We start from the raw sequence: 114,882 nt of genomic DNA on the forward strand, positions 1-114,882 counted from the left end.
CAATTGGTAGGTTTTATATTCTTATTCTTTCAGTATGGGAATGTCTTCTATGGGGAAGTTGCCCAGATCAGAACATAAGTTGTTACTTACTGTTCCAAAACTTAAAATGGGATGTTGCATAAAGGTCATTTGAAGGCATATTATATTATCCAATAAGTGATAATCTTATAGGATAAGATACATTGTTTCCTTATTTAACCTTTAGAAAGATCACTTTTGGTTGAATAAACTGCAAATTAAACAGCTGAATGCAATCTGCTTATAGATACATCGTGATTTATTTATAAACATTACAATATGTATATGTAGTTCAACAACCATAATGAAAACCACAGGTAATGTGGGGATTTTTGTAATTTAAAAAAATTCTATGTTCTATTATGTAGAGTACAAACACACAGATATGGTATCATGGAATCATAGATTGATTTGGATTGGAAGAGGACCTTGAAGACCATCTGGTTCCAAACCCTGTAGCATGGGCAGGGACACCTTCCACTAGACCAGGCTGCTCAGACCCTCATTGAACCTGGCCTTGAACATGGGCCAGAGGTGGGGCATCCACAGCTTCCCTGGGCAACTTGTTCCAGAGCCTCACCACCCTCACAGTGAAGAGTTTTTGCCTAAGTATCTTTTCAATAAGAGCTTTAGTCTACAAAGAATAGCTGCTATACCTGATGAAACTCAAAAATAGAGGAAGCATTAGATAATAAAACCAAAATTATGAAGTTGTTACTGATCATAGGTGTTTTAAGATTCTGCTTTCTTTTGTTTTGTTTGATTTTGTGATTTTAATTTCTTTTCCACCCACTACTATTTCTTGAAGTTATGTTGAGAAAACACTAGTAAACCTAGAGCAGAATTCCATTATGCCATGACTACGGGAACACATGTTCCATCAACCTATACAGTTTTGTTCACATCTTTCTTCTTCATGGTGGCCAAGAGAGACTGATGATAAACAGATAAAGAAGTGAGATTAAGGACAGAAAAAAAAGAGAAATGCTGGAAGAAATGGTAGGGGAAAAAAGAAAAGTTGTTCTAAGCCTGGAACAAATGCCACCATTCTTTATCACAGATAAATAATGTTGACAGCAGGAGGTGGCTTTAAACTATGTTCATTCTGTTCTTACAATACAATATGCATCACTTGAAGGTTGGCTTGGTAAGGGCTTTTAAGATTTCTGCTCAAACACAAACTTTTCAAATAATATCAGATTACTCCTTCTCAGTTCAAATACAGTTAACTGCTTTTTGAGAAAATATTCCTCCATGACAGAGAGAAGGATGTCACTTTTTTTGTAAGTTGATGAACAACTTGTTGGCTCAGCTTTGTTGAATTTATCTACTTCCAGTCAATACATTTGACATTTTCTAGTAAGGTTACTGACATCAGGTCTGTCCATGAAAGCAGTGGTGTGGAGCCTAAAAATACATATGCTTCAGTTTTCTGGTGTTCATGAAGAGATTTTTGCTGCTTAGTGTTTGAGCTAATGCTCTTTCAAACCATGAAAATAATTACTCTATATGATTTATTCTTAAAAGTAATCTGAATTATACATGGTTCTATAGAGGAAGAGGAATTTACATGGGTACCTGAACTTTTTATTCTTTTTCCTGATGTCAGTTGAAAAAAATAAAGGAAAAATCATGGTGTAATTAATTTTTTGGCTATATTTCAACATATGAATTTAAAACTAATGTTACATGTATATAGGGGGACAACAGCTCTCTGGAGTTGTAAACTTTAATAAATAAAACACATTTTTACAGTTCCAAACGTTCAAGCAAAACCATTAAATTTTGTTTGAGTTGTATGATCTAAAACATTAGTAAATATATAGTTCTATTGCTACATAGTAGTCCTAGATAACACTGTTAGGTAATGTCTCTTGCTAAAGCAGTGGTAAGACGAAAAGTATTCTCCAGCTACTTTTTAAATGACTACTGAGAGTGATAGGTTTCTCTTAATGTGTTCTTAATTAGAAAAAACACTTGTTTTCTACTATCCATTGCTAGTGCTTAAGTCCTCTTGTATGTCTTTCTGAACTCCATGAGAACCTAAATGCTTACAGATAAGCACTGTTGTAGAACAAAAGGCATCTTCCTGAGACATATGACTAGGAACCTTGGCAAATACGTAATATGGAGGACAACTGAAAATAGCTTTGAGTTTTACCAACCTAGAAGATATTCCAGGCTAATGATGATGGTCAAGAGCCAGCTGACTTGACGGAGAGAATGGGATTCAATGTTGAAATTTCAACAGCTTTCTGGTTATATAAGTAGTTTGATAGTGTGATACTGCAGATCAAATATATATCAATTTATAGGGCAAATTTGAGACCTTCAAAATGGGGGATGATGCATCTCCATGGCACTTTCCTCCTTGGCAGTGGTTCTATTAGAGCTGTTTGGCCATCAGATCACTTTATTTTTTTTGCAGACATTAGCAAGCTGCTGCCAGCCCTGAGGAAACTCTGTCCCTCCACACCAAGCAGCCTTTCCAAGCTTCATCGGATGAGCAGTATGTCTTGAAAAAAAAGCCCCAAAAACCAACAAAACCAAACCCACATTAATTCCACTCAACAACATACAGTAACAGTGCTGGATAAGCTTTTGGCTTGAGTTGTTGACTGGAGCTTGTCTCCGGGCGCCATCATTAGGAAGAAATTAGCTGTATTATTGGGACAATGCACGATAGAACATTTCTCGTCTCTCCCACGCATGAAAATTACCAGGCAAACACATCAAAGGTAGTGGAGAGAGGAGACATCCATCCCTTCAATGACTGCTGCGCCGCCCGTGAGGAAGGCTGTCCCTCAGGCTGATCCCGCGGGAGGCTCCAGCTCCCGACTGGAAATGGCGCCAGCCGCTGCAACCCAGCGCCTTGCGCACACAAGAGGCTCTGTCTCCGCGGGGGACACTGCTCCGCGTGGTTGACACGGATTGATCCCGGCTAGAGGAGGCAGGGCGGGTATTGCGCTCTCTCTCTCCCTCTTCTGGGCAGAGGAGGATGGGTGGATGGGGCAGAGCGGGACCAGCGCGCCAGACGGGCGGCTGCGCTGCCCTGGTCTTCGAAGGAGCGGGCGCTGGTGCCATGGCCAGCGCGGGGGAAGGAGCCGCGCAAGGGAAGCGCGCATCCTCCATTTTGGCGAAGGGCGGGCGGAGAGTTGGCTCCCGGCGCCTGGCCGGAGCACTCGTCCCCACCCCGCGGCACTGCCGGGGGCACCCGGCTCCTTTTCCCGCGGGGAAGCCGGACGGAGGCTGTTCAAATGGACGCCCCGCTGCGCCTCACGTTGGTTCGAATTGGTACCAAGCTCCCCGCAGCGGCTTCCGACAAAATGGAGGACGCCACCAACCACTGCCACCACCACCACCACCAAACCACCACCTCCTCCTCCTCCAGGAGCCATGTCGGCGGCTGATATGGCGCCCTCCCCCGCGGCGGGCGAGGGCAGCAAAGCGTCCTCGGCTAAGGAGGCGCTGCTCCGCGGGGCAGGCTGCGGGGACACGGGCCAAGCGCCCTCCCTAGGAGACGTGAACTCTCCCTTTTCCCTCTGGGAACGCTTCCATTACCCATGCTCTGTCCATCATGCCAATGGCCCCAGGTTCTAAGCTCTGGTGAGGGGAGGGAAGGAGTGGAGTGGGACCTCTCGGAGAAGCACTGCCAGGCCCTACGGCTCGGCGGCGGGAGATGGAGCGGGAGAGCCCGCGCCCAACGGTCGGAGCGGTGGCGGCCGCAGGGACCGAGCGCACGGCCGGGACAGCCAGCGTACCCTGCCCACGGCCGGCGGGGCGCAGCCGGCTCGGCGGCACCGAGAACTTCTGCAAGTTGCCGCTGTCAAAGAGCGGCGCGGGGAACGCCAGCGCAACCCTCGGGCACGGGTAACAAGCCGGTCGGTGGGCAGCGATCCGGGTTCCTCAAACCTGATGGATCAAAGTGGGAAGAACCCTAAGCATGGCCAGGAGGAAGATTGGCAGTTTATAGGGTCAACCGGCTGCGGGCGGCTCTGATGGATGGGCGGTGCACCCACTCGGCTAGCCCAGCGCCAGAGCCCGCCCTCTGGGAAAGCCAATACCGGGGCAGGGGGGCGGATCTCCCCGAGCTCCCTTGGCCCGGTTCCTCCTCCCCTTCGCCAGCAGCTGCGCTTCGCCCGGGACTGGACCGAGTTAGAGTTGAGGCGCCGGAGGAGTAGCGCAGAGTGCGTGCATTCCCGGCGGGGGGGTCCGTGCCCGCAGACGGTGGGGAGCCGGGTAAGGCGGGGGTGCGGGCGCTGCGCCTCACCGGGGCGGGTTGGCAGGGGGCTGGCAGCGCTCAGCTGCCCCCAGGGCGGGGATGGGAGAGCAGCCGCCGTGCCTCCCAGCTACCCGGCCGGAGTACCCCGCGGTGCCACTGCCGCGCCGCCACCTCTGGTGGCGGGGGTGCGGGCGGCACCGGGGGCAGTCCCGCGCATAACCATCAGGCCACGGAGGGGGGCGGTGGGGTAAATGGGGGACGCCCAGGGGCAGCCCCGAAGGGGGGGGCAGGGGCATTTGGGGGAAGGGCCGGGTCTGCTCTAGCGCCTCCTATTTTAACTCTCTCCCTCCCTTCCCCGCCGGTCCCTCGGCTGTTGTTCTGCCCTGGTGCCTCCCCCACCCGCCGCCCTCGCCGCCCTCGCCGCCCCCCCGCGGGTGCCTCCCTCCCGTCCTCTCCTCTCCCCTGCCCGGCGCTCCGCGGCTTCTGCTGCCGCCGCTGCTCCCCTCCCGTATTGTTCGCCTGGGTCCCTCTAATGGCGGCCAGGAGGCGGTAGTGCTGCTGGCCGACTGCAGGGGGGCAAACCCGAGACCAGGGGCAACTGCCGCGCGAGCAGGCGGGGGGCGCGGGCGCTCGCCCGGTGCCGGGGCGCTGCCGCTGAGGGCCCCGCGGCCCCCCGGGCACCGGTTCAGGGCTGGTAGGGCAAGTTCGCAGGTAACACTCGCTGCTCCCCGCCGTGGGTGCCACGGCTCCTCTGTCCCCCACACTCGCGGTAGAAGCCCCGGGTGCGGCGGCGCCCGGGAGGGCTCCTTGTCCTTCCTTCAGCGGGGACAAGCGGCGTGGGTGTGCCGTGAGGAGTACCCCACCGCCCCCCGGGGGGAGGGGGGGCAGTGAATTTATTTGTTTATTTATTTATTTATTTATTTATTTGAAAGATTGAGATTAAAGGGAAGTGGTGAGTGATGCAGGCAGTAGATGCCCTGGCCAGGGGATGGAAACGCTCCTTGGGGGCGCTGCCTGATCCTCGCTGCCCCGTGTTAACCCCGTGTCTTTCCCTTAGGCTCCAGCCCAGTTTGGTGCAGCCTTGGCAGCGACCAACAAGGAGAGGGAGCTCCATTGTGAGTGCTATTTGTGTATCTATTCCTACCTTTCCTAGACCTGCTTACAGTGGGCTTGAACCATTACCCTCGCCCCGTATTCTCCGGGGCCAGGGGTGGAATGAGGTTCCTCCAGGTCTGGGTGGGGAAATTCCTGGATCCAGCAGCTGCTGCCCTGGGGCGAAACCCCAGTAATGGCTGTGAGGCGGCTCCTCCTCGGGGTGGGCACTGCTGCTGCAGACATCACTCCTGCAATACCAACTCCGGCAGGCAGACGACGGGCTGCTGCCACTGCTCACGTTACCCGGCTCAGGAGGGAGGAGGAGGAGGGTATATTTCGGGTGCCCTCTAGAGTTCTGGAGCGTGCATGAAAATCCGTGACAAGACACCTTCAGCCATCTTGAATTTCCTCCCCCCCCATTGCTCGAATCACGTGTCCCGCGTATCATCTCGAAGCTAAGAAGAGGCATGGGAGGTTTAAAATCACCCACCAGTTTGCCATGGAGAAGCGCACTCCATCGCCTCTTTGTGCTTTCAGACTGGTTCTCTACGCCCACAGTTTAATTTGGGTGGTTTTGTTGGGTTCCTTGGCTAGGGTTCTGAGCCATCCGCTTTGCCCCTTCCCCAAAAAGCTGGAGGACACTGGGGAAACCCACAGCTTCTCAATAGCGAGCATTTTTGGTGTTTTGTCTGCGTGGGATTTTGAGAGCAGATTTTGATCTTTGTTGGGTGTTAGGTTGGCTAAGGAGAGGTTGATTGCCAATCCCTGTGGGTAGGGTTGGGACGTAACTTGACCCTAGTTTCTGCCCTTGTTGATATCGGGGCTGTTTTTTAGCTGCGCGAGGGATTCGGGAATCGCCAAGCGGTGCGGCGAGAAGGAGCAGGCGAGGCTGCGAGCGCCCGGGGAGCGGCTGTGGAGCTGCCGCGGCGGGCCCGGGCGCGGTGCGCGGTGCTGGGGCTGTGCCGCCAGAGGCGCCGGCGGGCAGCGCGCCGGCTCCGCTGCGAGCGAGCAGCCCGAGAACAAAACAAAAAGCACTCCGCGCCTGTCTTGCCTTCTGGGTCCCTCGCTTGGGTACAGCACGGATTCGGGTGTTGCTGTCTTCCCTACCGCTCGTATCTTGAGGGTATTCCCCCCCCACCCCTTTATTTCTGTCCCTTGCTTTTTGACGTGGTAGATTTTCCACATTCGCAAAGCTTGCAACTTTCTTTGTCACTTTTTGGTGGCTTACGTATACAAAGAATGAGTGGTTCGCTGCAAAACCTCGCTGCTTAGCATGAGGACATCAGATCTGGATTTATTCAGAGCATCTAAAATTACGAACCATATCAAAGACTTGTAAGAGTCTGCATGGCATGTTGTCATTAATTAAGTGGTCTGTTCCAACCCTTGACTTGCTACAGCAGTTTAAAAATTTTAGTAGTAATTTTTTAATTCTTACCATATCTTGGATACAAGGCTACAATCTGATTTTACTTCTGAGTCATTATGTATTCCAGTCTAACAGCTGTTCTCTTTTTTCTGATGATCCTTCATGTCAAAAAAAGTTCCTTCTAGGAGCAATCAAGGCAAATAATACTTTGGAAGGAGGGGGTCTGTTGTGTACGGGAGCTGGTTTGACAAAAATTATTGCAGCTTTGTGTGGCTGCTTATGAAAAGATGAGAATACTGCCAAAACCAGCTGTATAGCTAAGGTTCAGTAAAGCTTACTAAGACTCATTAAGTGTCTTGCACAAAAGCATCCTGGTAGGTGGAACATTGTCCTCCTCCAGCTGCGATGATGGTGCTACAGCCTTCTTATGGCATGTGATAGGACGGTGCTGTTCTGGGAGGGAATGTGTTTGGTGCTTACTCCTGCAAGGTCATCTGTAGGAACCAAACTCGTCAGCCACGTTACTAAGTGGTTAAACTAAGTAACCTGTTTTAACAGAAGACTGTCTTAATTAAAGCAACAAATTCACTTTATTATCTACTAAATTTGCTTTATATTGTTATTATTAATCCTCTTTGACCTCAAATGTATGACTACATTCTACTGTTGCTTACCTTGTAATAACATGCTAAGAGGGATTTGCATCAGCAAGAATGTCAAAGTGGCAGTGAAAATATGAAAACAAGTTTCTTTGTCTTTTATAGAGCTTGTTCAGGTATATAGAGGGATGTGGTACAAAGCTGGTAGAATGTCTTTCAGTTTTTTGCTGGGATTGTTTGGTTTGAGTTTCAGGTTTTTTGGTCATCAAAGATGAATCATCTTGTGTTGTTTGACAAGTTTTCATTTTGGTTTTGAGGACTAAGTACAGAATTGCTGAGGTTCTGTCACTTGTTTGAGTTTGCACTCAATTGATACACCCTGTAACAAAAGCAGTATGGGGAGTTCTGTTAAGAACTTGTACCAAGAATTGTTACTAATGGAAAATTCACTGTTCATGGAGAACTATTTATTTTTTCCATCACAAGTAACAGTGAACTCCAACCAATTTGTGGAAAGGGATTCAAATTTGAAGTTCAAAAGAGTACTCGTGTGTCCTGTCTGAGAAGTTTGAGATTATATTTGCCTCATGAGGGCCTTAAAAGCCCCCTGTGTTGCAGTGGAGTTTTGTATCCACTGAAATGATGTTTAACTCCACAGCTGAAAGTATTTTATTTTCAACTTCTTCTTAACTTTGTTTCAGTGATTTAATCTTCGTTGTTGAATGCTCTATGTGGCCAACTGGGTTGCTTACACATCAGAGTTCAGACAAAACTTAGCTTGTCTTCTGTATTTGTACCTTGCCATATGTACTGCTGGCAGAATATAAATCAAGTCAACTTGATGTATGAATGATTTAATCAATTTAGATGCTTCTATTTACATTCTTCATTTTGGACCAAGATTTGCAAGTTCTTCAGATAGCATTATGTACATCTTAGAGAATTTTGTAGAGGGAAGAAGTGTGAGACTTCTGGGATGCAGTTGCATGTTATGGCCTCTTCAGTTAGGACTTTCACTATATTGACTCTTATATAACAGTTTTCCAACTGCACAGTGGATTCCAGCTCTTCCTGTTTGTTGCTTGTGCTGTGTGTATTTGTGTAAATGCACTTCATTGGGACTATTCATCCTTCCTCCTATTTTGGGAGAGAAGTGCCGATTCATGTGTGACTGACTGTTCTCAGGTGTTTCTGTGGTTTCTAATGCATGAAGAAGCTTTGTGTCTTTGCTGTCCTGTGAATCTCAGTCCCTTACCTGCTACCCAGGTGCTTGAGCAGCATTCTTTGCTGCTGTGATTGGCTTGGTTGAATACAATCTCAGGTGGCCAAGAAGGCCAATGGCATCCTGGCCTGGATCAGCAATGGTGTGGCCAGCAGGAGCAGGGCAGTGACCGTCCCCCTGTACTGGGCACTGCTGAGGCCACAGCTCCAATCCTGTGTTCAGTTCTGGGCCCCTCCCTGCAAGAAAGACATGGAGGGGCTGGAGCGTGTCCAGAGAAGGGAACAGAGCTGGGGAAGGGTCTGGAGCACAAGTGCTGTGAGGAGCAGCTGAGGGAGCTGGGGGTGTTTAGCCTGGAGAAAAGGAGGCTCAGGGGAGACCTCATCACTCTACAGCTGCCTGAAAGGAGGGGGTAGCGAGGTGGGGAGTGGTCTCTTCTCCCAGGTAATAAGTGGCAGGACAAGATGGCCTCAGGTTGCACCAGGTTAGGTTTGGATTGGATATTTTGGAAAGCTTTTTCACTGGAAGGGTTGTCAAGCATAGAAACATGCTGTCCAGGAAAGTGATGGAGTTGCCATCCCTGGACGTAACTAAAAAATGCGTTGGTGTGAAACTTAGGGACTTAGAGTGGTGAACATGATGTCAGTTCGATGGTTGGACTTAAGATCTTAAGTGTGTTTTCCAACCTAAATGATTCTATTATTTCAATGTCACTTATTTATACTTAAATTATTTTGACAATTTAAAGCTTTTCTTTCCCATGAACTTCCAGCAATTATCAATTTTATATGTATTCTGTGAAACCCAATGGCACTAGAGTTCAATAGGACACACACAAAAAGAGTTTGTTTATATGTATGTATGTATTAGAACATCATCAGTTGCAATAGATGAGATCACTCACTGTCCTTTATGGACAGGGTCCACTGAGGGTTTCTCTTTGCTTTCACCTGAAGTATCTCATGGACTGGACATGTCAATGATGAAAGTTGTTTTCTTGCTTCAGTTTGCTACCAGACCAAAATTATTTCAATCATTGGTTATAATGTAGATTTTATTAGTCCAACATAAGTAAAATCTACAGAGATTGTCACTTAAACACAAAAATTAACAATTTACAGTGACAAGATTGCCACCAACATACTTTTCAAATTACTCTTGATTCAGAGGGCATTTGTACTTCATAACTTTGTCCTCATACTTAAATGCTTATGTTTTGTCCACGTTTCCTAAATGTTTTGGATTAGCTTTACCACGACTTCTTTCTCTGACCTTTCTCTGCCCCTTTCTCACCACCAGCTATTAGAGAATAACCTTATAGGGATAGCAGGGACATGTCACAGAGGTGGGATGCAGAAGCAATTGTTCAGTGATCTGAACAGAGCAGCTGCAATACTGGTTTGAAACACTCAGGCACTGTCAGTGCTCTAGCCAGCCATACTGAGTGTCACTAGCACAGGAAGATTTTTGATTAGTTTGTTCGGTTTTTTTAAAGTTTATCTGAGATGAGACTACTTATTGGTGTTTGCTGTTGTGCAAAACTATGTGTTTGGGTCTCTAAAAAATATCATGTGTAATTCTTTATTTAAAGGATTTATGAACTTCATTGTACAGCTTCTCTAACCCTTACAAGACTATCAGAATCCTTCAGTTAGCATCACTTAGTAGCTTCCAAAGGCTGTGATACTGGCCTGTGTGTACCCAGTGCTATAGAAGTCTGCTCAGGCATAGTCCCTCATCATCAGTTTTACCCCCAACACATGCTAGGCGGGATGTCATGTTAATTCCACCTTTCCCCCGTGGAATAGTTTGTACAAAGTAGCGATGTATGCTTGGGTATATGCTGGCACTTGGGCATTGGGGACAACAGGTGCTTAGACATTTGAACCAGCGCTGCTGATGAAAGTTTTGCTGGGTCGGATCTTTAGGAGAGATCAGTGGGCATTATGGAAGAGTTTGTGTTTTGTTTATGTTGGTTTCTACATACACATAGAATTGTATGGGTTATGCAAAATGTTACTAATTGAGGACTGCTTACAGCTCACAATCCAAGAAACTTGGACTTCCGTGTTTGCCTCCTGCAGGCTTTTCTTGGCACCTTTCCTTTCTTTAGGCTCTTCTGTGTAATGCAACCACACTGAACATTAAAAAATGTTCATTCATTCGAGTTAACTGATAATGCAACTGTGCTTTTTGTTTTCCTTTCTCCTTGAAAGTAACCTTGTGAAAACCTGACTTCTTTTTGGAGTTCCTTTTCCTTAGATCTGTGTAAGATCTTTCCAGCTTGATATTTACTCCTACTACTACATCAAATTTCTCTAAAAGTCATTTTGTTCATCTCATTCATAAACTCAGCTGTCATGCCTCTATGGATGACCTTCAAGTCTCTCTCTCTTCAGACGTGCTGCCCTCTAAACTAGCTAAATCTCTATATGTGCTTTGACTTCTCTTTGTGGATGTCTGACCTTTAGCTGAGGCTACTATTGCAAAGGAAAACTCTCTGTGCTGTTGCTTGTAGACAGAAGTGTCATGAGATCTTTGGTTCAAGCCCATAAAGTAGTCCTGGTTTTTGATGTAGCACACACTCTTCTAACAAAGACTGTAGATTCTCCCACATAGTAAGTGGTGTCTTAACTGTCAATCAGTAATTAAGTGTTTGTTATTTATGTTATGTATGTTAAGAAATCACATGAGTACAAGATCTGTGCCTTTGCTCTCTGCTTGTGTGGTAACAATTTTTCTTAACAGATGTGATAAAAATGATCCTGCTCTCTTGATATGATTCAGAATCCTATACCAGAATGCTTTCCTGGACTTCTTTTTTGACTGTCCAGTCTTTTTGCATTTTGCATTTTATGGCGGTAAAACCAACAGGTTTTACTTACCTTTAATCTAATGTTGGGATTTAACTGTGAAGGTTACTGTCTGTTTTTTTGTTGTTAACGGGGTTGTAAGTGCTGTTTAGGAAGTGACATCATGGGCAGTTAAACAATTGCGTTCAGATTCCTGTGATGCTCCTCATGCTTGGAAAAGTTCTCTGTGTGTACCCTTACAAGCAAGCGACTTGCAACCTGTTAATGCAAAAGAAGCTGGCTTTAGGAAATAAAGCCTACTGAAAACAAACCCAAACCACCACCTTTCCTGTCACCCTGGGACTCAAACATACCATCCTTAGAACAAGAGCTAATTGTAACCATTGTTTATGGTGATGCTGTTTCCTTGTATTCTCATTTTTGTCTCTCTCCATCTGTTGCCCCTTATGTTTAGATTGTGTGTGCTTTGAACAGTTGTACTCTGTGTTTGCACAGTGGCTAGCATGATGTGACCACTGCTTCGGCTCCTGGGAGTCTGTGATAACGGTTGTGATCTATGGGTGTGGTAGTGGTGTCTTTATTTCTTCCTTTTTGTGTGTGTGTGTGGGTGGAAAGGGGAAAAAGACCTAGTGTACCTGAAGTAATGTCATAGTTTTGTTTGAGCAACAATTGATTGTTAATATACCATATATAAATGTTCAAGAATTCTTATTAAGCTGGCAGAATGAACCACATGTCTTTTGAATTTATAACTAGTGTTTGCGCATGTGTATGCTTGGAATTTTGTTTATTATGATAATTATTATTATTAGTAGTTTTGCTTGTAAGGGTCGTTATATTTTTTTGAAAAAAATGTTCATTCAGGAGATGATGTTTTGTTCTGGTAGGTGATGCCCCATTAAGGAAGTCAAGTAATATCAAGAGAGATCAGGCAAGAAGTTCTTTGTAATCCATGTAATAAAAAAATAAAAATCACAATTTAGAAATTAGGGAAAACGGAGAGCACAACAAAGGTGATTTGTTTTTTACCAGAAGCAAAAACTGGATATTTGCCATCATCACTGTGTTTGACCATTGTTAGATATACTTCTATCCAAAGAATTAACAAATAGAAATTCTGAGAGTGTCTATTGTGTATAGTACAATAATGATCGGAACTAAATTCAGCTTTTTTTAATGTTTTAAAAGAACCATAAAGTTTGGAGAAGATACACAAGAATTACTTGAGGAGGAGTGGAAAACATGCTTTCTATTAATTTTTATTCATTTTCTATTTCTGACTTCAGAAATTCAGCCTATTCCTTAATTAAAAAAGAACAGATTAGGTTGTGACTTAATCCTGATCTGGGAGAGACTGTGCACCCAATAACGTTAGATAATAGGTTATGCTTCCTCCCTCTCCCTTTCTGTGCCCAGTGTTAAAGGCTGAATTTCTGAGTGTCAGTTATTGCCTGAGCAGTACAAAATCAAACAGGGAGCAGTGTGTAGCCTTTCAGCAGGGACGATAACTAGGAGTTGGAATAGCTTGTTGAGGCATCGCTTTCTTCTTTTTGGGCAAAAGTTTATAGAGGATTAGAAAAGCTCCCTGCTAGGGAAGTTAATAGGTTTGGGGTTTTTTTAAGGCTCAGAATATACTTACAGTTGCATACCTGATTCAAAAGACAAAATACTGGCTTAAAACAAATACTACCTTGCATATTTTTCATGGGTTTAAATTTAATGTATATATCCTTGCTTCTCTGACTGTTTAAACCAGACTAACTGACGTTTGTCATTGTCCTTTCCTTTTTGTACCAACATCAGCTTTTTCTGGCTTTTTAAATTGTTTTATGTTTTTAATTTTTAGAGTCAGTTTAGGTCTGTGAATCATCACATTGAAATTTGAGGGTGATGAGCCATTTAGGTGTAGAATCTTTGCTCTTGTTTTTTTGTGTTTCAGCTTTCTTCCATCTTTGCTCCCATGATGGACTGGCTGTTAGACTCCTTAACCAGCTAGGGAGAAAGGGGAAAAAGAGTAGGAATTCAAAACTACAGTAGTCCTGTCCAGGACTGGATGTGATTTGTAGCTGTGGAACTGTGGCCTTGACAAATACGAATCAGACTACCTTTTATATTTTAAAAAAAGTTGGATAACTTGGAGTCCTGATTGCATAATGTAACTTGCAGCCAGCCAGCCAGTGCAGCAGCTGTGAAAACCTATCATACTTGCCTTGCTGACCAGATCTATTCTTGCCTTGGATCTCTCCTGTTAACCTTACCTCATATAGAACGTGAACTATTTTGTGGCTGTTTTTTCCTTTTTATTCTCTCCCACTTCCTTTTTTATCTCATTTTGTTTGTGGTGACAAGTGTTTCTTATACTGTAGCTTCATTGTCTGTTTACTTGGTCGTAGTCTACATGGGTTTCCCTCCTACATACAGCATAACATTAACTTACTCAGTTTTCTTCTGAATTACTTGATGCATTGAATACTAATCACTGCAGGTGAATTGTGTTGAAGAAGCTTGTTCTTACCAGGCCGAAAATACTAGGTTATTAACCAATACTTGATCATTTCTCAGGGATTAATAGCCTGGTTGAGGTTATTAGCTGATGATAGTTATGCTAAAGGCAAAGCAAATGGTCTTTCTGCAAACTTGTTGATTTATGGACTTCGGCATGACAGTTCTTCCTCTTTCTAAGTATGTGCAAAAATATTTTAGAAGTGTCAGTAAAAAAGATCAGTCAGGCACTGAGAACTGGTGTGCCATTAGGCATTGTGGATACCAGTTACCCATGCAGAGCTACTTGTTCACGGGTTGTATGTATATGAGTGTAGACTGAATCCTACTTCAAAATAAAAATTAAAAAACCTCAACCAATTAAGAAGAAGCACAAATGAAGAATCATGTTAAAAGTCTGTGTTGATAGTTAAAAAGTGTCTTCGTTTCTAGAATGTTTGGGAATAGTACAGTCTGGGCAGTGATATGGTAGAAGATGGCTTTGGCTAGTCCTGGGGAATGAATAGCAAGTTAAACATGAATAGTGCACCCTAGCAGGATGAATGGAAACAGCGTACTAGACTGAAATAAGCAAGGTGGTAGCCAGCAGTTTAAGGGAAGTGATTGTTCCAAACTGTCTGATACTGGGAAAACACATCTACAGTGTCCAGTCTTGTTTTGGTTGGACTCTGTCCTAATGAAGATACCAAAATAGTGGAATAAGCTAAGCCCAGTGTAAGGCCATCAACTTAGAACGTTAGAACACTTAACAAAGAGGAAAATCCTGAGAAAAAGAAGGCTGAAGGGACCAGGTTACTGCTGTCTTCAACTAATTAGTGAGAAAATACAGGGAAGACAAAGCCATGCCTATTGATTTAGAATGGCAGGTAATGGGTGTAAATAGCAACAAGGGAAAAAACTGAATAGCTAAGATAATCAGACTCTAAAAAATTCTTGCTCTTGAGATTTCTTTCCTGTCTCTATTTTTTTTCACATTTGTTTGGTTTATATGTGATTGGCTGTACACTCAATTTCTAGTAACTTGACAAATTTGAAAGATTGTGTGCTATTTGTGTGTATTGGATGCTCTTCAAGTGCTAGCAAAAGCTAGGGACTTCATAGATTCGAATTCTCAATTAATCTTTATTGCTCTCTATGGAGCAAGAGTAAGGCATATTTTTGAAATGTGTGCTGTGACCCACTGACACCAGTGGCCTGTGTTCTATTGCCCAGGCCTGACATCTAAATAAATTTCTGTTCCAGGTCTGCTTCTGATCTAGTCATTTAGTATTTGTTTTTCTAATTAAGTGTTGCATTTTTTTAAAGTTAAGATCCACCAAATGATAACGTGACCTCTTTCCACGCTGTATTAATGCCACTTGCTATTTATTTTAAAGGATTTTACATGTCCTTTTCATATCTTTAATAGTGTTTCTCTATTGTTTCTGTACTCCCTTTCCACTTAGCCATCTTCCAGTTCTTTTGCTGTGGTCTAGTGTTGCCTATTTTCTGGCAATAGATACACGTTTGGATATAAGTAATAGATAAGCATTTATTGTGGGTCCTTTGTTTCTCTGTCTTGTTTCACCTTTCTATTCCATTTATAATAAAGGACATCCTTAAGCAGCATCTTGCTGCTTGAGTAATAGATAAAATTTGCTGTCTACCCCATTACACATAATGGCTTTTAAGGCTAGAAATGGTGCTGTGTTCTTGCTGATCAGTGTCTTCTCAAGATTAAACAGCCATGAAATACATAGAAAGTGTATGGATAAGGAGGAGGGACATGTCAGTATGGGTGCCCTAAAACAGTGTTGGTCAACATTATGATTTGATTTGCAATGAATTCCTATGCCCGGGGCTGCTCATTCTTTGATGAGTAGCCTTGAGAATTACTGGTGCTTGTTTTGGATACCCCTTCATAGAATTTAGTTTGAGGTTGACTCTGTGTTTTGATTCTGTTTTTGTATGCAAGGAAGCATTTCTTAGCATTCATTGAGTAGGAAGACTCAAGGGAAGGGGCTGTGTTAAGTAAAATTATTCAAATATTCCTGGAGGCATCAGTTAGAAAACAGATGTCAGTGTTCACATGTAACAGTGGTGGCTGCAGTTAAGATGCTCAGAGGATATCAAAGTTTGCATGTTTTTGGTAAGCTTTAGCTGTGTCTAAATAGTTACTCTTGTGAATAAAACCAAAATTTACTGATTTGCTCTTTTGATGTTCTTAGTTGCTGTCTCTGATGGATTACAGGTCTTTTTCCTATGCTTTTTTGTTGAATTCTCTGAAATCTGCGTGACAAACACAATTTGAGTCTTACATAATGACTTTTAGTAAGCTAGTTTCTTCAATCCATACAACTTCCTTCAAAATCAGAGCAAAGAATTAAATTTTGAAGCAGCTCCAAATGTACTGGAAAATAAATTCTGAAGTAGTGTGTCAAAACTGAAGTAATGAGATACACCATACTTTTGTAATGATGGTACTCAGATAAATTAGATTTGTGAACCCAAACTTAGTATCCTGTTCCTGAAAGCTTTTACCCATGTTCTGAAACACCAGCAATATAAATACATTGTTAGGTTTGTGTTAAATATTATTCAGACTCTTTAATTAGCTTGTATAGTAATTTAAGACCCTTATTTTACTTTGGTGTTAGGAATACTTGCACTTGAGGTTAGCCCAAAATATGCAAGTATTCCTGTTGAACTCATTAGCATGATTTGTGTGTGAAACTGGCAGATGGAATAGTTGAGTAATTGTGGCATTAATGTAGTATCTGTGGCTTGCTTAAAGCCTTGCTTGCTTCAGATGTACTACTTAGTGTTGCTGGTGGATATATGTGTTGTAAAATTCAGTTTGACCTGTTCTAATATTCAGCCTGCCACTGCTTGCTGTGTTGGGCACATGCATGTTGGAATGTTTTATGTGCTGTCAGGGTAGAACATTTCCGTCTGTGGCCATCAGCTTGTCGTGACTATCCTGTCTGCTGAAATAATCTCTGTGCTGATGTTCAGAGCTGTGGCACCAACTTTGATATGTTCAGGCACAGATGTAGTGTTCTTGCACAGAAACTTTTCATTTGAGGAACTGATCTGTCTGGAAAGGGAAAATGTCTTTTGTCTGGTTACGTGTGTGGTTGCAGAAACAGCTGTGCCACATGACAGCATAACAATGAGACTGTGGACCTGGTAACTAGGCAGAGTTTCAGAAGTGTTAGAACTTTTGTTAGAAATGTAAAAGTTTAACAGTAAATCAGAGCCACCGTATCCAAGGCATATCTGAACATAAAAAGCTAAGACTGATGACTGAATATCCCTCAGGAAGGATATAAGGAGGAGAAAAACCACAAACCAAAACAGCTTATGTGGTTGCCTGTGGTAAGAGTTTTATATTTAGTGACTCAGAAGGGCCCTGCAACTGCTTTGTCTCTACCTTGAAGTTCTATTCATATAGGTAGTAGTCTCTCCATACAGTGTATATAGCATTCATTATGCCTAAATTGAGACTGCAGTAGTAGCATGCAAATTTAGTTTAAAGATGGCTTAAATTACAACCCTTTAAAAATGTTGGGCTGCTAGTGTTTTTCTGGCACTTTTCACTTCTTACATGTGGGTATAGCTGGGTTAGTATACTAGTTTGCTTCAATTGCAGTGAAAAAGTGCTACTTTTAGGTGATTGTAATTGCAATGGTTTACTTTGTTTTGGGGGTGAACTGGCATCCATTCAGCCAGCCACTGGGTTGATAGTTCATACACCAGGAAAGCTGTGGTTTGTGGGTTGCATCTGGTTGTGTAGGGAATGAATGTTTCTGAGCTGTAGCAGACATTAAGCTAGAGAACTTCTTGACAGCTGCTTTTCAGATAGTCTTTACTGAGCTTGTTGTCATCAGACATCAGGAAAGTTAAGTGATAACAAGTGATTTTCTGTAATAAGGATAGGAACTTTAGAAAGTAGCTGAATTAAGGAATTAAATGATGTTATGGTCAAATGAATTTCAGGGTCAGGAAGCTATCATTAGAACTGGATAGCCTCACAGAACATTGGGACACGTTCAGGTAGTCTCTAACCTTTTACCAAAATGTTGACACCTGTCCCTCAGCTGAAGTCAGCTTGAGAGCATAGGCTGAAATTTAGATTTTTCGGGTAAATGGGTAGAGCTTCCATGAGTCTAGTGTTTTCTTTTGTATGTAAGAAGATTATTATTACTCTAGGTTAGGGTAATTGCTGTATAGGCAAATAGACAATTGGGTAACTTGTTTGCAACAGGGATGTCTAGGAATAGAAGCTTTTCAGTTATAACCTGATTTTTCTGCAGATATATTCTGGTTTTCAGCTGGCTGGCCAAGAATTTTGTAGTTGCCTTTGAACCGCTGTGTTTAAGTCATCAATGCATTTAATTAATGTCTGCCCAATCCCTGTTTGAACTGGTTGCATTTCTAAACTGTAGCCTTCTATAGCAGTGACTCTGCCAATTAAGAAGAAAATGTTTTCATGCACAATAGATTATTAAATCTTCTTAATTATTTAATTTGGCACCTTTTTGTTCTTTTAAGACACTGGGCAACTCTTACCACTATGTATTTTTTTATTCTTTCAGATTTAGGATCTTCCTTGAGTTGTTTTCCTTTCAATGAGAAGTGTTTTCCATGACTATAAATCGTTCATGTAACTCATATGTTTTTCCATTTCTCTGAAAAGTGAGTGATCTGAACATCTCATAATAAGTAAGATGCTGGTGGAATATAATTTTTTTTTTTGTAGTAACAAATGTGTTCTGTTTTATTTGATTATTTTATTTTTTTTCCTCTTTGGTTATTGATGATGGAGTAGCTTTGATTTGGAAGAGTGAGAGTTGCAACTCGAATCTTAAGCTGTGTATTCTTTCCCCCCTGTTCATTACCTTGCATTTATCACTAATAATTACGGCTACCACATTGCTTTACAATCAGTTTGTATTTTCAGCTGCTGTAAATAAGTTTGTATGATTAGGAAGCACCCTGACTTATATATGTTGATCTGTGTCATTTTATTTTGGAACCCCTGTGGTAACTTGTCTTTGTGATAACAACAAACAACACAAAATATTTCTCTCTTAAAATAATTAAAAATCCCCCAGAGAAGCTCTTCTCAAAATCTTTATTATAGATAATTTCCACAGCAGTCTTCACTGAGTATTTGAATGCCTTTTGGAAGACTTCAGGGGTATATACTAGTTTAATCAGAGTTGGTCAAAAAGTATGTGAACCCTTCAAAAGATTTTGGCAGTAGTCCTGTGAGACATTATGTTTTCATTGCAAAATTCGTGTTACTTCCCTCTCCCACATTTTTTTGGGTATATTTATTCAGCTGTAGTGTCTATCAATTTATTTAGTGATAGAGATAGGACTGATAGTCTGAGTAATTGTTCTTGCCTCCCGCTTAAGTAATTGGTTGCAGATACTGAAATCAGAAATGGCTTACTGCCTTTAGAAATCTTCAGTGACTCCCACATGGCCCTAGTGATTTGTTCTAAAATCCTCTTGTGTTAGCCCTTTGATGCAACATTTTTCCTCTGACCTGACCCGTTGAAAGAGAGCTTAGATGTGATCTTCCCTGATCTTTTCCTTATTGAACATCAGTGCAAAGAATTTATTCTGTGTTTTCTGGTTCAGGCTTCTTGGATCCTCTTTTACTTCAAGAAAATTTTACTGTAAAATTGACAAGAATTGGGATTTTAGACACAGTGTTGCTCTGACACATAGGTCAGTAGCCTGTCTCAAACCAAAAAGTGTATGAAATGTGTATAAAATATCCCCCCAGTACAATTCCAGAACCTTGGTAGATCAGAGACTTCCTGATAGTAGTTTTAATGGGGTTTTTGGAGTCTTTTTGTACTGATTGTATGCATAATACAGTGAGTTTTTAAAAAGGGTTTCATGCTTTCAAGCTTTTTGTTCTAGCTGCTCCATTTCTTTTCTTCCCACCGAGGTTGTTCTTTCTGAAGCCAGATGTTGAAGTAATGAAGTTTTTTTTGTATTTGTATTTTTTTATACCCCATGGAATTTAAATATGCTTTTCTGGAGTGCAGTCTGGATACTTATATCTTGAACTATGTTGCGTGGCTCAGAGTTTGAGGATTTTCTTTTAGTTCAGAGAGTTCTCTAGGTGGTTGAAGTTGGCTGTGTTGTAAAAATTTTTTCCGTCATTTAGTGGTGGGCTGATTTTGCTTTTCCCCTCCCTAGTTTGCACAACAGTAGTTACAATCTTCAGTTATTACTTTGCAGTCTCATTCCTATTATCTCACTTATGGTGTCACTGTTGAGTGGAAGTGATTGATAATGAATGGGGTGTTTCTTGTACTTGGTAAAGGCATTTAAATTCCAGTTTCTGCTTTGGTTAAATCAGAGTTGTTTGTTTGTTTTTTTTTTTGAGGTAGTTAACCACCTCACCTGGGTTTCTGCAATTCATGATAAATATAACTCCCTTATTATTCATCAGTGGAGTTGATCCACAGGTATTACTTAGCTGTCTTAAGAGCTGTAGTAATTGACATTCTCAAGTGCCTGCATTTTGTCTCTTATTTCTTCCAGCAATTAAGCCTTGAACAAAACAATGGGACTGTAATTTATTTCAGCGTGAAGACTTAATAGGTGAGTGATGTAGCTTAAAATTAAGAGGGGCCCACAAGGCCTGGTTCAGGAAGGGCTGTTAAATGTTGGCATTGCTTCTGTTTCCATCCAGCTGTGATTTTTGGTATCTGTGTACCACCACCAAGCCTTGAGCTTGTTCTTCAGCAGTATTAAACATGCATTTTCTGCAAACTAGGTCTCACTAGTTTGTGGCGGGTTTTTTGTTGTTGGTTGGGAATTTTTGTTTGAGATGTTTGTTGGTTTTTTTATTATTTATTTGGTTTTTGTTGCAGTTGAGTTGTGGGTTTGTTTTGTTAGTTGGTTGGGGTGTTTTCTGTTTCAGTTTAGTTTTCCCCCCAAATCTCAGTAATTCATCCATTGATCAGTCTAATGAATCTCACGGGTTTCTAAAAATTGTATTTCTATTATAAAGCATCTTCTGCAGTTGCCAGTTTTGAGGTGTTTTTTCCTAGTGTTCCATTCTAAACCTGTTTTTTTGGCTAAGTCACTTTTTTGGGGTAGTTTTTCATTTAAAAATACTGAGTGTGAAATTGCCTACATAGTTTTTATGTTTCTCCTTGCTGCCCCTACCTTTAGAAAACAAGCTACCTCATTTTGCACATTTTATGGGTAATTTTGTTGTTGAGAGGTAGGAGCTATTTGCAGGGAAGTACACGCAGATTTTGCTTATGACTACACTAGTAGTTAAACACGAATTTTTCTTATTTTTTTAATATTTAATGGTAAAGCTTATTAAAACTTAAGTGCTTTGTGGAAAAAGTAAATAGATTTAGGCAAAAAGATACGTGTTTTGAGTCTTAACTTTGCTACATGTTATGTGCATGTACTGTAATATATATAGCCTATCTTTCTACTAGGGATTTGTGAAAATAGGAATCATAAAGGTTTTGAGTCAGGCCTAGGGTATAGTATTGGCATAGTCTCATTTTTTTCTCTCCTCACATCTGTTCAAGGATATGTAAAACTTTATCAAAAGCTTTTTGTGCTTGTGATGCTTTTGTCCTTGTAGAGAAATGAAAATATATGGAATAAACCTGTGAAACTTTTAAAATGGAATTAATTCTTATCAGCAAAATCTGAGATGGAGAAAAATCTAACTTGAAGTTATTTAACCCTAGAGAAAAAAGTAAAAGAGAATATTGGATTAAATTAATCTTCAGTGTAACTGACTGATTTCCAGGGAGAGGTACAAGCCAACTATATTGATACAACTTTTTTTGTAAAAAGCCTTCTTTCATTGCAATTCAATGTTAACTTTATTGTGGTTCAAATGTTATTATGTAATGGCATTTGGCTGTAAGGCTAACATGGGAAGGAATTAAAAGTTGGTCACTTCTCTTCTAGGATTAATCTATTTCACAGCTTTACTGTTTGGTCCTTGTCCTGCCCCCCCGCTCCTGCTCAGTTATTGGACAGCAGGGCTTAAATAGTATAAATGTGTGGAAGAGTATTTGAGCTTTATTCCTCTGGGCATCTTTACTATCTTGGGATTTTTAAGGGCTGTCCTCAAAGAGTAGATAACTACGCAAGTTGATGCTTTCTCTTTTAAAAATGCTGCCAAGTCTGGAAAACTGTTCTAAAACCTGAAGAATAAATACATGCTTGAACTTTGAACTTTTCCAGACTCTTGTGAGTGTTCACATGTGTTAATACATGCTAGGGATGCCTGAATCTGTGCGGAGTATCACTGCAGTGCATATATACAAGTTGAAAAATATTAGCAGTGTAAGGTTTATATTGCATTGTAGGCCTGATTTGATGTCGTGTAGTTTTCCTTTGATATTTTAATTTTACCGTAGTGTATTCTGCAATAGGCAGCAAGCAGGTGGAGCCAATAAAAAAGAAGGAAATGTAGCTGCTAGGATTTTTTTTTTTCTCAATTGCTCAGTGTACTTGAATAATTTTTTCCTTAATATTCCGTTACAGATATACTTCTGAATTCCAATGTTTAATTACTCAATTGCAATTATGTATGTCTGTCTCTTACCAAACGTGGCATATTTTTCCCTTCTGTAAAGTCTTCTGGGTATGTGATGGGAGAGAGTAGAAGTTCTCAAACAGTACTGTTGCTGCTTTATCCAGAGCAGAGACTGAATAGACTCACATTCTCTCTTACTGTACAGTCATAGTGCTGAAAGTCAGGTTTGAACTTTAATTTAAAAGAAAGCTGGTTTTAAGGAGCATAGCTGGCAGATGATGCTTGAGATGAGGAAGTAGTTTTGGGTAGCTAATGCTTGTTTTAACCCTGTTTCAGACCACAGTACTATTGTGAAAGGCAACAAGTTGGTACAAGAGCAGGAAAGAAAATAAGAGTTCTTGGAGCAACTTACTAAGGTAAACAGATTGCAGTGGATATCTGGATGGGTAAGTATAGATCAGCAGGATATTTCTACTTTTTATTTACCTTCCTGTATAAAGATTTTATAAAAAAGCATCCATAGCTACTTCTAACTTTCCACACAAACTCAGTGATGTCACACATCAGTGTATACTCCCAAAACATACCTGAATTATAGTTATGTCTATATTTTTCTTGTAGTATTATATCGAGATCGGTTTAACTTACTGATCTTTACTAAGGATGTTTTTTAGAGCCATCTTAGGTCTTTTGGCTTTGATTATATCCAGGTTGACTTTTACAATTTTTAATTCATGGTTGAATTGACAGTTATGAAGAACAGATTCCCCAAACTGAACAATTACTAAAAGCAGACTGATCTCCCCAGGCAAAGTAGCTGATGGGAAGTAGCCTGAATAAACACTGCTTGCTCTTAAAAGAAATAAGGCAAAGTCACTAAAAGTTGCAGCAGCATGAGGTAATAATTCAGGACTTGAAATGAGCTGCCAGTGTGTAGTGGCTACAAATTAGAGGTTGCTGTCCACTTTCTGCTGCTCAATAATGTATCTATTCCTGTCATGTGTGAGGGTTTCCTATATATCTCTTCCTTATTTCATTGTTCCAACCATCTTGTGGCTATCTAAGGAGCTTTGGCAGTGTGAGGTTGGGGGAAAATCAGTTGAATTTCGAAGTCATTAACATTCCTAATAGGGCTGAAATTTAATAGGAATTCAGTTTTTCTTTCTGTGTGCCTAACTCTTGATGTTGCTTTGCAGTCTAGCAAAAGCAGTGTTAGAAGATCATTGCTTGCATATATGGGGTGGGAAAGGGACTGAGAGATCAGGATCATGTAATGAATAGCACTGAAAATCCTGTTTCCTATGTGTGTAATGATTGTATATTTTTTACCAGTGTAGGATTAGAAAATAAATGGGTGTTAAGACATTCAAAGAAGATAATAGAAAAACTTAGTTTTCCTTCCTGTTATCTCAGGAAGAAAATAAAGTAAAAGCTGGAACTATTAATTCTGTAGTTATTTTTACAAACTGTTACTGGAAAGTTGTGTCCTATTCTAAAGTTGGATGTGTTTTGTTTTCTTGCTTTATGTTTTTCTTCAAACAGCAGATCTGGAATGGACAGGAGTCCTCTGGGAGGATTAGACTTGTCTGAGCATATTCCTAGTCTACTAGGGAATACCACCATGGCAGCAGGTCTTGCAAATGTAGGAAATACATTTGGAGGGCCACCAAGTTCTTTAGTTTCTAGACCTAATAAATTCCAAAACTCGCCTATAGAAGAAGATGATGATGTAGTTTTTATCGAACCTATACAACCTCCGCAAAATTCTACGTCACTGGTAGCAGACCAAAGGAACGCTGCATTTACATCATCTAAAAATGAAGAACTTAAAGGAAATGATTGCAAAATGCTTCCTTCCCCCAAAGACTTAAATTCTCGAAAGGGGAGTATAAGTGAAACTATTATTATTGATGATGAAGAAGACATTGAACCAAATCAAGGACAAGAGAAGAATGCTTCCAGTTTTAATGAACGAAGACTACCAGAGTGTAAAAATAGAACCAACGAAATGGAATTCTCACCTTCCAGTTTTTCAAGAAGTAAGGTAAATTCAGGAATAGGTAATAGTGGTATAACCACAGAACCAGACTCTGAAATTCAGATTGCTAATGTTACTACATTAGAAATAGGTGCTATAAGCTCTGTCAGTGACGGTCATTTAGAAAATGATGCTGACGGGCGTGACATGAACCTAATGATTACACATGTAACATCATTGCAGAATGCCAGCTTGGGAGATGTATCTAACGGACTGCAGTCAAATAATTTTGATGTTAATTTGCAAACATACACCCCATCTTTGACTTCACAGACCAAGACTGGTGTAGGACCTTTCAATCCTGGTAGAATGAATGTGGCTGGAGATGTATTTCAAAATGGAGAATCTGTGACTCATCATAATCCTGGTAAGTTGCAATTTTGAATGTTTCCTTAAAGGTTGAAAATAAATAGTGAAATAAATTGATTATAGAATTTTTGATTGAAGTATTTTTGGCAATGACACTGATTAGTCTTTTAGCTTAATATGTATGAAAGATCTTGATTCTCTTCATGCCCATCACTACTTCATCTGTGACTAGAATAGAATATGCTCAGTGGCATAATACATTAGGAAACATGTCTTCACCAAAAGGATTATTAAGTATTGGAACAGGCTGCCCAAGAAAGTGGTCTCCAACCCTGGAGATATTTAAAAGGAGTGTAGATGTGGCACTCAGAGACATCAATTGGTGGGAGTGCTGGGTTAATGGTTGGAGTTGATATTCTTAAGCATCTTTTCCAACCTAAATGGTTCTGTGATTATATATGTGGTTTGGAAGATTTCTTCTGGATCAGTGTTAGTCTGTTCTCCTTGAGTAGGTACCTCTTCTCTGTATGAAGCAGTAGGTGCATAACAGAGAGACTTCAGTCCAGAGTCCGATGTCCCCAGTAAGCATTGGAGTGCCTATGATAGAATGGTTTGGATTGGAAAGGACATCTAATGATCACCTCATCCATCCACCCTGCCATGGCACAGACATCTTTCACTGGATGAGATTGCTCAAAGCCCCATCCAACCTACCTGGAATGCTCATGGATGGGGCATCCATAGCTTTTCTGGGTAACCTGTTCTTGTGTCTTGCCACCTTCATTGTAAAAGAGTTATGCCTCATCCAGTGTAAGCCCACCCTCTTTCAATTTACAGGTACTGCCTCTTGTCCTGTTATTACAGGTCTTGTTAACAAATCTCACTGCATCTTTTTCTGTAACCCCCCCTTATTTGTTGGAAGACTGCAATATGGTCTCCCCACACTGAGCAACTCCCAACTCTCTTTGTGTTCTTTTTGCAGGAGAGGTGTTCAACCCTTCTGTCAATTTTTGTGGCCCTCTTTTGTGTGCTTTAACAGGCCCATTTTTATCTTGTGCAGGGGACCTCAGAGCTAGATGCAATATTCCAGGTGGGGTTTCAGCAGAGAAGAGGGACAGAATTACCACAGACCAGAATACAAGTGACTGTTTGGTCTGTAAGCACAGGTTTCTGGCTCATGTCCAATTTTCCATCTACCAGTCCTTCTCCATAGGGCTGCCCTCAACCCTTTCAGCCCCCAGTTTGTATTGATATTGAGGATTGCCCTGAGTGACCTTTCACTTGGTCTTGTTGAGCTCTGAGTTTTCCATGGGCTCATTCATCCAGGCTGTCAAGGTCCCTCTGGATGGCATACTATTCCCTCTGGCTTTTCAATTGCACCACTCAGCTTGGTGTTACCAGTAAATTTGCTGAGAGTCTGCTTAATCTCTCTGTGTTGTTGAAAAAAATACTAAATAATGTCAGTCCCAGTACAGACCCTTGAGGGACACAGCTTGTTACTGGTTTCCACTTGGACATTGAGCCATGAACTGTAATTTTTGGGATGCAGTCATCCAGCCAGTTCCTTATCCATCAAATATAATGTCTACAATTCAGCAGCAAGAGCATTGTGGGGGCCATATCAAAAGTCTTGGAAGAGGTCCAGGTAGATGAAGTCCATGTAGATGTGCTTTGGAGTGGAACTTAGGTTTTGTTTCTCTCGATGGAACCTAGTTTTTGTGCTTCAAAAAGGCTCCAGAGAAAGAGCCAACACTTAGGAAATTGAGGATGCAGTTTACAATTGCTCTGATCTGAACCAGGTTATTAATGCAACTGTATGTACTCAATGTGTTTCAAGAGCTGTGCATACCTCTGTAAAACTTCACTACTCTCTTCTTCCCCACCTCTGCCCCAAGTTGTACTGACACATTTTTTTCAGCTTTTTAAAAAAGATACAATTTTTGCAAGGTGACTCTGCAAATAAATGATATAAATGACAGGAAAGTATAATTTTATAGCACTTCAGACCAGGACTGAGTAAGAAAGAATGGGAGCAACCTGAAAAGCCATAACAGTAAGAAGTAGTTGAATATCAAACTGTATTGTCTCATAAACCTGGCCATTACAGAATTGCAGGTAGGAATCTGAAGGATGAAGACATTAGGCAGTGAGGTACAAAAACTCACCAGGAATGAACTAAGGAAATGTGATACACCTCAGTTCAAGGACATGAAAGCAAGATTTTACAGATCCTTTGTAGAGAATTTAAAGCAAAGGAGGTAACATGATTGAGAAGTGAGATGTAAAGAAAAGGCATAATATAAAAATGGATATGTATGAGGCTGGGATATAGAAAAAGTAAAAGAAAAAAAGTAAGGTCTTTAGATGTTCTTCTGATATGTTTGTGTAAGGAGAAATGCAACAAACATACTAGGGAGGCTATCCAAGGCCTTAAGAAAATAAGGAATAATTGAACTAACCGTAATGAGATATTATTACCTATCGTAATTAGGTAGTTATGCTGAAATTTTCAAACCCAAATGAATAGAAAAGTCAAGTTTTCATGAGTGGCAGTTGAGTGCTACTGGAATTACAGGAAGATGTAGCTCTATTGCACATGCTGTGCATTCCTGATAAGAGATGCAATGTGCTTTCACTTGAAATCTAAGAGAAAACAGGAGAATCTCAAAATGTTTTGAGGTGCTACCAGGATATTAGTGTATTTGAAGTAGTAGAAGTATAAAATTTTGAAGAGGACACTTAAGTTGAAATTTAATTCTAAGCACTCTGGTAGCTTGCGTTAGTTTGTCAGTAAGGATTTTCATGCCTTCAAAGGTAAACATCTTTAATGCTTTAAAGAAAAATGTGTTTTGTTTTTGTGTCCTTTTCCCTTTACCTCTTCATTCCAGCTCTTCTGTTTACTCTCAAGCACTACAACAGGTAAATTTCTGGCTTGTCTTAAATGCCTGAGTAGTAGGATGTCCTTGATGGCTAATATACCAGAAAATCATCTTTTACCTGCTAAGGAATGTATGTTGTTTCTTGCACTAACAAGTGTTCTTGGAACTTTATCCCTAAATGGATTTTTAAAGCTGTGCATCAGAATATGTTGTTAATAAGATCCTTTGGGGAAAGCAAGGAATGCAAAATATAAGAGGAAAGGGTTCCTTCTATTTAATGAACAATTATGGACGAAAATAATGTCCCTTAAGAATAAGATATGGGCAGTTGCCCATATCCGTAGGTTAATGTTTTTGTTATCCGAAGTCATAGAATTTGAAATCATCTTTCTTATATTTGAGTATTAGTTATGTATTAGTTGTAATAACACTCCAGAAATATTCTGAATCACTGCAGTAAGACATTCAAGATTAGGTAAGTCCCAATTGCTGTCACAGTATTTGGTATAAGTGGCACACTATTGAAAATTTGTGGAAATGTTTTTTTTAATGCATAATTGGTTCTATTCAGTTTTAATTCATGCTTAAGTAATGTATTACTAGTGGCTGTCTTCAGAAGGTAAACATTTCTAAATTCTGATGATAATCACTTTAAATGAATGCTTAAATTCCAGAGAAAAGCTTTGAGATGACAATTTGTTGGGGAATTTCTCCCCCCCCAACTGTATCTTCTGTCCAGAGCAAGATATGGAGCATGTAATTTAACATATGATCTTTATAGATGTATTTCTTTCAGAAAAAAATGTTTTGCTTACATTCTTGTTATGTGTCTTATTCTTATAGCAGGTTATGTTGCAAAAGATTGGGAAAAGATGACTTTGTTCCATGGTAGTTTATTTTCCAAAAATGAGAATAGAAAACTAGTGAAGTCTGAAACATGGGGACATGGATCTGTGTACTGCCAGAACTTAACAAAATATTTTCTAGGTTCATTGATTTCTGCTGGGGAAGATGTATCTCTCATGACTTTGCACGTTTGCTGCTATACAGTATAGTTCTCTGGCTGCAGGCTAGACTAGGAGCCAGTTCCAGGGTTTATCACTGAAGCTGGACACATTATGATTGTTAAAGCTTTAGAACAAATTAACTAATGAAAACTTCAGATCTAAATTTTCAGAGTTTGTCTCAAACATAGGTTTAGAAATTCCTTGTTGCCTATTGGTCTCTTTTTTTTTAATTGTGGTTTTGTTTGTCTGAAGATTGCCAGCTTGCAAACTCAGTGCAAGTGAATTGGAATCTGCAAAATTTCACTAGATGTAGGATGGAACCATCCTGAAATTTGTTCATGTTCTGGAGCTTTGTACCAATGGAGAGTGATACCATTAAAGAGGATTTTTACGTTAAACCTGAATTTAAAATATAATTCTTCTGTGGTCATTCCCATAGAAAAATGATTTTATGATCATACATCTGTGAATACTGTTCTGTACATATGTATGTGTCTCTTGATTTACTTTTATGTTTGGGTTTTTTGTCTTGAAGATTCTTGGATATCCCAGTCAGCTTCCTTTCCTAGGAATCAGAAGCAACCAGGTGTGGATTCCTTGTCACCTGTAGCATCACTTCCTAAGCAAATTTTTCAGCCTTCTGCCCAGCAACAGCCTTCTAAGCAGGTTAAAGTCACGTGTGCGAACTGCAAAAAGCCTTTACAAAAGGGACAGACTGCGTATCAGCGGAAAGGATCAGCTCACCTTTTCTGTTCCACTACCTGCCTCTCATCATTTTCACACAAACCCGCTCCAAAGAAACTTTGTGTCATGTGCAGAAAGTGAGTTTTTTATTTTGTTTTACTCTAGCACCTTAATGTGGTACGACTTAAGATTCTTATGAATGCATGACAGTTGCTCCATTAATGATATAAAAGCTGACTATATAAGTGCTTTATATAGTGTAGCTTTAGTCTTTAAAAATTCACTATGTCTAATCAAATAATACCAGCTTTTGAATTCAGAGTATAGGATATTGTTTTATTGAAAGCCAGTACACTAAAAATAACTTTTTTTTATTTTAAAAATTTTTTTAAAGACAAGGTGTCCAAGTTGTGGCAAGATATACTTAATATGCGAAGTCCTTTATGAAAAAGTGGACTTTGTTGTGTAGAAAGCTCTCATTTTGATAGATGAAGATGTAAAATCAAGAGGCTTTAAAAGGATGAGAAAGTCATACTTGGAAGAAGCTGGAAGAAACTTGGGAGTTCTTCCACTCTTGGTCATGGGGGAGAGGAGAAGCCTTAGATTTTCCCCATAATGGGGCAACTGGCAATTTTGTAGATGAAGATACCTTAAATGGGGAGTATAGAGGGAGTAAAAAGTAAAACAAGGGTTTGTTTTAAATTACTAGTTAGGTTTGGCTTGTAGTTTTTCATGATGTGCCAGACTTGAAATAGCCAAAGAGAAGTCTTCTGTAATTGTGTTCTTGTAGTGTTAAGTGTACAGACTGGCTGTACTATCTTTTTCTTTCAGTGTATTGTTTACTGATCTTTTTGCACTTTTTCATATTCTTGGTCTGGTACATGCTGCAGTGACACTAGTTACAGGATTAATTTGAACTAAAGAAGCTTGCAATAAAGACTGCCTTGGTTAGTGTGTGCTCCAGAGAGCATAGTCTTTGCTCAATCACAGATTTAGGCTAGTGAAAAAACCCTTTTTCATCATTGTCCAGTGTTCTGGATTAATGGCTAGTGTTTGGATGCAAGCTATTGGTCTTTTTCTCCTTGGCACTCAGTAAAAATAAGCTATAGAAAACATTGATATCCTGCGTATTCATACCTTGGTACACTGAAAACTCACAAAATGTAAGATATTCTAGCTTTTAAAAAGCAGATGTAAATGCTCAAATTCTCTGAACCCTTCCCTCTACTGGGCTAGTTAAAAGTAATCCTTGCTTTTTCTATTGACTTGTTATGTGTTTGTACACTATTATTTTTTTATACATAGTTTGGTTGCTACCATATTCAGCTAGCTGCATGATCTATAAAGATGAAGATTAGACAAATCTTTTCTGACTCTTTCCACTTTGGAGATACTTAAGCTGTGTATTGCAAGAGGCTACATAAAAATCTACCCTAAATGAAGAGGCTTTATTTTTGAATGATGAGGAAAACACCTTATTTCTAGCTTTTGAGGTTAAAGAGAATCTTTGTGAAGTCACCTTTGACAGTTTTTGAGGTGATGTCAGTCTTTGCTTTTCCACCACTATGATATTTTTACTCAATCACAGTTAAATAGAAGATAGTATATGTATTGTTCCTCTCTGGCACTGTTCTCTATATAACCCCACAGGACAAGTTAAAATTCTTCGGTAATTTATTATAAATCCCTTCTCTTGCATTCCTCTGAACTCTTCTGTAACTATATAAATAGCAAGCTTCTCAGGGCAAGAGCTCTGCCTTTGTTTTGCAGAACAGGAATGATGATAGCACTCCCTGACACAAATCCTAGTAGTTCTCCACAGGTTAAGCCAAACTCTGCTGACTTCCCCTTGATGGGAGAAGGCAAGCTTACAGGTGTTTGTATCGGGGCATACAAGTATGTATACAAGTTAGTATACAAGTTTATTTTCAAGGAAGTGTGTCTAGGGAAACGTACATTTTCCCTCTTTTCCCTGTGTTGCACTGTTTTCCCAGTGTTTTTTACCCATGTTAGTTTTAAAGCTTATATGTATGAGATTGTGGAGTGTGTATTTTTCAACTGGTGATCCAGATGTGCCCAGTCAATTTTTTATATGTTCTGCCCAGTAGCATTTTCTATATCAGTAATAAGCTTTAGATTTTGTGGGTTTTTTGCTTAGAAGGCAAAGGAGGAGGCTTTTATTTCCTCTCCTTACTTCTTCTAATATATGGAGTGTATTGGTTTGGGACAGTATAAGTCTGTTTGGTTAGAACAAGGTTTGTTCAATTTCGAATTACTTTTGTTGATGGTTGGTTTTCTAGTTTAAGGTGTTAAATTGGCACAATTCCATGGGCAACTGCATGAACTGCGTAGATGCTTTGGAATTTTTTAAAGGAATGATGGAATTAACTTTTGTAAATGTTGAATGATACACTTCTAGGCACGTTTGTGGTAGAGTTCTAAGCTTTTTGGTTGTTTGTAAGTTTGAGAAATATAAGAAAACAATTTTCTCTCTTCCTGTCGTCCTGTGCTGAGATTAATACTGGAAATGATGGAGATAACTACGGACAAAGACCATTTCTTGCTTTTGGTTATAAATCAGAATTTTTCATATGAAACTTATATGTAGCTTTTGTGTAAAAGGAAAAGCCATTGTACAATGGTTAGTTTAGATTTGCTGTGTTAGTTTTTTTGTATAAAATTGAGTTTGCTATAACTGCATCTAATGGTGCATTAATACTGCTTAGTTTTAGAGTAATTTAATGGTAAAAAAATAACTGAAAGTTAAAGAAAAATATAGATGTTTACAGAATAAAGACTTACAGTAGTTGTAAAAATATTATCAAACTTAGTATTCATCCTGTGACTAACAACTGTACACTAAAAAAAACTGTTTTGAAATGTAAGCTTTGAAAGGAAAAATGAATCTTACAACGTGTTCTTGTTTATATACCTATTTATACATAAGCACATGGTTTTTAATTTTTTTTTTGTATTTCAGAGATATAACAACAATGAAAGGTACCATTGTTGCTCAAGTAGATTCAAGTGAGTCTTTCCAGGAGTTTTGCAGTACATCATGTTTATCCTTCTATGAAGATAAACAGAATCCCTCAAAAGGAGCCTTGAATAAATCAAGATGCACAATCTGTGGTAAACTAACTGAGGTCTGGCTGACTGTTTTTTGTCTTTCTCAATAATGACATATAAATAGCTTATATACTGAAATAAAAGAAATGAAAAGATGAAAATATAAAATCTTCAGTATTTTGAGAGATTAAAATATGCAGGCTTAATATTCACAAAGAGTAGCTGAAGGAAGAAAGTATTCCAAGAGGTTGATACTTGTTTAAGAACTTAAAGAGCCTTTTGCTGATGTGTTCTATTAGGCATAGAATCTTGTAATTATAACCCAGATCTCTCATATAAAAGAATTGCTGATGAAAGTCAAGATTCATTGTATTACTTTTTTTTTTAGTGTATGTTTTGAAAGGTAATGCAAATGGTTTTAGAGATCTGTAGAATATGTGTTATTTTAAATTCTCATGAAAGTATACATTTATTCTTGATCCCTTCTTGATTACTGAGCCCAGCATAGTTCAGGTTACTGCTTCACACAGCATATTGTCTGGCCAACCTTCATATGCCAGATTCTTTACTTGTAAATTGGCTATTTTATAAAATCGCATAAATTGGCATTCTGCTCTCATATGCAATTACCACATCCTTCCCTCTGGTCTTTCCTTCTAGGCTAAAGGGTAGATGAGTTTGAGTGTTTTCCTAGAATTTCAGAGACTACAGAAACATCCCTTTCTGTTTGTATATTTCGTGGTCATTTCAGTTTTTAAATAGGGAGACAGCTATTTGAATGTAAGACTTGTGGCTGTTCTGCTAGTTTTAGGCAGCTTTGTGCTTGTGTAGTGATTTAATACTTCTTTTATTTTTATTTTTTTAGATTCGTCACGAAGTTAGCTTTAAAAATATGACTCATAAGCTGTGCAGTGACCATTGCTTCAATAGATACAGGATGGCAAATGGTTTAATAATGAATTGCTGTGAGCATTGTGGGGAGTATTTGCCCAGTAAAGGAGCTGGAAACAATGTCCTTACTATTGATGGTCAGCAGAAAAGATTCTGCTGTCAGAACTGCGTTGGTGAATACAAGCAGGTAATGACTTCTTTTCCTATAAATTCAATCTAAATAAACATTAATAGTTCCTTAGTTTATCCTGTTACTAATAGCAGGGGTTTACTTCTCCTGAGAAGGCATAAGTAACAAAGACTTCTAAAAATGAAATTAATGCCTGTGAGAAAAAACTTATCTGCAATGGATGTTTTACTACTGTCTGGTTTTGATGTTGCAGTAATAGTTATATCTATTTGTTATTAGTGAAAGTGTAATTGAAATTAAATTTTGTTAATATTTTCTATTTTTTCTATTGGTTATATCTGAAGTATATTAATAGCAAGCACACCACACAGACTTTACTGCTCCTTTAAGTTATGGCTTTTTTTATATAAAAGCTCACTTGTATGCAGTTGAAACATTAAAAAACATGCAGAACATAGAGATTGGACATTTGCTGTGAGAAGACTCTTAACTGGTTACAGTTTGGCTGTGTACTTGCACTGTCTCATCTCCATTGTACAGCACAGGATTCAAAAAATCACTACTTCCATCCTTCCATGTGTTAAATTTTATCCTTTCATTTTATTTACTTGATTTATTTTTAAGACTGTTAAGATAGTAGTAATGGTGTTTAAAAATAATTCCAAATCAAGAACTCGGATGGTGATGTCTTTTACATTTTGCCAGCTTAGCTCTGAACTGTTGCTAATGCTGGCTAGAAGGTTTAAATGTTAAGCACAGTATTTATAGTATAATAGGATAGCCCTGAAATATTAAATATTTCAGGGGAGAATATAGAATGTGGAGATTTTGGGGGTTTTGTTACTAATGGGTTCTTTTGCTTGGTATGTTCTGCTCTGAGTTTATAGGGATAATGTTCTGACAATGCTATTTTACTAGCAAACTTATGTTTCTGTTTTGAAATGCACACTTGAATGTGTGAGTGGCCCCAGTGCTGCACATTACTCGGGGCTCATTCTTCATCTCTTCCCATTTTTAAGAAACAGTGGTCCAAGAGAAGAGGCATTGCAATGCTGTGTTGTAAAGTTCTTTAATGTTGCATCATGTGTGCTTGTATTTTCTCCCTGGACGCTGAGCTCTGACTCTCTTGGGGATGGCTGTTCCTATGTATGTGCTGTATGTGAAGGGCAAAGCTGGAAACATGCATATGTAAACAGCCTAACTGGAAACGTAACATAAGCGTTATTTTTTTGCCACAGCTGTACCAAAAGACAGGATAGGTTTTCAAGCTGCTAAAAACGTAGGCATGCCCAGAAGCCATGGAAAGACTTGAAGAAACATTGAATACATTGAAGAAACAAAAGTACAAGAGATTAACTTTGAACATGAGACATTCCCACAAAACCAGTATAACTTACACTGCACATGGAATTATGAAATGAACATGGAATTTTGAGGTTGAATGATAACTTTGTACTTCAATGACAGAATATACTGTATTTGTTCACATTGTTGTATTTTGTGTTTAGATATGTGTTTGAGAATGAGAAGAATATGGGTAGGAAGTTGTATGTTCTGGTTTAATTTAGGGAGGAGGAGCAGTTTGCAGTGCCAGGAATCTTAACAAGTAGTGTCAAGTTGATGCATTATTGGGAGAACCTTTAAAATTGAGATACATTGTTTTGGTTCATTCAGTTCTGACAGCAGATTTTATGCAAGCAAGTTCTTCATTCTTTTATCAATATATATGGTACTTTGCAACTATAATAGGCTGTGAGAAGCTTAACTTGAGAGCCTATGTGCATCTGTTTTGGAATGGTAATTAGGTGTAATTCTTAACTGGTAGGTTTCAAATATTCAGAGTGTGAGAAGTTTGAGATATTAGTAAGGGAAGCTCTTAAGCAAAAATCCTGTGTGACCAACCAGGTGGCTTTCTGTTACAGAGTAACTAGACCAGTGGATAAGGAAAGGACTATAGATGTTTATCTGGACTTTTGTTAAGCCTTTGACATGGTCTCCCACAATGTTCTTCTCTCCAAATTGGAAAGTGATGGATTCAACAGGTGTACTCTTAGGTGGATTAGGAATTGGTTGGATGGTTACATCCAGAGGGTAGTGGAACAGAGTCCTGATAAACGAGAGTATCAGGTTCAGAGTTCTGATAAACATTGATGACAAGTGGTGTCCCTCAGGGGTCCATATTTGGACAGCTGCTATTTCATGTCTTCACCAAGGAATAGACAAAGGCACCAGGTGCATCCACAGCAAGTCTGCAAATGACACCAAGCTGAGGGTGCAGTGACATACCTGGATGATGGGATGCCATCCAGAGGGACTGGACAAGCTTGAAGAGAGTGCATGGGAATCTCAGCCATGTCAAAGGCTTCACAGAAGTCCAGATGAAGGACAAAGACCAAGTGCAAGGTGTTACACCTGGGTTGGGGCATCCCCCAGTATCTGTACAGGCTGGGGGCTGAACAGATGGAGAGCAGCCCTGCTGACAAGGACTTGGTGATGTTGGTGGGTGAGAGGTTGGACACGAGCTATCAATGTGCCCAGAAAGCCAAAGGTGTCCTGGGCTGCATCCAATGGTGGGCATCAGGGCCAGGGAGGGGATTCTGCCCCTCTGCTCTGCTCTGCTGAGACCCCACCTGCACAGGGACCTGCTGGAGAGAGCCCAGAGGAGGGACACCAGGATGATCAGAGGGAGGGAGAACCTCTCCTATGAGGAAGAACTGAGGGAGCTGGGGCTGTTCAATCTAGAAAAGAGAATGCTTCAGGGTGATCTATTTGTGAGCTTCCAGTAACTGCAGGGAGCTTACAGGAATGATGGGACAAGACTATTTTCAAGAGTATGTAGTGATGGGACAAGGGAAAATGGGTTTAGACTTAAAGAGAGTAGGTTTAGATTAGATATTAGAAAAAAAAAAAAAAGTGTCTTAGCTGTAAAGTTTAGTGAGGCACTGGAACAGGTTGCCCAGGGAAGTTGTGGATGCCCTGTCTTTGGAAGTGTTCTAGGCCAGGTTGAATGGGGCCCTGAGCACCTTGGTCTAGTGGAAGGTGTCCCTGACCATGGCAAAAGGGATTGTAACTAGGTGACCTTCCAACCCAGACCATTCTGTGATTCTATGAATATATGAAGTCAAACTATAAAAGTGGAAGTTCTTCTAGTGTATGCTATAGTTGTCTAAAATTGCCCAGGACACAAATACTTGAGAATATTTAGTTGATATAATATTTAGGTTTGAAGTTTATTTAGATTTTTTTTAAGCTGAGTATGTTCAGGGAGTTCTGTTTTTTTAGAAAATAAGTTTTGACTGGAAAATGTCACTGACAACCCACTGGGCCACAATTGGTAAATTATGGGTTGTTTTGTTCAGTTGTTACAGTGTTTCCTTGGAAATAACTAGATCTTACTTTAAAGGAGAGCTGCTGCAGGAGAGATTTTTTGGAAGAGCCATTATTGCATATTGAAATAAACTTAATGAAAGAAATAATACAGAAAAAAGTAATGTCATTTGATTCCAGCATTGTGTTGTACAACTAATTATTGTGTGTCACATAAGAGTTTTAGCAAATGTTTTCTTACAGTTGTAAAATAAATAGGTCTTATTGATATGAGCTTTTGTATTAAGCAGTTTATATTGTAATTGTCATACACCTATCAATATTGCTATACATCTGTAGTTGTAATAAATGAAAACAACTTCTTATTACTTGTACCTATCTATATACGAAATCATAATTTTACAAAATAAATATTACACTGATTTGCACACATAATTTTTCAGTAACTCATCATGGACTTTTTTTTTTCTTCTCTTGGAACAAAAAAATTAAACTTGTGGGTAATGAAAATTACAGTGGCTCTCAAGTAGTTGGATTACTGCAAGTAATCCATCTGCTGCAAAATGTGTCTTTCCTCTGCTTTAGACTGTTCCTGGGAGTAAGAAGCAGTATTATTCCTGGGATGGAGAGCAGGTTTCTTCTCAGATGTCCTGAGTCACCTTTCATGGTGATGGATGCACTTAGCTTCCTATGTACCAGTTTCAGAACCTGCTTTAAAAATTAGACATACATAATCATTAATATTTTTGAGTCTTGATTTTCTGAGAGGTCATTGTTCATTTCTTTCCTAAGACTTTAAGTGATTGCAGAGCTTAGGTGTCTTTTAGTATTAAAAAGTTATTACATAGAAGTAATAATTTCTGAGATAATTAAAAAATAATAAGTAGGCATAACATAACTAAGGCTCACTGTAACATACAAGAGCGAGTTAATTTCTCTATGACATAACAGCCATTTGTGAAGCCAGCTAAGTGCAAGTCATGCTTTTTTAAAAAAGACAAAACAATGATAAAATCACTTCTCAAAAAATAAATGTGACGATTTAGATAAAATGTGAAAACAAAACTCATTGAAGTGTTTAAATTTTTTAAAACCTGAAGATTTCGATTACCACTAGATTATACACTCTGACTGTTGCACTGAGGTTCAAACTCTTCACATGTAGAGGGTTAAGAGGTACTTAAAGAATGACCCTAAACAAAATGGAAAAAAATCCAACAAAAATAAACAAAAGAAGAGAATGAAATTATATCTGAACGGGAGCAAAGTAAAATTGTCTGTTATTGTACAAATACTGAAATACCTTAATTCCTTGAGGAGATATTTTATATAGTTAAAATGAAAATGTAAGCATTTAAAAATTTACTTTAGTGAATCATTGAAAATTATCGGTGTAGTAAATTGGAAGTCACCTGAAATATACCTGCCATAAACATGTTAACCACACGCAGCACATACCTAGGTTGTTTCAATATTTTTGTTTCTGCTATTGTTGCATGTTTTCTGTCTCCACAAAATTAGTTAACGTCGTTTTCAAAGTAGTTCCCATGTTTGTGTCCTGGTTTGTTGGTTTTTGGTACAGGCTTGACAGCCTTGTTTTAAGAAACAAGTGGAAGATCCTGTGATTTTGTGACTTAACTTGTGAAACCAACCATACATTTTGAGCTTTTCCAACTATACTAAAGCAGCATCTGTGTCTGCTTTTAAAAATATTTTGCTTCCTTAACTGATCAGTCCATGGTGCTCTTGATTCTACCAAGAAAGTATTTCGTGCCTTGCTAGTTAAAAATATTCCTTTACTTTTTTTATTTTGCTTCTGTAACTAAAATTCTTCTTAGAATATGACCTGAGATTTGCTTGCTTTGGGGGTTTCTTAAAGTGGTGGTCTTCATCTACTGCCAGAAAGGTGGGGGGAATGGGGTGTGAAAGGAGCTCTGTTTCTTCATAGGCTTTTTGATAGCTGTGGACTGAAGTGATACTGAATGAATGCAAGCCAAACAAGAGTTTTTCCAGTTGGAGAGGATGCTTGCAGTGTCTTTTCATCTTGTGAAAAATTTTCAATACTGAATAAAAGTGCATATGGTTACTTCTTGATTAGATCAAGACTTAGTATTGAACGTGCTTCAAGACTAACAAGGCTGTGCCATGCCCCTAAGCTATTCACTTACAAGCAGTAGAAAAAAAAACACCTTAGGCTGTTGGGCTTACTTGTTCAGTTTCCACTCCTTGCCAAGGAACTGCTTTTGTGAAACTCATAAAACACATTTGTCTCTTTTATTTCTGTGCAGGGGTTTAAGAGCCTTCGCTGTATACAATAATATGCACATCAGTTATGCAGCTAACAATTAATTGCTTACATAGAGTTGGTGCTTAGCCTCATAAAGTGTATTGTTATCTACTGTTTTAAATATCACCAAATGCTGTGATATCCTGTCACTTAACACTTCAGTGGAAGCATCTTGGGCTTTCGACTTTGTTTTGTGTCTTGTCCCATGCAGTGTCTGTGGTTTCTTTTCTGTGCTTCTTTGGTCTTAAGACAGAGTGTCCTTCCTAGCTTCCTTTTTATCTTGATAATACAATGAACTACAAAATCTATCACTTCCTGTTGTTGTTACTGTTTTATAAACTCTCAGTTCCAAGTGTCTGTTTCAAGAGTAAGTACTCTTGTCAAAATCAGTAATTGCTAGAATTGAACAGCCCACTTAAATTGAAATGTCAGAAATACTGACGTTTTTTGTTTTAAAATTCTGGTCACTTTTAAAGAGAAGTTCTGTAGCTTCAGCCAGATCAAACTGTGGTTTAATAGTGGAATTTCTTCCTCATTTAATTAACCACTTCTATTTAGTTCAGGTAATACTCAGTTTGGTTTTAAGTAATCTCTAATAATACTGTTGTCTCATACTATGCACACTTCTACAGATTGAGAAAGCTAGATGCTTTTTATCCCATCTAGCATGGTTAAAAGACAAATCTTTATAAACCAAGGAACAATCGTTTCTTCCTTCTTAGTGATACAGGGAGGTTTTTTGAGACCTGTTGTATTTATGACCCCAAGTTTCTTGCATATCTGATGCAAATTGAGTCCTAGAAACTATCCTGTTCTACCTTTTCTTGTTCTGTTTATTTACTCCTGCTTTCTGGAACAATTTTTTTTGCCATTTCTTTTTAAATGTCTGTCTTCCACCTGTAGAATAAGCTGCTCTTCAATAAAAACTATGTTACCAGATTCCTTATACATCTGAATATGGTTCATCATAACTGTTCAGAATACTGTTACGTAAATATTTGAGAAGATTAAATTAGATGGGTCTATCAGAAATGTTAAAATGGTTTTGTAGTTCTGAAGAAAACTGCATAGGGCAGTCAAATGTGAGGTGTGATTTGTGTGAGAGCAGAGGAGCTTCTTGGCAAGATGAAGCAAGGAGGTGGCATGACTAGGTATCATAGTTATGATGGGTTATATACTGGTGTACCTGAGTGGGATTGAGGGGAAGACAGAAAGGCAGAACAGAAACGGCTGAACCATTCAGTTGATGTAGAAGTAACTTGCTTTCTGAGGCAGATGTTTTCAGCTCTGCTTTTTTCAGAGCCAGGAAGACAAGTGTCTTGAGCGTGGGAGCAAAACCAGCAAAAAGACAGAACGCTGGCAGTTGGAGATGCCAGGGAAAAGTCCTGGACAAGTAATTGATCGAGATGTTTGCAGATTTCAGCTGATGGAATGTAAATGTAAATCACTTGGTGTTCAAGGCCCACAAAAGCAATTACTTCATCTTCTGCTCTTAGGTCTCAGGCAAATGCTTTTGAGGAAGAGTTTACAGTTGTTATTCTTAGAGGAGAGATGATTTGGATGCAGTATTTTAAGAGAAAATAAACAGTTTCTTCTTTCTTTGCTGTTAGAGATTCTGCTGATAACTGGTTCTTTTCTTAGACATGCATGCTGCCTCTGGATCCATCAGACCATCATTTCAATGAATCTGAAGTAGTTTTGCTGCTGTTTTCTTGATTACTTTTCTAAGGGATCTCTATTATCATAGAATTCTATGTAGCAAATCTATCTGCTTTTGTACTTGTAGAAAATGTTGTTTTCTTTCTCCTTTCTTGTTTGAACACTGGCATGCTATGTTTCTGTCCTGGAATTTCCTGGTCTTTTTTCTTACTCTAATCCAAACCTCTAACTCAGTAAAGCTACCAGGGAGGTTTGCCTGGATTGATAAGTATTTACCAATCTTTCTTGCCATGGCCATTGAACTACAAAGCATTTCCTTTAACTGGAAACAAATCTTTGGGCTGCTCCATAGCATTGTAGCAATCAGCTGCTGTTTGATTTTTTTCTGTTGACTGGCCCTTGCATGGGAGGAGTTGTAGCAAGAACTCTCTTCCACTGCTGGCATGTCCTTCATTATACTCTCTTAGCCTTGTCAAGGCAGATGAAGCAGATGAAGCAGATGATGCTGCTTTTTTTAGTCAAGGATAGAAGCATCTAGCACAGATGCATAGATTCAAGGTAGTAATAGCTTATTGAAGTACTGTTGCAGCCAGAAGGTTGAAGAACAGAGAGGCTTTCATTAGTTTCAGTTGCAAACAGAAATGAGGCTTTTAATGTGCCATGAAGTTATGGTATTGCTCTGATATTTATTTTGGAGCTTGATCTTAATTCTTTGTAGGGTGCATGCAACAAGAGCTCTAGACTTCAGCTTACGTGATCCTTTCAGTAAGATGTAAAGGAAGGTCAAGATTTCTTCTACAATCAAAGTTGCTTATAGTGGCAAGAATAAAAATTCCTCAGAAACCCTCTAAGTGAATTTTATTTCCAGGAATTTAGTATTTTTGTTGAAACAATTCCTTCAGTTCTGGAATATGCCACATTTATCTGCTGTGTCTTGCATTTTGGTAGCTGCTTTTGTAGTTGCTTGTTTGAGTGGAACACTGTGAACTTTCTAATCAACAGAAGGAATATTTGAAATTTGTCTAGAACTAGTGACTTGCTAGAGTTTTCATATCATATTGTTTAATGTCTGTTACCTGTCATGAGATACCTATAATGGAATAGACCTAGAATTAAATCTCTAATACAAATAAGTCATGAAAGAATGAGTGAATTTAGAATCAAATGTAATGAGAGAAATATTCAGGCTTCTTCATCTACCATAGATTTTATGCTTTGGAAGAGGTCAAACGTGTGATGGGATCTTGCCAAAATTAGGTAATCTCAATGCAGAATCTAGGTGAAGGAGAGGTGTAGTCAGACTACTGTGCATCAGTCTTCACCTCAGAGGGCATTGGCCCTTTATTCTCTTTGAAATTTTCCTTCTGGATTAGCTTAGTTTATTTGTACTTAGTAATTGATACAGTTTTCTTTACTAATTTGATGGTGTTTTAACTTCAGTTCTGCTTGAAATTACAGTCCTCAAATGTGAATGTTTTCATAGGATGCTGTTGGTGTGAATTTGCACATGGGAGGAAAGTGCATGATACTTTCTCTTGCAGATTTGTTTTCTATTAATTTCATCTTTGAAGGAATCTTGAAACTGCAGCTAGTTTGACTGTGCAGGTTTTGTCAAGAGGCATTTTTCTCTACTATTGAAATACCTTAGGGAGCACAAGATGAAGCTAATCTGATCTGAAGTGGAAAATAATTGCCAAGAAAGCAGCCTTGGAGAAAAAGACTTGGGGATCCCAGTGGATAAGCAGCAAAGATGGCCAGCTGGGTCCTGGGTTGTCTCATAAAATGCCTGACCTCTGGAATCATCTTGTCCACCCCCAGCTCAAACAAAGTCACCTGGAGCAGGTCCTCCAGGACTACATCCATTTGAGTTTTTGAACATCTCCAAAGATGGGGACTCCCCAGCTTGTGTGGGCAACCTATTGCTATATTAGCTAGAGTGTACAGCCAGCAGGACAGAGGTGATTTCTGTGCCCCACGCCCCCCACGCTCATCCTTCTGCCCTTGAGTACAAGGGCCAGTTTTGGATTTGACAGGATGGAAGGCATTGTCATACTGATGGAAGTTCAGTGGAGAGCTACCAAGAGGCTTAGATGGCTGGAGTACCTGACCTAGTAGGGGAGGCTCAGGAGAGGTTACTTGGTTCAACCCTGAGAAGCATAAAGGGGGATGAGTTATCTAATGGGAGGAGACTGAAGAAGACAAATTTGAGCTCTTAACAACAGTTGCACAGTGGAAGGAAGAAAGGCAAGAGACACAACTTGAAAACAAGGGGAAGCTTACTTAGATGAAAAAGTGGTTTGTTTTTTTTTTTGTTGTTGTTGTTAGGTTTTTTGTTGGGGTTTTTTTGTGTGTGTATGTATTTTGTTTTGTTTTTTTTTCCTCTCCTATAAGGATGGTGAAATCCTTCTGAGGGGTTTTGGAGTGCTTGTCCTTGGAGATGCTCAGATCTGACTGGACAAGATCCTGAGCAAATACCTCTGGACCTGCTTTGAGCAGGAGACTGCACTTGACCTCAGGTGGTCTCTTCCCGTCTATATGATTATGTGATTTTGTTCTTCTGAAACAAAAAAGGAAGCAATGATTTTTAAAATAAAGACTCAGGAATTTTTGCTTTTTTTGTTGCCTCTTAACTTAGTCACTAGTGAAGATTTAGGTATTTTGTTCAGGTTTTCCTTTGCTAGTGAAGGTCTTTTTGTGTCCTGCCAAGAAATATCACCAACATTGACACAGCTTTACGTTTTACTTAATTTATTTCCTGTACACCCACTTTTCCTTGAGGATATTTAAAATATTAAACATCACTGTATAATATACTGTAATAAGAACCTGAGAAGGCTGTTAGAGTTCTCATCAGGGATTGAAACTCCTGCAGTGATGTAAGTGGGCATACATGGAAGAGTAAGAACAGGGCAGGAACCTAGAATATTTTCCTCAGCATTCTCTTAGCTTCTGACTCCCTAGAGGTCAGGGCATACCTTGAACTTCGTGATGTTCCTGTATGCTGTTTTTGGCAAATCTCTTTAATTAGTGCTAGTCCATTCTCCATGTGAACCCATACAAATAGTTTTTTCATGTGTGACTCTCTTTGGTAAGAGGTTCTGCTGACCTGCAGTGTGTTCCATGAAGAGCTGTTTCCTGTTTATTTTCAAAATTTTGTTGATATTAATGGGATTTTGCGTAGTTGTTGATATTAGGAAATACACTGAGAAGTTGATCCATAGTGCCCTACATAATACCATTTTTGGTTCTGTCATTATTCTCCTATGCTATCTTGTTTCCAGGCCAAAAATCCTTACCTCATAAGAATGCTCTTTGAGCCTCTGTATTACTGTAACTTTCCTTAATTTTAGTGAATCCTCTGTTTGTTTATGGCAGCTAGAAGGGTACTTTGAGAAAAGGATTCTCAAATGTTACTGTTTCTGCAGAATGAAGTTAATACTGCAGATTCTTAGAGATGAAAGAGATAATGTTGGGAAGAATTTGGGAGTAGAAATATGAGTTAGCTAGAAACTTGATAGTCTTATCTGGAAATTTCACACTTATGAACTGAAAAAATCCTTGCATTCTTTGTATTATGGGTATTCAAAAACATTAGAGATCCTAGTGAGGCTCTCTGATGTTGTCAATGGAGGAAATCATTGAATTAGACTTAAAAAAATCAGTGCTTGAGACAGATTATAATACTGATTGAATACTTTCAGATGTGCATTAATCTTTTTTTAATAAGTGTGGTACTCCTTGGGGTTTTTTTGAATGGTTTTAATATTTGAACTTGGAGGTTTAGGGAGTGCTGGAAAGAGTAATAAAAATGCAAGAAAAATGTTTAGCTTGAGGGAGATGACAATTACAACATTTTAGGGGCAATACATTTAAAGAAAGTTTAGGCCTTCTAATTTTCTTTTTTTCCACCATGCCCTGTCTTCTTCACTTGTGTAACAATATGTTTAAATTTCTAATCAGAAATGCTCAAACATTCTTTTTAGTTGTTATTACAAGAACAAAAGGAGAGCTTTGGTATTACAGTTTTGCTCCTACCCACAGAATCTTCTGCATAGTTGGCATGTTTTTTGGAAATCCTTATTCTTTGTAGTCTTGATAAATTAGATCTGGGTTTGCTAGATGATTACTAGATAGGAATAAAATTTTTTCTTGCTTTTAAATCTGACAGAGATGGGGTGAACTCAGTAAACAACTCCAGTATTTTGAGGATGCATGAAATTCAGAAGTGATTGACATGCTGTTGCACTGTTCTTTTTGTGCATGATCCTTTCTCCATATCACCTAAATGATGAGTTTGATATTTGATATGTTGGTTAGCAAAAACTATTTCTGCTTTCAAGAAATTTTGTTGAAACACGTAGTTTGTTGACACAACAAATTTTTTTCTGATTATGCTCTGATCAGTTTATTCTGAATTAATTTATTAAAATTGTCTTTCTGTCTCTTGAAGTCACTGTAGCCTCTGTTGGATTTCTCTTGTGGATATGGAACTTGTGAAAGTTTAATTTGCCTATGTGTTGTTTTCTGATTATATTGCTGAATTCTCTTATTTGCCAGCGTATTTGCATCAATGTTCTAGATTTATGTTTTGGTTTATTCTGGAGCTACCAAGGCTATTTGTGCAAGCATATTTTTTTATGGTGGTTGTTCATTAAGCATGTTCCAAGAAATCAAGTTCTTTGTAAACTGTAGCCTCCTGTATTATTAATAATATAACTCAAGAGTTTTCTGGATGCCCTGCTGTTGTTTCTTAGCCTGCCAGAGGAGATGAATGGATAGCAGCAGAATAGCTCCAACTCACAGAACAACATATCTGCTACATTTTAGTCTTGGTGCTAAGTGTGAATTTTGTCAATATTGTGGCTGATAAAGAAGATAAATGATGTCCTGAGTAACATATTTAAAGGCAGATGGAAAAAATAGGAAGGAAGGAAGTATCCTAGAGTCATATTTTATACCCTCTTCTAGGCAGGAGATTGATATCTTGACAGGTACTCCATTTTGAAGGGAATTCCCAGCAAAGGTTTCATCAAAACAGCATTTGGAAATTGTGAAGTTTTGTGGAAATTTTACTGGTCTCTGCAAGGTTCTACATCCAATTCATGTCACAGGCATGTGGATTTGTTTGTTTTTATGTGGATACTCTTAGTATAGGAAAGATGACATTATAAACCCATAAATTTCATCTCTAGCTGTCTTAAGACTGGATTTAACTAGTTTTCAAATTTGGATACTGAAAAATAGGAGGAGTGAAGATATCCTCTGAAGCTTCTCTCTTAAAGTGAATAAAGTGAAGCACGTATGAAACATGCTTTGCCTTTCCTTCCCCTTTCCATCCTTGAGATTAGGGAAAGAAGGAGAGAGAGTGTCAAAATAATTTCTTTAGAAGGGAAGAGATATCTTAGGTGCCTAAGTGACAATTTTCTAATACTTAGTAAGGTGAGAGTCTGTCTAGTAAGAGGCCCATCATTTTTGGTGAGAAATTATCTCTATCACTGTCAAATTTCTATAGGCAGAGAAGGTGTCTAGATGCTTTTTTTCTGAAACTTGCTTTATTGTGCTTGAGATATTTGCCTAACGGTGGCATATATGTTACATGAAGCACATCAGAATTATTGATTTTGTATGTTGACTGTGTCATTGGTATGTCTGCTCTGTGCAGCTTTTTCTGGGCTTTTTATAGAATGTTTGTTCCATTCAGTGGAAAACTGTTGATGGACTGACTGCTGTGTTGATAGATGTCAAAATTGAGTCTGTCGTCAGGTTCATGGAGTCACAGTTCAGTGTAGAAACTCTGCAGCGTGTTCCTCCTGCCTGGAGGGCTGGAGATGGGTTTTTTTTTGTTTTGTTTTGTTTTTTTTTCGCCCCCAAAATTTATTTAATCTTCATATTCATGACTTCTTTGCTGTGCAGGTGACTGCACAATGAAACAGATTGCCCAGAGAAATTACGGAGTCTCCTTCACTAGAGCTATTCATGAGCCATCTGGGATGCAATCCTGTGCAATGTGCTTGAACAGGGAGGTTGGACCAAAGGTCATTTCTAAGCTTATCCATTCTGTGAATCACATTAACCATGCCAGATACCTGTTCCTTTCCTTACAACCATTGTCCCGTCAACAAGGAGAGAGGAATAGGGTTCTTTCAAACTCCTAACTCAGCACAACTTGTTGCATACTCTTTACCACAGTTCAGTTTGCAGTCAGTATGGTTTGGGTTGGAATTGGGATGTTTTGGTTGGTTTGAGTTTTTTGAAGGGTGTGTGTGTGTATGTGTGTGTTTTTACACAGGTTTGTTTTAGCTGGCTTTTTCCCTGGAGTAAAAGACCCAGCCATAGTGCTGAATGTTCTTGAGACAACAATCAGGAGAGTTAATATAGGAAGGATCTGATGAGGGAGCAGATGACAGAAATAAAACTTTCGCTTTGGTTTTTTTTTTTTTTTTTAGACCATAATTTAAGTCAAAAGCCAAGCATAGTTTTAACTAATTCGTTGTTTTGCTTTGTTTTATGTTTTAGAAATGTGGCCAATTAACATCTTGTACTGGCTGCAGAGCTCAGTGCAGGTTTTTTGACATGACTCAGTGCATAGGACCTAATGGATATATGGAGCCATACTGCTCAACTGTATGCATGAACACACACAAATCAAAATATGCAAAATCACAAAGTAAGTGAAAAGGATGATGGGTTTTCATCACTGCTAAGAGTAGACTTTTTTTAAAGGTTGAACACTGGGGGTGGGTATGTTTGTTTTACAGTTAGTTTATGCAGATGTGACTTTATAGTTTTTAACTTCATTTAAAAAACCAGAAGATCTTCTGTTAAACACCAGTAAATGGACCCATGAGGATTAATTTTCCTCACTGGCCTTTTTTTGTGGCATTGGAAAGAATTTTCAACTGTTTTAAGGCTTCCTGTGAAAAAAATGGTGAAGCATAATGTGCTCTGGTGTGTCACAAGATGATAGTGCAGGTTTTTTGCATATGAATTCATATTCTCTGAATTCTCATATGAATTCCACCCTGGTTTTTTTTTTTTTCAGTCAAGCAGGAGATGGGTAAGAAGGGAAGTAGTTATAATGCATATAGATATTCTCTAGGTGAAGTTTTTGATCCAGTAAATAACTCAAAACGTGTCTTCTACAGTATGCCAAGCAGATCTCAACTTGAAGTTGAAAATACTCCAGAATTTAATGGAAGGAGGTGTTTTTATATTTAGTACTGATCTTTAGTGGAAGTATTTATCCAAACTTTTGTAATTTCTTTTGTTTTGTGTGACTTGTAGAAGTTGACTGGAAAACAGACTAATCTTAATTTTCTACATTAAAAAGCTAAAACGGGCTCACCTATAATACTCTTCTATTTTTTCTTACTATTTTCTGTTTATTTTGTTTGTAAACTACATTTTTCTTTTAGGTGTGGAAATTATTTGCCACTTTTGTAAGCGAAACTCTTTACCTCAATATCAAGCCACAATGCCTGATGGAAAACTGTACAACTTTTGCAGTTCCAGTTGTGTAGCTAAATTTCAGGTTAGCTGTTGTGTTAAATCTTTTCCTCCCTAAATTTTTTTGTGCCTGTGTTTTTGTTAAGTATTTGAATATTTAACTAACCTGCCTGTATATACATGCTTGAGAGTTACAATTAGTGTAGCAGGTGCTTCTGGCTCATAACAATTTCTTTAATCAAAGATCTGTTGCATAATGATAACATTAGCTGCTGTCTTAAACTTAGAAAATTGGATAATAACAACGAATTTCTGCTTTATATTGTTAGAAAACAAAAAGCTGTGTCACTGCTCATCTTATTTTTATCACCTAAGCCTCTTCATGGATGTGAGCATTGCTGTTTTGAATTGAAGATCAACAAATTTAGCCTCTTTTTTACTAAACACAATAACAAAATTGTCATGTTGAATGTAGAACTAACAAAGGTCTGCCATGGGGAAAAGTGATTCCTTCCAAAATGAAAGGTTGGAGCCTCAGCCATTTCATTTATGGACAAAACCAGCTGTTTAAATTGTGGCCAGAAAATGGGGGGCTTGCAAGGCTGATGACATGCACCCTGGATGAGGCTGCTCTGCTTGTTGAAAGTTTCATATTTTCAGTATTAATTAAGGTTAGAGCATAAGTAAAATGTGTTGTAGCTATTAATCTCTTGGTGATCAAAGGATATTTTTAAATAATATGTTTCAATTTTTGTATGTAAAAACGTTTTTCCTCAGATTTATGCTAATAATTGTTAATTGCTTCCTCGTGGAATGGTGTCATACACCCACACAGGGTTTTCCCATTTGTCATTGAACTTTGCTGTTTTCTGTCAACTGGAGAGCAGATTGGTCTTTTAATTGCTACTTTTATATACCCTGGGTAGGACCTCTATCATGTAGCCATGTTCTGTGTTTCCCTCATAACCAGTTTGGTAGGTGTCTGTCAGTGGAAGTGATTAACAGAATACCTTTGTATTGTTAGTATGTAATGACAGACACGTAATACTTCTTGAAAACCCATTTAACATCTATTTTATTGTACGTGATTTTACAATTAATTGCATCCCCAAGAGCTCTCAGAAGAAATGCAGCCAGGGGATGATGAATTCAACCTGGGCCTTCTTGGATTTGCACATAAGTCAACACTGAGCAACATTATTGAATAGAACTGCCATATCATTTAATGCTTCTTGTGGGTTTGTCTTACTGAATCCTTGTGCTCATGCTTCCATTGCAGTCTCAGTGCTGCACATAGATCTCTTGTTCAGTGTTGTAGTGGAGTTTAATTGAAGCACCCTTACACTCTGTGTGTTCTCAGTAGAAACCAAGAATGGGTAGGTTGTCACTTGCTTACAGTTAGTTTGTTCCACCAGCACTGTTGGATTTTAACTTTTGATAGCTTTTGAATAATCACTGTGTAGAAGAATAAAATGTATTCCCCATAAGGCTGGAGTTGAATGTGTGAGAACAGCTTCTTTGTTCTGTACATTTAGTATTCAGGTGGGAAGGATGGTGTACCACAATGTGAGCACTGGACAGTAAGTGCTCCCTTGAGGCTTTTCTTGTACCCAAATGACACGTAAGGTATTGAGCCTAAATTGAAAAAATGGTCAATTTACTATGGTGCTCCATATTTTTCAATGTTTACTAATGGAGATAAATCTTGTTTTGATTTTCTGGCTTCATATTCATCCCTTTTTCCTGCTGTGGCTGTTCTTCCTAGACTTCGTTCTTTAAGAGTTATCCTTCTCAGTACAGAATAATTGCTATTTTATGCCTGTGTTTCCTCCCTTCTGCATGTATTTTAGTCCTTTGAGTTTAAAAATGGGTAAGTTTGTTTTACAGAACTTCGGGATTGATTATAATTGTGTCTTACAAATAACCTTTTGTTTCTAGCTAGTTGTTCTTTTAGTATATTGAAATATTGGAAAGATTCAGCTGAGCTGCATGTTGTACAGTTTATGTCCATATCTACATTCTCCTTTGAGCAGCCAGCCTTTAAGAGCATTTGATCTTGTAAGAGAGTAAAGGAGAGACAACAGTCTCCTTTATGTGATTTTTTTATTTGGTAGTTGGTGGTAGAACAGTGGGACTGAATCTTGTCTTCCACACTCTTTCTTGGAGGATGTTATTGCAGTGTTAAAGACAGAACTGTTCCCAAGGTGTATTGTTTTAAATCAGTATTGATACTGGTACTTCTACTGGGTCAGTTGAAGATCTTGCTGGTGAGGGAAAAATAAACTGATAATTTATTGTGAACATGGAGGCTGTAACACAACTGTCTTCCCAAAGTTAGCAGCTCTGTAAGTATCTGACAGTACAAGCTACCTGGCAAAACATAAGTCTGTGCAAAATTTGTTCTAAAGCTTTAATTGGTTTGGGTTTTGCTTCCAATTTATGGATGTATCTGGAGAATTGTAGGATCAGTATGGGTGAGAACTACAAGTACAGTGGTTTTTAGCAGGATACTCTCTCTAGTTATTCACTAATGCTGTTCTCTTTCAGCATTGTGATGGTCCTTGGAAGTGTTCTTGGCTATATATGTTACGTCTCTCTTGCTTGTACACACGTGTGTGCACACAGACAAATACTCTTCTAAATTTTATAATAATAAAAATATTGGAGGCTTGCATGCCTAGGCTAGAAGGTCTGTGTGTGCATGAGTGCAAGGGAAGTGTTTGTTTCCTTCCCTATTTAATTTAGTGCCCTTGATTTTGCTTGTGGAAAAGTCCTAGTGAATGACAGCATGTAGAAGATTCCTCATAAGTGCTTCTCTTATGTGCATTAGGAACAACTTGATTCTTTCAAAGGGTTTTGTTTGTTTTTTTTCCTCAGCTGGAGAAAACACCTTATCTCGGTCTGGCTCCCTACTAGCTCTTCCACACATACACTTACATACAGAAATGTTTCCACAATTTGATTCCATGTAGCTGTGAGCAAGGATAATCCTCTGTCACACACACTGCCATGGCAGGGGCTGGCCAGAAGCTGTGCTGCTGTGTGGTCCTCCCAGAAGATCCTGGGCTGTGCCTGCCAAGTCTTCACTATTAAACGTGCAACTTAGAGCAGTTTGAGCCGGTTGCATTGAAGACTTAAAAGGGCTGTACAATGCTTTTTTTTTTTTGCTTTACTTGCACTTCCCATGCTCTTGTTCAGGGCAGGCTCTCAAAAGAGAAAAAAAGGTACATGTTTGACATACACCAAAGACATTCAAAGATGTCTTTGATACAACATAGCATAGATAAAACTTTGTGTTCAGGATGACTGGTGAAAGATTCTAATGAATTTATAATCTTTTTTCTTATATTATTCTTTGTGTGTAATTATGCTTCCAAATAATTCCTAAAGGTGCTTTAAGTACCTTGCAAGTTAGAAGCAAAGCAATATGGTGCAAATATTACATGCATGTCACCTTAGCTCAAAATATTATGCAGAAGCAGGATAATTGAAACTTTAAAGAGGCATACAAAAGAATATTGTGATTGACTTGATTGAAAAAACATCTTCTGCTCAGTTTAGAACTTTCAGCAGTGTGAATTCAGCTCTTTACAATTTTTTCTGGAAAAATGCTTTATTAACCTGAGGACCTCATGGTGAAAACATTGCTTTTGAGTTCATTTTGGAAGCAATAATGCTTAACAGCTTAGATTTGTTTAATCTATAGTTAGCGTAGATTTCCTTTAAAACAAATTCTAATTTTAAATACCATCAAACTTTGTTGTTCTCATTTCTAGCTTTTGCTTATTTTTCAATTACCAGCCCCCTAGACTTTGTGAGTCTGAAATTCTACACCAGTAAACAGTAATGGAAAGAAATAAAGTAACTGTGGCATACCTCAGAAAACAACTAAAAATTATGTTTTACTTTTAACTTTTGCTTTTAACTTAACACCTCACAATAGGTGTTGTTGGGTCCCATGTTTAAAGGTAACTGCAGATATGAAAGATAAGGGTAGCTTTTGATTTGATGACCACTTAGTATATTTCATCTTCATTCCTCCCTCTGTCTGCAGTGTTTCTGTACAAGTTGCCACATCTGCCATGCCTTCATTCCTGAACTAGGGGTGCTGGCTATTCTTGATTTCTTTTACTTTTCATTGAGAGCTTCCAGGCTTCCATAAGCCACACAGCAGCGTGTGTTGAGCATGGTGTTTGCTCTGTGAAGACACCTGCAAATGCAGAATTGCACAGGTTGGACCTTGCAATTAAAAATGCCTCTGTGACTCTCATGTTTGTGCAAGTCTTCAGCTATTTAGAGCAGCCAAAGTGAAGCAAACCTTGCTGAGCCACAGGGACATTTGCTGGATATAATGAGAGAAATATGATAATATTGTATGTAGGCATCAGAAAAAAAAGTAGTTGTAAAAGTTATTTATATAAAGTTGTTACAGGCTAATGGGCCATTGAGGTAAAGGTGTCATCTTTCTGCCGCCTGGCATTTGGTTCTCAGGTCCTGCCTCTGATTGGGAAATATGCATGACTACTTAATGTCTGCAAACTCTTGATACAGAATTAATGCATCTGCATAAGATACTGTTTGCACTGCCAACTAGCACTCAGCAGTACCAGCCCACATAGATCAAGGTTTATATCAGCAATAAATCTCAACATAGCATTTATTTATTTTTTAGTGTAGGTGAGCCCTTACTAACATGACAGTCTGAAGAAAAGTATCCTGTAACTGAAATGTTTTGAATTTCCACTCTTACAAAGTGAAGAGGTAGTTACAGATCTGTCTGAAGAGAATTTGTCTTTAAATATATTTGCTTTGTTGCAAATATTGTGGGAAGGTTTATCAAGAAGACAGATGTAAGAAGTTTGTCCTGGATACAAGTGTCTCTGATAACTACTGACTACTGATTCAGATTTTTTTTCTTGAACATCACATCTATAATACACCAATAGCTCTTGCTTAATCAGGGAATATGCAAAAAATACACTATTCTGTTGGGAGATACAAGACATACTGAAAGATACAGGTACTGTATAATTGAGTTCTCCTATCTACTGATTGCCTCAGAAGTACGTTAAAGAAATTAACTCAGTTACAGAATTAAATTCTCACACCTACACATGCAGTCTGTATTTTTTTTCTCAGTTTTAAACCCCTGTGTTGTTTAGGGGCTGGTCATGTGAATAATTGCATCTTCCTGCCACGGGATTGAGGCTACTTAGGACTGTCAGCTAGTTTTTTCTTCATCTGAGTAGATGTGAGGTTTCTCACTGAAAGCCTTTTACTTTAGTAATTGTATTTTCAAGTGGTATGCTTGCATAAGATATTGATAATCTGCCTTGGTGAGATTTGGCTTTGAAAATATTTGTTCGTTGGTCTTTTATCTGTCTGTCACCAAAATAATACAAGATGTGAAATGTATTTGTTTGAAAATACATGTTTTGTGATTAACAGAAGCGTTCAGTTTGGGCATACTTTTTGTTGATTTTTACAAAAAATGTGTTTACCCTTAAATAAAAGGTATAAGAAGGGTAAGGTAAAAAAAATATGACTTAAAGTAATTATGGTTGAAGTAAGTGTAAAGATTCAAAATTGGAAAACCTGTGATGACAAGGGAAAAGGAATTAAGCTAAAGAACTAACCTGCTGTGGTTTTGCCAGAAATGCTCTTTAGTTTATAAATAAACTCCTAAATTCTCAAATACTGTAAGCTTAATTGAAAAAAACCTATGTTTTAAAAGTAACTTTGTTTTTTTAGTGATGTATGTATATACGTTTATGTTTTTCAGACTCTCAGTGTTCAGTCTTCAACAAATGGTCAGTTCGTCTCTCCCAGTGATATTCAGTTGAAATGTAATTATTGCAAAAGTTCTTTCTGTTCAAAACCAGAAGTGCTGGAATGGGAGGTAAGGGGAGATGTTAGTGTTATTCTTAGAATGGTGATGTGTTTAAAATTTAGACTTAGAACTTGAATATGTTTTTTCTAGCTATTTTATAAGGTATTGAAGTTTCTTTTAAAAAGTTCAATTAAAATCTACCTGATTCTGTAGAATATTATTTAATTTCAGTATGGATAAAAGTGGAAGTCTTTGTTCATAAATAATATCTGTGGAATTTTAAAAACAGAAAATATTTTCTCACATCAGTTGTATGTCTGAAATCTGTTTTCATCTTCAGTTATTGTAGATATGATAGACCATTATTAAACATCTTTATGAGCTGAGAGAAGTATCTAAAGGGGATATGCTGAGATTAAGTGGCATATTTTGTGTTCAGTGTTCTCATGTGAAATTATGAATATTTGTAGCACTATCAGCATAATTGGGATTTATAAATTTTTGGCATTAGAAGTCATACTCTAATTATGTGTTCACACTTCTGTTTACTTTGTAAGTTGTCTTAATGGCAACTATTACTTCAAGTTGCACTAGTTAGACCTTAACATTTTATCCATTAACCTTATTCACGATGCTTTGCAACTTTGCATTTAGAACAAAGTGTATCAGTTCTGCAGCAGAGCATGTTCTGATGATTATAAGAAGCTGCACTGCATAGTTACATACTGTGAATACTGTCAGGAAGAGAAAACGCTCCATGAAACAGTGAATTTCTCTGGTATCAAAAGACCCTTTTGCAGTGAAGGTATGTATGTTTTTGGTTTTTTCCTGAGGTACTGCTCGTTGTTTTACTGTGGTTGACTTTCATTGTTTATATATAATGTTAAAATTTAAGATAACAATTCCTTCTGTTGTACTTGAGGCTAAACCAGAAGTCTCTTCACTAGTATTATTGAAGTGGTTGTACCTGTTGTTACTAGTGCAGGTACTTTCTATTTTTAATTTATCTGAGCTGCCTTTAGACCTTTTCACCACTTAGTCCAGGTTAAGGGTAGCACTCTTCAGTGTGTGTGTGTGTATAAATACATACACATATATATGCACAAAACCATTTTACATTCTTTTTTTAAATGTATGCAGTAGTGCATATACAGCATTAACTGCACCAAGCTTTCTCTTTGATTAGCATTCTCTAAATTAAGTACAACGGTAGAAGTTCTGTGTTGGCTTAGAATGGTTACTTAAGCCATAACTTGAGTGATGCCTGTTGCTATGTGTTGATTAGTGTCACTACAATTTGCTTGATTAATTACTTGAATTTTCAAAAAGAAAACAAACGGAAAGGGAACTCCATGGGCCTAGGATTTTTTAAGTTGCAGTAAAGGATGGTTTTAATAGAAATAGCAAAATAGGTTTTTAACAAGGACCTATCCTTTCCACTTCTGGTGAGCTCTCCTTTGATACTGGTATTTAATCATGATCTTAGAAGTTTAGGTACAAATGGATGACCTGCCATTCACAAATATGGTGAATATTTTTTCTTTAGTTGTAACAACAACACTTCCAATGTCATTTGATAGGACCTGTGGAAGATCTCTGCTTTCAAGCAGAATAAATAGTAGATATGGGAGTTTACTTGTAGGAGGATCCTGTTAAATTGGAGAGGTTTGGCATGCAGGGCTGAAGGCAGTCTTCCCTCCATGCCATTCCCTGACAGCACGGGAGTCTTTTGTTTCTGAAGAATGGAGTGTGGTGTTGTAGGCTGCAAAGTGGTAGCTGGAGAGTGAAAAACAGACAAATTAAGGGCCAGCCTCACAGTGTATCATTGCACTCATTGCTCAGCAACCTCTAGCTAGAAATTGTTTCTGTGAATGAAACAGTTCCATAGAATACATTCAAACAAGAGCAAGATACTTTTCTGGAAATTTAAGTATATACTTCTATTATTGTGAATATTTATGACTCCCTCATTTTAAAGCCGGATGGCTGTCACAATGAAATGAGTAGGATTCATAATGCCAGCTATGCCTTTACTATTTCTGAATGAGGAGGCTTGAAGTAAGTGAGGACTTGTGTTTCCTACTGGAAAATTTGGGGAAGAAAAGGAATAAAAACAGTCTCTCCTATATAAATATAGGTAGGTACTAAGTGGAGGGAATCTGTTGCCAGATGTCTTAGTGTGGATTTTCAGTTTGCAGGTGCTGGATTGCCAGCTCAAGAGCAAATACTATATTTATGAGGGTGAATGTGCAAAATGTTACCATAAAGACAAAGTTTATCATCTTACTGTGATTATCTGAGCCACTGAGTAATAGAGGATAGTCAAAAGCACCATTAAGTAGATTATAACTTGAATGAATACAGTGCATACCTGCCAGCTGTAGCTGAGGTCTCATTTGTGATGCATATGACAAAGAGCTGTGGTCCTGTTGCAAATAAACCAATGAACTGGACAGAAATTCTGAAGGAACCCTAGACCATGTGTTTTGAAGGAAAACCATCAGTTGTCATCAGTGGCTGCAGAAATAGTGCAATCCAAGAATTAATTGTACTTAGATCTGATGTGGGAAGGACAGGGCCAGGACTTTGGTGGACAGCAAATCATCATCAGACACGACAGATTTTTCTTCCCCCTTTTTCAGGCACCTATACGTCACTGCTTTGTCCTTAATTTCAAAGCCTTCTTCCAGATATATGTTCAACTGTTTGTGACATAACAAAACCAGTACAAGTACCAAATACTTTTTGGATATAGAGGACATCCTGGTTTTGGTTTTGCAGATTGTTCAAGGAACTCACCAACACAGATTATTTTTTGAGCATGCAATTATTCTTCATCAGAAGACAATGTATCACAGTTTGAGAAGTAATAGCCAGAGGCACTGAGTGACAAAAGCTGATGTCATTTTGAGGAAAAAACGAACTCTCAGGAGAAAATGTGGAGAATTTTCAGGGGAGTGTTTATAAAAGCTCCTAGATAAAATCAGGAGTTAAAAACATGTTGAAATTTCTGCAAGTGTACTTAGTTGTTCATCTTTGTGCAAACTGATGGGAAAGCATATATAAGATCTACCACAAATATCTCTTGATTGCTTACATCTGCCCAGCTGCAGTACTGAAGATGTCAACATTGCTCCCCTTCATCATACCTGAGGGGTTTTTTCACACGTGCATATACATCTATATTTACACACAGATCCTGTCTAAAGGGTTAAATTCTTTTGGATCAGTATTTCTGTGTGGTTTTGTTCCAGCTCTCTTTCTTTATATGTTTCTCTTGAGACACTTAAAAACATATGCAGGAAGTAGCTGAAACCTCCATTACAATAAGGTGTGATTAGAACTGACCTAGATTTTGTGCTAAAGATGGTTATTAATTCTTTCATGGAGTACTGGATGCTTTTTCTGTTTTTGTCCAAAAGTCAGATGCTATGTGGAGAATGAACAACCTGAACGGAGTAGATGAAAGAGTTTAATCTGTTCCACTGGTGCTGAGGCTGTCCTGGTGTTTTGCCACTAGAATGCATTCCAAAATATCTGTATCTAAATTGAAAAAGATATATACTATGTATGCTAAAGTAAGAAGTAGCTTGTGGATTTTTATGTATGTGTAGTTGCATGAGTGACAATTGAAGATAGGCTGTACAAGTTTTTAATCCTGAGGAGGACTTCAAGTTACTGGGTTTGAGGTATTTTGGGAGTCGGTTTTATTTTAATTTTTTTGTTTCTGTTAATTCCTTCTGAGAGTCTGGGAAAGCAAATCATTCTTTGGCAATCCAGCAATGAAATTATTATATGATGAGTATTACCATAATTTTATTTTTCATTTTTCATTTATTTTTCATATTTCAATTACATAATTGATCTTTCCAGTAGAACTAAGTGCTATGACTTGAACAACACAGGTTTAATAATTTTATAATGCACATTTTAATATTATTTTTAAATAGATAATACAGATAAACGACAGCTGTCCAACTAGCAACTGTACTATCACCCTGATACAGCCTGCTAATAAATTTCTGGGAATTATGGTTTTTGCACATGAAACTCTATGCAGACATAGAATTTTCTCTGAAATAGTCTCTGATGTTTCATATAAGTAGAGACAACCTCTTAAAATACTGTGGAGTCAACAAGTGGAAAAATAAATTTAGGAAATTAAGCAATTAAGTACCTTCCTCTAGGAAGGGTCTATATTCAGTTAAAGCATTGTAGATTTTAGAGTGGGATTTTCCCAACCAGTACTGCACAGTGGATTGTTTGGTAAAGTATACTATTAAATGATTTGTTGATTAATTTTTAGATTTATATGAAAACATTACAGATACTGAGAGAGCCTTAACACAGGTGTGTTAAATTTTATACAGCTGCTTACATATCAGTGTTTCACAATCAATTAGGATACTGCCTGGTATTTTTAGCACCTCCTAGACAAACGCACATGGAAGAGCTGGACAGTTGGTTCTTGTGGTATTCCACTTGTGAAAGAGTCTCATTGTAGATGTAGTTTCCAATTTGTGCTTCTTGAATACATCTTTGGTGAAATTACTTGACAGTTTTAACTTGTTAGCCTTAATTTTGATATTTTTATACTGTTGTTGCAGTTGAGAAATGGAAAGCTACAACTATGTGGAAGTAGATTGTTTATCTTTCTTTCTCTTTGTAGAGGGGAGCATTGATAGTGCTTAAGTAATATAATTTAAATTTTCTGTACACATATTGAGTCTTGAAGTTTTTGTTTTTCTTTGTGAAGAGATCATTTGTAAAACAGTAAAGTATATCAAGTGAAATCCTTTGCATTGTTCGACACCAGTGGTCCTTGTTAGATTTTCATTCTTTAGTGTTAATTCCACAGTTGTACTTCTTAAAGAGGTTTGTGATAGTTCTTTGAGCAAAGGCAGCATTCACTGCTGCAGATAAGGGCTGATGCAATTTAATGTGCTGAGATTATGAGCACAAGAATAAGAAAGCTTATAAAGATGCTTCTTATTAATGTGAAGGAATTATCAACCTGAAAAGATTAAAGAATAAGCAAAACATGAGTAACTGGATTGGAGTAGGAGTGAGGAGAATAGAAGATAGATGGGAGAAAAGAAAATAGTACTTAATATCAGGAAATAGTAGGATAAACTGAGGTTGTATGAAAGTTGGAGTGAATAATAATGGAAGGTTCTTAAAGTGAAGACAAGGAAGGAAGGGGTGGGTATACACAACTTCTCTTTACAGAGAAGAGGGTAGGGTCTACTTTAACTGTAATCCAAGCAGGACCCAGAATTTGGATACATTGTATCTGTTTTCCTAAAAATAATAATGTTTATTATGAATGCAGAGACAGCAGGTGCTAGCAGTGTGGGTAGAGAATGGGTTTTGTACGTGCATCAGTACTGAGTGAGACAGAGCAGAAAGATCTGGATGGAACATAGCTCCAGAAAGCTTCCAAGACATAGCTTGGGATACTACAGGCCTTTTGTTGTTCTTCTGTAGAAGAGGTAACAGTTGAAGTTATTACAAGATGAGAGAGCAGCCAGTCTTGCATATTACTTGAAGGACAAAGGTAGTTTAGTAAAGACAGCCTTTCAGAGGTAAAAGACCAGTTATTTTAGGGTGGAACAATTACTCTGTATAAAAGATGGTAGTCCCTTTGGTAAAAAGAGACTGGTGTTGAGGACTCAGGATTACTTGTGGTTCAGCGTTCCTTTTTACAGAGGTACTTGATACAAAAATCTGCTCAACTTCTGTAACTCAGGTAGGTGCTGCTAGTAGAATAAGATTGTGTTCTTAGTAGCTCACCTTCACCGAGTCTGCAGTCAGTCAGGTGAAGCAGGTCTTCTGCCATGGGCAGCTCTGCAAGGCTCAACCTGGCAGTTCTTGAATCTGCCAAGAGAAAGGAATCTCTCTGAAACCTGGAACTTCCCTGAGGTAAAGGTTTTGAGGAACTGCCTGGGTATTGTCTTGTCAGCAGTCTTCTCTTGTATGTGTTCAGATTGTTGTCTTCTCTCTACCATTTATGTGGGGAACTATAATTCAGGGCTGTTAAGAGTTAGGGTTTGTGCTGGGTTTTGCTTGGAAGCTAGAATTCTAATAATGTAATTAAGGATATGTTATGTGAAGTTAGCAGATACTCACCTACTTGGTTTTTGTTTGCTTTAGATTTTGAGTTGGAGATACTTCTGAAAATGGTCCTTAGTGGTCTTTCTGAGACAGCCAGCTTGTGTGATGGTATTAGAACTTTAATACAGACCATAATTAAGGACTGGTATAGCTTGAGCCAAATAATCACTGTTTGTAATTTCTTTCAAAGTAAGAGCTATTTTCTCTCAGAGGCACTTTAAAGCAGTAGAGGTTTCCATCTGACCACACTGTAACTTGTGGGTCTGGTGTTGTAGCAGAAATCTTGAGGAACTTAAGATTTTACTCATATTTTTTTGTTCAAAATGTTGGAACTGTCAGCTCTCTATTTTAGGCAGTGCTTATACTCGTGAACCCCAGGTCCCCAGGGGAGTTAGGCTGAACAATCCCTCAGGATTTTAGTGTTAATATTAGAAAGGTTAGACATTCAGTGCTTTTTGTATTACTCATCTACAGTGTGCTGTAAATTAAAGCCCACTTCATGGTCACATCTACATAGCCAGCATGTGTGTTACTGTTATGTTGATTCAGGATTTCTCTTGTGCAAGAGAAGACCAAGTTCTTTGAGCTTACAATTCTGTTTTGCCAGAGGTAAATACCTTTTTCCATACAAGTGTCTTACTCTTTCAGTCGAAACCATAGCACTGTAATAAAAATGTATAACCTGGATTGCAGGCTACCAAGGGCCTAAGAAAGGCATTTTGGTTTGTCTTTGTTTGAAGTCACAAGATCTTGAAGCTAAACTAAATTTTCCCTGGCCCCATAGATTAAGCTACCTATTATAAAAGCATAAAAGAGTTTCAGAAAAATCTGTAGAATTTTGCTGATGACGTTGCAAAAGAAAGACTTTGTAAAGATTCTACTTTAGCAGTCTTCAGGGTTGTAACAATCTATTGTCAACATACAAAGTTTTATAAAATTTGGGCTTTTTGTCTTCTGTAGAGGCCTTCTTCAGCAAGAAGCCCTACACTCAGTGATCTATGAAAAAAAAAACCCAAAACAAAACATGTTTTCCAGGGATTTAGGTCTTAAGGGCTGAAATTTTTGTCTTTCTGTTTCCCATTACTTAATGTTTACTGATCATTTTCCATGAGTCACAGAGATGTGGGAGATGTCTGACTGTAGAGTGGAAAATTTCTTACCTGATAACTATTTTAAATAAAACAGCAGCATTATTTTCAACTTTACTTCCTGTAGTTCAGCAGCCAAGAAAAAATGTCAGTTTTTTTCCGTTCCTTTTTGTAAACTATTTAGCCAGGTGGACACAGGTTGCCTGGTTGGTAGTAGAAGAGCACTACTAGTCTATGGTTTTCAAAGGGTGATGCAGCATTGGGTGGCTTTTCTAAGAGACAGCTGAAGAGGAGGATACATTGTGGTGCTAAGATATCTCTGGAATTTTAAAGAAGTGGAAAGAATATGATGATCTCTGCAATAGTGAGAGATACAGCCAGCAGGAAAAAATACTGGCAAGAAATTTTGTTTTTAATTGTTCTTTTAACTAATAGCTTGCACACACTGTTATCTTTAGGATTGTTATTTCCTTCAAAGCAATGTGTTTAGAGTCCAAATCAGTTTCACTGTAAGGATGGTTGCTGGTATGGCACTTTCCATCTGTGCTAGTAATTCTCTTTATTCTGTTGTTAAAGAACTCAAAAAACTCAAAGAACAAACAAAAAACCCACCCCAACAAAAAGCACTTAAAACCAAATTACCTACAGTTTCTTATTTGCACATTATTCTGTAAGTGTCTTGTTTTGACATTCCTAGCAAATTTAATTTGTTAGCAAAGGTTGTTGCATTCCAAGATAAAGTTCCTCAATAATGTTTTGTGTTTGGAAGATTCAGTTTGCTGCATCTTCCATTTGCATTCTTGTGCTTTTAGTGATTTAAAAATAGCATCTCAGTGTCACATATATGAATTCTACCCTAATAGACCACAGCAGAAGTCACATAATTGAAATTACTGAGTACATTATAGTATTTTTATATTCTGTATGGCAGAGGAAGTATAGAATGTATGTTACATACTGAGTTTCATAACTTACCAGAAGTACAGCAATTTGCATCTGTTAGGTTATACATAGATATATATATATGCCCTAGCAGAATGGCCACTTGGAAAACTTGAGTTCTGGTCTTAGGTGGTACTGTGATACTTGGTAGATCATAAAAGCAGGTGCAGTACCTTAGATTAAAGTTCTGTGTAAATGTTATCTTGTCCCTCCAGTGTTCTATATAGAGAGTTACTTCATCTTCTCATTCTGTTCTCTCCTGTAAAATTAGGGCAATTACAGATGTATACAGTATATGATTTAGGCATCAGCTGAATAGGCACTGGATTTGAGGTCATTTAAATACAATAAATTCTGAAAATAGCCTGTATAATAGCTACAGTATTCATCTTTTAAGGCATTTAATATGTTAGAATGTGTTTTCTAATGTGCTTGAGGGAGGATCAGATTATAGAAGAATATAGCTGTCATTATTGCAGCCTTGAAATTACGACTGCATAGTAAATGCAAAATAAAAACAACCCACCCCCAAAACACAAGAAAAAAACCTCACCAAAAACCAAACCAACACAAAACAACAACCAACCAAAACCAAAATAACCAACACCTTCACCCCACTCCAATGTGAAAAAAATATTAAAATACTAATTGCATACAAACTCTTCAGAAATTTCATACGTAATTTCCTGTCATTGCATAATTCTCACTACTGACCATTGCTTGCTTTATAGTTACATTTTTTAAGAAATCTCTCAGTTCTTAGGTCATCTTGTACATATTAGTTTCCGTAAATATTAATGAGTTATCTTAAGTGGTTTGTTGTTATTAACATAAGTAAAGGTAGTAATAAAACTAAGTTGATCCGTGAAGATAGGTATTTCTTTAGTAGATAGTGTTGTCTGCATGTGTAGCATTTTGAGGATGTGTAACTGAGCAATGTAACTCCAAGTCAATGCTTTTGCATGTGTCTGTATTAAAAGAAAATTATGGATTTTTTCCTGATGGTTTATTCAGGGATTTGATAAAGAAAGATTCAGCATAGGGTTTTGAAAAAGATGCAGACATGATAGGAAGCCATAGAGTTGTGTAGGGAAGGTATTTGGGTAAAAATATCATTAAATATAGTCTTACTGTGCAACCTGAATTTGTATGAAGCCCCAGTTGTTAGCTGTTTTTGTATTCATTTAATTTTCAATATTTAACTCTTAACTGTGATATCTCTCTGTAAAAATTACTTTGTTCCTAATGTTTAAAATCTGTTTCCAGGCTGCAAGCTGCTATATAAACAAGACTTTGCAAGACGGTTAGGACTGAGATGTGTTACTTGTAATTACTGCTCACAGCTGTGCAAAAAGGGAGCAACTAAGGAACTTGATGGTGTAGTGAGAGATTTCTGCAGTGAAGAGTGCTGTAAAAAATTTCAGGACTGGTACTACAAGGCAAGTAACTCAGAATTTTTGACGAGAGCTCCACAGTTAAAAAAACCAAAAATGCACATGTGAGGATATCTCAAGGACTGTGCAGCAAATATGGCTTACTTCAGCAAAGCATTTGCTATAGAATAAGCAAATGTATTAATTTCATCGTTTGAGTTTTCATAGATCTTAGAGCAGCATTTCTATCATCTGATTTTATTAATTCGTTTGGCAAGGAAGTCTTGAGTTACAGAAAACCAAAAAAAATTACTATGTATATTTGTTACTTTATAATTCCAATTTTTTCTCAGTTAATACCACATTTTTCTTGTCAAAACTTCTTAAATGTGTGTTCAGAATGTTGAAAACACTGTTAGTAGCAGCTGGATACCTTGAGTCTTGAGTTCACTGACATTAGGAGAGTTTTTCTTGTTCCTGTTTTTGCCTCCTTTTTTGCCTTTTCCCTTCTCCCACAGTTTGAACTGCAGAGGCTTTGATTGTTCAGTATTTCCCAGTGGAAAGGATGCCAAAGGAAAAAGCAAGACGAAATGGATTTCTAATAAAAGTTTAAATCAAACAGATGGCATCTATTTCTAGTCTCTGGAAGCTTAACTGCCTTGTGAAGCACCAGCAAAGACTTCACACTATGAGGGTTTTTCCTTACATTTTTTGAAAGGAAAAGATGAAATTGGACTGGGTTTAACCTGCGATTAGTGCCATGGATAAAATATTTGATCTCTGGTGTGAACGTCCTGGAAAGCTACACTGATAATTTCAAAACAAGAACTACACTGTGGATGCAATTGCAAAAAAAGACAGTACAAAATTCATCACCGTACCAAAACTCTGCACACAGCCTGGAAGGCAGTAAAAAACTTGAAATGTTAGAGGGCTAGATACAAGTCCTGTAATTCAAGACGATCTACCTACCATAAAAGAACTGAATATGAAGACCTATCTGATATTTTGGAATGTCTGGTTCCAGAAATGTTACAACCAAACATTGTAAATTCCTTGAGCAATGTATGTAGGATCTTGTTAGACATTCCTGAAAGAAAACTTCTGAAGACCACAATGTGTTTCTTTTTTCTCACATGAAAATAGTGTGACAAAGCTTGGCTGCAAAGTTCTTAACTGAAATAGTAACTTCATACAATAATATTTAATCTCTCTATATGCCTTAAAACTTGGGGTATGAGATGAAATTTATCCCTGTGAAAAAAGTGCCTTCTGGTAGAGAACTTAAATCTTTGGTGTGCCTTAGAAATCTTTAGGTGATTCAGCAAAGAATATAGTCTATAGGTGTGCATGCCAAACTACTTTCATGTACCTAAGCTTCTGTGGAAGCTTGTACTGTGATTCAGCTTTGAGAATCACTTGAAAACTCGGGCTTCAGATTATCCTGATTCATGGGATAAGGTAATAACTGGCCCATGAAGTCTGCTTAATGCTGTTGGTACTGTGTTACAGAAAAGTTAGATCTGATGTCATAAAAAGGCAATTTAAACAAATTTGCTGGTAACTTTTGATACTTTTGATGGTGAAGTGTTAGATTCTTCTACTTTTTGAATCTTACACTTGCTAGTGGAACTAGCGTTCCATTCTGAAGATTTGTTAATAGTAATTTTTTTCAAGTGCTTCTTAAAGCCTTAATGCAATTGAGTTTTGATTTAAAAAGTTTGAGATTTATTACATGGGAAAGACCTATAATAGGTTTTGGGAAATTGTATCTTTTGCTAAAATTCTCTTTTTTATTTCTTTGTACCCTTGCTGGTAACTTCTCCCACTTTATGGAAGTCACTCCACATAGCTTAGGTTTGGTAGTGCGTTGTTAGCTCATATTCTTACCTAGGCAAAATAGACAATGATCAAAACACAGGAAGGCAGAATAGATAAAGACCATTCTCTGAATTTGTACTTCGTTAGCTGTTTTGTCTGTTGGCTTCTTAAAAGAATAGTTACATATGTATGAGCTTTGTCTCATTTATGCAATGTTCAGTGTTATTTTGGAGTTTCAATGAATGTATACCTGAAGAGTAGTAATAACCTAGTAATGTTTTAACACCATCATTGTGTTCATTAAACAAATGTTTGTCTCCATCTTCTTTGTCTACTTTTTTTTATGGACACATCTTTCTCATATAGTATTATCTGGAAAACATTGTAACCTTTTAAAATAATCAAGTATTGTGGGAGCACTTCCCTGAGTGCCAAAATCCTCTTCTCAGAAAGCCAAAAGAAATTAGCAATAGTAGAAGCACGACAACTTACCTAGAATTCTTAAAAATTCATTAGACTTACCTAGATAAGAGTCCTTTAAACCTAATATGAAGCAGTGAAATGTAAAAGAATAGTTTTAGTTCTGATCATCTGTTGGGCAACAGCTGCAGTTACCAGTTGATGCCAAGTTCTGAGGAAATTTTTACTCTATGGGTTCCATGTACCTCTGAGACAAGAGGCAAAATTTTGGGTGTCTTGAGGTTAGCTCCCTGAGTTTTAGAGCTTCACCTGTAATCTTGCATGCAATGGTTTGGATGTTAATTCAGAAAATGCCTGGGGAACGTCAGTATAAATCTTTAAGTAGCCTGATGTTTGATGACAGTTTTAATCATTTGATGTTATATTAGGGCATTGAAATTACCTTGAAAAAGAGTATACAGTTCTGAGAATAGCACAGAAATCTGTTTCTTTAAATACACACTGAGAAACATTGGTGATAATACTACAACTGAAGTGCACACGGGTCATGCGAGGCTGCAGCAGAGAATTGATTAGACTCAGCATGTGCAGTGATGACTCTATTCAGTGGGGGTCAGGTGTCTGCAGCAAAGAATAAGTAGGAGGTGGGGAACTACAGTCTGAGGGAAAGAAAAGTTACTGTGGCTGGTGAGCTCAGCAATGATTGTCAGCAGTGGTAAAATTTGAAAGTGGAGCCAGCATTAATCAAAATGGTAAAGACAGCAAGACAGCCTTGTGGAATTTCTCTTGTCGGAATTCAGCCTTCTCTAGTTAGACATCTCAACCAAGAGTAAGTACTCTTTCAGAACAGTTCATCTCCTCTCTCTCAAAATCACTCACTCTCTGGGAACAGCTTTTGCTTCCTATTTGCTGCAGTTGAAGCTGGAACAGACAGCTAAGATTAGGTCAAGTTAATAGCAGTCCAAACCATTGGAGCACATTAGGAACGGGTGATGGAGGTATTAAAAATGTAAATGAAAGCCCCACATATGAAAATTTTATTATTTAACCCAAATTTGGGGTGAACACTAGTGATTTATATTAATCACCATGCCCATTTGAACTTGTTGAAGTAATGGGAAAATAAATACTGCAAAAAGGAGTCATGAGTGGCAAAGGACTTGTGCAGTGCAAGCATGGCAAGCAGAGATGGGCTTTTTGGAACACAGAGATAAGCAGACTTGAAACATTTTGGTATTTTGGAGATTCAGTTAACTTTTGGAGATTCATTTAAATTTATTAATTTGGCGCCAGTATCCCAGGTGAAAACAAATGAAAAGAGGAAGGAAGTAATGAAAAATCATAAAATCATAAAATGTCATGAAAACCATTAATGCATTTTCACTTTCAATAAATTTGATGGTCAGGGAAGCGGGTAAGCAAGCAGTTAGCAAGAAAATTCAGTGCATGGAACAGTATAAAATATTGACTGTTAGCAGAATGATGGAAATAGTAGAATTAAAGTGTAGTAAATGCAGAGAAGAGAAGCGTGACTATAAAAGAATCCGAGGTTTCCTGAGGAATAGTGATTTCCATGTGAAAGCAAACTAATTTTTTTTTAAACCTGAATAATTTAGTAGAAACCCAGGAAAGACAATGATACACTTTTTCAGATGCCTAAATGAAAATGGAAACCAGGAGAGGGAGAGAACAGTTACAGGAACAAGAGAATCACAGAATAGTTGGTTTGGAAGGGACCTTTCAAAGGCTGCCTAGTCCCAACACCTCTGCAATGAGCAGGGACTTCTTCAATGAGATCAGATTGCTTGGAGTCCTATCCAACCTGGCCTTAAAAGTTTCCCTATCTAAAACCTCTCTGGGCAACGTGTTCCAGTGTTTCACCCTCATTCTAAAACAACTTCTTTCTTCTATCTAATCTAAGTTGACCTTTCTTATATCTAATCTTAAACTGACCTTCCAATTTAAAACCGTTTCTCCTTGTCCTATCACAACAGGCCCTGCTATAGGAAGGCTGTAGTTGCTGGATTTGACAAGATTTGACCCCTTTTTCTTTCTTTGAAGGAGAGAGAAGTGAGCAGAAAGTGGTGCTTTGATAGTCAAGCAGTGTGCAGCAGGTCAGAATAGATGAGCTTTTCTGGATGTGAGTCAGCTGTCATTCTTAATCAGTGTTAGGTGGGTTTGAGATTTAAATTTACAGCGAATAATACTTTTCTTTTTTTCCTACTGATATTTCAGTCTTTTGGTGTCTTTGGAAGTTACATTTGCCTTAAAGGTGTGAATTCACAGCTTTCCTGAACTAATTAAATCTACACTGTTTTGGCAGCACTCTACATTTTATCTTCTTCCCCACTCTTTTCTAAGAATACAACTTATTTGCTCTTTTGTCCTACTGAGGTGGTCTGCAAAAGGAACTGTGGATCAGCATCAGTAGAAAGTCCAAGTGACAAGTATAACAAAGATTGAGGGAGGATGGGGATAATGCAGTGCTGTAAGGTCTCTGACCTTGTGTGCCCTACAGGTGCATAAACACTGCTGCTGCTACTTGCAGAGAAGAGGGAAGAGAAATACCTGCTCTTCCAGGGCCACCTGGTGCTCAGTGTGAGGTGATCTTGAAGCTGCAGCTTCAATTGCTCCCAATTTAAAGCAGCTATACTATTAGAAACGAGTCTGTGTATCATCTCTAAGTACTTGAAAATTACAACTGAGAGCTTTATTTCTTATGCTAGAGAATGGTGTCACACTGTTCAAATACAGACAAGAAACGAAACATAAATTTTTTAAAAAATTTGAACTAATTGGCCTGTCCATACTCTTTTGGAGTCACAAAAACTACAGTTGGACTTCGTTTTGTTTTGTTTTGTTTTTTCAAGCCATCAGAGCCTTGTGCATAACTGCGATGTTGTGTATGGTTTTATGTATTAATGTTTTATGTTGCATATATTTTAACTTCCCTTTTCCTCTCCTGGCTATATTATTAGGTTGACTTAGTTTGGATTCCAGAACATCTTTAAAGTTTTTAATTTTTTAAGGTCTGCTTTAGGATGGAGGTTGCAAACAATATTGAGGCGAGCTGTAGTGCAAACAATTTTTTGCTTACTTGAAGATGTGAAATTGAGGCTACCAGTAATAATTATCTGTTCAGATAACGATTTCTAGCGTGGCAGATAAAATGCTGTAGAATCTATTTTGGAGGAAAACATTGTCTGTCTTAGTGATGCCTCATGAAAATACCATGCAGGTTCATGGAAGATGTATTACTTAAGCGTATGAGTTTCCAAGTTACATGCTAATTAAACTTTTGGGGAGCTCTCTTTATTTGAGAGAAGTTGTTGTTTATAAATCATAGAGAAACTTGGATGAACTAAAGAATTTAAAATTGTTGCTAAACCACTAAAATAATGGAAATACAGAAAATATGTATGCTGATTTGATACTTAGAGAAGTGATTCTTTTGGTGACTTTTAAAAACTTTTGATTCTTTTTTTAAAACAAAAAAAAGTCTACCAGATCTTGGAAGTAGAAAAAATGGCTTGCGTTTGTCCTCAGTTCAGAAGAGTCATTAAGGAGCTTTCTGCTCTTGTTTTGCAGAATGCTTCAATGAAATTAATTAAAATTGGTGCACAGTTTTTTTTAATGACTGTTTAGAAGTGAGCTTTTTTTTTTTTAATTTTACATAGTAACAGATTAATAAAGCAAAGCAGATTTATTCTGGGTGCTAACCTCCAGCAAACAGTTGAAAAATAAGGTAGCTTATCCATTGTACATGAGCAAGACTTAACTGAATCCTCATGAGGTACTCTTAAAAATGTAGCCGTCTGAAATGTAGAATTAATTTTTTTGCCAAGGCCTGTTTAAAAATGTGCAAATCTTCCTTTGCATGAAGGCTGTCCGGTGTGACTGTTGCAAGTCTCAAGGAGCCCTCAAAGAGAAGGTGCAGTGGCGCGGCGAGATGAAGCATTTCTGCGATCAGCACTGCTTGCTCCGCTTCTACTGTCAACAGAACGAGCCCAACCTGGCCACCCAGAAAGGACCTGAGAACCTGCACTATGGTATGTGCTGCTTCAGGGCTGGGAAGTGTCAAGCCAGATGCTTCCTTTAAATGAAAAATTGAAAGCTGCACGGATCATTTATTCGTTGTAATAAACTGCGTTAGAGATTATCCTTTTCTGTGTTATCACCAGAGGCAGCATTGAGCTGTTCTGGGTTAAGTGTAATTTTAGTGCTGTGTCATCACGGGAACAGAAAATGTTTTCCTCTTTTGTTGTGCTCCAGTTTGTCATTACTTGCTCTGTGGAAACGAGTCTAAAAATGCTTTTTGGTCAGAGAGAACAGATGCAATAGGAATGAAAAAAAGAAATACATTAAATGGATTTAAAGGAAATAAGTGAAATGGAAATGAGAATACAATGAAAATATCTAGATAAGAGAAATACATTGCTTTTTTTTTTCCTTTCTGTTGGCAGTAGGTACTGTGTAAATTTGCTGATGGGCACTGAATACATTCGTGTGGTTTAAATGGCAAGTCAGGAAAAGTTCAAATAAACCAGCTTTTAAGTTAATGCAATTATGGCAACTCAACTTCTTTGTATAGCCCCTTGCTTACTTGAACGTTTTGGTGTTCACTTTTCTGAAAGAGACTGTATTCACATCTGGCTGGAGCATTGATTTATCATTTGCCTTTGTTTAAGGCTCAGTACTGGAGTATTGAAAGAGATCAGTAGGGAGATGTCCATGAAGGAAAAGTCTTGTGCAGTTCTCACTGCAATGTGGTACTAATGAGTTCTCTTGATTTAATGTTATATTGGTGACAGGTGTTACCTTGAGTGGCTTACTGAAATTTGCTTTGATTTTGAAAAAGGGAAAAAAAATTCTAAAAATGTGTCCTTGTACTTTCAGATCAGGGCTGTCAAACCCCCCGGACAAAATTAACAGTAAGTACATATATTTAATACACTCATATATCTAACTCTGTCTCTCTATCTCTCTCTTTATCTCTATCTCTATATACACAAAACATAATTAGATGTATTTAAAATGCAAGATCCTGGTGAATTAGAGGGATTCTGTTAAAAACCAAAAGTTACTGTCTTTGAATGATCCTAAGCTAAATTTATGACGCTTTGTAATCTCTTTCATATCTGTAGGTGAAATAAAAATGTCAAATAGTCGTACTTTCTTTTCAGTGTCTTCTGGGAAATTAAATTATCAACCTTGTGTTTTTGCATGTATAGTGTATATAAAAGTTGCTTAAAAGTTAATCAACAAACTGTGTGTCTTTTTCACGTGTTTAGACTGATTAGGTGTATTTATTGAGTATAGAAAGGGAAGAGAATTTCACTGATGGAATATTAGGGTGGTAGCTCAGCTTTAAAAAGCTGAAAATAAATCTTCAGTTATTAAATTTTATCCTTCCCAAGAGTAGAATTCTCTAGGTGCTCAAGGTCTGATGGACTTTGTTGTAGAGTAGGGAAGCACAGCCTTTTTCAGGGTTGCTGTCTGGAAGGGTGGGGACCATCAGTGGAGCAACAGCCTTCATTCTGAGTTTCAGTTTTTCTCAGCTTGTCAAAAATACTACTATTAATATTGTTTTCAGTTAGCCTGGCGTATTTTGTTTGAAACTTAGTTCTGTTTTGGTTTGTTTGTTTGTTGCATGAAAGGTCTGAGAAACTTGCCTTTTAAATGCAAATAGGCATTAAAGATAAGTCTTAGATTTAGTTGAAAGTTTTTGATGACAATATAAATATATTTATGAAAAACAGAAAATTGCTGAGGTAACTAGAGATACCAGACAAGCTAAGCTGTCACGTTAAAACTTTTACTATTTTATGTTTAGTGATGTTAATTCAGTCCAAAGATTTTTAAAGATTGTGTTAAAGCTATGTGCAATACGGTATTTTTTAATATATCTTAGGGAGGAGTGTACACCTGGTAGAGCTGTTCTTGGATCTGGGCTTTCCTTCCATGTCTAAAATGACATATGAGGCTAGTCTTCCTGCATAAGACCAAACAGAACTGAAAGTTTGTTTCCCAAATCAGGTTCTGAAAGAGGCTCTAGGTTATAAAAACTGTGTCTGCAGCAAGAGGGGTTTTTTACCTCTTGACTGTAAGGATGCAGTTTGAACATTACGGGATGTTCCCAGGTATTTGTTGTCACTGTTGTAGAGCCAGCAGGGGGAGCTCGAAGTTCATACTTTAGGTAATTAAAAAATTTAGAGCATTTTTATTCAGAAATACCTTTTTTTAAAAGAAAAATATAAAGTGACCTTTGGGCTATGGCATAATTCAAGAGGATTAGATCTTGAGCCTAAAGTTTGTTCGTGCTGCTTAAAAATTAACTCTTTTACAGCTAAAATTATTTTTATCTTACAAAATTGCTTAAATGGTGCTTTCACTTTAAAAAGCACATAGAAAAAATCTTTAGAGTACCTTCAATTAAAAAAAAAAAAAGAAAATTAGCCAGAAGTGCTAGCCCTCTTGTTATGATCCTGGCAGTGGCAGCTCAATACTAGGAATGTAGAATAGCTTGCAATTGTAGAATAGTATTTGGTGCTGTTGTGTTGTGCTTTTGTGAGTTTCCACTTCAGTATCTCATTTACTGAAACTATCAGCTGATACAGTAAGTCAAGGACTTTGTGTTGGAATCAGTGTGGTGCAACAGCACCTTCTCTTATTTGCTTGTCTGCAGGGCTCAGCTCCACCACCTTCTCCAACACCTAACAGAGAAATGAAGAACAAGGCAGTTCTTTGCAAGCCTCTGACAATGACGAAAGCCACGTACTGTAAACCTCATATGCAGACAAAATCTTGTCAGACAGGTAACTCCTGACCTGTGCTAGAACTAATTTCCTCATTGCAGCTTTTTCTTAAATATTGCTGTATTTTAACATACTGCAAATATTCTGATTTTTTTTTTTCACTAATGCCAGGTGTAAAATATATTTAAATACCTGGCAGTATTTGCCTTTTTCCTTTTTCTTTTAATAGAAGATGAGTGGAAAAAAGAGTATGTCCCAGTGCCTATTCCTGTACCAGTCTACGTTCCGGTGCCTATGAACATGTATAGTCAAAATGTTCCTGTTCCTACCACAATTCCTGTTCCTGTAAGTGAGACTTCAGCTTCATTTTAAAATTGGCATCCATTCACAAGCATGTGTGGGACCACCTTGTGTTGCTGGTGGTTCTCCTTGTGGTCTGTCTAAAGGATTGCATTGTGCTGCAGCACTATTTATTGAAAAAGCATTAGAATCTGACAGTGGCACTTGATTCCCTGATTGTTCTTTAGGACCTGTCTGCCTGCTTCCAGTGTGAAAATCTTGTGCCACTGAGCTTTTTAGGAACAGTTCTGAGTGATACTTCTGCTTTTGCTGAATATGCTGAATAAGCCTTTAACAGCAAGATTTCTTCATGTAATAAGAAAGCTGAAAAGATTGTGTTGGGAAAGGGTGGCAGAGTGGGACAAATAGCAGGGAAAAACAAGCCATTAAAACAAGGTGCTGATTTGTCCAAACTGTTAGGTTATGATCAGACAGGTTTGAAGTTCCAAAGATTCTTCTGTTCTTTCTTTGACCAGCTATACTTTGTCTTTTTTTTTTTCCTGTGTCCTTTCCAGCTTTCCCTTCTGTTCATAGGTCCTTCGTATTGGGTTTCAAACCTGTCAGCATTTTCTGTTAGCTCACCCTAGAGGGACTTGTTTCTAATCTGTTTCAACTCTGTCTTTCAGAAAAAGAGTATAGAATTTTTTTTTGGTTGTTGGTTGCTTTGTTGTGGCATTTTTTCTTTTCTCATTATGTCTGCCTCCCTGTCATCACAGGTGCCAGTTCCAGTTTTTTTGCCCACTGCTCTGGATAGCACTGAGAAAATCCTTGCAGCAATAGAAGAGCTGAGGGGAAAAGTGCCCTCAGATCCTCTGGAAGCTGAGCTGCTGAACTTGTCAGGGGTGGTACCTGAACACGTTGGAAAAGCTGAAGCTTCTGATGTGGCCAGTGAGTTTCCTGATGAGTTTTTGACTGTTTGGAGTGCTGAGGGATGTGTGTGACAAGAAGGATTTGGTTTGGTGTTTTATTTTAGGGAAAGTTTGAGTACAACAGTGCTGTTACTGAGGTCTTACATTACAATTGCATTGTACTTTAATGTCAGATGGAACTAAGTACCACACAACCACTTGCTTACTCCCCTCACACCTAGTGGGGAAGAGATTTGGGAAAAAAAAGTAAACCTTGTGAGTCAAGAGCAGTTTAATAATTGAAATAAAATAAAATACTAACTATACTAGCAAATACAATTAAAAGAGGGAGAGAGAGGTGTCAAACATAAGAAAACTAAGTGATGCACCATACAGGTGCTCACCACCCACTTACCCATGCCCAGCCTGTTCCTGAGCAGCAATTGGTGGTTCCCAGCCAACTTCCCCCAGTTATATACTGAGCATTGTGTGGTGTGGGATACCCCTTTGGATACTTCAGTTCAGCTGTTCTGGACATGCTCCCTCTCAGCTCTGTGCACTCTGGCAAAGCATGGGAAACTCAAAAGCCCATGATTTAGAGTAAGCACTACTGGGCAGCAACCAACACGTTATTCTCGTAATAAAAATTTATATCTGAAGATCAAGAAGCCCCACTACTTTGTAGTTTTAGTTTCTCAGTGTCCATGTCTCTTTGTTCTTCTTTCCTGGCTCTGCTTGCCCAAATCTTTAAATCCCTTCTGTATCTTTCTAGGAAAATTTGCCTTCACTCAGATGAAATTTTGAAATTTTTTTCCAAGGTCTTCCAACAGATTTCTGAAAGGTTGTTGACAAATTATATAAACTTATATTTTGTGCCTCATTACATAGAAGGCCAGTGCAGCTGCAGTCCCAGGAGGCTTACTGTGTTCCAATCTATTACCATTCTTCTTCTAAAACTGCAGATTTCTGGTACCTCTGCAAGGTTGTCATTGCTCTCTTCTGTGAAGTACAGCTAGCTAATTGAGCAGAGGTATGGGATCAGAACTTGCTGGCTTGCAGAGGACTGAATTTGGTGCAGTCAGTGTTTGTCAGAAGCTGGAGAGAGTTCAAGCTTTGTTTCTCCCTGCCTGCATGCCTTGTTTGAGCAACAGATCCTAGAAAAGCAGATCTGAAAGTGTTCTGTTGTGACAGGATCAGGTAGGAAAATAGAAAGGTTTGTTAAGATTGTTTGAGTTCTGGGATTGGTTGATATGATCCAGGTTCACCAGTATTTGATTTTCTATACATGTGCTTTTCTGACTCACCTTCATGAAGAACAATAGACTAGTAAGTGTCTGCTACTTTTGAGAAGTAAATCTGAGTTCCCAAGAAAATGTAGGATGGTAATGAGCAGGATCATCGATTTTAGAACAACTCAGCTTCTAAAATTGTAGATCTGCACCATTTGGCTAATCCATGTGTTGGTTAAAATGAGATTTTTTCTTTTTCTTTTAAACAGGTGTGATAGTTGACTCAAATCTCTTAAACTCGGAGTCACGGACAAGCTTGCCTGATGTTCCATATGAGCCAGACCTTGATATTGAAATAGACTTTCCAAGAGGTAATTCTGGATTTTAATAAATACTGTGACACTGTGGGCAGCCATTCTTTCTACCTTGTTTAATTGTCCTTTCAAAGGAGCTTTATTTGATTGCAGGATCCACCTGAACTGACTGTTGTATAAAACTTTGCCATGCCTTTGTAAGATGGGGGGCTTCTGAATTAGTTCTTCCATCTTTCTAAATACAGTATTTGAAACAATTCAAAGAAAAGGGGAAGTTAACCATGCGCAAAGAACTTGGCTGCATCATTTGTTTTGAACATGGATGTAGGAAAGTTATTTTGAAGGCTCAAGGACTCAGATGGCATGTGTCATGGAAAACATAATGAATGCATTCTTCAATCACCAGGTATTTTCATGGTTTAGAGAAGAAATTACTAAAGGGTCAGCTTCCCACTGAAGTTTGTTAGAACATTGCAAGTTGGCATGCTGCACACCACTTGTGTTACTTTTTAATATCTTGGTAATGTCTGTACCTGCATTTGAAAGGGTAATGTTATTTGAATTAGCAGTAAAAAAAATCACTGCTTTCAGACCTTTTTTGAAAGAAGCTCTTGATGCTATATAGTACAGTTTCTACCACTCTACAGCATGCAGGGAACAGTGTCTGTTTCTTTACACCATACCTCTGTCAATCCAGGATCCAAGAAAGCTTCTGGCTGTAGTTACTGTCCCTCTTCCATAGCTTCTCTTGGACACATGACTCCCACACCTCACCTGTAGGAGCTGACAGGCTCCTTTTGTGCTGTGTTCTGGATATCTGCAGATATCTGTAGATGTCCAGTTTGCTCTAGTTTGAAGAGAAGGCCTGGGGATTAGTCTGACCTTAATCTTGGGAATTTTCTAGTCAGATGCATACTAGGTTTTTAACCCTCTTTTTAAGTGAGGCTGAGTACATGAGAAAGAAAAACCACAGAAGAAAAGAAACAAGTAAATTTGAGTAGTAAGCAGCAGTCTGTAAGAGGCATTGATTACACTGAAGTGCTTCTGAGATAAGATTCTGTGTGGTATAAGAAGAAGGACTGCTTTTGAGTCTGGGGCAGGGTTCTGAAATCTGTGCATGTAAGTGCTATTTCATCTGCACCAGTTGGAAAGCTGTCATGAGAAATAAGGTGGTGAAATCAGATTATCAGAAGAGCATTCAATTTTGAGTGAAAATATTATTTGATGGCTAAATGAGGGATGAACCATCTTAAATAAAGTAAATAAAGGTGTGACTTGTGACATTAAATCCATTCATATGCTCATTCCTCAATGTCACCTGAAATAGAGTCTTCAGTTGTACCTCTGAAATATTAAATAAACAATATTTTGATGTATTGCCATACATCTGCTTACCAAACTTAATTTCCATCATGAACTAGACCTCCACCACTTGTATAAATACAGACTAAACCCAGTTTCTCTGACAGAGCTTGCCTTCTGATTCTAAATGTTTTTAACCAAGTGTAATGTGCTATAAGAAATAACAAAACATGAATAGAAATACTCTAAATACATGAACAAAACTGCATGTACTAAGTTAATTTTGTATTTTTTCCAGTCATAGCTGCTCATTCTCACCGTAACTAAAAATTTTTGATAGCAGAGACAGCCTGGGCAGAAGACATTACATAAGTCTAATTAAGAAATTCAGCTGTAGCAACTTAAGATAATACTTAAAATGTTGAGTATTGTGTCCTCTGAAAGTTAGAAATACACTATTTGATGGCTTGGTCTCAGTTTGAGTATAAAAATAGTTTTGTTTCCTCTTACCAAAATCCAGTGTTCAGTTGTGTTTATTTGTGTGCCTTTGTGGACAAATTATGTTAAGGCACACCAATATAGTTAATTTTTTTTTTCAAGGCAGTGTTATTTAAAAGACACTTAGAAATAAGTTTCTGGTAATGTATTTTCAGCAACTGAGGAGCTTGACACAGAAAACGAGTTTTTGTTACCTCCTGTTTTTGGTGAAGAATATGAGGAACAGCCAAGGCCTCGGTCCAAAAAGAAGGTAATTTTTTCATGCTATTAAAAATACCAAGAAAAGCACAAAATTTATGTAGGAAAAAATACCTGGGATTTTTTTTAGTTCTCATACTGATTTGCAGCGTGTTACTGTCTACTCACACCTAGTGTCCTATCTTTATGACATAACTTGATACATTTCAAGTAATAAAATTATTTCAGTGGTATGTCTGTTGCAGATAACTGTTGGATTTGATAGGAGTGTGATTTGTAAATTCTGGTCCTGTTTTTGCTTCACAGTGGCAGAACTGTTGATGTAGTGTGCCACTGTGTATATGCCTACTGTATTCTTAGCAATGGTATTTTACCTTCTACTTTGAATAAAGGTGTCTTGGTTTAATTTGATAGTAAGATGGAAAAACATTGGCATTACCGTGGTTTATATTGGGAGCCATAGCATTTGCTTTATAAAAGAGTGTAAATTTTTTTTTATTTGCTTGTAATTTTCCCAGATTTTATTTTTAGTCAGTCTTGGTTTAGACGTTGGATAATTAGCTATAATCTTTTATTTAGAAGGACACTACTAATAAATAGTTTCTTATGCCTGGCACAAAGCTGAAATTGTTTTGTTCCAATAACTGCAGTAGATATTGCTGCTTTTAAAAAACCAGCCAACTTCTACTAAAGCTTTCTAATAATAAATGGGTCTTTCTAGTATCAAATCTGGAGCTTTCACTATTATCCACTGGACATTATCCACATACCCACAGCTGTGCATGCTTTAATCTGGAACGAGTGCTGGCCTTTCCATTGCTGGCTTCATTTGAGCCTACGAGTCGAGCCCGTGACTCAGATTTGTCACGTCTTTATTCCCTGTGCATTAACACCATGAAATTCTGGGAGTGCACTGAGGTTCAACAGGTGGCTGTGCCAGGTGAATCTCTGTTAACCTCTGTGTTCCCAAACCACGGCAGGGTGTGAAGAGGAAAGCAGTGTTGGAATACCAGTCGCACGATGACAGCTCTGAAAACTCCGAGTGCAGCTTTCCATTCAAATACGCCTACGGGGTAAATGCCTGGAAGCACTGGGTAAAGTCTCGGTATTTAGAAGAAGAGCTGCCAGAGTTAGAGGAACTGAAATCAAGTAAGTATTTCCAAAAATCTGGCATCCAGCTTCTGATCTGGTAGGGAGAATTGCCGTACTTGTTTGATTCTCAGCTGGAATTTTTGATAGAATTTTTCTCATGTCCTTTTATGTTCCCAGCATGACTGAGATTATTTTACCACAGAGTTGCCGAACTCTTTCTTTTTCTGGTTTTTCTTTTTTTTTCCTGGTTTTTCCTATTTGGTTTAAAATGCTGGGTTACTCACTTCTCATGAAAGCTAGGACAGCACCTTCTTGGCTATTCTGATTTTCTGTGACCATTTTGATTTTTTGTTTGCATCCTATTTTTCCTCATATGCTAACTCACTTCACAGTTCACACCATTTCTGGGCTTCTAAATGGCAAGGGAGGGACATCCTCCTACTCCTTGTCCTGTAGGGAGATCTTCCTCTGAGGCTGGCATTACTTGGCTATGGAGCTCTGGCACAAGGTGGCCTTTGATCCCCTGGAGCCATGCTGCTCTTCCTGCAGCTCTCCTCTCTGTACATATTTGTACTGTGAGGGAAAAGGGGAATTGCTGCTACTCCTTGCTGCTGTTCTTCAGCTCCCATCTCAGCACCCTTGTGTTGTGCTCTTGGATCTTTGGAAACTGCTGTTTCCTTTGAAGGTGCCCCTCTACACCACTGACTTCACTTCAGCTTCTTGGGCTGCCTCTGTGTCATCCTGAGCTGTGCATGACAGTACCTTTGTTAGCAGGTGTTGCTGCATTTGATTAACTAGACTTTACTGTGGGAGCCCTGATTGTTTTAATGCAGACCTAACATTTTAACTGCTTAGTACATTTTAGTCTCATTCATTGGTTAATGGAGAGGACATCAAGCCAGTTTCTCAGTTTCCAGTCAAAAAATACCCCATCCCACCCTCACTGTGTGACAATTCTGTTGTATAATGTAGCATTTCTTCTCTATTTTACAGTAAAGTCTGTGAAATTAAAGGAAGATCTATTATCACATACTTCAGCTGAGTTAAACTATGGGTTGACACATTTTGTCAATGAAATTCGAAGGCCTAATGGAGAGAACTATGCACCTGACAGCATCTATTATCTGTGTCTTGGAATTCAGGAGGTTAGTAGAGGCTGTAGAGATGGGAAATGGAGCTGCTGATTTGACTGTAACCCATTTCAGTAGAAGAGTGGAGATAACATGGATTTACTGGCTAGGAGCTACCCTTAATACATAGCTGTGATCAGGCTGCTGTGTAATCACATTGTAGAAAGCTGTCTGTGTAGGAAATGAATTTGCAGACCCATCCTGAAAACTCAAACACACATTGGTGTATTGTAATAATTTTAAGCTTTTTGCTGTGTTAAAGCAAGTAATTGACCCAGTCAAAAACTACATAGTCTTTTCAAATGCTGTGCTTCATTTTGTTTGCTAAAGATATCCAACATAAAAACAGAATGAAACAAGGCATGATCTCTAAGAATTTCACTAATTCAGTTCCTTAGCATATAGAAGAAACAGCCTAAATTAAGTGTCTCTTGTGGAGGGTCTAATTTACTGAGTATTGAAAACTGTGGGCAGGCAGGACAGAGTGCAGGAAACTGCTAAATTGAGTGTCTTACACTCAGTAAGATAGGAAGGAGTCAGGTTAGATGTAATGTATGTAGAGGCAATATCCTATCACTAGATAATTAGAGAGCTATTCCACAGCTTATCTTTTAAGCAGGGAGGCTTGTCTTAATTTTCGCTACATAAGGCAAAACATCGGTAAAATGAACAGTGCTCAGAGCTGAGAGCACAGAAAATTTCATTCAAGTTAAAAGGCAATAAAATATGTGTATGATGTGGAAAGCAAGCTGCTCACAGGGTTTACAGTTCTGCTTAAAACTGTTCCATACTTGAATCGAGTAACGAATTTTTTAATTGACGTATTTTAAAAATAAATAGTAAAATTGCAATTTTCCTGTGTTGCAAGTACGCAAAAATAAAGAGTTAGTTGCTACCTTTGCCTCATTGTTGAAACTTGAGAAGCAAACACTGATTTTAGTCAGAGGCTTGTTAGTCAATATTGCTACAAGGTGTGTTTCAAATTCAGGTAGCTTTCTGCTTCTGCACTTGCATGATACACTGTCTCTCTGTACCTTTCTGTTGAATTGAAAATACTCGTGTTAAGCAGATAAACAGTACACAGAGGGAAGTATGTGTTCATAAAATGGAACTCAATATTTTTTTAATCTTTCTCTTTGTACTTTTGACATTGTCTATTTTGTCAGTCATGAGAGCTAGTTATGTATAAAACATTTTTTTCAGCTCTTCAGAACCATAGTTTGTGTGACAACCACAATTATCATGAAGTCTAATACACATGCACAATGCTGGAACGTTAATGGAGCAGCATGTAGTCATTTTACTGCAATTTTTCTGCTTATACTTGTTGTCCAGTATTTAATTCATGCAATGTGAACAGCCCTGGTTTGTTGGCCAGACTGGTAGGAAGATGTGCTGTGTTCTGATGAGTTTGCATTTCACAAAGGCAGACAGCAAGTGAGGGACAGAAACATGATCTGTGAAGGGCTGCAGCCATAATCTGTGTGCTAATGGCAAATACCTGGGGGTGTACCACCCTTCTGAAGAAACACATTTAAGCAAGCTAGTGGTACACTAAATGCAATGATCACAATGTACAATGAAACTCCATTCCCTTCTAGAATTTGCTTAGTCCTTTCCATCTGACAACCCTAACCCTGAAACAGAATAAATTGTCTGCTACTGCATAAAAGGTATTGGCATTGTTGAACTTGGAAGGGGCTCAGAGGAGATTAAAAATATGCCATTTAAGTTGAGCCAAAGATCATTAATATTTTGCTATCTTAGAATAAGTTTCTCTTCAAAGGATGAAAATGTAGGAAGCATAGGCTAATAAAAAAGTTACATTCCCCTTCCACCAGCATTGCTGCACTCACTGTGGCTAAATACACACTCAGTTTGGAGCTTTTCCTCATGGATAGAGTGTGGTTTGAGCCCAGGAGTCTTCAGGTCCTAAGTTGGTTCTTTTCTGGTTTGGGTTGTTGTTTTTTGGTTTTTTTTTTTTTTTAATTTTGTAAAATAACTTTTTCCAAAAGGAAGCACTGTAAAATCTCTTCCAGGAAACTGGTCCCTGATTCAGATGATGCAGTTTCTCAGTTCAAGTTTATTTGCAGCTGAAATTGTTCTGCTTTCAGACAGAAATGGTTCAGTAATGGTTTTGATAACTCTGAAGTAGTGATCCTGAAGAATATCACACTTAGAAATAAAGGCTGCTGCATGGTCAGGCAGGCATCTAGTGGAGAGGGTTCATCTAGAGGAAGGTGTTAGCCTGCAGTGCTCCTTTGTTGCAACATGGCCTTCATTCTTTGTCCCTAATTGGGGTTACTGGGATTTGGTTTGCTGTTTCTTTCTTGTATTTTGTGTGTCTAGTAATGGGGTTGTTTAGGGCAGGCTGATGGAGTTTGGCAGGTGTTTGTCTGAAGGTCAGACAAACAAAATTGCTGTGAACAGTGATGCAGCCAGTTCTCCTCTGCTGTGGGATCCAGAGGCACATCCAGTTCCTTCCCTTGCACTGCTGTTACAGTAGAGCTCATCTCAGGTGGGAATGGCTTGTGCTCATCCTACCCCTGTAGGGTTTGTGGAGCAGCAGAGCATGGCATTGTGGATTGGGAATGAAGGCTTGCAGGTTTGGGTCATCTTTTATAGACTCTGCGGTGCTCGTGGTCCAGGGAGCTTCAGACTTCTACTGGGGATGTCAGGGTTTAGTCAACACTTACTGTGAACCAGGGAGAATGAGTGTTTTTAGTTGAGTTCTCACAGGCTTTTGTGCAGTTTGGTTTTGAACCAGTTTTCAGTCTTCATTTCCACTGCCAGCGTTCAGTGTGAGCGTTTAATGCAAACCAGAGAAAAACACATGGTGGAAAAATGTGCCAGGGAATGGAGAGACAAACACCATGAAGCTTATATTAAGCTATATTATCTGCCTTAGAACTGCTTTATAAAATCAAAACTGGTGTATGTAGAAACAAGTACATGTGGGGGAATATTGTGCTTTGAGGAATTAGTTAAACTTATCATATGTAATTATCTAAATGAAAATGTTGTAGGAAGAATATTCATTCATTTTCCCTTATTATAAAATTAAGTGCAAAGATAAAGAAGCCAGGATGGTACTGAACCGTGATCACCTATTATAAATAAGTGTTGTGTTTAATGTGATTTCAAGCAGAGGCACAGAAATAGATGCCATTTCCAGAATCAAATGCGTTTTTTGTCTGTCACTTTTATTGTATTCACTAACAGGCATGTTCTTGCAAAGATAACCTTGAAGTGGAAAATTTAAGAAGTCAGTCCTCCCTTTCTTAGAAATGTCTCCAGAGAGGATAATGTCAAATAATAATCCTCAGCCATTAATTCTTGATAAAGGTTCAAAAGAATTTCTATCTGTAAGGTCAAGAGGGGTAAGATAATCAGATTGCAGAATAGGCCAGCACCTTGCACCATCCTGTCATCGTTCTTGCACTGGTGTATATTATTACCACAAATATATGTGTGGGTTTTTCTTCTCCCACTTTTGTATTGAAGATGGTTTTATCACTGTCTGGAGTTCACATTTAAAAGGGCAGACTCTTACTAAATGTCGGTTGTTTTGGGGTTTTCTTTGAAGGCCTAGGTGGAGGAAAAGATAAATTAGTTGTTTGTGGTTTGGGGTTTTTTTAATTACTCCCCATTCACTGATACAATGTTGCACACAGGAAATCTTAGAGAAAAATGCTAGTTGTAATTAAACTATGAGTCATAACCCGTTAGAAATTTACAACATACAATTATATTGGAAGTAATTGTTACCTGTTAGATAGTGGAAAAGTGGCATAGCTTTATTTTTAGATACTGTTTTTCAGTACAATGCTTATACAGTTACAAAAAAAGAACTCTATAGCACAGGAATTGTTCTAACCTGGAATTGTAAATACTGTGTCTCTCTCTTTTCTGCAGTATTTATATAGAAGTAATCGAAAAGACAACATATTTATTGATCCAATCTACCAGACATTTGAACAAGAATTAAATAAAATCCTTCGAAGTTGGCAACCAAGCATACTTCCAGATGGTAATTTTCTTTTTGGTCATGTATGTCTTTCATCTCTTAATAGTTACATATTCTTAAGCATGCATATATATATATATATATGTTATGCATTGCAATAGTAATTGATAAAGAATTACAGAGATGTCTTTTAAGATTTAATTTAAGACTGTACCTGTTTTTTATTTGTCGTGTTTCTGGGTAATCCATGTTACAAGAGTTGTTTTTGCACTGCCTGTTAAAATTAACTATCCATCTTTAGGAGAGAAAGTTAAAAAAAGCTCTTTGACCTGTAGTTTTTATCTGAGCCGAACTTTTTTTTTTGCCCCTTTTGTTTCCCAGATGGAAGCAAGCAGACAGGCACTGAACTATATGTAGGTAGAGCTAACAAGTGATGTGTTTTAGAATTTCTCACCTGGGTTAGGAGTACTCTTTGCTGGAAGTCTTCTGCTCAGAAGGATCATCAGTTCATGGAGAAAGCAAATTTTTCCCAGCAGACCAATGTTGGTGCTGAACAGCAGAATCAACTGCTCTTCCATCTTTCTCACAATCCTCTCTTGAGTGAGGGCTTGTCCTTGCCAGACCCTTCCCCTCTCAATATTGGCTTCTCTCAGTACAGCCCAGAGAGCCTGTGTTGGGCCTTTCCTGTATCCTGTTATGGTCCATGAGTGCTTTCCAAGTGAGATATCCATTAGTAATAAGAAGGAAGAAGATTTGGAGGCCTTAATCTGAGCAGAATAAAATTAACTCAAAACTATGCCTTTTATGACAGAATTAAGGTTACTCCATTGAACATTAATTTCTATGACATAGCATGAGAGACCTGCATGTCAGCAGTGCTGTTGTAACTAAACAGAAATGTGTTCTCTCTGAAATTGCCTCTACTGATATTTCCCATTGTCTCAGTGTCTCTAACAGGTGGGTTTGGGGAGTGTGGACATAAAAATAAATAAGTTTATCAGAGTCTTCTGTCATGATCATTTTGTTATATGTCACAGTAAAAAAAACTTGACTTTTTTTCCATCTTGACAGTTCATGGGCTAATCCAATGTATTTTCTCTACTGTTCTTTTTTACCAAGGATCAATATTCTCTCGAGTTGAAGAAGATTACCTTTGGAGGATTAAACAGCTAGGATCGCATTCACCTGTTGCTCTTTTGAATACTCTGTTCTACTTTAACACTAAATATTTTGGCCTGAAAACAGTGGAGCAGCACTTAAGACTTTCTTTTGGCACTGTTTTTAGACAGTGGAAGAAAAATCCTTTAACAATGGAAAGCAAAGCTTGTCTTCGATATCAAGTGTCTTCCCTCTGCAGAGCTGATAATGAAGGTACTATGGCAGTTCAGAATTAGCATTGCAGCAGCAACCACATGGCACTGATGAGGGACATCTGGGCACCTGGCCAGGAGCTAAAGCTCTGCCTTTGCATGCAAATTCTAGCAGCTCTCAGCTCCCAGAACTCTAATTGGAGTGTGTGGTCCGTGGGGGCTGCAGGGTCTGAGTTCATTTGAGCCCACTGGTCTCCGTGTGAAATGCTGTCACTTTACTGCATTTCCAGTTTGCAGATTGGCACAGTTGTGGTGACTGCCTTGTGGTACTTGCTGGGCTGCTTATGGGGAATTTTACTGGCAAATAACTGGTAAAATAACTTCAAGTTATAGCTTAGATGTTGTTGATTTTCTTCTTAAAGATAAAATTACTACTGGAAAAAGGAAACATGAAGATGATGTGCCAGTATTTGAACAAATTGAAAACACATCTGATCCGGCTAGATGCCCTGTGAAAATGTTTGAATGCTATCTGTCTAAAAGGTAGGTGTGATACAGGGTAATACAGACAGGGTCTAGAGTAAACCAGGTCCAAAAGGGAACTGTTTTTGGTGCAACATGAGATATGCTCAAGCAAAGGGAATGGATTGAAATCGTCTGAAAAATATCTAAATGAAAGTATTGAAATCTCCATTTCTGTATCTGGACAAGATATGCATAAAGGGAGCAGTGAAGTACTTCAGTGTTAATTGTCAAGGGCTCCATCTGGGAATACAATTCCATTTTCTTACCTGGGAATACCAAGTATCTCTGCTGAGAATTACCAGCATGGCATCTGGTGGGTTTTGCTACTGAGGGTTTTTTTTGTGAGGTCCCCATCTCTTCACTAAGAATTGGATTAAGACAACGGATTTGCTTCATTTTAAGTTTTCAGGCATCTGAAATGTAGATGCTTTTGAGGTACCCAGTGTGGAAGCATGTTTAAAATATTTTGTGGTAGGAAAACTACTACTGGCAGTAACTCAGTATTTAGAAATTGATGGTTTCCTTCCAATCTCCACAATTAGTTGTGCAGGAAGGAAGGAAGCAGAAGTTATTACATTAAAAAAATAGCTTAAGCAACTCTTAAAAAAATTAATTCACAAGCTAAGTGTTTTGGAAGCTTGCAAACAAGATTTCTTGGAAAGTACTTCCTTAATTGTAACAACCATTCAAGTGATTGATTTTAATGTAGATTCTGTGTAACTCTAGGGGAAATGTGGGCAAGTGATACCAAAGAAGTAAAATCACCTTGTATACACAACACAATAAATTAATCATGACACTCAATATTTGTTAGGAAATGGCATGGTCGAGCTCACACACAACATCAGCAGAAGTTCGAGCATGTGATGTTTCAGAGAGAAACAAGTAAAGAGTAGCTTGTGATTTGTTAATGCAACCACCAGTTTTTCATAAACTCAGTTGATCCTGGTTGTTGCAGGGAGATTTTGCCTTCTCTTTCTCTACTTTCATGATTTGGAGAGGATTTGTCATTAAAAAGTCAAAGTTGGATTTTTGCACTGAGTTACACAGTCACTGAGGCAGAGACCACATAGGTTTTTTTTCTTTAGGAGGAACATCTCAACTTTAGGGAAAAGAATTCTCTTAAACCCATTTGGGGCATCAGTTATGGTGTGGTTTCAAGCCATGCTCTCTTGCAGATGTTGGTCACCATTGTTAACTAAAGCAGCAGACTGTTTCTTCTGGTTCTGCTTCTAATTTTGTTGAAATCATTTTAATGAAGTACTTAATACTATAAAAACTATTGTAAAATTTTAGGTAATGCCAGCTGTTTGAAATATACTTGGCAACCAGTGGACAGCTGTAGCTGAAATTTCAGGATGCTTTCATTCACACCTAGGAAACATTGTATTATTGTCTCATAGTCTCAAAGTGCACATGGGGGGTTTAGGTTGGACATTAAGGAGGAATTTCTCCACAGCAAGGGTGATTAGACATTGGAATGGGCTGCCCATGGAGGTGGTGGAGTCACTGTCCCTGGAGGTGTTAAGGGAAAGACTGGATGTGGCACTCAGTGCCATGGTCTGGTTGACGTGAGGATGTTGGGCTGCAGGTTGGACTTGATGATCCCAGAACTCTTTTCCAACCTCATTGATTCCATGATTCTGGTTGCTTGTTCCTATAAAAATACTGCCTCAAGAAAGTAGAGAGGAGGTTGAAATATTTAAATTATTCGACTATTTTAAACAACCATATTTTTCTTCTTATCTGACTCTTAATCTGATTTGCATGAGAGCAAAACAATCCAACAATCACCCCAGCAGGTGAAGAGCAATACTTGAAATCTTATCAACCAATTTGGGACGGTGAGCTGGTAAAAATCCTTATTTTTACTGAAGAAACATGAAATAGAGTTGACTCCAGAAGTCTGCAGTATTTGTGAAGGAGGGAGCTCGAGCAATCACTTGCTCATCCAGAATTGAAAATTCTCTTCTGAGACTTGTCTAAATGCATGAACTGTTAGAATTTCCTGTTAGAATGAAAGGAGTCTTCTCGAGTGTCTTAGAGGATGTTTCTGAGCTGCATCTAATTCCATAATACAGTGGGTAAGGAATTAAGGGATTAAGATTTATAACAACCAACCTTTTAAATTAAATAGGAGGAGAAAGGATTTTAGCTGCTTACATTTCTGTGCATCTCAGGACAACCATCCTTGACTTTTCAAGGGCTCTACATTCAGAGGTAGCCACATCAGCCGATGGTTGTGTGAGCAATTATTGATGTAGTTGGTGTTGTAATTAGTGTTGGGCTTCTTTGCAAATCATGGAAAGTACTTTTTGGTTTAGGAAGACCTGGATCTGTAGGTTTTTGAAGAGTCTGTGGTCCCTGCATGCTCGCTGAGTCCCAGGCATCTGGGACTCTGAGGATGTGGAGCTGGCTGGGTTTGAGCCAGAGCTGGCATGGCTCCTTCTATCAACAAGACCGCATTTCTCCACATCATTCTTTTTGGTTTGGGTTTTTTTTTGGTAACTTGCCTAGGTACAGTTAGAATTTTTTTGGTGCAAGATTCTGGAAGTTCTAACGTCCTGCCTTGTCCTGTGAGGCTGTGTTTGTAACCCCCTGTGCTTTGGTCCTTGCAGCCCCCAGAATCTGAACCAGAGGACAGACATGTTCTATCTGCAGCCCGAGTGCTCCGTGTCGGCAGAGAGCCCCGTCTGGTACACGGCCACTTCCCTGGACCGCAGCACTTTGGAAAACATGCTCGTACGGGTTCTTCTAGTCAAAGATATTTATGATAAAGACAATTACGAACTGGACGAAGACATCGATTAAAACAAACTTCCAAAAACTGTCAAGACAGCAAACAGCATTAGATATAGTCATGCTGCTAGACCTTTACTATGGAAAACATTTCAAGTTTACCCTTTGTTTTATGAGTTTTGTAGCAGTGTGTACCCTCACCTGGGTATTACCATGTAAATAGTTTGTGAGTGAAAGTCTCCATTATTCTGCGTAGTGGTTTTAGGATACATAACAAACACATTTCAGATTATTTTTTATTATTTATTTGATTAGGTATGTTTGTAACTTTTTACATTGCAAAATATGAATGAGAATGTGCCATGTGTAATTTTTTTCCCCTTGTAGTAAGATACATCCATGTTGCACAACTGCTGTTGGAAGTTCCCTTGGAGGAGGCTCTTTTAATGGCTTCTTAAACCAGATGGTTGTGTTTGGGTAGCACTACTAAAGTTTAGAACTTGCTGTGTCTTTCAGAATTTTTAAATGAATTGTAAACTAATAGGTTTTTTACTTTTTAGTTACTGAAGCCTTATAAGGTTATGTAGAGAGATTCCATCTTATGTACCAAAAATAGACAAAAGAGAATGCTGTCAATATTGGTGTACTGTAATGTGAATCTATTCTGGTGAAAACACTTTTTTGTTGCCCTTATTAAAACTTTAGTGTCCTTTCGTTATTTGTGACTCTCTCTCAATTGCCCCTCAAAGTAAAATATATATGTAAAAATAAATGAATATAAGCTTAGAGCATGTGGTCATCAAGACACGTATTTTGTAAAAAACAAAACTAGAACCAAAAGCTCCTCAAAAAAAAAAGAGAAAAAGGAAAGAAAAAAAAAGAGATGTCTGATGACAATGCTGTATAATCCTTTTTTCACCTTTACTTTTCCAATCATAAATGCCAGTACCTCATATTAATGTAAATTTGTTCTTTGTAGCCTTATAGAAAGGGGTTCTATGCCATATTACATGAAGTAATATGGTATGCTAAATTTTTAACTTCTGTTTGTCCTTGCATTGCTCTATTTAAATACAGTCAATACTTGACTATAGGTGGAAAGATTCTTTTAACTAATGCCTCCATTCAAAAGCCATATGAGATGTGAAGTTGCAACAAGTTGAAAGATAATTTTTCTTGAAGAAAAATCCTTTCATTTGCTCTATATCTTTTTCCTTGTGCTTACTTTACTTAAGTAGTCTGATTTCCAGATACATGTTTAACTGCTCAAGTTTTGTTACTTCCTCTTATTTAACTGATGCAAACGATATGGTGGTTCAAGCAATGGTTTTGCTGTTGTACTGAAAAAAATGTAGTAGAATATTCTACTATAAAGTACTCATAAGCTTAAGTCTCTCCTAAATGGCATTAATTATCTCTTGAGAGGAATCATCTATAAAGGAGAAACTTTCTATGTATATATATTACCACCTGAGGATTTATTTCTTGCAAGGGCTGCATGGCTTCTTCATTTTCCTTAGCTTAAAAGAATGCACATAAGGATGCATCTTTCTATATAGATAAATAAAGCTTCAGTTGCTTTGTTTTGTTAAACAAGTTTATTTAAATTTCTGCTATTCTGGTGTGTCTGTGAGTATGTATTAATTTTAGATATACCACTATTTCAAATGGAGATGGAAATGTACATGTTTAATTTTTCATTTCTTTCTGGTGGCATTACCCTTCCTGTGAAATCAAGAAATGCAAAACAGCACCAGTGAGTAGATCACCAAGAGCTTCAATGCACTTTTCTCTTTGTGAGTGAATACTTAAGAACTTAGTTCATTAACTTTTTTTTTTTCAAACAGCAGCCATAGAATATGCCCATGATACATAAAAGAGATGAAATCAGGAATTGTAGTCAGTGTTTTGCTCTGGTCTCTCCAGCTTTTTTAACACCTGATTTGACCATAAGTTAAATTTACATATGGGGATCATTACTAATTACCTGTGTAAAATGAAATTTGAAATGTTTCATTTAAACATAACTTGAAGTGTTTTGATAAATAGCAGTAAGGATTGCAGACTTGCAGCCCCTTCTCTGTAGTTCAGACTTTGGGGACTTCAGCAGAGGCTTCAATTGCTCCCTGATTATAACAGTGTTTAATCACAAACACACTTTTGTGAAACTGCAAACCTTTAATGTGAAGCTGAAGGTTAAGTATATGTGTTGAGTGTTTTGTCTTAAGCAAGAGTTTTAAATTCTTGTTCTCAAAATCAGATTACAGCTATTTCTTAAATAGTAAGGTCAGTCTTTAGTATGGCGTGTTGAACAATCTGAAGGCATATTCAGAACCAAAAGGAAATAATTAATGCTTCTTAAATTTTACCACAAACCACATTATTGTTGTAAATTCTTTCCATTTTCTACCCAAGATTCATCTGCAATCAGTAAAAATATGCAGGTTGAGTTTTGAAATAGACGTTTTTACATACAGATCCATGTTGGAAATATAAAGACGATTGTCAGGAAAATAACTTCTATTCCAGGAGATGGAGCTATTCCATCATCAGCAATAACGTTTTTTGAGTGGTTCATGTGTTCAGATTGAACGTTGTAAACTGCAGAGATATTGCAGTCAAGTCTGCATCATGGTTCGATGTATGCATTTATTCCTAAATTTCAATGGTGATGCGAAATGCAATAAAATACCTTAGTTCTGAAAAAATAAAGATATGCAATTTTATAATGATTAGGAGTTCAGGGCAAATTTTTTTTTTTTTTTTTTTTTGCTTTGGCAGAACTGTCAGCAGCTGGAGTAGAATAAGGTTGATGTCAAGGAATGATATGCTGTGCAAGACAAAACGTGATGCTCTATTGTACACAGGCACAGAGCTTTCAGGTAGTGATATGTCTGAGAAACTCCCTCTCACTTTCCTCCTTAAGAGGGTGTGAAGTGGCACGCTGCCCGTTGAGATTACCTGAGAAATGCAGTGTGGGGACTACACCACTGTCCACACACAGCCCTGCACTCCAGTCCTGGCGAGGTTTTCTTCTCCCGTTGTGCCAACATGTGCTCTGCGTCTCCCTGCTGTCAGATCAAGTTTTGAACAATTCCCAGGTGAAGTAATGGCCTTAAGACACTGAGAAAGTTAGACAGCAGCAGTAAGAAAGTTACATAGAAAATATAATTCAGTGTGAGAAACAGTGAAGAATTCATGCAATTTTCAGAAAATAAATTTACTTTGTGATTCATCTTTTTTTATCTGTGACTGTGTTTGGTCAATGAGAATAATTCAGCTTTTTGTAATTAGGGAACTAAGCATTAATTACAGCTGTTGGCTTGTATTGAACAAAAGATTGTGGTTGTGAAATAATTTCACTGTGTACGATATTAATTACCTTTAAAGTACTCACGGTGAGACTCTACAGTGCAGCAAATTTTTTTTCTTAGTATCTGTGACTCTGTGCTATGACAGACTATATAAATAGATGGGGAAAACGGGAGAGGTGGTCTATAAACCTTGCAGTCCTACAAGGAGGTGGTATGTGAGATGGAAGAGAAAAAGGCATGAGTAGTGGTAGGAACTCATCCCACAGCCGTTTTTGCTGAACTATTTTATTATATAAGAGGAGTTTTTTCTGTTCCACCATCCCATTTTGTCTATTACCGTTAGGAGCAACAGTTAAATATCTTCATTTCCATTTTTTGAACATCCACTCTTCAGTTCATTGCACTCATATTGTGCATTTTATAATACACAGTATGTGCAGGACTGAGTATGTTGCAGAGTAAGTGGAGTGGGAGTTTAAGTTCCTTGAGATATAAGAGGGTGTTTGACTATCATAGGTGAAATAGTCTCTGGATTATAATGCCAAAGATTAATGATGTTTTGGAAGCATTGATGTTTGAGGTACCCTTTGTTTAGGTTTGGAACTAAACCATAGGGTTTGTGAGTGTCGCCTGCTGTCCCCAGGGGCTCGGTTATGTGTGGCAATTTCCCATTTCTCAAGTGGGAAATAAAGCTTTCCTCTGGCAGCTTTTGATTTTGAAGTGTTGAAACCCAAAATCCTCAGCACACAAGCCACAGCACTTGGGACCAGCATGTGATGGGGCACATGCTTTGAAATTCAGCTGATACGTGTGTCTGTGACACAGGGAAACAGGACAGAAAAGGGTGACTGTCCACTTTGAACAACTACCAGAGTTTGAAATTTGCAGATTTAATATGTACTTTCTGATTAGGCATTTTGAGTTTTGATACCTGTTACAACTTGCAGCATAGCCTGGCTCAAAGCTTTTCAGCCAGCAATTGCTGTAGGCATGGTGGATGCAGAAAAGAGGTATGTATTTAAAAGGCTTGAGTCTGGCAAGTTTTATTTTCAGGAAATTGGTGTGTTGGTGTTTCCAAATACATATATCTGGGAAATTGTTTCCTCACCCAAGAACTGGAGTAAAGCTACTGACACCACAGTCATGCATGACACATTTGCAAGTGCATAATTTGAGTATGGAAGGATGCAGTTAACTATATTTTGTCCCAGGTACTGGTGAGGTATTGCAGCACTTCTACTGATTTATTGATTGTTTCATGACTTGTTTTTCTATCTCCAGTGTGCTTTCCCCCCTCCCCCCCCGCCCCCTTTATTTGTGGTTGGTTTGGTTTTGTTTTATGTTGCTTGGTGTGTGAAATGAAAGAAGAAAATCTCTGAAGATAACAGAGTTCTTAGAAAAATCCTTCAAGGACACCATCAGCCATTTCCTCTGTTGCTGGCAGGAGGATGTGAGAGGTGGCTACTGGCAAGGAGCCATAGAGTAGCCCTCTTGTTTGTCATAGCTAGGAAGAGCTGTGACATGAGTGCCCAGACTCTGCTGCTGCCCTCATGGAGCATGGTTTTACCCAGGCAAACCAGTCAGTGCCAGTCCTGGGAACACTTCTGAGCAGAGCAATTTCTGAAGATGTTGACAAAAAGCAAATAGAGAAAGAAAATGAGAAGATCAAGCTCAACTTTGATTTCTTACTCAACTACTTTATCAAATTCTAGCAATGTGAGTATGAATGAGACATGAACATGATCTGCATTTTGGTTTCTCTGAAATGTGGCGTTTCCTGGAGAGGTGGCATGTGGCACTTGGTGAGGGCCATTTCTGGCTGCCACCCTGCCTTGGGGCAGGGGACAATATCAAGGCAGCAGCAAAGCTGCTCTTTTCCTTCCTGATGTGACAGCTGAAAGCTTCCTAGAATTGTTCCCCAGGTTTAAATCTTTACTACCTTGGCCCAAAATTACCGAGAGTTTGGCAGAAGTGTAGATACTGAAAACGTGTGTCCCTCTGTCACTGGGTGCCTACAGCTGTGCAGGAGGTGAAAGCTTTGGAAAGGAAAGCCCATGGAAGCCAAGCAAGTGAGGCAGTAGTTTGGACTTGAGAGGTCTGAAAAGAACAAAACCTATCATTAAACAAACTCCTCCTTTGAGTTACATCTGTTCCTGGGTTTCAGTTTGTATATTAAAAAAAAAAAGTTTGATTGCTAAGTCTTCCCCCAAGCAGGAGCAGGCTGCTGTGGTTTCTCTCAGAAGAACTCCTCAAGGATGGGCCTTCTGCACAATATAAGGAGCATCTTCTTCCTTTATTTATGTGTTTGTTGATTTATTTATTGAAATAATTCTTCCTGGTTCACAGTCACAGAAGAGGGAAGTGTTCAGAGCATTAATGGGTTGTGTGATGTACGATGTGCTTAGGTACTTGTAAGTACCTACTCTATTTTGTTTATACTAAAATTCTGGTTCATAAAACATGAAACCTTTGTGTCCTTTCAGGCAAAGGGATATCCTTGTCATCTCTGTAATTTGAACAGCTGACATTTCATTTGTGCCAAAACACCAAGTACTTTACTGGTTTAAAAGATGAAGAATTATTTTATTTCTTAGTATGTTAGCTGAGTAAGTAATGAAGATTACTTCCAGTCATGAAGGTTATTTCTGCTTTCAGCATGCATTATACAAGGCAATATGTGTAGTATTTGCATTTCTAGTCTTTAATTAACATTTTTAAAATGCCCTACTTGGAAGTAAAGAGAGAGCTTTTCGGCTCAGGATAAAGCTGTGTCACTAAGACAAAGGAAGGGGCTCACCATCATTGCAAAATCATCAGCTTCCCTACTCATTATATCTTAAAATATTTTCCGTTTAACTTTTCTCCAGCCCCATGTGTGACCTCCACATCAGTATGTAACAACTCTATTGTGATAATAGAAAGAATAAATACAGGAAGATTTATAATCTAATTTCTGATAACTTAAGAAATAAAGCTTTTTTTTATTCCTTTTTTCCCCCTCTGATGAATTCTAGCTATATCAGTGACCAGCAGGGATTAAAGGTGAAAGTTGTAAAACGTAATAAATAAGACAAGTTTGGAAGAGAACAGGAGGAAGAGCAGTCTTTGACCCTCATGTCAGCTGATGGAACTGAAAAGGCCTTTGAATTCTCTACCAGTGTGTCCATTCCGTTCAGGTTGGTTGGAGGACAGGAGCCCAGGCACCTTTAGCAATGGACAGACTTGTTCATATACATGTTCCTGTATCTTGGGAGCTTCTACTGAAGCAGTCATCTCTGAGGACCTTCAGACAGAAAGTATTCCTTACAATAAAATTCCACCTCATTCCCAGAGGTGGTGTCCAACCTGTGTTTTGGGGTATTTTTAAAAAGTGTCCTCACCCTCAAGGGAGAACATTCTCTGTCACTGGTATCTCGTCAACATACAGTGTGGTTTCTTCTCCAGCTTCAACTGGAGAGTCCTAAGTAAGGGGAAAGGAGGTTCAAAGTAACTCCTCACATCAGCTAAATCTCTGGAACCACAGGGCAGTGGTGAGTTAAGTCTCAGCATGTTGCCAGAACAAGAGAGATTCCTGTGAAATACCAGGGATTAGCTCAGTTGGTTAGAGAGTGGTGCTAATAATGCCGGGTGTTTGATTTCTGAATGGGCCATTCACTTCAGAGCTGGACTTCCTGATCCTTGTGAGTCCCTTCTAACTCAGAATGTTCTGTGATTCTGAAATTCCTCAGTGGCTCTGCTGTCAGTTTAACAAGGGGCAGGATTTAGTGCTGCAGTTATTGAACTTGCTAAGGACCTGAGCACAGCAAAGGTGTGAAAAGCACTTTCTGGGAGCAAGGCTGAACAATTTGGACTGTTTGAGCTCAGTACGGAGAAAGTGAATAGCAAGGGATGTTAAAGCAAACTGTTGGGCAAAAGAAATAAAAATCAATAAGAAAAGCAAAGCCTCCTTCACAGTATTTTGTTACTATGCAGAAATCCATTGGGATGGGATGTCAGAGAGGAGGAGCACTGCTGAGTCTTCTATGTAAGGGTGCATGTATTTTTGCATCAGAATTTGCATCGTCACAGAAATATTGTAGAGATTTTTTTTAATGCAAGAAAGTGTTGTTTGTTTGTTTGTTTGTTTGTTTGTAGCAAGTATTCTACCTCCTCCTACTCCTTCAGCAGCATTCTGGGACAGATTTCTGCAGGGCAGGGAGAAGCAGGTGAGAAAAAGAGCCTCGGGGAAATAAGACCATCTGTGAGTGTTGAAGGCACAATTGTTACCAGCATAGGGAAGGAGTTAAAGGGGGACTTGTGTCTTGCTCCTATCGTCTTCTGAGATGAAAATTACCAGGAGGAAGATTTCTCCATGCTGTTGTCATCCTCACTGCCACCACGTACTAGAGGTACACTAATGGGGGCTGCATTTGGGCTATTGGAGGAGGCTGGGGGCTGAGGTGCTGCTGCAGATGCCAGATGTGCCTGTCCTGGGAAACACCAGCCCAGTTTAGTGTATGCTCTGGTGTTTGGCTGCTCCTGTTCCTTCTCACTAATAGAGAATTCCCATGTCCTGCTGGCAATGTCCCAGTCGTGAGGGTGAAGCAGTGGCAGCTGCAGCAGTCCTGCCTGAGAACTCCTGATCTTCGTGCCCCTGGCAGAGCCCTGCCAGCTCCCCTAACTGTGGCGTTCCTGGCAGACCCTAGGAGTGCATGCAAGGGACAGGGAATTTGGCATGAGCTGGCTCATTTGAATGCAGCTCTGGAAAGCTCTGCTGCAATCTGGTTTTGTGTGATTCTCAACTTCCCAGGGGAAATCAGCATTCAGCTTCCCAAACTGTGTGTTTCAGAAAATGCAGGTACCAGGGAGAGTTCTAGGAAACCTTTAAGAGCTGGGGTTGCTTTTTCTTTGAAAAGGCTTTGAAGTTGAGCATTTATAGCCCATAATTTCTAGTTGATGACAGTCACTGCTGAGCTATTGCTGGAGGAATCAATAGATTTCCTGTTTCAGGAAGGTAACCAGCACAGGAGTGAAGGCCTTTGAAATAGCTTTACTAGCTCTGGAAATTGAGACCATGACTCTGCAAAAGGTCCTGTTGTTTCCCTGTCTGTGTGTTAAGAAAGGTGAAGAACTGCCAGGGCCAAAGGGAGGACTTAACCCAGCATGCCCAGGAAGGTGCCTGGAAATTTGGTCCAATTCAAGAAAATCCAGTTTTCATCAGGACAATCAACTTCTGGGAAAAACCTTATTTAGGTATAGCAGGGAGATCAGGCACAGAAAACTGATCTTTTCAGCCCATGGGCAACTGTGTTTGCATCCATCTCTGGGGTCCTCAGCATGGGAAAGGCATGGACCTGTTGAAGCAGGTCCAGAGGAGAACTACAAAAATGCTCAGGGTGGGACCACTTCTCCTTGGAGGAAATACTGAGAAAGCTGAGGTTGTTCAGCCTGGAGAAGAGAAGGCTCTCAAGGAGACCATAAGGGATCCCCCTTTCTTTTAGAAAGATGGGAGCAAATTTGTTTTAGAAGTGCCTGTGGTGATTGGATAAGGGTAATGTTTTTCATTCAAGAGAGATTCAGACTAGGTATAAGGAAGACATTTTTTTACAATGAGGGTGATGAAACACTGGAACAGGTTGCTTAGAGAGGTGATGGATAGTTCATTGCTGAAAAGCTTCACAGTCAAGTTAGGTAGAGTTCTGAGCAACCAAACTATTCCATGATTCTAGGATTCTAAGCAGTTTTTCCCACTGGGATCATAATTGATAGTGAATTCTGAGCACATATAACACACCTGAGACAAATCAACTTCTTTCTTTTAACAAAAATTAGTATTTTCAAACTAAGAATTTTGCATAATAATTACATTTTTCCCCAATGCCAAACAGTATTTCTTAAATACAAAAATGCTACATAACTTTTAGCCTTTTTATGTTGTATCACCTGCTGCAGTGGTGGCTGCAGGAAAGGAGAGCAGTGACAATGGCTTCCATGAGCTTTGTACATAGATCTGCAGGCATATTATGGTGATTGTGTTTCTCAGTTACTGTAAGAATTAAATCATTTTTTTCCCTGTGAAAGGGAAGATTAACACTGTTTGCTGTACACTGCTGTAGTCTCTGCCAGGTTTGACTTCCATATGTCTTCAGTTAGAAGTTTGTCATCTTCACAGAAGTAACAACATATGGCAGCAGGCAGGTAGCTTATATAGTGCTATAATTTGTAGTCATTTTCATCATAATTTTTAGTTGTTCAGTGTTCTGAGTGCTGTAAAAGAATCCAGCTGGCAGTGCCAGCCGAATTAGCTGGTGATGCACGAGGGAAGGCAGACCACAGTGCAGCCACTGCATGTTTCTCACTGAGGCAAAAAAGCATTAAAAGACAAATAGTATACCAGAGCTTTTAGTAAAATATATGCTCTTCCAACAGAAGACAATTGTTTGAAGTCTTTTCCTTTCTTTTTTTTTGACAGATTTGGTGTTGCTGACAAGACCAGAGCCTTTTTATGCCATTGTGTGAGGAGTCTGAGACGGTCACGTGGGATCGTGCACAGCCAGTGCCCAACAAAGCCCACAGCACATCACTGACACCAGCACAATGAAAGCCTGGTGTAACCACATTTTTGTCAACTCTGTGAAAACTCAGGAACATGGACAATGCAGGTCCCAGAGAGTTTCATATTAAAGTGAAATGAGATATGTTAATTACGTAGTGCTGTTAACAAGCAAAGATTTCAAGAAAAAAAATCAATTTCATTTAAGAATGATGGGGACAATAATTATACATTTTCAACTCTGTTACTTTCCTGGACTTTATTTTCTGTACTGCTGGATTCCACACACATTGATGTGCTGTAATAAAGCAGGGCGAGACAAAGCCAGTGCTAACCAGATAAATTCAAACAAAAGTATATAATTAAAAAACAGTCAGAGACCGGAGGGATTTTTACACTGCACGTTTTTCTTTCTAATTTGACAGACAAGAGAGAAATGAAGTGAGGTGGCAGAGCACTGCAGGAGGCCTGCAGCCACCCCCAGGGGTGTGTGGGTACCTGGTGTGGAGAAGGACTGAACCAAGCAGCAATGATTTCATCACTGAATCCCTCAGCATGGAAGGAGAGGTGTTGGGAGATCAAATCCACTTGGAGACCAGTGGGTGCCTGGGGATCACCACCTAATGTGCATACCCAGAAGCCTAACAGACCAGGTTATATTCAAGAAAACAATACATTCTATTTACATTTCTATTACATTCTATATACATTTCTATGACATATTAATTACATTTCCTGAATACATCCATATATGCTAATTATATCCGTGGACTTATTTGGATAGGGGATTCTTGAGGGTCTTTGGTGGTTGTTTGGGAACATCCCATTCCCTAAATTTCCTTTTCATGGTTCCAGATCTTCTAATGACTCTTTTCTCATTAAGAGTATCTCAAATATGTGGTCAGGTCATGATGCACTTTTCTTATCATTTTTTGCTTTGGCACACTATCTTTGTTTTCAAAACTGAGTCATCTGCCAGTACATATTAATCACTGATATAGGTAAATAAGGAAGCTCTAACTGGCACAGGACTTATTAGTCACAGATGTAGGGAGTTAATACAAAGCCACATTAATCTCTGGCATTTGTACTAAGCACTATATGGTACAAAAATAAGCATTAACCACAGATATAGGGATCAAATACTATTGTGCTAAAGTTAAAAGAGTTTTCCAACATCTTCCCCCACTGCTGCATAGACTGGTTTTAAGGAAATATAACTTGCTTGGTAGCAGTATCATGGAGGGTTGTGAGAGGATCATTTCTGTGTTGATAGCCATGTCTCATCTGGGTACTGTCATAGCCCAAAGGAGTTTGAGATTCCTGAGCTGGCTGCACTGTGGCTTTTCTGTATAGCTATGAGCAAGCAAAATCAAAACCAGAAAACCCAAGTAACAAAATTCCCCTTAGTCACCTGGCTGCTACAGAGTATGAGGAGGTTGGATAGTACAGTAAGTACCTCTCTGTAAGTGCTGGAAATGAGCATTTAACTATTTAACTGTTACTTTTGCTGAATAAATGCTGATTCAGTGGTAAAATAGCACCAGTGGGGGATGGATTCTGGAACAAACAGCAGATCTCTGTGGTAGCCAGCAAAAGGATCTGGGTTTGGTGAGCAGGTTCCTTTCCCATGGGAAGAGAACCTTTGATAGCTGCAGGAATTGTCATGCTGATTCCCACACCACTCTCTATTCCCATGTTACCCTATGCATGCTCCATGGCCCGCTGTGAGCAAAATGGGACAGCAGCTGACTGGCCAAAGGGACTGGATCCAGGTAGGAGGAGAGCTGAGATGGAAGAGGACAGTGGAAACTATGCAAAGGCAGCATATCATCAGCCATGCTGGGAGGTTAAAAGAGATCCACTATAAGCCAGTCCTGAAAAATGAACTTTCGAAGATATAATGAAAAATATGTGAAACAATGTGGAAAAAAGGTCCCTGGCATGATAACCAGTCTCTGCAAAATTAGAAGAGAAGATTTTGTTTAAATTTGAAAACCTGAGGAATGTCCCCCATGGGAGATGTAAAATACTTTGGACTGTGGAATGTCTCATGTGGTTTTTCTGTGCAAAGGAGTTTGTACACAACATTTTTTGAGGGCTATGAGAGATTTGGGGAAAGCACGAGCCTACCTTGCTTTTGCCAAGTGAAAAAGAGGCAACTAGGACAGACTGTCTCCTCATAACTGAAAAAACATGAGCAATTGAGAGAGGAGCAGTAGGCCGTGGAACAGGGTTTTTAAATGAAGGAACTGAGGTGCTGTGATTCAGATTGATTGAGATTTTTTTTCCCTCAGGAAAGGAAACTGTCATTGAATAGACACTGGCCATCATTGAGCACCTGGATTTCAGCAAAGCTGTGGAAGATTTGGTTCAGAAGATGAGTTAAATTGGCTGAGCCAGAGGTGTAGCTCAGACAGGTGCAGATGGATACCCAGAAGCAGCATACAAGGGCAGGGGCATTATTTGCTGCCTCACAACTGTGCCACACCATGTACTCAGCCTACAGCTTTCATTCAGACCTGCTGCTGTAAGGCTACTCTAAATATGCTCAATTAACAAAAATCAGGACAAAATCCCCAGGAAAACAGTGCCCACGGTGCCCCAAGCCAGCCCCATCTCAAGCAGATTTGCCATGGAGAAGTGGATGGCAGACCCCACAGCAAAGCAGTGTGGATATGACAAATAATGATAACCAAGTGAAAGTAGCAGAGAAGCAGAAATGTCCAAGCTAAACCTCAGGCTGGGATCTCTTTTGAGCATGGGCTTCCTCACTATATTTCCATCTGGAAGCTCTTGGTGCAACACATGGCAAACAGGCTGTGGCACCAATCCTGTGGGCTGGAGGTGAAACCCTCCTTCCCTGTCCTACTGCAGGGAGAGCTGCCTGCCCACCAACACCAGCAGCAAGAAAGCTAAACCAAGAAAGATCTGGTTTCGTTGTTCATATCACTCAATAAAGACATGGAAACTGTTTTCATGTTGCTATCAGCATACCATCTGTGACAAAATTGATGCACGAAGGTGATTTTTTCCTTTATTATATCTTGATGTGTTTCCTAAGCAATACATTAATGCTCCATTACCTATGACAAACCTAGACAGAAAGATCTAATCAGTAACCTTCAACCTTTTTGATATTTATCCTCATCATACTTTACTGGTGTGCCAAGAAAAATATATACTGAACAGTGATAGTGCAAAAAGCATGAAGCTGATACTGTATTAAATCAGATTGTCTTCAGTGGTGTCCTGTAGTTCTGTGAAAGAAAGTTCTTGCTAACTGGTTTAGCTGGTCACTTTATTTTAAACACATCAGGACATTTTTTTTGGAAGATGGAGATTCCTATCGAGCGGCGTTGGCCAGACTCCAGATTTCTTCTATTCATTGAGAGCTATAACAGTACTGAACACATAGCTGGGAGTGTGAAAGCAATGTTCACCCCTGCATTTTTGTTTCTGTTCAGTCCTCTTGTCCTTTTAGACAGCATAATAGAAGTGCTGCAATAAGCAGGGTCAAGTCGGATATGCCAGTGAGAAATGTTAAAATGAGACTATAGGCTGCGATTATGGGCTCTAATGTGCAATGAATCCTTTTTAATCACATGATATGAACTAATGTCACCGTTTATTATAAAACAACAAAGTGTTCAGCTACAGGAGGAATAGAATGGATGACAACTGCATTTTCCAATGTTTTGTTCAAGCAAGTACAGTGTGATCTTTTTAGATAACTAGGAAAAACTGAAGTTAAAATAAGTGCAAGTATTTCCAAATGGTTTTGGTTAGAACAAGTGTCTTTTCAGGACATGAAGATTTATCCCCTGAAAAGGGGATATATAGTCAGTATCCACCTGCATCTCTGAGCTCAAGTGAAAATTAAACTTGGTTATTATGCTAAAAATATTCTTAAAAGTTAATTCAAGTTGTGTTTTTAAAAACATAAATACAAAAGTCAGCTGCAGTTCTGTTCTAAAATTATTTCTAATGGTGATTTAAATATAATTTTCTTAAGTGATAAACTTTGTTTCATGCCAAAATGTCAGAGGAAAAGTCTGAAAATACTGTCAATTTTGATACATCTTCAACTGTCCATCCAGTATCCTAGATATATATATATTATAAAATATTTCTGGTGTTCAAGATGGTCAAAAAGAATTGTACCTAAAGAGACCGTGGTGAGGCATTCCAGGGCCTTATCATCACTCAGAAATCATGGTTACATGGTTACCAAAGTGGAAGCCAGTTTGCCCAGCCACCCCAGATCTTTTGGTCCAGATCACAGAGCTGATTGCTGAATATATCCTGCTTTACATGACTAATTCAGTTCATTTCTTACTTAGTTTAATTCATAGGACTATGAAAGGTCAGTAGCTCCTGACAGGGGATAGTGGGAGTATCAATGGGAAGCAGTCATTTAATTCCAGCAGCCAGATAAACTTCTTTGATTTTAAAATTGGGGGCAGAATCTCTCTGGATGGCCTTTTAAACTATTTGGAAGTCCTGACTGGAAGCACAAAAGCATTGCTATGATTTCCTCTGCCTTCTGCCACCCCAAACCACGCTGTCATGTCTCCCCTCTGCACTGCACAGCCCTGATTCCTCAGATTTCTGGAGCAGGAATCTGCACTGCTCATCTCCTCACCCTGCTCCTAATTATCAGAATTTAACTGAATGTTGCTATAAATTGCTATAATGTTGCTACTGATTGTCCCCAAGACCGGCCTTCCATGACCCTGTGTATCACTGGAACCTCAGCACCAGGACATTATTGGTTTCACAGGTTTAAAGTGCATTGATTAAGACAAAAAGTGGCAAAAAATCTTTGTGACTTGTACTGTAAAATAGTTTTGTAAGAAAGGGTTTAGAAGTATATGAACCAGGAGATTTAAATTTGGAAGAGGTGTACCATGGTGGAGTGTTTCACGGGGAAAAACACTGCAGTGACACAGTGCAAGAGTTTCTTCCATTTCCAGAGCTTCAGGTTCATAAATAAGTAAATAAATAATAAATAAAGAACACGTCACCATTCCTGCACTAACCCTTTCTTGTGTCTGACTACATTTTTGGGTTTTGAAAGACAGCTCTGCCTACTATTGTCTGGCTTTGCTCTTACAGGATCTTTGCTGATAGATGATATAAGCAGTGCCAGAGATTCTTCCGTTTCACAGCCTTTCACAGAGTCACAGAAAGGTTTGAAGTGACCTCCAGAGACCTCCTGATTCAACCTCCTCCTCCAGCAAGGCCACCTAGAGCTGATTGCCCAAAACCATCCCCAAATTACTGTTGAAATTCTCCACATGGTGGAAACCTCATAAGCCCTCTCAGCAGCCTGTGTCAGTACTCAATCACCCCCACAGTAAAAAAAAGTCTTTCCCAATGTTTGGAGAAAACTTCCTGCGTGTCAATTTGTGCCTGTTGCCTCTTTTGTCCCTGGGAAGACTCTGACTCCATCTGCTTTGTGCTTTCCCTTATGGTATTCACATATATTGATAAAATCCCTCAGAGCCTTCTCCAGGCTGAGCAGTCCCAGCTCTCTCAGCCTTTCCTCCCAGAAGAGATGCTTCCATGCCTTCATCATCTTTGTGGCCCCTTGTTGGACTCTCTCCAGTAACTCCATGTCCCTCTTGTACTGGGGTGCCCAGCACTGGACTCAGCACTCCAGGTGTGGCCTCACCAGGACTGAGTGGAGGGAAAGGATCCCCTCCTGTGACCTGCTGACAGTGCTCTGCCCAGTGCACACCAGGATAACAGCAGGTTTCCTTGCTGAGAGGGCCCACTGCTGGCTCATGTTCAACCTGCTGTCAGCATCCCCAGGTCTTTTTCTCCCAAATTGCTTTCCAGCTCTCTGGTCCCCAGCAGATGTTGATACCTGGGGGTTGTCCCTCCCCAGGTGCAGTACTTGGCACTTCTTGTTGAACTTCATGAGGTTCTTGCTGGCTTGTTTCTGCAGCCTGTGAAGGTTCCCCTGGATGGCAGAAAAACCAGTGGTTTATCAGCCACTTCTCCCAGTTTGGTGTAATCTGCAAGCCTGAGAGTACACTCTGCTCCACTGCCCAGATCATTAATGGAAATGTTAAGATACACCCAGCTGTTGTTCTCTGGGCTACACCACTAGTCACACCACTAGTTATTTGCCTCCAACTCAATTTTCTCCCACTGGTCACCACCATCTGGGTCCAGCCAGAACAGTTTAGGCAAATTTTCAATCCACCTCACTGTCTGCAGATCCAGACAGCGTTGGAAACCCTACTGAAGTCTAGGTAGGCAACATCCACTGCTCTGTGCCCCTCCTAACAAGCCACTCATCTCATAATAGAAGTTTGTCAAGGGGTCAAATATGACTTTTCCTTGAAGCTATGATCTTTTTGTTGCAGCAGACAAGGTGGGCAGACCTCCTGAGAAAAAGTTTTCTTTTTTCTTGCTCACATGCTTCTGCTGACTCTTGCTATTCCAAGCCTGTTGAAGAGCTATAAATAAAGCAAATCAAATCAGAGTATAACTGGGTGATCTGCAGCATTGTCTTTCTTGCCAAGTGAAGCATCAGACTGACAAACTAATTATGAGTAAAACTGCTGCACCTCAACATCCTCTCACATTCGAGATTTACAAACGCACATTAAGAGAATTCTAAATTGGAGGCTTTTCTAATATGAGAAATCAGGACAAAACAGGAGAGTGAAAAGGAAAGGAAAGAAAAAAGCAGTAATTCTGCAGCTCAGCTCAGGTTGGACAGGTAGTCAGTAGCAAAGCTGGAGCCTAAACCTGAGCCTTTCTCTAGTTCCACAACCATAAAATCATTATTTGTCGATTATATATGGAAAATATCCCCTGAGTTCTTGATGTCTTTAAGCTGACTACAATCAAATACTTTTAAGAGTATATTTACAAAGTTTGCAACTAATTAACATTCATGTGTGCCAGAATTCACAGAGGAAATCATTACGTCAAGTTAGCACATGAAATCTCTGAAATCCAAGAGAGCTACTGTCTTCCCTGGAGACAGGAAAGTGCAGACAGGATGTTTATGGTGAAACAGGAGTTTCAGAGAAGATGGACATGGACCTGGCTGCACATCAGAAAATTTGTAGCTCTGTAGCCAGGAAATATGATTCACATGCCAGATATGTATCATTTGCCTTTTTCATACAGGCTCTTTCTTGATGGAAACCTCTTTCTACCATTATTTCATAAATACCTGGCAAAAGCATGGTGCAACATTCTGTGCTTGAGGAACAAGCCTGCAAAAAGCATGGGTGGAATGAAGAATGTGGCTGCTGATTGCTCTGCCCCCAGTAGTTCCTCTGCTTCATTGATTCCTGCCTCCTTTATAGTGATGACAGCAACTGGAGGCTTTGGATCAGAAACATTTTCACACAACTCTGCTAGAAGGAAAGGGAAATTAAGGTCAACAAGAAAGAAATACTACTGTGTGTTATCAGAAATCACGTCCACAGTTTCCCATATCCTGGAGTTACATGATTTACTGCTGAACTAAAGACAATACTGCTAGAATATTGCAATACAGCACCCCATCTAAATGGTCAACATGAAATTTTTTGTGCTTGAAAACACAAAATTGGAAAGGCCTAAAGGAGCTAAAGGGAAAATCAGTCAAAGACAAAAAAATTTCCCTGAACAACTCAGAGTTCATTTCGAGTGGAACAACAGTTTGTTCCTCATTGGGTAATCAGCATGCAACATTTTCTTCCTACAAAGCTCTCAGGAGAATTAATGTCCAAGAAAAGGTGTTGCCCTCTGAAGCTGGAGGAAGGGAAATGTCAGAGGACACTTGGTGATTTATCCTCATTACCTCCTTGAGAGTAAGAATTATGTTTTCCACATGAGTAGAAGTTTACAAACCTAGATACTCCATGGGGAACTAAAAAAAGCTATCTTGATCATTCATCAATTGGCACCTTTTTGCCTCAGCACAGACTTCTCAGAGAAAACCACTTACTGCTCTGTAGGTAGCATCACATAAAGTCCTTACAGTAACCCTGGCCTTCACATCCAGCTGGTTTGCTCTTGGCAGCTCTATTCTGATGATGTAAGGTGGGGACATTATGTGATTTCAGTGTCTTTTAAACCTCTGGCCTTCACAAAACATTGATTAACAAAAGCAGTATGAGCAGTTTAACTGGGAAGAAGGATGCCTGTGGAGCTTCATAACTAAGGCAAAGCACCAAAACTGCAATCACTGTATGTAAAGAAGCGAGCCAGAAAAGTGAATTATTTATTCAACAAATATGACCTTAGAAAAGGATTGCTACTACTTCTCCTGAAGGATGCTGAGGTCCTATATCCTTGAGTGGGAGCTGGGTGGGTTTCCAGCCCATGGCTCATCAACCCTGGGAAACCCTTGATACTCTGCCCTAAGTAGGAAAGCACTTGCCAGAGGAAAAGATGGGAGAAATAAAGAGTTTGTCATGCACTGGGGAATCAGAGGAGTGAGGAGTAAATCACCGTCTGGAAACACCACTGCCTCCCCATTGGCTACTGGATGAGCCTGCTTGAACAGGATGGACCAGCAGTGCAGCACTTTGGCAACCAGGGCTGGATGGGATCTGTTCCACCCTTCACACAGGAATATGGGCTGTGGGAGTAAGATATGTGACCTGAGGACTAGAATTTCATATGTTTGTGCCCTGAAACAGCTTTGTCTATTGTAGCTGGGCCTTTAGGAAGCTACTTGCCTTTCCCTAGTCCACTCATCCTCTGCATTTGGTGAACTGCTCTGGGCTTTACTGTGAACTTTTCTTGGACTTCTAAGTGAGCCCTTCAGAAATCATAGCAAATGTGATCAGCTTTCTGGGGAAGCAGGAGTAAAGAGCAAAGCACACGAAATTTCCAGGAAAGGGGCTATTGTTCTTCCTTGCCATTTTCTGAGAAAAATAGGAGCCTAGCAGCCCTTATGGGACCATAGACATACAATACCTTAAATATCAGGTAGAATCATGACTGTGTTTGAGGTGTGAAAAGATGAACAACACAGACTTATGCTTTGTGTACATGGAAATAGTACCAGAACTAGGGAGAATAATTACTTTTCCCAGCAGATGAAAGTTTGTTCAGGTCTCTAGCAGATAGGTTCTTCGGAAATTCAGAGTAATTCTTTATTTTCCTGGCAGTGTGAATACATATATAGCATGAGAAGCAATAGGAGAAATCAAGAGTGTGGAAACATCTTTTGGCTGTATTTTAAGTTATTATAGTCCTTTGGCATATCATTTTCCAGTTTGATCCCAGTCTTGCAGAAAGGTGAGAAAGCCTTTAAGACTTCTGGATCAAACTGGAAAGCTGTTTTCCATCTTGAAGATAATTCACCAAAGTCTGTTCAACACGTGCTACTGTGTCACATCACCATATATGCCTTCTTCATGGATCATTTTGCAACTTCCTATAAGGGAGCATCTGAAGGGGAGAGGGGGGTGTTACAATTTTAGAAAGACCTTGCAGATACCTGAGTTTTCAAACACACAGGACATGCAGACAACTTGTGAAGAGAGAATCAGAAGCAGGGACTTCGCATCTCGCACATTTTTGCCATGTTGAGTAATTTCACGCTAAATTAATTTTTCCTGAAATTATCTGGCTCTGTGGGGTTTATACAAACAAAATTTCTAGCAAATTTGATTGAAGATCAAATACTACTAGCAAATTAACTCTTTCTCTTGTTCTTATCCATCTTGGCAAAGCAAACCCGGTGGTATCAATAATAAAATGTCTGAGAGGATGGATCCCCTGCAAAAGCTTCATAGATTATTAAATTGAAAAATATGTTGATCACGGCAGGTTTGGAGACTCATTTGCATGCTTGCAATATTCTGACTCTCTTTCCTGACCATAGGGTCATGTTTTTCTGAGTAGGTGATATTGAAGTGACTCTAACATTCCTCCACTCAGGCTTCAGAGGATGGAGGCATAGAAACCTTACAAGAGCTGTGCACGGCCTCATGTGCTTCTTCAAGCAAAAATTAATTTAGGGACTTGTTTGGGGATTGTCATTACAGAGTGTATTAAAAAGAAAAACAGCAAAAAACCCAGCTGAGAAGCTAAAATATATCATCAGTTTAGAAAAGCGGGACCAGATTTATTTCCTCAGAAAACAGTTGTAGATTGTAGTTTTCTTTTGTTCGTGACTTATTTTTGCTAATTTAGCAATAACTTGTTCCATCTTAAAGTATCTTCCTGTGAGCAGACATCCTGCATACAGACTATGATCAAAAAGATTGTGGTGTTTATGTTTAAGTAAATGAGTGCCAAATGCCAGGACAGTCTGTGCTAATTGCCCTAATGATGTTGTTTGCTTTGTCTCTAGCAGTTTTAGACATTTATTTTGCAACCTGACTGAGCCAATGTAGTAAACACAATGTCAAATGAGATTTAGGTATGAAAATTATAAAATGGTACAACATCCTACTTTTTATCTCACCTGAATAATTTTTTATTTTCTCCAAAAGTAAAGCTGAAATAAACAGCTTCTTTTCTGAGCAGTAGCCACAACATAACTTCCAAACCTTATTTGCTGGCATCCAACTTGTCATCTATTCTGTCTTTATATCTCTTATCATTGCATCTTTCCAGTGTCTTTACGTCACTTGGTCTTCTCATTATTCATGCTTGCACCCCTCAGCCTCTCTTGGTGTTCTAGTTTAACATCAGCCTGCAGCAGCAGCACACCAGTCAGACCTGCGCAGCATCTGCTGCTGCTTTGTTCTGGGACAAATCATCTCCAATCCCCTCTGTGTGGCACAGCATCAAAGGAAACATTTTACCATCTGAATCCAATGCCAAAATAACTTCCCAACAAATACTAAACCATTTCATCTCTCTCTTTATGTTAACCATTTTCCCTCTAGTGTTCTGTCAAAGCTGAAAGTTGCTGTCTACTGGGAACAGCTTTTTGATGATGCTGAAGTCTTCTTCAACTGACCAGAAGCATCTTCTTCCATCCACACCAACTTACAGTGCTTCCTCTCAAGTGCCAGCATAACAGAGGAGAATGAGTGAAGGACTGAGTGTTGTTGCACTTTCAGTGCTTGACCTCATCACTAGCACTGTCAACAAGTTGTCAACATCTGCACAGGACTGGGGAGATGAACAGCTGGGCACCATTTCTTCTTCACTTCCACAGCCCAGAAGTGCCAGTCCCCCAGTGCCATCCTGCCCAAGGTTTAGTTCTTTGTCCAAAACTACTCCAAAGCACTTATTTTCTACTTTCTGAGATTCTCCAAAAACAGATGACCATCTGCTATTGCTTTCTGAAACCAACCATAGGAAGATATTTCCCACTGAAAGATTCTGGAGCAGCGTTAATAGGATCTAAAAGACAGGCCAAGAATGCAGAATTAATTACACATTATAAAAATAGTTGTCTTGATCTTGAAATACATTTTCAGCAGTAACTCCCTGAGACATGACCATAATATCCTTTTGCCTGTGTTAGTTGTCCCAGTTTCATGAAACCATTGTGTTTGGATTTTATGCCAGACATAGGAATTCCTCAAAAATAAGACCTCCCCTCTTGAGAGATCCCACAAAATGCAGTCTTTCAAAATGTGAGAAGTTTCTTGCTGTTTTCTGGTGCATGAAACAACAGTTAACACAGATAACCAATAGTTTCCTTCTCAGGAATGGACAAAAGGAGCCTGGAGAAGCACAAGTTTGCCTCTCAGCTCCTTTTGCCATGTGGCACCATCCCCCTCAGCCACATTTTGGTGCTTTCTTTGTTACATTGAACATCCATTGCTCATGGCAAGTTTTCAAATTCTTCCTCAGTTTGGGTCTTGTCTCTAAAATTATCCTGGCTGTTGTCTTAGGGACTTGTTGACACATAGTTAATACAAAAGATGATTATGTTAATTGTCATGGAATGATATGGCACACTTCAAGATGTTGTTAGCTAGTTAGTGAAGCTATAGACACAGCAGTCATTTTTAGAGCTGTAGTAAGGGATGAAGTGATATACAGAATCAGCAGTGTTATCATTAGAAATAAATATTTTTTCATAGGCTGTTTCCTGCAAGACTTGTGTTTTGCCCATCATATTCAATTTGCTAAATTCCATTTGCTTAATGTGAAATACTATTGTACTTCTGCATATAAAAGAAAGCTTATACTAATTACCATAGCCCATTCTTAAAATTTCAGCGTCCTTTCCAATGACTGAAAGTATCTCGGTACAACATAAAGCTTCTCATCTGCAGTCAAAGCACTTCTTAAAGCAGATGAATGTCCTGGGTCCCTTTTGCAGATGGGGTCAGGGAGATACTGGGCAGTGGCAGGACCTCCTCAAGGTTAGCATGAAGGCATTGCTAAGAGAAGTGAGGCTTCATAGCTGTGGGATTAACACTGAGCACAAAGCACATAAATACTCATGAATCATTCTGGAGGGAAGTCAGTATAAAAGTACACTTACTTCATAGGAAGGGCAGTGAGCACCAAAGCTTGCCTGCAGTGTGAATCTAGTCTTGACAGTAGGTCATTTTTAGAAAAGGTTGATACAGCCAGAATAGTGACCTTCAGAAACCCTGGGCTGACATACACCAACAGTTTGCAATTCCTCTCCATAGGACATGAACTCAGACATACAGAAAAATGTTCAGTCAAGGCAACAAACAGGTGGATTTTTGATACTCAGAATGTGCTTTTCTGGCTTGGTGTCCTGTATTTTGCAGTCTTTCTTTAAACAGAGCAGCTGAACTTGCAGGAGAAAGGGACGTGGAGCTGATTATGCTTCCAAGGCCCACTTCACTGTGTCATTCACGCCTATCTCTGAGAAGCACAGTGATAACAACACTCCAAACAGAAGGGAAAATAGCTGCTCAGTGCCTACTATGGTTTATATTTAACCCTTTAGCCCTCCTCTTTGGGGTTATCCATGTTTGATGCATACATAAGGACAACTGATAAATTGCACTTTGACACTAATAGAGAGAATTTAATTTCTTACATGTAAAAATTAGGCATCTTCACCTGGAAAGCAGAGCTTGAAAAATTAAATTGACCACTAGTGGCCAAAAGACCATCCTACTAGCCAAATGCTGGATTGAGGGCACTGTCTGCAACATCAAAGAGGAATAAAATCCTGGTGAGGAGAGCAGCTGGAAGTTCCTGTAGGAAAAAATTTTCATTCTTCACCAGTAGCTGAAAACAGTTAAATATAAGCAAGTTCACTGTGCATATCACAGACAATAATTTGTTATTTTTCTAGTACAAAGTGTTTGCAAGTCAAGCATGGATGTATTCTGTAAGTCTGCCCCTTTTGGACCATGGAGGCAGTGAGATACCTACTGATCTGTTCCATGATGAGTGAGGGGCCAAAACACAGAAAGACCCAGCTACAGTTACAAGAAAATCTGGCCAGAGACACCGTGGAACAGGGGCTCAGTGCAACGGAGCTCCTCCTGCAGGCAGATAAGCATCCTGAAGTGAGCAGATTCCAGCATATGGAGATGTGTCAGCACTGTTGACTGCAGCACAATGCAAAGATGGCTCAGAGAATTAAATAAAATAGCCTAAAGGATAGAAGCAAAACAAGACTAAATTCAAGGACTCAGTGTTTAATTAAAGTTTTCATTCAAGGAAAAAAATATTTCTGAGCCATGAAGAAGGCAAAATATGCTTTCAGTCTGCCATATCTAGGTGATACTAGCCAATCTATCAGGAGAAAATATTTTATTTTTAAGGCAAAGTGTAAAAGTCTATTTGTTCTTGGAATCTGTCCCAGAACCAAACAGCTTTCTATGTCTGGATCTCTTAATCACATGTGTTTATCTGTGAGATACTTAATATGCATGGCCCTGCTACATTTTTCATGATTGACCTTATACATTACAACTGAAGCACCTTTCAAATTTGCACCTTCTAAGACAGTTATCTTTCAAACTATATTTTAAGTGTGTCTCAAGTAATTGCCCATGAAATTCTGCTTAAAATTATGCTCAGGGTAGGTTCCCAGTAGCATTAAACTAAATCAATATGTAAGCACATTTACATGAGGGCTAGTTCTAGAAAAAGGCTGAGTAGCACCTGCTTCTACATGAAACTGTTCTCTCAGTTTTCTAATAACTCATATTTTCAAGTTGATGAGCAGATTTAAGCAGGGATTTCAAGAACCTCTAGATAATTTAGAAGCAGAAATTGACATTGACTTTCACCAGAAATGTGGAAGACTTACTAGCAAAATAAGCAGAAGTTAAGGAGAAAACTAAAGAACTTCAGAAAAAAAGAAGACACAACTTTTCAAAAACAGAATGTCTCCTGAGGGGCTGAAGAGTGTAAGTGGGAAAGAAGAGCTTTGGGCTTTGGCCAGGAAGAAGGCATTAAAGGCAACTTGATGTGTGTGGTGAGTTAGCAGTAGGGAAAGAAGACAGAGTAGAGGCAGCCAAGAGTGGGACAGAAAAAAAACCCAATTATAGGAACAGATTCTGAACTGCAGTGATTGAACTTCAAGGTACAGGAAGGTGGGTGACAGATATCAAAGTAGAAACCCAGAGGTTTTCTCTTTTTTTTATAGGCTGGAATGTGCTAAAGCTTGCTGTGTATGGGGAAAGAGCTGGAGGATAGGCAAACAGCACAAGAGAATGGGTTGTGATGGAGTGAGTAAGCATAAGAAATTGGGCAGGAGAGGACAGGAGACCCTATGTGCAAATGGAGCTACTAGAAGGAGAGAGCAGAAGACAAACTAAATTTTTGCTGGCTGTTGAGTAGGGGAAGAAGAAATATAAGCTGGATAATGGGGGAAGTTGAGGGAGGAGGGTAAAACGGGGGAATAATTCTGCAGGGACAGGTAAGATCCTTCATGAGAAAAAAAAATCTGATGGAAGGATAGTTTGAGAAGTGAGCCAAAAGACTTATAGAAAAGGGAAATGTTTATCTGGAAGAATGAGGAGTTAGAAAGGGCAGCACAGCGGAATGTTGCAGCCGACAGTGACATTTTTAGAGATTAATTGGGTGTTTCAGAGACAGTGGGAGAAGGTGGGGAATAGATGGACACATCACAAAATAGTGAGGATGAGTGTTCAGGCAGAAAGGACAGAAATAAGAATGGCTATGGTGCTTACCAGCATAAATAGGGAAGGATGGGGAAATGGGACTAGCTCTGACTTGTTAAGGTGAAGGTAGAAGAGCAGCAGGCAAGGGAAGAATTGTAAAGGGATGAGACTGCAGAGCATGTGTGGACAGGAAAGGGAGGAGAAAGAAGCACAGAGTTACAGCAAGGGTCAAAAAGAATAGCCTAGATAAGGTTTCTAAAGAAGTCTATCATTTTCAGTGTGACATTTTCAGCTGTTCTTGTGAAGCCAAGAGGCAGTGACCTCTGCCTCTGAAAGGACTGAGTAGGCTGGGAACATCCTTGGGTGTGATGACGTGATCCTCTAAGGGCTCCTCAGCAACCTCACCCAGAATCCCAGTCCAGCCCCAGTACTGGTTGCTTCTCTTAAATGAGCCCTTCTTTAATCTCTTAACACATGACACAATATCAAATTTTAGGAAAACCAAGCCAGTAAAAGCCCTTCTGCACTGCAGAATGCAATCCTGCAATTCAAATGTTCCTTTGCAAATATAAAAATGAGGATCAATTTTACAACATGTGGTTTGGTTAAATTTTAAATTGATGAGTTAGGGGACAAGACTGAGAAACAAGTTCCCTTCTTCTAAACATTACATTTTATAATGAATTCTTCAGCAATTATGTAGGTCCCATAGCTACACTAGTGCTCCAGGAAGTGCTTATAAATTCCCTAACTGGGGGTCAAGTACTTTGTACCAGCAAAGCTGGACTCCAGTCCTTCTGAAAGTTGGTTCCAATCCATCTTCTACATCCTCCCTCCCTTCCTTAGTAGGATTTTACTTCCTGATACTTAGGATGAGAACTTCCCAGAATCTCTGGACAGCAAGAGATCTCCTGGCTTTATTCCTTAATGGATTTCTACAAAACTGGCAACTGCAGTCACTAAAAGTAGTCCCCCAAGCTTTATGACATGTTGTCTCTGACCCTTTCCATTGAAGAGAATATTCCCAAAGTATCAACCCTCTTTAGTACACCCTGGTCACTGCCTAGCCAAACTCTAAATATGTGGGGCAATACTGTTCAGAACTCCCAAGAATCATCAGTACTTTAATTCCTGCCTAAATTCCAGGTTGTCACAGTAGCCATGCAGAAGAAAACCAGCCAAGTTGCCACCATGCCAGAGGATGGAATGTGGCTCAGTCCAAACATGTCAGTGCAGTGAGGCCATTAACCTGACTGCAAGCAGGGTTGCAAATTGCGAGAAAATATTGTCTGGAATTGCAAAGACGAGACTAACCCTTGAGCAAGATTGTCTCAGGCTGCTGAAAAGTTAATAGTATTTACAAAAAAAGGGATGTGAGGAAGTTGCTTGGACAGATCTGCTGGACCACAGACACTATAGTTGCAGCTCTATTAATACAAAAAGCATCACAAACTGCAACTCTTTAAACCCTGAGAAAGGCTAACTTCCTTTCTCTCTGCCATTGATAGTTACCCTGAGCTCCCTAGTTATTTATAAACCATGCTGCTGTAGGAAACCCTATAAATATCCAGAGTGATAAGCATGCCCTTATTATTCTTTGAGTAGACAACTAAGTAAAAATGGAAATCACCCTTGGCCTACTGGAACTTCTGCAGCCACATCCTCTGTCCCCACCCCATAAAGTGAAAGCAGCATTGCCAGCTCGGGACTTGACCTCACCATCTCAGTCAGCTCTTTGGTCGTACCTCAATCTCTGTATCTGATTCAGTGACAGCTGGGTATCTGACCACCACACACAGCCACTGAACCCAAGAGGAAATGCAGGACATTTGATAGACAATGCAGGAAAAACAGACAATGAACAGCATAGAAGATTATGTTCTCTACAATGTAAAGATTGTTGCTAGGAACAGCACAAATAGGTCCAAATCTGACCCTAGCCATGACACAAAACATGTATAAAAACTCAGTTTTCCACAGGAATATTTGTTGCCTAGTTCTTCTAGTATATATTTTGCAATGCTTTCACTTTAGAAAAAAAAAAAGTTTACACTTTTCTGGGCTCACTTGTTTTTTACCTCTTCTTGCTGCTGAAGTTTTTTAAAGGCCTATT

The 114,882-nt window shown here is 38.8% G+C and overlaps 1 protein-coding gene across 19 annotated transcripts; it reads left to right on the forward strand.

Moving 5' to 3' along the window:
* Positions 1–4,128: 4,128 nt before the first annotated feature.
* On the forward strand, positions 4,129–88,642 carry ZMYM2 (zinc finger MYM-type containing 2). Of its 19 annotated transcripts, none has more exons than XM_088159456.1 (27): positions 4,129–4,257; positions 5,298–5,355; positions 20,387–20,446; positions 22,701–22,810; positions 23,907–24,408; positions 24,586–24,769; positions 29,133–29,418; positions 32,262–32,427; positions 33,216–33,428; positions 47,161–47,311; positions 48,060–48,175; positions 53,873–53,989; positions 54,575–54,725; positions 63,331–63,503; positions 69,562–69,727; positions 70,575–70,609; positions 72,364–72,493; positions 72,663–72,778; positions 73,489–73,660; positions 75,119–75,220; positions 77,119–77,213; positions 78,142–78,310; positions 79,247–79,398; positions 83,299–83,413; positions 84,470–84,721; positions 85,083–85,203; positions 87,804–88,642. In XM_088159456.1, exons 5-27 carry the CDS (start codon positions 23,917–23,919, stop codon positions 87,994–87,996), a joined length of 3,867 nt encoding a protein of 1,288 aa, XP_088015582.1. In that variant the 5' UTR covers positions 4,129–4,257; positions 5,298–5,355; positions 20,387–20,446; positions 22,701–22,810; positions 23,907–23,916; the 3' UTR covers positions 87,997–88,642. The 19 variants fall into 19 exon arrangements, with proteins under 19 accessions (XP_088015582.1, XP_088015583.1, XP_088015585.1 ...); XM_088159457.1 differs by having other exon boundaries at positions 24,676–24,769; XM_088159459.1 differs by having other exon boundaries at positions 22,701–22,780; positions 23,910–24,408; positions 24,676–24,769.
* Positions 88,643–114,882: the final 26,240 nt, after the last annotated feature.

Source organism: Sturnus vulgaris, chromosome 2 (genome assembly GCF_052056855.1).
Source record: "Sturnus vulgaris isolate bStuVul1 chromosome 2, bStuVul1.hap1, whole genome shotgun sequence".
Taxonomy (NCBI): Eukaryota; Metazoa; Chordata; class Aves; order Passeriformes; family Sturnidae; genus Sturnus; species Sturnus vulgaris.

Bases quoted from the DNA above. Each gene is read 5' to 3' on its own strand.
- ZMYM2 (XM_014877607.2), top strand. From the start codon at position 23,917: ATGGACAGGAGTCCTCTGGGAGGATTAGACTTGTCTGAGCATATTCCT. The intron at 32,428-33,215 runs GTCTGGCTGACT...TTATTTTTTTAG, and splicing joins TCTGTGGTAAACTAACTGAG to ATTCGTCACGAAGTTAGCTT. The intron at 75,221-77,118 runs GTAATTCTGGAT...ATGTATTTTCAG, and splicing joins TGAAATAGACTTTCCAAGAG to CAACTGAGGAGCTTGACACA.